General features: G+C 41.9%; 1 protein-coding gene across 1 annotated transcript; it reads left to right on the top strand.

Moving 5' to 3' along the window:
- The first annotated feature begins 43,985 nt into the window (after positions 1 to 43,985).
- Positions 43,986 to 106,126, top strand: LOC132891368 (protein FAM171B-like). Its single transcript, XM_060928878.1, has 8 exons — positions 43,986 to 44,166; positions 89,226 to 89,459; positions 92,036 to 92,128; positions 92,226 to 92,381; positions 92,474 to 92,644; positions 95,609 to 95,725; positions 95,840 to 95,963; positions 104,926 to 106,126. The coding sequence occupies exons 1-8, from the start codon at positions 43,986 to 43,988 to the stop codon at positions 106,124 to 106,126; spliced, it is 2,277 nt and encodes a 758-aa protein (XP_060784861.1).
- The last annotated feature ends 38,053 nt before the right edge of the window (positions 106,127 to 144,179 follow it).

Genomic DNA, 144,179 nt, shown 5'->3' with positions numbered 1-144,179 from the left:
GATCGAACTTCTTACATTTAGCCATTCAAGTCATTTTTATTTATTTCATTTTAAGGGTATTTCACTTAAATTCATGACAAAGTCTTAGCAGTAAAAACTGAATTTAAGATAAATATACTAATATTAGGATTGTTAAATTCTACAACTAAGCATTGCTAGCTTAAAAGATTCTCCTTTTGTGACCTGTAATTAGTAAAATACTCTAGATATGAGACCAGAGACTATCTTGAATCAAGTTGATGACACATGTAGCATTGCAACAAGTTTATTTTTTTCCCATTTCAACAATCAAACATTAAAACATCTCTTAAGATTCCACTTCCCCAGGACCTCAGGCACCAAAAAAAAAATAATAATAAAAAAAGTCTACGCATTTTGACTTACAGTGCTTACACAACGCCAAAGCAACAGTGCATTTTGGGGCACTGACTATTCATGTGTACAAGGGGTTTACAAGATCAGGCACAAAAAAAAACCACTGAACTTAACTCACAGCATTCCAAAAAGACGTCACTAAAACGCCCTCCACTCACTCATAGCCTTTTTGAAAGCACTTGTCTGGTCTAGAGTCTGTACAGCATCTAGAAGGAGCTCACTCTGAATGACTGAGAAAACAGTCGCAGTAAACTTAGGATATGTAAGGTGGAGTTGAATTGTAATGAAAGATTCAAAGATTTCAGTAAAGTTCATTTATTCCCAAAACAAGCATACTTTGTTTTTTTTTTCTTGAAACAAGATGAACTGCATTTGACAAATGTCCAAAATGTACTTACTTGTTTAAAAAAAAAAAAAAAAAAAACTTGTTTTATTTTTAAAGGTGCTCCAAATAAGACTTTTTCAAGACATTTTGTCTATACAAGATTTTCAAGATGGACTGTCTAAAAACTAGCCTTTCTAGCTAAATGAGGTTTTGCTTGTTGGGCAGTTATGTCTTATAATAAGGGTGGATAGATGTTTTCACTTGAAAATAGACAAATAAACTTCCTATGATTTTTATTTTTTGCAGTGCATAGTGCTGTCCTCACAAATCCTACATCAACTGCTCTCCGGCAAAATTGGCAAGAATCCAGGAGAGAGGCGCAGTCAAGATTGTGTGCCCTGCAGAATGAGTGGTAGATATCAAAGGCAAATGAAATACAATCTCATGCCAACAGAAATGATATGCACAACTTTTATGATGCAGTGAAAATGATCTATGGCCCAAGAAACTGCTCCATCTCCCCCCTGAAGTCTGGTGATGGTACCACCCTCATAAAGGACCAGAACCTGATCTCAAAAAGGTGGGCACAGCACTTTCAAGCTCTGCTGAACCAGCCCTCCCCAGCAGATCCCTCAGTCCTGGATGAACTACCTGTTCGCCCTACTATCCAAGACCTTGACCATCTACCAACCTTGAAGAGGTTCATCGTGCAGTAAGGTCACTAAACAACAACAAGACCCCTGGCCCTGACAACATCCCTGCAGAGATCTTCAGACAGGGAGGCTACCTCTGCACCCGTGCACTTTTCCTCTTTATCTCACACGTATGGAAGACCGAAACCGTTCCCCAGCATTGGAAGGATGCTAACATCATCCCTGTATACAAAGGCAAAGGAGACAAGTCCCATGGCATATCACTCCTTGCTGCTGCTGGAAAAGTCCTGGCCAAAGTTATGCTACAGAGGCTGGTGAAAAACATCTCAGAGGAGCTGCTGCTGGAGTCTCAGTGTTGGTTCAGGAGAAACAGGAGTACTGTGGACATGGTATTCACAGCATGGCAACTCCAGGAGAAGTGTAGGGAGCAACATCAAGACCTCTTCATAGCCTTCACTGACCTGTCAGAGGCCTTCGACACAGTCAATAGAAAGATCCTATGGAAAATCCTTCTAAAGTTTGGCTGCCCACGAAGGTTTGTTAACATCCTCCAGCAGTTTCATGAAGACATGATGGCACGTGTGACCATCGGAGGCCAGGAATCTGAGCCATTCAGGGTGTGCATTGGTGTATGTCAGGGATGCACCCTTGCTCCAGCTCTTTTTAACATTTTCCTCCTGTGTGTGACACTACTGCTCCACAAGGACATCAAGAGAGACAGCGGAATTACCTTGGACTTCAGACTTGACAGGAATCTGTTTAACATCCGAAGTCTCCAAGTGGCCACAAAAACAACATCTGAGCACATCACCGAGCTACAGTATGCCAATGACTGTGCAGTCATGGCCCATACACCAGAAGCACTGCAAGTCACCCTTGCAGCTGCTGCAAAGGCATATGGCAGGATGGGGCTTTCCATAAATGTGGCCAAGACTGAAGTAATATGCCAGTGGGCCTCTATTCATCCACTCCACTCCACTCCACTCACCAACCTTCACTGTCTCCAACAAACCACTTACAATAGTGGAATCCTTCAAATACCTGGGCAGTTTCCTCTCTGATGACTCCAGCATCGACAGAGAGATACAAAACCGGATTAAACATGTCATCTTCCTTTGGCAGACTCAGAAAAAGGGTCTTCCAAAATAAATACCGTACCTCAAACTCCAAAGTCCTGACCTTAATCCAATCTCAATGTTGTGGAAGGACCTGAAGCGAGCAGTTCATGTGAGGAAACCCACGAACATCCCAGAGTTGAAGCTGTTCTGTACGGAGGATTGGGCTAAAATTCCTCCAAGCCGGTGTGCAGGACTGATCAACAGTTACCGGAAACGTTTAGCTGCAGTTATTGTTGCACAAGGGGGTCACACCAGATACTGAAAGCAAAGGTTCACATACTTTTGCTACTCACAGATATGTAATATTGGATCATTTTCCTCAATAAATAAATGAGCAAGTATAATATTTATTTTTGTCTCATTTGTTTAACTGGGTTCTCTTTATCTACTTTTAGGACTTGTGTGAAAATCTGATGTTTTAGGTCATATTTATGCTGAAATATAGAAAATTCTAAACGGTTCACAAACTTTCAAGCACCACTGTGCATGGCTTATAGTCGACTCAGCGCTATGCATCTTGTCGGCTACCAGCACATGTACAGTATGACTATATTTTGTGGAATAACTGTTAAATATATTTCAAACACTAAGTGGGTTTTAGCATAATTTATTAAATGAAGTGTTTTCCTTCAGTCAGGATCTTCATTATGGCATTTACTTTAAGCACTTTCTTGCAAATGCTGGTGTCTTATAAATAATATAGAAACACTGTAAAATACTGACAGCCCTCCAACACTGTCTGAGCCTTGCTTCCTCATGCTCTAGGCTGATCTAATTCTGTATTCAGTTCTCCTGGACATTGTGTTCCTGAACTAGTACCCTGAATTAGAAATTGTAAGAAAACCAACAAAGAAGTGAAGTTGTTTCATTTCCAGTCATATAAGAAATATAAACATTTTAAACATTTTAAAAATTTAAAAGAGTTAAAAAAAATGAAAAGGGGGGAAAAAACCTTTAAAGAACCTGAATCCTTCACTCAGCGCATGCATGCCTGAGAGTGTTCATAATAATTTCCTTTATCTTCCCCTTATCCATATTCATTTTCATTAGCTTAGAGAAAATTTAATTTATTCTGGTGCAAATGCCTGAAGTAGTTTGCAGATCTCTAGGCAAATGCTCCTGCACTGGCTCTCGATACCCAGCGCTGACATTAAAATGTACACTTTGAGTTCAAAGCACTGACGTCTGGACAAGTTAGCATTAGGAAAAGAAATGTGGAGCTTTGCACTCCATGGTATTGGTCATAAATTGTGAGGGCTTCACTGGCGACACCTCATGCCATTTATAACATGCTGTGGCACCAGCAATTAAAATATTTCTTCTGCTTTGTCATGTGTAAGAGTTGAGCAGATTTGGCAAAGTGCTGTGCTCCAGCAGGAACCACTCAGTAGCCTGCAGTGCCTAATGGATGGGGTCAAGAACACACAAAAGACAAATGGCGCGCCATTTGTCGACCTCAGGGCCTTGGTCCCGAAGAGCACATGAAAATGGAACAGCTCACACATCTGTCAAGACAAACCGGGCCAGAAGTCCTATCACACAGGCAGGGCTGATTCTTAAGGTGTGATTAAGGGGAGGGTGCATTGGGACACTACAGTTTATCAAGTGTAAAAGGCGTGGCTTGGTGCTTACTCTAGTTTTCAACAGTCTGCCTGTGGTACCATGTTAAGACTCAACCAGGATTTTGATTCTATCATCAGAACTATAAAATTGAAGAATAAAGGATTTTTTTCTCTTAAATATGACAATTATTTTATCAAGAAAATGAGCAATACTTGTATCTGAAAAGCTGATTTGAGGCAATTTGTATGGTAAAAAGCACTATACAAATAAAATGCACTGCTAAATAAATAAAATGCACCTTTTTTAAAATTCTATTTTATGTTGTACAGTGTCTTTTTCTTTTCGCATGTCTGATAACTTGCTGCTGTAAAATAATTTCCCAGCTTGTGGGTGGGTGGGTCGGTCAGTCGGAAGATTGTGGGTGGGTGGGTTGGTCAGTCTGTCGGGAGCTTGTGGGTGGGTGGGTCAGTCGGTGGGTTGGACGGTTGTTAGCTTGTGGGTGGGTGGGTCGGTCAGTCGGGAGCTTGCTTTGGTTGGTCGGGAGCTTGTGGGTAGGTAGGTGGGTCGGTCAGATGGTTGGTAGCTTGTGGTTGGGTGGGTGGATGGGTTGGTAGATCGGTAGCTTGTGGGTGGGTGGGTTGGTCAGTCAGTAGCTTGTGGGTGGGTTGGTCGGTCAGTTAGTAGATTGGTAGCTTGTGGGTAGGTGGGTGGGTCGGTTGGTGGGTGGGTACCGTAGGTGGGTCAGTCGGTCGGTCAGTAGCTTGTGGGTGGGTTGGTCGGTCGGTCAGTCAGTAGGTTGGTAGCTTGTGGGTGGGGGGGTTGGTCGGGGAGGCAGGCAGAGCTGGGGCAGCACAGTGGTGTAGTGGTTAGCAGTATTGTCTCACAGCAAGAAAGTTCTGGGTTTGAGCACAGCAACCAATGTTAGCCTTTCTGTGTGGAGTTTGCATGTTCTCCCCATGTTTGTGTGGGTTTCCTCTGGGTGCTCCAGTTTCCCCCACAATCCAAACACATGCAGGTTAGGTTAACATGGGGTGGCCATGGGCTGAAGTGCCCTTGAGCAAGGCGCCTAACCCCGAACTGCTCCCCAGGCGCTGTAGCACAGCTGCCCACTGCTCTGGGTATGTCTGTGTGCTCATTGCTCACTTGTGTGTTCACTGCTTCAGATGGGTTAAATGCAGAGGATGAATTTCACTGAGCTTGAGTGTGCATGTGACAAATAAAGGCTTTTTCTTCTTGTCTATCTATCCATGTGTTATTTTTCAGTACATTTTTATTCAGTTTTTATAGCATTCTGCCCTCTCATTAACTGCTTATGGAACAAGTATATTCAAGTATATATTCTGTGCCAGTTTCATTCAGCATTTGACATCATAGCATGTCTAAGTATACAACATAAATGAAGAGGTGTAAATTTAAGTATCAAATATTTTTATACCAACTATTATCAATACTCAATTATTGAGTCCTGTGGAGGCGGAGGCATGGTTGAGTAACAGTTTGTGAATGGAGAGCAAGGCTATAGGAGGTGAGTGGCAAAGCGATCACACCTGAGATTAACATTGGTGTGTGTCTTCTGTTTCAGTGACTGAGGGGTTAAAGGCAGAAAGAAAGAGCTTGGAGAAGCGAATTGAGATCCAGCACAGAGCTGTATGTGTGTGCCCATTTGTGTATGTGTGTTCATGGGGTGGCACGGTGGTGTAGTGGTTAGCACTGTCACCTCACAGCAAGAAGGTCCTGGGTTCAAGCCCAGCGACTGGCGAGGGCCTTTCTGTGTGGAGTTTGCATGTTCTCCCCGTGTCTGCGTGGGTTTCCTCTGGTTGCTCCGGTTTCCCCCACAGTCCAAAGACATGCAGGTTAGGTTAACTGGTGACTCTAAATTGACCGTAGGTGTGAATGTGAGTGTGAATGGTTGTTTGTCTCTATGTGTCAGCCCTGTGATGACCTGGAGACTTGTCCAGGGTGTACCCCGCCTCTCGCCCATAGTCAGCTGGGATAGGCTCCAGCTTGCCTGCAACCCTGTAGAACAGGATAAGTGGCTACAGATAATGGATGGATGTGTGTTCATGTGTCTCAGTGAGACTGTGAAGTAATAAATAGCTGAAAAGCAAAATCTGAAAGAAAAGCAAACAAAGAAAGTCAGAGTATCCCACCTGTCTCCATCCTTCAGTTTCCCAACTTCCATGAAGTGCTTCAAGTCCATGATCAATTATTTATTAGGGCTTTACATGTGAAATTTCATATCCAATCATTCAAAATGATTCAATTCAATCAAGCATTTTAAACTGGATTTGGAAAAAGAACCCACTTTAGTCACATTCACATTTACTTGATTTGACTATGAAGCAACGAGATGGTGTGGCATCTCATCCAGACTGTATTCCCTCCTCGTGCCCAATGTTCCTGGGATAGTCTCCAGGTCCATAATAAAAGGTCTACTGAAGATTAATTAATTAGTTAATTAATTTACTTGTCACATCTGCACCTGCTTGGAGTTCACAGTAGCCTCCAAACATGGCTGCCGCTGTCTATGACAACCATCCTGCACCGCACTTCTCTCAATCTCCAGAATTCTAATCATTCAGACCTGTTCATAATCACAGCTTAATTACCACTGTGTACTTAAGGAGTCTCAGTTCTCAAAGACATTGTGAAGGAACGCTCAGTGTTCCCATGCCTGACTTGCCAAGCCTTAAAAGTAGACAGCCTTTTGATTTCATAAAATCAGGGAAATTTAGTTCCCTCTGAAATTTGGTCATTGTGATATGTTTATTTCTGTAATATCTAAAAAAAAAAAAACCCAGGCCATTCTTGGCTGGGAAGTTATTTAATTTGAGGGTATTCCCTTGCAAATTATGCACATGAGATCACTCACTTCACGCAGTCAAGCAGACAGAGGAAGTCCGTGTGTGCATGTGCACACTTACCTTAGTCACCATCTTCTTCATCTTTAGGGTTTTACAGCAGCTGGCATCCAGTGTTGCATTACTGCCATCTGCAAGTTTACCTTTGACCGTGCACCGACAGTTACATCATTCTGTCACTAAACGAACAGCTGATCACACCAAGGTGCTCACTGACCGTTGACATTTATTTGTTTGGTCCTGTGTTTCCTTTCCTTCGCAACATAATGTCTTTTCTTCTCGCTTTCCATTACTGTAGTCGGTCTTTCACGTTTCATTCACACACACATCCTCCATTTTTCTCTCCTGTTTCAAATTTGTATCCCACAATGCCGTGTGCAAACGGGGAAAGCCCACCACGTGATGCATGACATAGTATCTTGTATTGCGTCATGGTGAAGCAAGAAAAAAACACCGAAGAATTTAGGGCCACATGGCCCTGAATTCATTAATTGTTCTATTTAATTATTATTATTATTATTAAATAATAATAATAATAATAATAATAATAATAAAATCAGAAATTTGTGATTCAAATTCAGTAGTTTTTGGTCCACTAAACAAAAATAACTGGGTGTCTGGGAAAATTCTTTTTATGACCTAAACTTGAAAAAAAATTAAAGGCAGTCTACCTTTAATTTGCTTGTGCTGATTATTTGATTATTGACCCAGTTTGTATTTTGATTACTGCCTACAGTCTCTGACATTCTGTTTGTGCCTCACCTGACCATTGCCTGTTTACTGATACTGCCTTTGCATAACAATTTGGAATTTTCTGCCAGTTTGACTTCATTAAACTCTCTACTGCTTTTACATCCATGTGTCGCCTGCTTACCCAACATTATTGTGAAGCACATTAGCATTGTCTTTAAATGTACTGTGCAAAAAAGGACTCCTAACTCATAAAATCAATTAACAATAGTCAGAACATTTTGGTTTTCATCTTTACAACCATTTTATGGGCTCCTGAGTGGTATAGCCATTAAGTATTCACTCTATGGTTGGGAGAGCTGAAGTCTGAATCTTGATTATGCCACAGAAAGTCCACTAAAGTTGAGACACAATCTTATGTGGCCATGTCTCCTGGACATCACAAAACTTTTTTTGTTTGTTTGTTTTAGTTTTAAATTTAGTTATTGGTTCTAAAGCTCTGGGTGTGCACATCTCTGAAGACCTGTCCTGGAGCAACAACATCGCATCACTGGCCAAAAAAGCCCAACAGCGTCTGCACTTCCTCTGCAAACTGAGGAGAGCAAGAGCCCCGGCCCCCATTATGCACACTTTCTACAGAGGCACTATCGAGAACATTCTGACCAGCTGCATCACCGTGTGGTACGGCGCCTGCACCGTGTCCTGCTGCAAGTCTCTGCAGCGCATCGTGAGAGCAGCTGAGAGGATCATTGGTGTCTCTCTCCCTTCTCTAATGGATATTTATACTGTAACTCCCGCCTCACCCGCAAAGCCATCAGGATTGCAGGTGACCCCACCCACCCATCTCGCAGCCTCTTCAGCCTGCTGCCGTCGGGGAGGAGACTGCGGAGTCTCCAGGCCAAAACCAGCAGGCTCAAGGACAGTTTCTTTCACCAGGCGGTCAGGAGGCTCAACTCCCTCCCTGTTCTGCCCCTCCTCCCCCCTCTGCCCCCTGCCACAGATTCTGCCCGCACACCCCCCTGCCCCCCCTTCAGCATCTGACATGTCATCCTCACAGTTTCCCCCCCCCCAACACACACACACATCTCATCATTCATTAACGCACTGAACTCAGGGACCGCACATCTCACTTTACCTCGCTCATTTGCACTATTCCGCACTACCTCACCTTAACAGCTGCTGGTTTGTTTATACTGCTTATTTCATGTTTACCTGCTATACCTCAAGTGCCCTTGACTGTTTGTTTATATATATGTGTGTGTGTGTGTGTGTGTGTGTGTGTGTGTATATGAGTGTTTAGTCTACGTCTAGTTCATATCTAGAGTGTTTATACTGTTTATTGTCTGAGTGTTTAGTCTTTGTCTAGTTCTTCTAGTTCTTATCTAGTGTTTATCTAGTGTTTATACTGTTTATTTATACTGTTTATATTGTTTGTCTGAGTGTTTAGTCTATGTCTAGTTCCTATCTAGAGTGTTTATACTGTTTGTTTGTTTTTTTCAATTATTCTATTTTTATTTATTGCATTGCCTGTTTGCACCGTGGGTCAGAGAGGACTGAAATTTCATCTGTGCTGTATGTCGAGCATGTATAGCATATTTGACAATAAACTTGACTTGAAATAGAGAAATGTATGGCAAAATTAATTTCCCTTGGACTTACCCCAAACCAATACGCAAGTAACCTTGGTATGATCTTTGATACATACCTGAACTTTAAAAGGTAGACTGCCTTTCAAGATTTCTCAAATTTAGGCCATAAAAGAATTTCCCCAACATGCAATTATTTTTATTAGTGGACCAAAAGCTACTGAATTTGAATTACAGACTTCCGATTTTCTTTTCTAAAAGAACAATTAATTAATTTGGAGCCGCATGGCCCTAAATTCTCTGCCATTTTTTCCTTGCCTCACCGTGACCTAATTCAAGATACTATCTCATGCATGACATGGTGGGCTTTCCCCATTCACACAACGCATTTTGGGATACAAATTTGAAATAGGAGAGAACAATCACGGACATGAGTGTGCGAATGAAACGTGGAAGACTGACTACAGTCATGGAAAGTGAGAAGAAAAGATGCTGCATTGCGAAGGAAAGGAAACGCAGGACCAAACTAATAAATATTGGCGGTCAGCAAGCACCTGGGTGTGATCAGCTGTTCATTTAGCGAGAGAATGATGGAACCCTCAGTGCATGGTCAAAGGTAAACCTATAGATGGCAGTAATGCAACACTGGATGCCAGCTGCCGTAAAACCCGAAAGATGAAGATGACAATGCTTCCGGTAAGCGTGCGCATGCACACACGGACTTCCTCTGTCTGCTTGACTGCACAAAACGAGCGATTTCATGCACATTATTTGCTCGGGAATCTCTTCAAATTAGATAACTTCCCAGCCACAGAATGGCCTGTTTTTTTGTTTGTTTGTTTTCTTAAAGATATTACAAAAATAAACATATATCACAATGACCGGGCGGCACGGTGGTGTAGTGGTTAGTGCTGTCGCCTCACAGCAAGAAGGTCTGGGTTTGAGCCCCGTGGCTGGCGAGGGCCTTTCTGTGCGGAGTTTGCATGTTCTCCCCATGTCCGCGTGGGTTTCCTCCGGGTGCTCCGGTTTCCCCCACAGTCCAAAGACATGCAGGTTAGGTTAACTGGTGACTCTAAATTGACCGTAGGTGTGAATGTGAGCGTGAATGGTTGTCTGTCTGTGTGTCAGCCCTGTGATGACCTGGCGACTTGTCCAGGGTGTACCCCGCCTTTCGCCCATAGTCAGCTGGGATAGGCTCCAGCTTGCCTGCGACCCTGTAGAAGGATAAAGCGGCTAGAGATAATGAGATGAGATGAGATCACAATGACCAAATTTCAGCGGGAACTAAATTTCACTGATTTTATGAAATCGAAAGACCATCTCGCTTTAAGCCTCATGTGGGTTTTGTCTCCAAATCTGCCTTTTATCACTTACAAAATATTATAAATTTGTCTCTCTCTCTCTCTCTCTGGGTGACCCAAAGAAACCAATGTGCACTTTTGTATTGATCAGACTTGACTAAAATGATGTTCTGCTATCTGGGCTACAAAAAAAAAATTATAAATCTGCTATAACTGATGTAGAACTCTGCAGCCTGAGTGCTTACCAGGACCAGGAGTAGAAAACAGATGACATCTGTTTTAAAGTCCATACATTGGCTGCCTGTCAGTTTCCATATTGATTTTAAAATTCTTTAACTTGTTTTAAAGCATTTCATGGTCTTGCATCAGCATACTGTATATGTCTCACATGCTTACAGTGTATGGACAAGTATGGCCTCTCAGGTCCTCTGGTCTCTTAGGTGTTCCAAAGTGCAGGTCTGAGACCTTTTGTGAAGCAGCTCTAGCTTTTATGCACCGAGCCATGAGAAGAACCTGCCTGAGGACCTGAGAGCAGGTGGAAGTGTTGAAATCTTTAAAAAACAAACTTAAAACCTACCTCTTTCGCCTGGTTTCTCATGACGTATGGTTTACAGACATTACTTACACTGTAGAAAGTGAGTTGTTGTTTTAATGTTTAACTCTTTTAAGTTAGTCACTGAGCTGCTTTAAAATTTTGAGTTCTTTGAAAATCATATACACTTGCCACCCACTTTAATAGGTACTTGTTCTTGAGTCTGATTCCTGTTCTTGGCTACAAGAGTGGAACTCAGTGTGGTCTTCTGCTGTTGCATGCACTGAAATACTTACTGCAATGCTCCATTGTGAAGATAGTAAGTCGTGAAGATAGTTGGGGGGAGGGAGAGTAAAATTTCATCTCATCTCATTATCTCTAGCCGCTTTATCCTGTTCTACAGGGTTGCAGGCAAGCTGGAGCCTATCCCAGCTGACTACGGGCAAAAGGCGGGGTACACCCTGGACAAGTCGCCAGGTCATCACAGGGCTGACACAGACACAACCATTCACACTCACATTCACACCTACGGTCAATTTAGAGCCACCAATTATCCTAACCTGCATGTCTTTGGACTGTGGGGGAAACCGGTGCACCTGGAGGAAACCCACGCGGACACGGGGAGAACATGCAAACTCCGCACAGAAAGGCCCTTGCTGGCCACCGGGCTCGAACCCGGATCTTCTTGCTGTGAGGCGACAGCGCTAACCACAACACCACCGTGCCGCCCCAGAGTAAAATTTGTAAAAAAAAAAAAAAAGAAAGGGAGTAAAATAGAATGTAATAAATAAAATAAAAATAAATAAATAAAATGTCTGAGATGGAACAGATGCTGGTGGGCCTTCTTACCCAAGATGTTGATGTGGCAGGACCATGACAGGTCTTGTGTGATGTGAACACCCAGGTACTGAAAACTATCCACTCTCTCCAGTGGGGTCCTGTTGATGTTGAGGAGCTTGTAGTTCCTCCCCTGCTTTGTGCAGAATATTTTTAATATTTTTAATTTTAATCTATCTTTTTATTTCACTCTATTATGGTGTACACTTGCTCTGTCTTATTATTGGCTTATACTATCAGTGATCTGTGAAGCACTTTAATTTACACTAATCTATACAAAATGTTCTGTAAATAATAATCTAACACCTTTCTGTTTTAGCCAGCATTAACTTTTTCAGCAGTTTGTACTCCAGTAGCTCTTCTGTGGGACTGGACCATATGGGCTAGCCTTCATGCCCCATGCAAATCAGTGAGCCTTTGAAACCCATGACCCTGTCACCGGTTCACCAGTTGGCCTTCCTTGGACCACTTTTGGTAGGTACTAACCACTGCATACTGGGAACACCCCACAAGATGTGCCAGTTTGGAGATGCTCAGACCCAGTCATCTATCACAATTTGGATCTTGTTGAAGTCACTCAGATCCTTACACTTGCCCATTTCTCCTGCTTCCAACACATCAACTTCAAGAACTGACTGTTCTTTTGCTGCCTAATACATCTCAACCCTTGACAGGTGCCACTGTAATGAGATAATCAACGTTATTCACTTCACCTGTCAGTGATCATAATGCTATGGCTAATCGGTGTATGCATATATGAAGAGTTTGGTTCCAAAACGTGATAAATCCATGATAATAACTTGAGAAAAAAATATATGAAAACCACTATTTTTTTGTTTGAAACTTGAATATACAGTGGTGCTTGAAAGTTTATGAACCCTTTAGAATTTTCTATATTTCTGCATAAATATGACCTAAAACATCATCAGATTTTCACACAAGTCCTAAAGGTACATAAAGAGAACCCAGTTAAACAAATGAGACAAAAATATTATACTTGGTCATTTATTTATTGAGGAAAATTATCCAATATTACATATCTGTGAGTGGCAAAAGTATGTGAACCTCTAGGATTAGCAGTTAATTAGAAGGTGAAATTAGAGTCAGGTGTTTTCAATCAATGGGATGACAATCATGTGTGAGTGGGCACCCTGTTTTATTTAAAGAACAGGGATCTATCAAAGTCTGATCTTCACAACACATGTTTGTGGAAAGTGTATCATGGCACGAACAAAGGAGATTTCTGGGGACCTCAGAAAAAGCGTTGTTGATGCTCATCAGGCTGGAAAAGGTTACAAAACCATCTCTAAAGAGTTTGGACTCCACCAATCCACAGTCAGACAGATTGTGTACAAGTAGAGGAAATTTAAGACCATTGTTACCCTCCCCAGGAGTGGTCGACCAACAAAGATCACTCCAAGAGCAAGGCGTGTAATAGTCAGTGAGGTCACAAAGGACCCCAGGGTAACTTCTAAGCAACTGAAGGCCTCTCTCATATTGGCTAAAGTTAATGGTCATGAGTCCACCATCAGAAGAACACTGAATAACAATGGTGTGCATGGCAGGGTTGCAAGGAGAAAGCCACTGCTCTCCAAAAAGAGCATTGCTGCTCATCTGCAGTTTTTAAAGATCACATGGACAAGCCAGAAGGCTATTGGAAAAATGTTTTGTGGATGGATGAGACCAAAATAGAACTTTTTGGTTTAAATGAGAAGTGTTATGTTTGGAGAAAGGAAAACACTGCATTCCAGCATAAGACCCTTATCCCATCTGTGAAACATGGTGGTGGTAGTATCACGGTTTGGGCCAGTTTTGCTGCATCTGGGCCAGGACGGCTTGCCATCATTGATGGAACAATGAATTTTGAATCATCCCAGTAAATTCTAAAGGAAAATGTCAGGACATCTGTCCATGAACTGAATCTCAAGAGACATTGGGTCATGCAGCAAGACAACAACCCTCAGCACACAAGTCATTCTACCAAAGAATGGTTAAAGAAGAATAAAGTTAATGTTTTGGAATGGCCAAGTCAAAGTCCTGACCTTAATCCAATTGAAATGTTGTGGAAGGACCTGAAGCGAGCAGTTCATGTGAGGAAACCCACCAAGATCCCAGAGTTGAAGCTGTTCTGTACAGAGGAATGGGCTAAAATTCCTCCAAGCCGGTGTGCAGGACTGATCAACAGTTACCGGAAACATTTAGTTGCAGTTATTGCTGCACAAGGGGGTCACACCAGATACTGAAAGCAAAGGTTCACATACTTTTGCCACTCACAGATATGTAATATTGGATCATTTTCCTCAATACATAAATGACCAAGTATAATATTTTTGTCTCATTTGTTTAACTGGGTTCTCTTTATCTACTTTTAGGACTTGTGTGAAAATCTGATGATGTTTTAGATCATATTTTTGCAGAAATATCGAAAATTCTAAAGGGTTCACAAACTTTCAAGCACCACTGTATAAGTGCTATATCTAGATTCCAGGAGGAATCAGTTGGCTCAAATTGGAAAATAACATTGGACCACATTATCTACTGGAATAGTAATATAAAGCATGAAGATCAGAAAGAGTCCCTCCCCACACACACAAAGTTATTCATTTATTTAATTCCAATTCTTGCCAAAAGAAGGGGATTCTCTATGATGTTGACAGTCAGTGGGAGCTGCTATTACTGTTTCTGCATTTGATTGCTGCACTGTGATTGGTTGATTGGAGATAACACATTCTGTGGAAAATCAGTAATGGCACTTGTCACATTTTGGAAAGAAAAGGGATATACAATGCAGAGAAATGTGGCAGATATTACTTTTTTTCATAAAATTGATATTGGAACTTTGAATAGCAATCAAATTCCAAGCTTTTTTGGCAAGAACTTGATTTTACTCCACAGATGTGAAGAATGGTTATTTGAATTATTCTTCCCCTCAGCTCAAAGCAGTCTGGCCAATCTACTCAGACCTCCTCTCATCACCAAGGCATTCCTGCAAGCAAACATACTTTTTCTTGTATTTCAAACAATTCTGTGTGAAACCTAAAGATTGTTTGCTTAAAAAAACTTATGAAAAGATCAGCAGTTTCTGGAATACTCAAACCAACCCATCTGGCACTACCATGTCACTGAGATCACATTTTTCTCGATTTGATTTAAACATGGCGGCACGGTGGTGTAGTGGTTAGCGCTGTCGCCTCACAGCAAGAAGGTCCTGGGTTCGAGCCCCGGGGCCGGCGAGGGCCTTTCTGTGTGGAGTTTGCATGTTCTCCCCGTGTCCGCATGGGTTTCCTCCGGGTGCTCCGGTTTCCCCCACAGTCCAAAGACATGCAGGTTAGGTTAACTGGTGACTCTAAATTGACCGTAGGTGTGAGTGTGAATGGTTGTCTGTGTCTATGTGTCAGCCCTGTGATGACCTGGTGACTTGTCCAGGGTGTACCCCGCCTTTCGCCCGTAGTCAGCTGGGATAGGCTCCAGCTTCCCTGCGACCCTGTAGAAGGATAAAGCGGCTAGAGATAATGAGATGAGATGATTTAAACATTAAATTACATTCTTGACCTGCATCTGCCTGATTTTATGCATTGCGCTCTTACCACATGATAATGAGCATGAATGAGCAGATGGAGAGATGTTTATATTAAAGTAACCAAAGAGTGTATATTGTTTCTTACATTTGCTACTAATATAGTCTATGGGTCATTTATGAGACATCTAATTTGAAGTGCATGTGCCTTTAATAAAGCTCAGAGGCCCATTCCAATTTGAGAACAAAAAAGCCATTAAATACAGAGTTGGGTATGTGATGGAACAGATTTGGGTGGCACGGTGGTGTAGTGGTTAGCACTGTTACCTCACAGCAAGAAGGTTCTGGGTTCGAGCCCAGTGGCCTTTCTGTGTAGAGTTTGCATGTTCTCCCCGTGTCTGTGTGGGTTTCCTCCGGGTGCTCCGGTTTCCCCCACAGTCCAAAGACATGCAGGTTAGGTTAATTGGCAGCTCTAAATTGACCGTAGGTATGAATGTGAGTGTGAATGGTTGTGTGTCTCTATGTGTCAGCCCTGCAACAACATGGTGACTTGTCCAGGGTGTACCCTGCCTCTCACCCATAGTCAACTAGGATAGGCTCCAGCTTGCCTGCGACCCTGCACAGGATAAGCGGTTATGGATAACGGATGTATGGAATACATTTCATTTCATCCTGTTATTTACATACAATTAAATAAGAAAAAAAATCTCCATTTGTTCAAAAACTTTGCAATTAATAATAAACAACAGTAATTAATTAATAAAGAATGAGCAGATGATTGGGGCTCCCAAAATGTGAAGCAACAAAAACAAATGTATTTCATTTGTATTAACATGCTGCAATTCAATGAATAAATAAGCTTTCCTGAGCTATATTTCGAGGAATTATTTGCACGCTGACTCCAATAAGTGTTTACTCTACAGATTTCACAGGTGACCTCCTTCTGTTATTGCTCCAATCTGTAAATTTGATGAAAAATAACCCTATCTGGGTCACAGAAGAGTTGGAACAAGTCTACCAACCCCACAATAAAATAATAATAATAATAAATAAATAAAAAATAGTCCCAGCAGTGGTAGCAATTTGCAGAGAGAAATGAGCTATTACAGCATCTCATTTACTGCAAGTGGGTATCCATGAGACATGCTCCATCATTCATCCCCAGGCACCGTATGGACTCAGACTGACCATTCACAGTAAACATCAGGGATGGAGATGCTGGGAAACGTTACTGCTCCTATGGGGCTGCGAAAGGGCCAGCTGAAGAGTGTACTTTATGACGCATTCACATCATGTCCTTGCTGCTTTTATCAAACTGCTGAATAGGGATAATTCAAGGACAAGTGCTGAGTGCTGGCGCCAGTAATGACAATGTGACTTATCCTGACTATACCTTTAATCTTTTCATAATAATGTCAGTTAGACACTGGAGGTAATGCTTGAAGAGGATGTTGGTTAATGCTGGATTTTTATGCAATCATGTATACAGTGCCCTTGTACTGTCTTAACCCAGTGAGCACAATATTTCACCCTACTCTATACACATATTATGAATAAAATTGGGTTGAATTAATCTTGTGTCATCCTGGAGTGGATTTACCACCAAGTCATTCCACTACAGTATATAAGAAAGAACGATTGCCTATTTCCTTTAGCAGCCATTCCTGCCTTCATCCAAGCCAGTTATAATAACAGGTCATGTCAGGAAAAGCTTTCACATATTTTTACAGTGGTGCTTGAAAGTTTGTGAACCCTTTAGAATTTTCGATATTTCGGCATAAATATGACCTAAAACATCATCAGATTTTCACACAAGTCCTAAAAGTCGATAAAGAGAACCCAGTTAAACAAATGAGACAAAAATATTATACTTGGTCATTTATTTATTAAGGAAAATGATCCAATATTACATATCTGTGAGTGGCAAAAGTATGTGAACCTTTGCTTTCAGTATCTGGTGTGACTCCCTTGTGCAGCAATAACTGCAACTAAACGTTTCCGGTAACTGTTGATCAGTCCTGCACACCGGCTTGGAGGAATTTTAGCCCATTCCTCCGTACAGAACAGCTTCAACTCTGGGATGTTGGTGGGTTTCCTCACATGAACTGCTCGCTTCAGGTCCTTCCACAACATTTTGATTGGATTAAGGTCAGAACTTTGACTTGGCCATTCCAAAACATTAACTTTATTCTTCTTTAACCATTCTTTGGTAGAATGACTTGTGTGCTTAGGGTCGTTGTCTTGCTGCATGACCCACCTTCTCTTGAGATTCAGTTCATGGACAGATGTTGTGACATTTTCCTTTAGAATTCGCTGGTATAATTCAGAATTCATTGTTCCATCAATGATGGCAAGCCGTCCTGGCCCAGATGCAGCAAAACAGGCCCAAACCATGATACTACCACCACCATGTTTCACAGATGGGATAGGGTTCTTTTGCTGGAATGCAGTGTCTTCCTTTCTCCAAACATAAACACTTCTCATTTAAACCAAAAAGTTCTATTTTGGTCTCATCCGTCCACAAAACATTTTTCCAATAGCCTTCTGGCTTGTCCATGTGATCTTTAGCAAACTGCAGATGAGCAGCAATGTTCTTTTGAGGAGCAGTGGCTTTCTCTTTGCAACCCTGCCATGCAAACCATTGTTGTTCAGTGTTCTCCTGATGGTGGACTCATGAACATTAACATTAGCCAATGTGAGAGAGGCCTTCAGTTGCTTAGAAGTTACCCTGGGGTCCTTTGTGACTTCGCCGACTATTACACGCCTTGCTCTTGGAGTGATCTTTGTTGGTCGACCACTCCTGGGGAGGATAACAATGGTCTTGAATTTCCTCCATTTGTACACAATCTGTCTGACTGTGGATTGGTGGAGTCCAAACTCTTTAGAGATGGTTTTGTAACCTTTTCCAGCCTGATGAGCATCAACAACGCTTTTTCTGAGGTCCTCAGAAATCTCCTTTGTTCGTGTCATGATACACTTCCACAAACATGTGTTGTGAAGATCAGACTTTGATAGATCCCTATTCTTTAAATAAAACAGGGTGCCCACTCACACCTGATTGTCATCCCATTGATTTAAAACACCTGACTCGAATTTCACCTTCAAATGAACTGCTAATCCTAGAGGTTCACATACTTTTGCCGCTCACAGATATGTAATATTGGATCATTTTCCTCAATAAATAAATGACCAAGTATAATATTTTTGTCTCATTTGTTTAACTGGGTTCTCTTTATCTACTTTTAGGACTTGTGTGAAAATGTGATGATGTTTTAGGTCATATTTATGCAGAAATATAGAAAATTCTAAAGGGTTCACAAACTTTCAAGCACCACTGTAGATTATATTGTGTTGTTCTCTGCTTCACACAGTTCTCAATGTGTTATATAACTTTTATCCCCCACCCAAACAAAGTTTGGCGGGGGATATAGAAACAGGTCCCATCAGTCTATCTGTCCGTTCATCCGGTCACGTTTTCATTTCCAGGCCATATCTTTAAAACTATTGACAAGCTCTTCATGTAACTTTGTATGCATATCAAGCAACATATGAACTGGTGCCTTCCACTATTTTGGATTTTTGAAACAAAGTATTTTTCAAAATTTTTACATAAAAAAATAGATTTTGACTTAGTTTCTAATAGCAATGTTTGTTTCTGGAGCATATATCCAAAACTATTCATGGTATCGATTTGAAACTTGGTATACATGTTAACAAGGTGATGTAGATGTGCCTTTTCATACTAAGACATTTGAGAAATTTAAATTTTTCATGTTTCCATGGAAACAATTTCAGACTTAGTCTCTCAGGTTAGTCTTAGGGGTAGGTTTTCTTTCTGGAGCAGAACTTGAAAATTATGAGTGGTATGGTCTTGAAAGTTAGTATACATGTTGATTAAGTAATATATGTGTGCCTTTTGATGCTAAGAAATGTGAGAAATTTACATTTTTAGCTCAACTGGACCAAAGGTCCAGTGGGTTTATTCCATGGGCTGCTGAGGTCAGTGTAAAGAGGTAGGGTTGGTTTTGTGCAGCAGAACTTGAAAAATGTGACAATTTTAAAACTTTTAAAAGATTGGAATGGCATGTAGTGCATTAGACTTTACTGTGAACTTTCAATGCGACCAGATCCCGCGGGGGATCATACAACCGCCGGGATCCCAGTGGATCACTATACCGAAAAGCAGATGCAGGAGGGGGCACAGGGAAAGGAAACAGAAGTGGGGCTGCCAAGCAAGCATGTTAACTAGGCTAAGGCGCGCTCCATTCAAACCCACTCTGCCCAGCATCTACCTCACAAACGCCAGATCTCTCAGCAATAAGATGGATGAATTGGAGCTGATCATCGCGGCACAGAGGGAAGTACGGGACTGCTCGGTAATGTTCATCACTGAGACCTGACTTCAAACTGGGATTCCCGATGAGGCTATTCAGTTAGCAGGCCGCACAGAACACAGGGGCAATAGGACAAGTAACTCCAGTAAGAGCAAGGGAGGGGGACTGTGCATATACACCAACAACCAGTGGTGTACAAATGCAACTGTCACTGATACACATTGTTCAGTAGATGTCGAGTACATCACAGTGAGATGTCGGCCATTTTATCTGCCACTGGAGTTTACAGTGGTTATCATGAATGGCTGTATACATACATGATAACCACTGTAAACTCCAGTGGCAGATAAAACACTGTGTTGGCACTGGACATACTGCTAACTACCATTAGCATGTCACAGACTGCTAATCCAGATGGGATTTTTATAACAGCTGGGGACTTTAACCAAGCAAACCTGAGGTCTGCTGTCCTCCTTAAATTGTACCAGCATGTGAACTGTCTTACGAGAGGTTCAGACACACTGGATCATGTCTACACCAACATTAGGGATGCATATAAAGTCTCCTCTCTCCCCCACTTAGGCCTGTCTGACCACCTGTCCCTGTTTCTCATGCCGGTATACAGACCTCTCATTAGTATATCACAACCTAGTGTGAGAATCATAAAGACATGGCCTGACAGGGCTTCATCTCAACTTTAGGACTGCTTTGGGTGCACATGTTGGGACTTATTTGCACAACAAGATATTGATGACTACACATCCACTGTCCTGTCTTGCATTAAGTACTGTGTCAACTGTGTTACAGTGGACAAAGGTATCAGGACCTTCCCGAACAACAAACCATGGATGACAAAGGACGCCAAGTGTCTATTGCTGGAGCGCAACTCTGCCTTTAGATCTGGGAACAATGATTTCTACAGCACTGCCAGGACCAACCTCAAGATAGCCATCAGGAGGGCCAAGGCAGACTACAGGCAGAGGACAGAGGGATACTTTAGTGATGGAAACCCACAGCAGACATGGCAAGGCATTCAGAACTTCACCAAGTACAAAGGCAGAGATGATGCAACAACAAGCAGCAGTGATTCTCTTGTCGAGGAGCTGAATCATTTCTTTGCTCGATTTGAGGTGGATGATGCAGAGACTAGGAAGAAGCTGATACCAATGTCGGTCAGCCTGACAATGAATGTCAGCACTGATGTCAGGAGAGTGCTCCATGGCGTGAACACCAGGAAAGTTGCTGGTCCCGATGGTATACCAGGGAGAGCACTCAGAGACTGTGCAGATCAACTGGCAGAGGTATTCTGTAAAATCTTCAAGCTCTCCCTGTCTGTATGCACTGTCCCAAAATGTCTGAAGTCTGCCACTATTGTGCCCATACCTAAGAAGACATATATTAGTAGCCTAAATGAATTCAGACCAGTTGCTCTTAACCCCACTGTTATGAAGTGTTTTGAGAAGCTGGTCTTGAGTTATATCAAAGCAGTACTCCCACCCACCCTGGACAAGCACCAGTTCACACATAGAGCAAACAGATCAACAGAAGATGCCATTAATACAGCACTATATACTGCTCTGTCCCATCTGGAACACCCTAAAACATATGTAAGGATGCTGTTTCTGGACTTTAGTTCAGCATTTAACATGATCATACCCAGCAGAATAGAGAACAAACTGTTGGATCTGGGTGTGAATCAGCACATGTGCAGCTGGATTAGAGACTTTTTAACCAACCATTCTCAGGTTGTCAGGATGGGGACTTATCACTCCTCCTCCCTGACAATCAGCACTGGGGCCCCGCAAGGGTGCGTGCCGAGTCCTCTCCTATTTTCTCTTTCTACACATGACTGCCTACCAACCTATTGCACAAATACCATCATTAAATTTGCAGATGACACTACTGTAGTTGGCCTGATACACAATGGTGAGGAATCGACATACAGGGACAAGGTCCGCAGACTAACAGACTTGTGCTCCATGAACAACCTGGCACTCAACATCTCTAAAACCAAGGAGGTGATAATTGATTTCAGGAGACAACATGAAGGCCCTGCTCCCCTATACGTACATTAGGGGCGATGCAGTTGAGAGAGTGTCCTCATTTAAATTTCTGAGCACATACATCACAAAAGACCTCACATGGACTACAAATATCACTGCCCTGGTGAAGAAAGCACAGCAGTGACTGAATTTCCTTCGGACATTGAAAAGACTGGACATATCACATCAGCTGTTCCTTTCATTATATCGCTGTTCTGTTGAAAGAGTTCTCACCTATGGCATGCTGGTGTGGTTTGTGAGCTGCACAGCAGCTGACAAGAAGGCCGTGCAGAGAGTAATCACAGCAGCACTGGAAATCATTGGAACTCCATTACAAACACTACAGGATATTTACAGGACATGGTGCCATCGCCATGCAACCAACATCATAAGAGATTATCACACCCTGGTCACCATCTTTTCATTCTGTTGCCTTCTGGGAGGCACCTCAGGTCCTTAAAAACTTGCACCTCCAGACTTAAGAACAGTTTTTATCCAAGTGCTAGTAGAGAACTAAACTCTATGAACTGATCTTTTGGAGTGTGCAATATGTCTTTGGATGTGCAATATATTCAGTCCTGTGAAATATGCACTTTCTTTACTGTTCTTGTGATTGTCCCCTATTTGTGGCTTTTGCCTCACCTTTTATTGTCTTATAGTGTTTTATTATTATCTTTTTATGTGTTTTTATGTCTTTGATTTTTATGACTTATGTTTTTATGTCTTTATATTATCCACTAGAGAAATAGAATTTCGTTGTACATTGTGCAATGACAATAAAGGATATCCATCCATTATCTGTAACCGCTTATCCTGTGCAGTGTCACAGGCAAGCTGGAGCCTATCCCAGCTGACTATGGGTGAAAGGCGGGGTACACCCTGGATAAGTCGCCAGATCATCACAAGGCTGACACACAGACACAAACAACCATTCACACCTACGGTCAATTTAGAGCCACCAATTAGCCTAACCTGCATGTCTTTGGACTGTGAGGGAAACCAGAGCACCCGGAGGAAACCCACGCAGACACTGAGAACATGGAAACTCCACACAGAAAGGCCCTCGTCGGCCGCTGGGCTCAAACCCAGGACCTTCTTGCTGTGAGGCGACCATGCTAACCACAACACCACTGTGCCGCCAATAAAGGGTATAATATAAATTTTAATAATAATAATAATAATAATAATAATCGTGAGCATCCGATGTCACATCCACCTTATTAGATATGTGAGACATGAAGTGGTGGTCAGCTGAGCTCACTGTTCACAAAGTGTTACTATCGCTGGGGTGCCTTGCTAGTCATTAAAATGCCCTATGTTTGGGTTGTTTTGCGCTGTTCAAATCGAACAAACCGTAAAACTGATAAAAGTTTCTTCCAGGTTCCCTGTGAAGTCATAAAAAAGGGTGAAAAAGCAAATGATTTTACCAAAAAAATGACGAGAAAGGTGGCTCAAGAACACTCAAGTTTGCAGTGATCACTTTGTGAAAGGTTTGTAAATTCCTCTGATTTATTTCGTTTGGATTTGCAAATCACTTTTCTCGCCATTTTCCGTTATTTTGTGATGTTTTGAAGTTTAGGAGATGCTTAAGTCCTCATGTGTTTTTGTTTACTGTTTGATCAGAGTTGCCATATTGTAAACAAACGCATATGTTTTAACTTGATGATGATGACGTAGATTGGGCTTCTACGCTGAACTTGATAGATAAGATAATTGAGATGATCCATGTAAACACAATGAGCTCATGAGTTAACAGAACAAAACTGCTTCCCCAGCCACACAGTTACAGTGAGCCGTGATAACTTCTCCATCCTGTTTCACCAATAACCAGGTCTTTAAAGGGGTTTCTGTGGATCTTTGTGAATGATTTACCTGGAGAGAAGCGCAGGGAGGATTGAGAATCGAGTGGCTGTGATTTGTTTGCACCCAATACTAAAACTTGTAGCATCCTAGCAACCATCATGAAGACCTTGTACAAAAAGCCCAAAAAATCCTACTTACCTGGGCATGAACAATGCAGAATTTATCTTGTAGTGTCTTGATCCCTAGATCTTTAACCCAGCCACATATAAAAAGTTGCATGCCTCCATGCTCTTCCAGGTTTCCATCTGTTTGTCTGTGTAGAATGATGTCTGCAGTACCAGGTAGTTTGAGATATCGGGGAACTTGATGGACAAATAATTTTCCAGCTCATAGGAAAAAAAAAAAATCCTTCTTTGTTAACATGTAAGGATCTATCCCATTGCAAAGAGCAACTTCCTGAAGGTAACTAGGCCATGCATTGGCCTCTAAACTGCGAAAATAGTCGGAGACGGTTTCACTAGTTCTTTGCATAATGGCAGCCAAATCAGTTTGTCTGACCACCACTTCATCCACCGGAAGTAAACTTGCAAGCAAAAGTCACATACTGTATGACCAAATACAACCTACTCTAAATAGCCCCGAGGTGTGAATGAAGTGCCCTGTGATGGACAGGCTTAATATCCAGGGTGTTCTCCCACCTGATGCCCAGTGTTGCTCTGGATTCACCATGGCTCTGATCAAGATAAAGTGGTTACAGAAGATAAATGAATCTTTGTAAATTGTGTTGTTACCTCATACACTGTTTAATGTGTAATATACTTGTTTTAACTGCCTTGGACTTTACCTTCCAATATTCCTGCTGTTACCTGCAAATCACTTCCAGTAAAAAAGATTTTTGAAATTTTTTATTTAAAAGCAAATTTGAATTTAAAAGCTGAGTCAGATCTACGCTGATAGCCATCGAAGCACGTAGCACAGAGTTGGCTGTAAGTCAAATACGACGAAATTGAGTGGAATAACTGCTTTATTCTATCCACATTCACTGGACTTTGAGAAAGAGCATTTTTATTTTTAGCAAATTTGATAAAAACTTTATACAAAATGTCCAACAAAATAATTTTGGGTTAGAATGTAAACAAACCAGTGAAATGACAGTAGCAATTTGTGGAAAATGCTATAATAATTCTTGAAAAATAAAAAAAACGTCCTTACCGAGGGGTGGTACGGCAGTGTAGTGGTTAGCACTGTCCGCCTCACAGCAAGAAGGTCCTGGGTTCGAGCCTAGCGGCCGATGGGGGCCTTTCTGTGTGGAGTTTGCATGTTCTCCCTGTGTCTGCGTGGGTTTCCTCCGGGTGCTCCAGTTTCCCCCACAGTCCAAAGACATGCAGGTTAGGTTAATTGGTGGCTCTAAATTGACTGTAGGTGTGAGTGGTTGTTTGTCTCTGTGTGTCAGCCCTGCAGTGACCTGGCGACTTGTCCAGGGTGTACCCCGCCTCTCACCCATAGTCAGCTGGGATAGGCTCCAGCTTGCCCACGACCCTGTACAGGATAAGAGGCTACAGATAATGAATGGATGGATGAGTGGATGTTCTTACCATCAAATACTTTTAGTCCATATTTTGTTTTTTGGTTTTTTTTTTTTTTATTTTGGGGGGGGTTTGTTTTCTAGTAGAGTTTTTATTTCATCCTTAGTTGGTTCAGCAACACGGTCTGCCATTTTTTTTCTTCTTCATGGTTTTTGGAGGTTTGGTGCCACTGACTGGGTTGGAATTTGGAACAGAAGATATTGGGCGGGCGGGGGGGGGGGGGGGGGGGGGGACTGTATTCTTTTAGCTACTTATGTTCTTTTTAAATACTTCATAACAAAGTGATATATCTGACTTCATGTGCTCCACCATTGTTTTTCTCTACTCATGGTATATGAGCTCATAGCCTAGTCGTAGAGTAGCCAATCAGAGCGTGCGATTGTTCATATCCAGTGAATGTGGATAGAAAAAATATATATATATAAATAAATCAGTTGGTTGTTAAATTATTCAGAGCTGTTTAGCATTATACAAATACTCAGTTTCTTCCACCAGGGAAAGCCATGTTCTAGTAAGTCTTTAAGTCTGAGTGTTCCAGACTCAGACAAAGTCTCAGTGTTTAAGTCTAGGCTGAAAACAACTGTTTAGTCAAGCTTTTTGTTAATAGTTTTATTAGGTAAAGGAGTAGATCTGGAGGGTCCTCAGGCATAGAGTTTTCTGGTAAACTGGGCTGTATGGATGCTGTCATTCCCTCACTCACTCACTCACTCACTCACTCGGGTGTGTTGACTGTGTACTGGCTGGCTGCTTTATGTCCCAGGGCTACCTCATGTCTGTGTTACCTTCTGGCTCTCCCCTTTTAGTTATGCTGTTATAGTCAGTCTTGCTGGAGTCCCTGCTTGCACTCAATGCAAAATGTATTCTGTTCTTACTCTTTAGGTGACATTGGGCATACCTAACAACCTGTGTTTTCTCTCCCCCCCCCATCTCTTCCCTCTGTCTGTCACTCTCTGTTGAGTTACATGTCGATCCTGAGATTCCAGTAAGATGCTGACCTCTTCTGCTCTCCAGGCCTGCCTGATCCATCCTGATGCCCTACTTCTGGCTGGAGTCTCATCACATTGCTCCTGTGGAGGACGGCCCCATATGGACAGTCGAAAGTCGCACTTGGAAGACGCTCTGGACACTTCCAGTAATACATTTATGTCTGAGGACTACAGTCAACTTGCTAACTTTAGGACTGCAGTTGTCATGAACAGTTTTGCACTCAAGTTTCCATCAGTGAACAGTTTATAACTTTAACAAAACAGACTTCATGTTAAAACTTATGAGTTTCCTGGTTACACAGTTACACTTTGTGACTCTATAGAACACAGTTATAGAAGTGAGTTATTTATAATTATGCTATCTGTTATCACTCAGATGAGGATGGGTTCCCTTTTGAATCTGGTTCCTCTCAAGGTTTCTTCCTCATGTCGTCTGAGGGAGTTTTTCGTCACCACAGGCTTGCTTATCGGGGATAAATTAGGGATAAAATTAGCTCATGTTTAAAGTCTTTAATTTTCTGTAAAGCTGCTTTGTGACTCTTTGTTGTTAAAAGCACTATACAAATAAACTTGACTTTAAGTGAAAGTAGCAAAACTGATGGCGATTAGAGAACCAGAAACAAAAGTAAATGAAAATGTAAAAGTACCGATAGGCTAATGAGTTGATTTATTGTGGTTTATTGCTCTTGCAGAAAGAATTCAGTGGAATCTTGGACGGGTTATTGTTCAGGGACACTGTTTTGTTGCTGAGGGGAGACATTGTTGTGTAAGACAGCACCTTGCAGAAAACATAATTTTTCCCGTAATACCTTTGGTGAAATGAGCGAGCAGCTGGGGAAGCTCCTGGATATTGAACCACAAGGGGATGAGTGTCAGTGCTGACAAGTTGTCAACAAATTTACTACCATCTTCTGTCACTGCCTCCGGGAAGTCCAGAGTCAGTCCTGTAATGGAGTGGGCCTTTCTAATCAGCTTACTCAAGCAATTGATATCCCCTGCAGTGGTGCTGCTCACTCAGAAAAAAAAAACAGGCTGCTTAATTCATTGACAGATTCCTTAGTGTTCTTAGAAGGAAGATCCTGCCTTGGAATTTGCTATTTACAGTATTTATATCTAGTCTACAGTATAAGCAGTTAATATTTAGTTTTAGTAAATGCACTATCCTGGTCGGGGTCATAGAGAAGCCTGGGTACATACAAATTCAAACTTGGAGCAACTTATCATTACTGATCCAACTATCTGCATGTTTATGAGAGGTAGGAGAAAACCGCAGAATCCTTAAGAACCCACATGGGCATGAGGAGAAAATGAACTCAGGAATGAACCAGGAACCTTGGAGTTGTGAGGTGCCAAGATAAGAGCCACTGGACCTCAAAATGAATTAAACTAAGAGACTATACTGAAATGGATTCAGACCGCTATAACATTGTTCTGCCATACGTTATTTTGTTAAATTACTTTCTCAAATGCTATCATTTTCCCAGAAATAATTATGTGTCGCACCATTCATCTCACACTATTGAATTTTTTCCTCATACTGATTTCTATGCCTGGTTAGTGCAATACAGACCTGTTCAATTTCTCACTCTGTCATCTAAAATCTACAGCAGGCTACTTGCTTGGTGAGTGTTTCTATAAGAACTTGAATAAATGAGGCATGAAATTACACTGATATATAGCTATAATACAGGATTATACATTTATACAGCCATCACATCAGTTTTTGTATTATGCGGTATACAGCATTACAGAGACTCTGCTAAGCCTCCTTTTCATAGGCTCGAATCTTAAGAAGAGCCATTCTTCTGAGTCTGATTGTGTCAACATATGTTTTTTTGCAGGTGCAGCAAACACAGAAAAATACTTCAGAAACATTGCAGGCCCCCTGTCTCCCTGAACTAGTGTGCTGCTGTTGGTTTTTTTCTGCTGGTTCATCTCTTTATAAAGAAACCAAGAAACAGCTGAATGGTTGATATATGTGCTGCTGATTTAGCCACTGTGCAAGCCGCTTGAAATAAATCACACAACAACTGAGTTCAGCTTAATTCAGAAACAGGTTTGGAGGCAGCTGGAAAGTGAAAATGCTACAATGCTTCTCTCTAGTGGCTGTGTGTAGTGTTGCATATTTGTCAGTCATATATTTTCCATCCATATGTTATCTGTAACCTCTTACCGTATCCTGTGCAGGGTCGCGGGCAAGCTGGAGCCTATCCCAGCTGACTATGGGCAAGAGGCAGGGTACACCCTAGACAAGTCGCCAGGTCATCGCAGGACTGACACAGAGACAAACAACCATTCACACTCACATTCACACCTACGGTCAATAGCCCCCAAGCATAACTACATCATCACTTGTTTACCGCAATGCATTATGGGCAAAAGCCGGGGTCAGTAGTTGAGTGATATGATGGATGTCAGATTAATTTTACATGAGAGCGATGTGAGAGGAGCAATTTTGCTGTGCTCTGTGATGAAAGACAATGAAATTGGTGATTTGAAGAGGTGGATAACATGTAAGTAAATGTATGTACATTATCAGTAAGAAAGTGCAATTTTTTTCTTTTACACACCCCCGGAATACAAGCCCCGGGATCACCAAGCAATCTTTGACTTAAGTCTAAATTTGTTTCTTTTAATCTTCAGTTATTCCTTACCATTTTCTAAGAAGCTTTGTTCTAATGAAATCTTAGCCTTATACTTAATCGTGATCCAGCACAGTGAAAGTTACAGATGCAGTAAGGGAAACCATTATGAAAAATCAACTGTTGACTTCAGTCTTAGATTGCTTCATGATCCCAGGCCCAGACAAGCAGCATCAAAACATTTAAAAATGAGTGATTAGTTAAATAAAACTTGATATCAGGAAACATTACAAAAAAAAAAAAAAAAATCTTTGGAAACTCGCTGATCTGCTGTGTCATTTTCAGTATAAATACATTTACTTCAATAAATGCCACTAGTGAGGTACACTGAACATTATACATACCTGAAAGAGAACCCTTCGTGTTTGGGAGTTTTATTGGTCCGACAGGCTCCTTCAGCTGCCGAGTGCTTCGGCACGTTGAGAGGCAAAGGCCTAAGAATGAGTCTGTGTTTTACAGGCTTTGGAATATTGCTAGTTTTAGACGATGAACAGTGTTGATTGCTATAATCTATAACCGAAGGCCATTCCGCTGACCATGGAAATATTGCTGGGTCACAGTTTAAGTCTGTCTTTTTCCCACCAGAGAAATGTAAGCTACAAACACTTGTCCATTTCAATTCAGTTCAAAGGTTTTCATTGCGGATTAAACTTATCCATTTCTTTCTTCTCTTCTTCTCGACTGGCAGCTGATAAAAGTTCAAATTAGGTGTTCTCTTTGTTGTGGAGACACAGTTAGGCGCACAGGAATTCACTTTAGGCATGGCTAAAACTGGTTAGACAGAACAATGTAGTGTTTTACAAAGGTGAAAGTAAATAATACGGCGGAGCTGACCCTGGGTATCGCCCATAACACATTGCGGTAAACAAACGATGATGTAGTTATGGGTAAGGGTTATTAGCTTAACCTGCATGTGTTTGGACTGCGGGGGAAACCCATGCAGACATGGGGAGAACATACAAACTCCGCAAAGAAAGGCCCCTGTTGGCCACTAGACTCAAACCCAGAACCTTCTTGCTGTGAGGCGACAGTGCTAACCACTACACCACCATGCCAGCCAGTCATATATTTTGTCTTTGTTAATTGAAATTTCTTCATTTCTGCAAGAATTGGTGAGTACCATAATCTATGTGAATAAGGTAATCCATTACTTTTTTTTAAAATATTACTTTACTTTTGACTTTTCTATCAAGCCAGTATTTTAAAACCAAAAATTAGAGCATTATAAAATTCCAAAGATGTTGTCATCATCACTGCCAAATCTGAACCAGGCTTGAGGCAAATCATGTTTGGTTTGCTTGGCCAGAATTGCAGCAGTAGGGTGGCCAGTTCCTTTCTACAGACACTGGCAATTTAGGCTACATCCACACGACAACGGCAACGAGATTTTTTTTTTTTAAATATCGCGTCCACATGGGCAACGGATCAGTAAAATTTCAGGTACATATGACAACGCAACGCTTGCTGAAAACGATGCAATACACATGCCACACCACTATGTGCGCTGTAAGACGGTCCCATCGGAGACACCAGAACAATAGAAGAAGTAGACGCATGCGCATAAACCCCTTCTTCTGTAGCATTAGCCACATAAAGTTTTGATTATTAATCAGTAGCGTAAAACGAAAGACATGGAAAGAGGAATGAATGGGGGTAGATGGAAGCCGGTATGCCAACATTCTGATATCCTCCAGAATTCTTTAATGGTCCAGAATAAATTGAATGCTACACGTTGATGGATTACTTTGTTCTTCTACGCCCTTTTTGAGGAATGTATTGCCGGACTTAAACCAACATCTGAAGAGGTGAGATCGCTCCTTTTTTTTTCCTATGTTTGCTGGCGGGATTGTTTTTGTTTTTGGAAAGCGCACGGGCGGTGCGCGGTTTGGTACTGCTTCCGCAGTGTTTGGACTAAAGACTCTGCCCTAAGGGCTATTCTCTCACTCTCTCTCTCTCTCTCTCTCACTTTGCACCATTACACAATAAATATTCACAGTGAAAATATTTTGTAAGCGTGTTTCATGAACCAAGTTATAGGATTTGTTGACAACTCACATCAAGTTCGTTACACTTCTACCTGGCATGAAGCACTGACAGTCATGTGGTTGTGACATCATCGTAAACAAATCCGTTCTACTCATCCAGACGACTTCGCAACAGCGCCGTTGCCAGATTTTTCCACTCTGGAACCCGTTCTCAAAAGATTTCGTTTTGGGGCACACAAAACGCCGGTGCCGTGTGGACGCCAGGCCGAAACGATAAACAATTTTATCAGATTCACCTGAATCCGTTGCCGTGTGGACAGGGCCTTAGAGTAGCCAGGTAACCTACCGTAACTACATGTCTTTGGACTGTGGGGGGAAACCAGAGCACCTGGAGGAAACCCACGCAGACACAGGGAGAACATGGAAACTCCACACAGAAAGGCCCCTGTCGGCAACTAGGCTCAAACCCAGAACCTTCCTGGTGTGAGGCGACAGTGCTAACCAGTACACCACCGTGCCATCCAAGGTGTTCTACAATCACATAATATTCTACTCAGGAGACACGCCCAACCATTCAGTGCTGCTTTTGCACTGGTAATCAGGTATGTATTTAGAAAATCCCAAATCTGCTTAATTAATGTAGGACAATAGTTTATTCTCATATTGTGCCTATTGTATTTAATCTTTTTTCATGTTCTAATTTCAGGGCAGCACGGAGGTGTAGAGGTTAGCACTGTCACCTCACAGCAAGAAGATTCTGGGTGCTCTGGTTTCCCCCACAGTCCAAAGACATGCAGGTTGGGTTAATTGGTGGTTCTAAATTGACCATAGTGTGAATGTGAATGGTTGTTTGTCTCTATGTGTCAGCCCTGTTATGATCTGGCGACTTGTCCAGGGTGTACCCCACCTCTCGCCCATAGTCAGCTGGAATAGGCTCCAGCTTGCCCATGATCCTGCACAGGATAAGCAGTTACAGATAACAGATGGATGTTTGAATTTCAATGCTTTAATTCTCTTTACTTTATTATTTTTACTTTACTCTTACTTTTAATGAATAATGCCTGTCAGAACTTTTTGTGTCGAGTCTTTGCTTTCTGAAGAGAGCAAAGAGGTTCAAAGTCACAAGCTACAAAGTAATTGTAGCAGTTCAGATGGGTGGGTGGAGCACAGAAGGACGGCAGGCCAGAACTGAGTTCACAAAACCTGTTTATTATAGCTTTTCAGCCTTACTATACACATACACACACACACACACACACACTCCAGTCGTCTGGTTGGGGAGAGATCTCCTCTCTGCTCTCACTCTCTTCCTTAAATAGGGCGCGGTCACTGGGGAAGACACACAAACACATTAATCAACCTCAGGTTCAGTGATTCTGCCACTTACCTTCCCTGACTCCGCCCTCCGGTCACAGACCGACGCTTGGCCACGCCCCCGCTACCACATACCCCCACCGCCTGACTCAGGCTGGGCGGCCGTCCGGCCTGCAGCTGACTCCCCCCCCCCTGACGGGAGAGGAAGTCTGCCACGGCCATCTGTGCCCCCGGCCTGTGGATCAAATCAAATCAAATCAAATCAAGTTTATTTGTACAGCGCTTTTAACAATAAACATTGTCGCAAAGCAGCTTTACAGAATTTGAACGACTTAAAACATGAGCTAATTTTATCCCTAATCTATCCCCAATGAGCAAGCCTGTGGCGACGGTGGCAAGGAAAAACTCCCTCAGACGACATGAGGAAGAAACCTCGAGAGGAACCAGACTCAAAAGGGAACCCATCCTCATTTGGGCAACAACAGACAGCCTGACTATAATATTAACAGTTTTAACAGGTATAACCCTCAACTGTCCTCATGGGGCCGTCCTTCACAGGAGTGGGGCGATAAAACTCCGACCAGACACAGGGCACCAGGATGGATCAAGCAGGTCCGAGGGGCAGAAGAGGCCAGCATCTCAATCCCAGGATCAACATGTAACTCAGAGGGACAGATGGGGGGGGAGAGAAAGAAAACACGTTGTTAGGTATGCCCTAAAAATGACAAGTATTAAATCTGTGTGGTAGGCTCGCAGAGACGAGAGTCTTTACATCAGGCATGACGCACAATGGCATGTTAATATGGTAAAAAATATATCATGACCTGCTCTGGCTGGATGCTTGATTGGGTGATGGGAGCACACTCCTCAGCAATGATGAGATGCAGATGGGACCCTTAGGCCTGGCCAAGACAATTCAGTTACATTTCACCGGGTCTGGGACATGCGACAGAACGTCTGACGGCCGATTCCCTGCAGGCTACGATAGCCAGTCGAGGTCCCCACCGTCTCCACCAAAAGATTTCCTGTTGACTCCATGTAACTCAGAGGGACAGATTTGGGGTGGGGGGTGGGGGGGGGGGGGAAGAGAAAGAAAACACAGGTGGTTAGGTATGCCCAATGTCACCTGAATAAGTAGGAACAGTATACATATTGCACCGAGTACAAGCAGGGACTCCGGCAACTAACTATGACAGCATAACTAAAAGGAGAGAGCCAGAAGGTAACACAGGCATGAGGGAGCCCCGGGACATAAAGCAGCCAGCCACTACACCGTCAACAAACTCGAGTGAGCAAGCGAGTGGGGACTGACAGCATCCATACATCCCAGTTTACCAAAACACTCTATGTCTGAGGACCCTCCAGATCTACTCCTTTACCTCATAAACACCATTAACAAAAGGCTTGACTAAACAGATATGTTTTCAGCCGAGACTTAAATGCTGAGACTGTGTCTGATTCCCGAACATTACTTGGAAGGCTGTTCCATAACAGTGGGGCTTTGTAAGAAAAGGCTCTGCCCCCTGATGTAGCCTTCACTATACGAGGTACCAGCAGATAGCCTGCACCTTTTGATCTAAGTAGGCGTGGCGGGTCATAGAGGAGCAGAAGTTCACTCAGGTACTGTGGTGCGAGACCATTTAGTGCTTTAAAGGTCAATAGTAGTATTTTATAATCAATACGAAATTTGATTGGGAGCCAATGCAGTGTGGATAAGACAGGCGTGATGTGGTCATATTTTCTAGTTCTAGTAAGGACTCTTGCTGCGGCATTTTGAACTAACTGGAGCTTGTTTATGCACTTATTGGAACATCCAGACAGTAAGGCATTACAATAATCCAACCTGGAGGTAACGAAAGCATGGACTAGTTTTTCTGCATCATGCAATGACATTAAATTTCTTATCTTTGCAATATTTCTGAGATGAAAGAAAGCTATCCGGGTGATGTTATCAATGTGAGTTTCGAATGAAAGACTGGGGTCAATAATCACTCCGAGGTCTTTTACTGCTGCACGTGAAGAAACAGAAAGGCCATCCAGAGTTACTGTGTAATCAGAAAACTTACTTCTAGCTTTATGTGGTCCTAGCACAAGTACTTCAGTCTTGTCAGAGTTAAGCAGAAGGAAATTTATAAGCATCCAGTGTCTAATGTCCTTAACACATTCCTCAATTTTATTAAGCTGGTGTCTCTCATCAGGTTTTGCAGAGACATACAACTGTGTGTCATCAGCATAACAGTGGAAACTAATACAATGTTTACGAATAATATCGCCCAAAGGTAACATATATAGAGAAAAAAGCAGTGGACCCAAGACAGAACCTTGTGGAACACCAAACTTTACCTCGGTACGTCTAGAAATATCACCATTTATATCGACATACTGATAACGATCAGTTAGATAAGACCTGAGCCAGGAGAGGGCCATTCCCTTAACTCCCACAACATTTTCTAGTCTATCCAGAAGAATGGAATGATCAATGGTATCAAATGCTGCACTAAGGTCAAGCAACACAAGTAGCGAGACACAGCCCTGATCAGACGCCAACAGTAGGTCGTTTACTACTTTAACCAGTGCTGTCTCTGTGCTATGATGAGGTCTAAATCCTGACTGATACATTTCATGGATGTTATTCCTATGTAAATATGAGCATAACTGCTGTGCCACAGCTTTTTCAAGGATCTTGGAGATAAAGGGGAGGTTTGATATTGGCCGATAATTGGACAGCTGACAGGGATCAAGGTCAGGTTTTTTAATCAGGGGTTTGATAACTGCTAGTTTAAAGGATTTGGGTACATAGCCAATCATAAGAGAAGAATTTATTATTTTTAGAAGCGGTTCAATTACTCCAGGCATTATCTGTTTGAATAGATGTGTCGGTAAGGGATCTAGTACGCAAGTTGAGGCTTTTGATGTAGAGATTAATGAGAGTAATTCAGTTTCTTTTAGGGGAGTAAAACATTCTAACTGATGATCTGATACAGTTATATTGTTAAGTACAAGGTCGCTTTCATTGTCTAACCTTAAATTAGTAGTTTGAATTTTTTGTCGGATATTCTCAATTTTGTCATTAAAAAAATTCATGAAGTCGTTGCTACTACATACTGCAGGTGTGCATGTGTTGATAGTGGACTTATTCCTGGTTAATTTTGCTACAGTATTAAATAGGAATCTAGGATTATTTTTGTTATCTTCTATTAGGGAGGAGAGATATGTTGATCTCGCAGCACTAAGAGCTTTTTTTTATACTTCAGGAAGCTCTCCTTCCACGCCAATTTGAACACTACCAATTTTGTTTGACGCCATTTACGTTCCAATTTTCGAGTGGTCTGTTTTAATGTGCGAGTGTCATCATTATACCAGGGTGCTAATTTTTTGTCTCTGACCATTTTCCTTTTTAGAGGAGCTACATTATCTAAAGTATGGCGGAATGTTGACTCTAAGCATTCAGTTGCCTGATCGAGTTCTGCAGGGGCTGACAGTGACCCAATCAAAGTTGACAGCTCTGGGAGATCATTTATAAAGCTCTGTGCAGTAGTTGACGTGAAAGTACGTTTAATACAGTAGCGTGGTGAGGTGCATATATTATTACTCAGACATATTTTGAATGAGATGAGACAATGATCTGAGATAACTTCAGACTGTGGAAGTATGACTATATTGTCTACGTTTAATCTGAATGTTAGTATTAGATCAAGGGTGTGACCACCATTATGGGTCGGTCCTATGACATTCTGCTTAATCCCGACTGAATCTAAGATGGACACAAACGCTGTTTTTAAAGGGTCTTCTGGGTTATCAAAGTGAATATTAAAATCTCCGACAACTAAAGCTTTGTCTAAGGAAATAACCAAATCTGAGATAAAATCTGCAAATTCAGAAAGAAACTCAGAATATGGCCCCGGGGGCCTGTAAATAATAAGCAATGGAATTAACTGGGTAGACTTATTTTTTGAGGCTACATACATTATATGAGTATGAAGAACTTCAAATGTATTAAATTTATAACCAGGTTTGTGTGTTACACCTAGATAATCGTTATAAATAACCGCGACGCCTCCTCCTCTGCCAGTTAGACGAGGCTGGTGTATATAACTGTATCCAGGAGGACTCGCTTCATTTAATGCTATATATTCATTTGGCTTAATCCATGTTTCTGTTAAACACAGTACATTAAACTCCTGATCAGTAATGAGTTCATTAACCATTAGCGCTTTAGATGTAAGAGATCTAATATTTAATAGCCCCACCTTTAGATCAAAGGTGCTGGCAGCAGCTGTACAGTCAGTCTGATCTAATTTTATATTGATTAGGTTACTGGAACAAACTCTCTGAAAATTTCTACCTTTTTGTTGAGCTCGGGGAACAGACACAGTCTCGATGTAGTGGGCCCTGAGTGACGACTCTGTGCAGCTAGCAGACAGTCGGTTTAGCCTGTTCGTCTGCTCCCTGGCCTTGGCTCTGGATTGTCAGAAATTAACTAGGCCTGTTCTGAGACTATGACCTATGCTGCAGGAAATGAGAGCAGCACCTTCCCGAGTGGGATGGATACCGTCCCGCCCTAACAGGCCAGCAGTGCCCTCAAAATTAGCCCAATTATCTATAAAGCCCACACTGTTTTCAGAGCACCACCTGGACAGCCAGCAGTTCAGCGACCATAACCTGCTGTAAGCTACATCGCCACGCCGCATTGGGATGGGGCCAGAGCATACTACAGCATCGGACATCGCCTTCGCTAATTTAAACACCTCTACAAAGTTACTCTTAGTAACCTCAGACTGACGAAGGCGTATATCATTAGCTCCTGCATGGATAACTATCTTTGAGAACCTATGCTTGCCTAGGACCCTAAGATTACCTGCTATGTCCGGCGCCCTGGCTCCCGGTATACACCTGACTAAAGCTGCTGGTGCCCCTAAAGGCTGAGCTAATTTCACGTGCCGTATGATAGAGTCCCCTATAACCAGAGCTCTTTCAGGTTTCTCAGTGGGTGCATCACTAAGGAGAGCGAACCTGTTCGACACGTGACGCGGAGAGGAGTGGTGCTCCCGTGGGCGAGCCTCAGCGGTAGCTTTGGCTCTACGCTTATGCCGCCGAGCCGTCACCCATTCGCCCCGCTGTAAGGGCTCTAATGCCGGAGTTGGGGGATTGCTAACTCCACCTAGGGCGTCCAGACTTTCCCTAACAGAAACTACACTGTTCTGACGCTCACTAACCTGCTCTAAAGCCTGGACACGCGCTTCTAGCACTGAAATCTTCTCCGTCAGAGAGCTAACTAATCTGCACTTATCACAAATAAAGCTAATAGAGCTATCGCTAGTGACGGAGGAAGAATGACTAAACATCCTGCACTCAGCACACTGAACAGGCTGAAGGTGTGCCATGATGAAAAGATTCACGTACCTTAAATGAAGATCTGTTGATATTAAAGCAGATCAGATGGCCTCCGCTTGTGGAGGAGAAAAAAAGAAAGCTTCCGGTCTCGGGGTTCTTCCGAAAAAAGAAAGAAAAAAAACCGGGAAAAAAAAAACCGGAAAAAGGAAAGCGAAAGTGAAAAGTACAAAAATGAAAGCGACAGTATAATAAAAGGATCACCTTGAAGTTGAAGGGTTGGAGTGCCAGATACCAACGGGTGATCCGCGCATTGGCATCCTTCATGCGGTGGAGCCACTGGAGGGGCGCGTGGTCCAAACAGAGGGTGAAAGGGCGTCCCAGCAGGTAGTAACGGAGGGCGAGGACCACCCACTTGATCGCTAGGCACTCCTTTTCAATGGTGCTGTAGCGCCCCTCACGCACCGACAGCTTCCTACTGATATACAACACTGGGCAGTCCTCCCCCTCCACCTCCTGGGACAAAACAGCCCCCAGCCCTCCGTCCGACGCATCCGTCTGTAACATAAAGGGGAGAGAAAAGTCAGGGGAGTGTAAAAGTGGCCCCCACACAGTGCAGCCTTTACCTCAGAAAAAGCCCGCTGGCATTGCTCCGTCCACTGGACCGGATCTGGTGCCCCCTTTTTAGTCAGATCAGTCAGTGGGCTGGTGACGTCTGAATAGTTAGGTATAAACCTACGATAATAGCCAGCCAGCCCCAGGAACTGTCTCACCCCCTTTTTGGTCTTGGGCCTCGGGCAGGCCGCAATTGCCGCTGTCTTGTTAATTTGGGGACGCACCTGCCCGTTGCCCAAGTGGAAGCCCAGAAACCATACTTCCACCCACCCAATCGCACACTTCTTCGGGTTGGCTGTGAGACCCGCTCGCCTCAGAGACCTAAGGACGGCCCTCAGATGTTGGAGGTGCCTCGGCCAGTCATTACTATAGATAATGATATCATCGAGGTAGGCGGCCGCATAGGTGGCGTGGGGGCGGAGGAACCTATCCATCAGCTGCTGAAATGTCGCGGGTGCCCCAAACAGCCCAAAAGGAAGTGTGACAAACTGGTGTAAGCCGAATGGTGTGGAAAAGGCCGTTTTTTTTTCTCGGTATAATGGAGTCAAGGGGATCTGCCAATACCCCTTTCTTAAATCCAGTGTCGAGTAAAAGCGAGCTGTGCCTAGTCGATCGAGCAACTCATCAATATGAGGCATTGGGTATGCGTCGAATTTAGACACCGCATTGACTTTCCTATAGTCTACACAGAACCGGACCGACCCGTCGGCCTTGGGTACCAAGACCACCGGGCTGCTCCAGTCACTGTGGGACTCCTCGACGATGCCCATTTCAAGCATGGCCTCGAGTTCTTCCCGAACCACTTTTTTCTTGTGTTCAGGTAGCCTCTAAGGGCGGCTACGCACTATCACCCCCAGGGGCGTCTCAATGTGGTGCTCTATGAGGTTGGTGCGGCCGGGCAGGGGCGAAAATATGTCCGAAAACTCGGTCTGCAACTGAGCAACCTCCGCAAGTTGGGTCGGGGAGAGGTGGTCTCCACAGGGGACCGGAGAGGTATGTGATGCCAATGTTCCCTTTTGAACCTCTGGCCCCAGCTCCGCCTTCTCCGGAACCACTGACACCAACGCCACGGGGACCTCCTTGTTCCAGAGTTTGAGCAGATTGAGGTGGTAAACCTGTAACACCCCACCCCTGTCTGTTCGTCTCACCTCATAGTCAACGTCCCCGACTCGCCGTGTCACCTCAAAGGGTCCTTGCCACTTGATGACTAATTTGGAGCTCGATTTGGGCAACAGTACGAGTACTTAATCTCCCGGTGCGAACTCCCTGAGGCACGTACCCTTGTCGTACAGGCGGGTTTGTCGTTCTTGGGCCTGCCGCAAATTCTCCTGGGTTAGGTGGGTGAGTGTGTGGAGTTTTGCGCGCAGGTCAATAACGTATTGGATTTCATTTTTACTTGGTGAAGGTCCCTCCTCCCAATTTTCCCACAGCACATCTAGAATGCTGCGCGGCTTACACCTGTATAACAATTCAAATGGGGAGAACCCCGTGGAGGCTTGGGGGACCTCTCGCACTGAAAACAACAAGGGTTCAAGCCACTTATCCCAATTATGTGCGTCCTCACTTATGAATTTTTTAATTATATTCTTGAGGATGCGATTGAACCATTCAACTAAACCGTCCGTTTGTGGGTGATACACGCTGGTGTGGATCGGCTTAATACCCAACAACCTATACAGTTCCTTTAGTGTACGTGACATAAACGCGGTGCCTTGGTCAGTCAGAATCTCTTTCGGGATTCCAACTCGGGAGATAATGTGGAAGAGCGCCTCCACAATACTGCGTGCTGAGATATTGCGAAGAGGCACCGCTTCCGGGTATCGCGTTGCATAGTCCACCAGAACTAATATAAAGCGGTACCCTCATGTTGACCGATCTAATGGCCCAACGAGATCCATCCCAATTCTTTCGAACAGGGTCTCAATTAATGGGAGAGGGCGCAAAGGCGCTTTTGGAATGGCCGCTGGATTTACTAACTGGCATTTGCAGCACACCGTACACCACCTACGGACATTGCTGCAAATCCCTGGTCAATAGAACCGGGCCATTATTCGGGCTAGTGTTTTATCCTGCCCTAAGTATCCAGCCATGGGATTAAAGTGAGCTGCCTGGAATACCAATTCCTGGCGGCTCTTCGGAATCAAAAGCTGCGTGGTCTGCTCTTTAGTTTGACTGTCCTGCATCACTCGGTATAATCTATCCTTCATAATTGCGAAGTAGGGGAAGGACAGGGTGGCGTTTGGCTGGAGCATTTGACCATCGATTACTCTCACTTGGTCAAATGCATGCCGCAGAGTCTCGTCTCGTGACTGCTTTAATGGAAAATCCGTGAGGGATTCCCCGATAGAGAGAGGAGGAGCCGGCAGCTCCTCACTCTGATGCAGAGCTGACGTAGACAGCTCTGTGACAGCTGCTCCCGTCAACACAACACCGGGACCTCCCCTTATTAAACTACGGCAGGACCCACTCTTCACTTGGTGACTCATTAATTCCCCAAATCACGGCCAATCCGTCCCCAAAATTATCGAGTGGGTAAGGCGAGGATTAACCACCGCCTTCACTATAAATTTTTCGCCTCGAAAAAAAATGTGGACCGACACTAAAGGGTAGTTGTGAACATCCCCGTGCACACACAACACCTTCACCAATTGTGCTCCCCCCAATGCCTCATCTTGCACCAGGTTTTGGTGGATTGAGGTCTGATTACAACCAGAATCCACCAGCGCCTGATGTGTATCCCCTTGGATACTCACCGGTATGTGATACGCTCTGGCCCGATCGAGGGCAGCTCCAGACGTGTCAGGGATCCAAACCACCGTGCCCACCTCCAATACTGAGCACTGCTGTTGGAGGTGGCCCGGCTCCCCGCAGCGCCAGCAAACCGGCCTGGGCTTCCTCTCTGCACTGGTGCTCTGGGGCTCACTCACCTGAGGGGGGGGGGGAGACAGACACAGAAGGGAAAAACGGGAGGGCACCGCGGGTGCGGCGGGCTGGCTGGGGTGGGGCCGGCCCCCGCCTCCACGGTGGGGGAACGGGGTGAGGATGAGACACAGGAGGAGAGGGGGAGAGAGAGAGGAGAGTGGAGAAGAGGTTGTCTGCTGTCCTGCTGTTGGGACAGCCGCCAAATGGTCCTCCGCCAGCTCAATTGCCTGATCCAGAGACACCGGGTGGTGGCACTGGACCCACTCTGCAGCTCCGGCTGGCAGACGCGCAATGAACTGCTCCAGCGCCACCTGGTCGATGATCCCCTCGGCGTCGCGGTTGTCGGCCCTCAACCACCGCCCGCAGGCGTCCCGGAGTTGCTGGCCAAACGCGAATGTCCGGCCGACTTCCTCCAAGCGCAAAGCACAGAAGCGCTGCTGTTGTTGCTCAGGGGTGCGCCCCACACGCTGGAGGACGGCCCGGTGAATGTCCGCATAGGCCAGCCGGCGGTCGGCGGGAGCTGTAGCGTGGCCAGCTGCGCCTCGCCCGTTAGCAGGGGGAGGAGGCGCGCCACGCACTGTTCCACCGGCCACCCCGAGGTCTCGGTTACCTGCTCAAAAAGCGTGAGGAAGGCCTCAGGGTCGTCCTGCGGGCCCATCTTCGTCAGGGTGAAGGGGGACGGCCCCATGGCGGGGGACCCCGCCGACGCGAGGAGGTGCCAGAACGCCTGTCGCTCTTCCTGCTGAGCCAGCACCAGGGCCTCGAACCGCTGTTCCTGTTCCTTACGGAGGGCGACTAGTGCCTGGTGCTGGCTTTGCTGGGCCGTGGTGAGGGCGTGGACCAGCTCGGTGAAAGGGGAGGACTCGGCATTCGGCTTCGGCGCTCCAATCCCAGGTTTCGGCACCACTGTAGCAGTTCGGATGGGTGGGTGGAGCACAGAAGGATGGCAGGCCAGAACTGAGTTCACAAAACCCGTTTATTATAGCTTTTCAGCCTTACTATACACGCACACACACACACACACTCCAGTCGTCTGGTTGGGGAGAGAGCCCTCTCTGCTCTCGCTCTCTTCCTTAAATAGGGCGCGGCCACTGGGGAAGACACACAAACACATTAATCAACCTCAGGTGCAGTGATTCTGCCACTTACCTTCCCCGACTCCGCCCTCCAGTCACAGACCGACGCTTGGCCACGCCCCCGCTGCCACAGTAATATATTATTATATATTTAATTATCTTATAATAAAGCAAAACATTACAATCTGAAGCTTTTGATCTGAACTATGTGCAGTTAATTTAATATCTCAAGCTTAGTATTTTAAGGTTCGATCCCTCATTCATCCATAACACAGATATTAGTCTGTATATACACAGTACCAGTCAAAAGTTTGTATACCCCTACTCATTCATATGTTTTTCTGTATTTTGACTATTTTCTACATTGCAGAACAATACTGAAGATGTCAAAACTATGAAATAGTATATGGAACATATATGGAATTATGTGGTAAACAAAAAGTGCTAAAAACAAACAAACAAAAAAAATCATATTTTAGATTCTTCAAAGTAGCCAGCATTTACCTTGATGATGCTTTACACACTATTGGCATTATCTACCAGCTTCATGAAGTAGTCACCTAGAATGCTTTTCAATTAACAGGTGTGCCTAGTCAAAAGTTAATTAGTGCATTTTCTTGCTTTCTTAATGCATTTGAGATCATCAAACAGTATAAATGGATGCCTACGCTGTGATGTGGAGAGCTTTCTGTTAGCATGGTTTGGTTTAACAAAGTTATTCTGACTGATCGCTTGTATTCTATGATGAAACATTTCCAGAGTGATCTTTTCTCGAATTACTCCGTGCCCAACCCCAGGGCATGAGGGTTTACTGAATGGTTTAATAAAGGGAAAATTTATGTAAATCATATTCAATAATCTTCATAGGCACTAGATCTTGACCCAACAGAACATCTTTTTGAAAGAATGGGGTTCCTTGCTTTAGTACAATTCAAGAGTCTTGTTGGATCCATCAAGGTCGATTAAAGCTGTTCTGGCAGCTTACTAACACACTTTATATTGAATTTTAATTTAAATTGGTCACCCATCTGTATGTATGCTGCAGAACCCTGCAGTCTTAGAGTCAAGTTTATATGCAACAGGCCTGTATACATTCTAAATGCAGTAATCTATGTGTATTCCAATTCAGTGTCCATCCATCCATTATCTGTAGCCGCTTATCCTGCGCATGGGCAAGCTGGGGCCTATCCCAGCTGACTATGAGCAAGAGGTGGGGTACACCCTGGACAAGCTGCCAGGTCATCACAGAGCTGACACATAGAGACAAACAACCATTCACACTCACATTCACACCTACGGTCAATTTAGCCCCCCAATTCAATGTTCTTGGCTAATTTTTTATTATGTTTTAAACTACATTCTGTATACAGTTTTTTGTATTGGACTCTATTATTCTGTATTTCAAACCTGTAAATTTTATGTTATTTCTTTCAGAGGTAAATTCAGCACAAGTAGTATGCATTCCTCATTGGAAAAATAATAAATTTACCAGACACTGCCATTTGGCCAATAAATTAAGAAAATAGGGTTGGTTGGTCATTTGGTTGGATAGATGGATGGGAGGGATTCATTTTTATTTATTTATTTTTATTTATTATCTTTTTACTGTTATCCATACTGTTATCATTATTGTTCTTATTATTGCTGTTTTTCAAAAGCCATTGTTTAATACAATACAAAATATTATTTAAAAAAAAAACCGTTATTTGAATGATAGTGAAATGGTAATTGCAGTCCTACTGAGCATTAAATTGACCATGTCGTAGTTGCAAGCTTGAACCAGTAGATGGAATCCTAAAATGCCATCATTCCCACAATCCCCCCTCCCTTAGAGAATAGATTTCATCAGCATGCATTTACACACCAAACCATGTTTACTCAGCTTCCACACACACACTCCAATACATCCAAATGGAGGAATCAGGAAGGGACTGCCGTCTGCTGTTATAACACCGCTCTCACAACTATGTCTCCCTTTTCCCTTTTCTGCCATGGACAAGCTACTCGCACTCTTGTTTTTGCTGACATTCTTCATATTCAGTAAGGATGTCAGAGTCAAGGCTGGCTTTAAAGGCTCGGGCCATGCCAGCCTCACCCTTAGTGATGGCACTCAGGACCAACTGGCATACCACCATCAGGACCATCGTGATGGATGGCTGTCTGGCCAAAAAGGTATTTTTTGCATGTCTCTTCCTGCATGTTATGATTTCACCTACTTTATTGGAACTCATTCCACAATAGCTGCTGGATAAATATGCACAAAGAGGAAGCACGCTCATCGGCTACCAGTACATGATTATTTTTTCTGTTTCTCATATTGGACAATGGGAGTCACTCAGCAGGGTGCCAATAATTTAGGAGAAAATAAATGTCCTTCCTAACTAAAGTGAATACTTTTAAAAGTGCAGAAACTACAAATATTCCTGTGACTGATGTATTGATCAATAAGCATCATACTGTAACAGACTGACATAACAAAATTACAACTGCAGACCTGATCTCTGAATACATACAGATTTTATATTCTGTCTTAAAAATCTAAACAACTATATTGTGGTAGAAATCTAAACTAGGGAATAAAAGTGAATGGGCGTGAGCTAGTACTTTAAAGCACCATCAGAACATTTTGAAGTTACAGTATTTTGAAGAGCACAAATGATTCAGTGAGTTTCAGTGGAAACATCTCATCTCATTATCTCTAGCCGCTTTATCCTTCTACAGGGTCGCAGGCAAGCTGGAGCCTATCCCAGCTGACTACGGGCGAAAGGCGGGGTACACCCTGGACAAGTCGCCAGGTCATCACAGGGCTGACACATAGACACAGACAACCATTCACACTCACACCTACGGTAAATTTAGAGTCACCAGTTAACCTAACCTGCATGTCTTTGGACTGTGGGGGAAACCGGAGCACCCGGAGGAAACCCACGTGGACAACATGCAAACTCCACACAGAAAGGCCCTCGCCGGCCCCGGGGCTCGAACCCAGGACCTTCTTGCTGTGAGGCGACAGCGCTAACCACTACACCACCGTGCCGCCTCCCAGTACCAGATACAGATCTAATACTGACTGTGGTAAATTAAGATTCAAGATCGCTTTGTTGTCATTGTCTACAATACACAACGAAATTCAGTGCACTGCCTTACAAAATGGTCCTCAGATATATATACTAGTGCATCTCAAAAAATTAGAATATTGTGAAAAAGTTCAATATTTTCCATCAGTTATTTAAGAAAGTGAAAATGTTATATATTATAGACTCATTACACGTAAACTAAAATGTTTCAAGCATTTTTCTATTTTAATCAGTATGGCATACAGTACAAAAACATTAAAAAAAACCCCATCTCAAAATATTAGAATATTTCATTTCGAGTTTGAGTAAAACAGTATGAACACAGTGTATCTCTCGGTCTAGTTCAGTACACACAACCACAATCATGGGGAAGACTGCTGACTTGACTGTTATCCAGAAGATGATCACTGATGCCCTCCACAAGGAGGGTAAGCCACAAAAGGTCATTGCTGAAAAGGGTGGCTGGAAAAGGTGCACAGGCAACAGGGATGGCCGCAGTCTTGAGAGGATTGTCAAGAAAAGTTGATTCAAGAACTTGGGAGAGCTTCACAAGGAGTGGACTGAGGCTGATGTCAGTGTATCAAGACCCATCACGAACAGACGTCTTCAAGAAAGGGGATACAACTTTCGCATTCCTAATATCAAGCTACTCCTGAGCCAGAGACAATGTCAGAAGTGTCTTATCTGGGCTAAGGAGAGAAAGAAATGGGCTGTTGCTCAGTGGTCCAAAGTCCTCTTTTCAGATGAAAGTACATTTTGCATTTCATTTGGAAATCACGGTTCTAGAGTCTGGAGGAAGAGTGGAGAGGCACAGAATCCAAGGTGTTTGAAGCCCAGTGTGAAGTTTCCACAGTCTGTGATGATTTGGGGTGCCATGTCATCTGCTGGTGTTGGTCCACTGTATTTTATCAAGTCCAAAGTCAACACAGCCATCTACCAGGAGATTTTAGAACACTTCATGCTTCTATCTGCTGACGAGCTTTTTGGAGATGCTGATTTCCTTTTCCAGCAGGACTTAGCACCTACCCACAGTGCCAAAACTACTACCAAATGGTTTGCTGACCATGATATTACTGTGTTTGATTGGCCAGCCAACTTGCCTGACCTGAACCCCATAGAGAATCTATGGGGTATTCTCAAGAGGAAGATGAGAAACACCTGACCCAAAAATACAGATACACTGAAGGCCACTATCAAAGCAACCTGGGCTTCAATAACACCTCAGCAGTGCCACAGACTGATCACCTCCATGCCACACCGCATTGATACAGTAATTCATGGTAAAGGAGCCCCAACGAGTGTATAAATGAATATACTTTTCAGAAGTTGCACATTTCTGTATTGTAAATCCTTTTTTTGATTGATCTTAGGGAATATTCTAATAATTTGAGATACTGGATTTCTGATTTTCATGAGCTATAAGCTATGATCATCAAAATTAAAACAAAAAAGGCTTTAAATATTTCACTTTACATGTAATGAATATAGAATATATGAAAGTTTACCTTTTTGAATTAAATTATGAAAAAATAGGAACTTTTTCATGGTATTCTAATTTTTTGAGATGCACTAGTACATCAAAGATTACAGATTTACGTAAAAGATTCAATGAAAGATGTACAGGCATAAGGGTTTACAAATTTACAGACAAAGATATAGGCAAAATTTACAAACATGAAAGATTTTCAAATGTACAGACATTCACATAGCATACCCTTGATAAAAGTGAAACTGAGCACTTGTGAAGGATATTGCACTTGATAATAGATAGATACACAAGAGCGTCAATGACAGCGTAGCTCACTGCGGCCCCGTCTAGTCCAGAAGGACCGATCTAAAGTTGTGCAATAAATGTTGCAAGCTATATACACTATATACAATATATATAGTGTAACATTTTAAACAATATCTCAATGAAGACAAACAATTTCCAAAATGTTGACAAGACAAAGTTTAATATAACATCTGTTTAACTTATAATGTGAAAGTAAGGTTAATAATATAAACTTAGATTACACATTTTTTTTCAGTTTTCCTCAAATTAGGGTGGTGCAAAAATTAGTACACCCCACAACAAAAGCTACTACATCTAGTACTTTGTATGGCCTCCATGATTTTTAATGACAGCACCAAGTCTTCTAGGCATGGAATGAACAAGTTGGCGACATTTTGCAACATCAATCTTTTTCCATTCTTCAACAATGACCTCTTTTAATGACTGGATGCTGGATGGAGAGTGATGCTCAACTTGTCTCTTCAGAATTCCCCGAAGAAAATCATTTCTTTACACCACAAAGGTGAAGGCTACAAGAAGATCAGCAAAGCTTTACTTATCAGTCAGAATACTGTAGCAAAAGTGGTACAAAAATTTAAGAAAGATAGAACTGCAACCATCTCACAGAGACGTCCAGGTTGTCCATGGAAGTTAACACCTCGACAGGAGCATCTTCTGATGAGAAGGGTTGAAGAAAATTGGCATGCAAGTTTACTGCAGTTATCTAAAGAAGTAGAAAGCCAAACTGGGGTGACTATTTCCCGTGCCACAATACGGCGTACACTGCAGAGGAATGGCATGCATGGATGCCATCCATGAAAGTTAACATCGGCAATCCCCTAACTTCTGGGACACCCTGTATACAAACATCCATCCATTATCTGTGGCCACTCATCCTGTACAGAGTCGCAGGCAAGCTGAAGCCTATCCCAGCTGACTATGGGTGAGAGGCAGGGTACACCCTGGACAAGTCGCCAGGTCATTGCAGGGCTGAGACATAGAGACAAACAACCATTCACACTCACATTCACACCTACGGTCAATTTAGAGACACCAATTAGCCTAACCTGCATGTCTTTGGACTGTGGGGGAACCAGAGCACCTGGAAGAAACCCACGCAGACACGGGGAGAACATGCAAACTCCACACTGAAAGGCCCTCGTCAGCCACTGGGCTTGAACCCAGAACCTTTTTACTGTGAGGGGACAGTGTTAACCACTACACCACCGTGCCACCACTATACAAACACAAAAAGAAAAACAAAGGAAATAAAGAAAAATAAAAAGCTCCAGTGAGAAGTAGCAGCCAAAATGCACACAGCGTACCCTCACTCAAAAGCAGAAATGAAGCTGTAGAAAATATAGAAGCTAGGTTAGACGCTATATGCACCCCAGGCAGACCTACCTTCCTGCCAAAAAGAATAAAAATCAGTGAAGAATTGAGAAAGAAAAAGCGATTTTCGTGAAATGTAGATGACGCTGGATGGACGATGGATGACGGACAACACATGATGGCATAAGCTGTCAGCCAGATGAGCTAATAATCATAATATAAATATTGCACAAAATGTGGGTAAATTGACAGGTTATTGATTGGTGTGTGTGTGTGTGTGAGAGAGAGAGAGACTTCAGAGCAGAGTTCATTGTGATGATTTATCTGGGATAGAAACTGTTTTTGAATCTTGTGGTGCGTGCCACAAGACTAACCGAGTATCTACAAAATTAGTCAGCTGAGATATGCTAAACACCACAGGATTGATGGTGGTGGGTTTTAAGGTAAATTGTGTCTGAGATCTTTCCTGTTTCAGTTCACATTACATGGAATAAAATACACCAGTGGACCAGATTATATCATCCGAATATTATTCTATTATCCTGTATTTTCTCAGCTTGTATTATCTGACACTGATCCAGCCTTTCATGCCAATATGAGCCGGATACCAATACGACAATCTTTTCTTGCTTCAAAATACAAAGTTGGATGGGATAACTTGCAAGCAATTTTAAATACCTTGTTTTAAATACTAAGAGTTTTAACAATTTTCAGCTATTTATATTTTATATAATGTACTCACTTACCTGGAATTCCTGATGCTTTGTCTCATCTCATCATCTCTAGCCGCTTTATCCTTCTACAGGGTCGCAGGCAAGCTGGAGCCTATCCCAGCTGACTACGGGCGAAAGGCGGGGTACACCCTGGACAAGTCACCAGGTCATCACAGGGCTGACACATAGACACAGACAACCATTCACACTCACATTCACACCTACAGTCAATTTAGAGTCACCAGTTAACCTAACCTGCATGCCTTTGGACTGTGGGGGAAACCGGAGCACCCGGAGGAAACCCACGTGGACACGGGGAGAACATGCAAACTCTGCACAGAAAGGCCCTCGCCGGCCACGGGGCTCGAACCCGGACCTTCTTGCTGTGAGGCGACAGCGCTAACCACTACACCACCGTGCCGCTGAAGTGGGCAATAATAGGGGAATCGACGAACTGTCCAAATGTCATTTGTTATATCATTGGGTTTCTTTTTTGCTCCAATAATTCCCATGTTCTGGTGGTAATGAACACTTAATGAATCAGATTTATTATTACTAGGCCTAGTCATGTGTAGATACATGTGCAGTAAACACTGGTAAACAGTGGGTCTCAACAATAGTGTCCCTACTGTCCATGCAGGTTAGGAACTGCATATACCACTACATGTACTAATAAATATCATAATTATAATTTTATAATAGATAGAAATGTGCAAATATTAGTGTCCATCATTCCATGTCTTGACTATAATACCATCCATCCATCCATTATCTGTAGCCGCTTATCCTGTTCTACAGGGTTGCAGGCAAGCTGGAGCCTATCCCAGCTGACTATGGGCAAGAGGCAGGGCAAGTCTCCAGGTCTCTAATACTAATGTAAATATATTCTAATCAATCTCGATCATTAGCTGGTGGTTATTAACTGATAACAATAAAAAAAGATACATATTTACACAGGCTGTAATCATCTTGTCAACAGCTCTCCTCTTCTTGACAGGGGGTGTAAGTTTGTTCTGGGCTGATGGTCTCAGATCGTTTAGCACTGGGATTAGACACTGCACTGGCACATGTAGATGTCTGGATAGTTGCCACACTTCCTGGTTACAAAAGTTTTTTTTTCTCTTCTGGCCTGTCATCTGTTCCATCAAGAACACTAGCCCTTCATAGCAGTTCTTGTCAAAAAGCTGCTCACAAATTCCCACTTGACTTCTCCGGTGGCGACACAAAATCTGCCCACTTAGTTTGCACAAACTTCACACACTGTTGCTTTAGATTAGTGTCATTTCTCGGACATTTGTGAACCGAATATCCTGTTGAATATGAATTTGAACATCCAAACACAATGCAGCACTTTCACATCATTATTTTTGTAAGATTCCATCAACAATATCCAATTTCAGTGAGTAAACAAGCACGGAGTCAGCTGAACTGAAATGACCCAGATAACCGGACCAGGGTTCCATGTATGACATCATGTGAGATTAGCCCTGGAGCAAGGCTGCCTTTTTTTGGGATCTGGACTCTGATTTATCAATATTTTATTATCAAGCATAAAACTAACAAATAATTCATATTTTCCTCCTGCTTTATTAATTCATTTTGGTTGTTACTAATGATATATATTAATTTTAAAGCATTACAATAAGGCATTACATACAATTAAAAATAATTATTGAAGCCGCATCTCTGAGAGTACCTGGACATTATCTTTATTGTAACTAAAATAAATTTTTGGATCAGTGTTTGCACTTCTATATATTTTCACTTGATCCAGCTAACATGTTTACCAGCTTCTCAAGTTGATCTTCTTGCAACTGTCCCATAATCGTTCCTGGCGATTTCATTAAACATTACTTCTGCACACCTTAGCTGTTTAGTTTACCGCAGCTAATTGGTTGGACAATACTCATTTATAAAACTGCCTCATGTGTTATAAAGCTAATTATTTTGTATATTTGTGGAACCAAGCACACCACCAATGGTCAAAAGAAAAATACACAGAATGATAAGAAGACATGAGAAGTGATACTGGAGCTGAGTTTTCTTTCTATCCAAGAGTGTAGATTCATGCAGCCTTTCAGGGACAATCATATCAGGTGATTATACAGAGTGAAGCATCTTGATTTTGTGTGCGTTGGGGCATTCAGTTAATGTTACCAACATATCAGTAACGTCATCAGCAGTGAGAAAGAACATGAAATACAGATGCACACTGTCAGACATAGGGGTACAGTCAGAGTCCATTTCTGTCCCCCAAGGTACAATCTACACTAATGCATCCCCTCAGGCACATTATTGGTCCTTAGGGACAAAAAAGTACATACCGGTATATTTTGCCAACATCTAAAGGGTACAAATAAGTACTTTAGTGGGTACTGCCCCAGTGACAAAGTGTTGTACCACTAAAAGGTACAATAATGTACTTTATTTTCTGAAAGTACAGGTATAATGAACACGAGAAAGGTAGATTAATTATTCCATCATCCTCAAATGCCCTCAAAATACCAAGGCACATATAGTCCAGTCAAAGTACAAATAACAAAGACAGACTTTTTTTTAACGTATTCAGAGGAAACGCCATAAATTAGTTACTCTAGTTGAGCACTGCAGTCTTGAAACAATTGTGTATGTCTGTAATGGCTTGCCCACATACTTGTTATGCTACTTATTCCATCTTATGATATTTAACAGTTATTCCATGAAATCGAGTCATACATGAGCTGATAGACGACGAGGAGTGTAGCACCGAGTTCTCTATAATCCATGTATGATGAGATTGAGTGGAATAACTTTTATTCTATCCACATTCACTGGATTTTGAGAAGCAGAGCATTTTTTTATTTTTTGCAAATTTGATAAAAACTTTATACAAAGCGTCCAACAAAATCATTTCCGCTTAGAATGTAAACAAACCGGTGAAATGACAGGAGCAATCTGTGAAAAATGCTGTAATAATAATTCTTGAAAAATACAAAAAGATACGTTCTTACCAGGCGGCACGGTGGTGTAGTGGTTAGCGCTGTCGCCTCACAGCAAAAAGGTCCGGGTTCAAGCCCCGTGGCCGGCGAGGGCCTTTCTGTGCGGAGTTTGCATGTTGTCCGCGTGGGTTTCCTCCGGGTGCTCCGGTTTCCCCCAAAGACATGCAGGTTAGGTTAACTGGTGACTCTAAATTGACCGTAGGTGTGAATGTGAGTGTGAATGGTTGTCTGTGTCTATGTGTCAGCCCTGTGATGACCTGGCGACTTGTCCAGGGTGTACCCCACCTTTCGCCCATAGTCAGCTGGGATAGGCTCCAGCTTGCCTGCGACCCTGTAGAACAGGATAAAGCGGCTAGAGAGATGAGACGTTCTTACCATGAAATACTTTCATTCCATATTTTGTTGTTTTTTTTGTATATTTTGGGGTTTTGTTTTCGAGTAGAGTTTTTATTTCGTCCTCGGTTGGTTCACAACACGCACTGCCATTTTGTTGTTCTTCAGGGTTTTTTTTTTTTTTTTACTTAAAGGTACATTACTGCCATCGACTGGGCTGGAATGTGGAACAGAGCATATCCGGGGGGGAAACGACACTATATTCTTGTAGCCATTTCTGTTTCTTTTAAATACTTTATAACAAAGCTTCCATTTTGTTTCTCTCTACTCACGGTATATGAGCTGATATCCTAGTAACAGAGTAGCCAATCAGAGTGTCCAATTGCACTTATCCAGTGAACATGGAAGAATAAAATACATTGTTCAACACTACAACACAACTACATACTGCACAACTAACGGTCATGTAATCACTTTGGATTTTGTCCCAGTGAATCAGTAAGGCTGAACTGTTTCCTCTATGAAGGAACACTCAATGCATAGCTTGAATCTGCCAAACAGCTCCCTCCTGCACGCCTCTCCATCTGCTGTTTATTTTTACAATGACATACAGTGAAGCTTACGAAATAATTCATCTATCCCTTACAACAGTGACTCTTCACCCAAGTTCTCTCATGTTGTTGCTCCGTTTTGACTCCTGACTGATGCTTAAATACAACCCAATTCTCTCTGGCCAGAGAATAAAAACAAAAATGATCAAATGTGCTGTTTAAGAGCATTAAACACTCAGCCATGGAGCACTCCCTGTATTCAAATGTGTGGAGGTGTTCAGGGAATAACTGTATGCTCGTTATTAAACCTGACCATTAATAATTGTCCAGAAGGTACAAGGTGGAGTATCAATTGCCAAATTTGAGCAATAGTTCATCCTGAGATACTAATATGGCTACCTAATGAATGCTAACGAGGATCTCTTTGAAATGCTCGTATTCATGTATTATTTGCACATTTAGTATTGTTGGATGGACCATCCAATTAAGGCACTTTATATATTATAGATATGTCAAGGAGCAACCCAGTCACCCCTCACACTTGACTAATTCAAGTTTTCATTTGCAACAACCATAAACATGAGGTCAAATATATGATCATTCAATAACGAAGGGTTGAAGATAGTGTGCCTATTCTCAATCCCATTTATTTGAATATAGTTTTAATATTGGTTAGAAATATTGGTAAAAACGAAGTCTATTTAGTCATGACTGGGGACAGGACTATTAAAAAAACAACCTGTTAAAAATTCAAAAAATAAAATCTTTAAAGCCTTGAAAAGTACAAAACTGTCCGTTCTAGATGTACAAAACTCTTCATGTTCTAGCAATTCAAGTGATTTGTGCTTGACAAATCCTATCCCCTGGTTATTAGTGTCCTTTCATCTTCTCTGACATCTAAAGCCCCACCCTCAGTGTATATATATATATATATATATATATATATATATATATATATATATATATATATATATATGTATGTGTGTGTGTGTGTGTTCAAGACTCTAATGTAAATGTGATCCACTCTGGCTGATGATTTATTCATGTCATGTGTGAGTGTTTTCCTGTGTGCATCAGCAGGAAAATCAGCTGAGGTGTTTGCAAGGAGATCTATGTAAGAACATGAACAATTTTATAAAGAATGAAGAATCCTTCCTGGAAGCTTTTTTTGAGAGCAAGTCCTGATGCAATTTTAAAGTGCATATATAACTATCCACATTCACTTGATATGAACAATTGCATGCTCTGATTGGTTACTCTACTACTAGGATATCAGCTCATACCATGAGTAGAGAAAAACAAAATGGCGGCGCATGTTGCTGAATCAACCAAGGATAAAATAAAAACTCTACTTGAAAACACCCCCCCCCCAAAAAAAAACAAAAAAGCAACAAAATATGGAATAAAAGTATTTGATGGTAAGAGCGTATCTTTTTATTTTTCAAGAATTATTATAGCATTTTTCACAAATTGCTACTGTAATTTCATCAGTTTGTTGACATTCCAAGCGGAAATGATTTTGTTGGACATTTTATATAGTTTTTATTTATCGAATTTGCAAAAAATAAAAATGTTCTGTTTCTCAAAATCCAGTGAATGTGGATAGAATAAAAGTTATTCCACTCAATCTCATCGTACATGGCTTATAGACAACTCAGTGCTACGTGCTTCATTGGCTATCAGCTCATGTATGACTTGATTTCGTGAAATAACTTGTGTATACATACATAGTCAAAATTATGTTAACAAATGGTAGAAACCATTTTTTCACAAAACATACATCATATGTGCAAGATGATTTACAGGATGGTGTCAACCTGTTCGCCATCATGTTCAACACACAAAAACCAGCAAACAACAGTACCATTTAAAGCCCGGACACACATTTCGCAGGAAATAGGTGATACCACAGTCCTTATTCTGTCCTTGAGGTCATTGATATCATGAACTTTCCTGCTATACACATGCTCCTTCACCATACTCCATAACCAGAAATCACAGGGCATCAAATCATGGGAGTGTGGAGGTCACGGCAATGGTCCACCACAACCTATCCATCGACCTGGAAATGTGTGATTGAGATAAACACGAACAGTACGGCCAAAATGCAATGGTGCGCTATCCTGTTGGAAATACCCTGCCAATCAGATCTGTAGTGGAAGTTCATCAGTGGCGTACTGCTGCACCATCTGTAAGTAGACGTCTGACATCACTGTTAGGGTGTCAGAAAAGTAGGGCCCAATTACGCCAGCAGCGCTCACGGTGCACCACACATTCAGGAGAAAAATAATCCATTAATGTTAACAATTTTGGATGGATAGATGGATGAATAGGTCTGGTGATCCAGAATATTGTTCGATTCTAATATAAACTTGTTTTGTCATTTGTATATACTGTTACTTAGCCATATTGCTGTAAAAGTAGAAGCATAAATAGGTGTTGGAATTAAAATATAAAAACTGAATCATGCATTCATTTGGGAAGCACAGGTTTTAGCAGATCAAACCATCCTGTTTATTCCTGGATCAAATGCTTTTTTTTACTTGAATTACACTGAATCTCTTTCCACTGAAGATGACTTCAGAGTGGATTATGCTGGATTTAGCAATTTCCGTAGGTGAGCTCCAGTGATATGAAAGCACTTTAAACATATTGATTTTCTGATCTACAGTATGATGGAGTGTATAAAGCAGGAACGAGCAGCTCCACTCCTTAAGTGCCAAAGCACTACACAGTAAAGCCAAATAATGATAATGATTTCTGCAAAAATAATAATAATAATGAGAAATCTTTGAACTAAAATACAATAATCTTTGACCCATATACGTCACAAAGTGCATGATGTTGTATCATTTTCTTTCTTTTCTTACTAAGTGCAAATAGATGCTGCCGAGAAAGAGCTGCATTGTTCAATAACACTAGTCCAATTCTGGCTGAACCGAGGCATCATTTAAAGTGTTAGCCTGAGGACACAACATTACTCAAATCATCAGGACAATGAATCATCTGTAGCTCAGGAAAGTAGGCCAGTTGTTTAAAAAAAAAAAAGATTTTGACAGATGCACGCTCGTATTATAGCGCTTCAGGCGTTTTAGACTTTCTTCATGCTTTTCACCAGAATTCCTCTGGAGTGAACCCTGACTGTAGTTCCCCCGCTCAGCAAAATGTTTTTCAATCTCATTTTGTTCCTATATGAGGTAGCTTTTTACGTTCTAAATCCCAAGGTCACTGTATATATGTACCAGACAAACAGAGGTCAACAAAAGCTAACCTACGGTACATCCCATTACACACAACAGAAACAAAACAAAAAAGCTTTCAGAGCTATCTAAAAACTGAAGAAGAAAAAAAAAAAAACACAGGAGATGGCTCTGTGATAATCTAATCAGACAATACACTCACCTACCACTTAGGACTCAGGCCATTTAAATGCAATTAAACGTAAAAGCATTTCTTAAACACCACTACGCTACACCAAGGTCAGGATGGCTTGATGATATCTGAAACACCTTTTAGGAAACATAAGGAACCAAGGCTAGCTTTAAAAACAGTCAGGATGCACCATCAGGCTTTTAGTTTAGTGCTGTTAAGAAAAGAGGCACAAACAGGAAAAGATACCACACTGGAATCTTGCAGTACAAACTGGCAATCCATCTTTACACAAAGGTTATGCACCATGCATGACAAACCATTTTTAGTGTACCTCCATATTGTAGCAATCTGTCATCATTCTACTGCAAGACAATTTTTTTAATGCCTTCTGTCAGCCTGATTACCTCTTCAGTATGATTAATGAGATGAAATGTCACCACAGAGCATGCAAAGGTTAAAAATCTATTAATTATGAAAATATTTCCCCTCTATTAAAATGCAAGCCAAAGTTAAAAAAAAATGCCTGTTAGCTGGATAAAGTAGACTTGCTCAACACAAACATCACATCAACAATGACCATCTAAGATCTATCGTATGCATTCTCTAATCCAGTGTTTTGATTATATCAATGCAAAGCTTATATGGGTTATTAATAGATTAAAATATTATTAAAGATTCCATTCTGACTTTGGCACTGGGTTATCACAGACATCCAGGATCTGATAAACTAAACTGATTCGTTTTCAGATGTTAGTGTTGTAGTCAAGACCAACTAAGCTGAGACCAAGTCAGGACCGAGACCAGAGTGTATCGAGACCAAGACGTTGAGGGACTTGACTTGCTCTCAATCCAAGACCGAGGCAGGGCGAGATTGAGTCAAGACCAGGACTAGACCAGTGTGTGTGAAGGGAGTTGGGGATAAGCTATTATCAATAATATAGTGTAATTATGAAGCTCAGGAATAAGATTGCATAATCACAACACAGAAACAATACATTTCCCTTCGGTGTTTCATGTACCGGTAGATACAACCTGTATTCATAGGTCTTTAGAAAGTAAGCTAAAGTACACTGTCAGAACATTTAGTGCCAATGTTTCATCTTAGAGGTTTATATAAGGAATAATGCGGAGTGTTAACTCATTTGTTATGCACTTAAGAAATAAAATACAGGGTGTTTCAAAAAATCTGATATTATTTGAGATGTAAATATCCCAGAAACTACAAAGTCTAGGCAAATGAAACTGAACAGGCTTAATGTTAAGCAATATAAGATTTATTCCTCAATTTGAATGAGAAATTCAAAAAGGTATGTGAATTCCATGAACAATTTCACAAACTTTCAATATGCGCGCCGCCTGAGACACGTCAAGTCAGTAGTCCAGCTCCTGCTAAACATACTGCAGCTTGTCTTTGGTAACAGTCTTTTCTGGTAACAGTGCATTTTTAGAGAATTCTCTCTCGTACATGCACGTTGCACAGTCTTGTTCGACTGTGCTTGAACGTTCTCTAACACACAAAACGCCTTTTCTTTTCCAGTGAATGGCATTTCTATACCTAAAAAGATATTTTTAAAAAATTGAACATAAAATTTTGACCTGTTTCCACACATGCTGTTAAAATTTGAGGTCAATCGAATGAGAATTAGCAAAGTTATTAGATTGTGAAATGATATCAAATTTTTTTGAAACACCCTGTATATTCTATTCTAATTGTTATATAATTTCCAAACAGAGTCCAGATCACTAAAAAGAGCACTCTTTCACGACTCCTGTGGCTCTTTCGATTTGCGTGGTCTCTCTTAATTCAACTGTTAACGGTAATGAAAATTTCGAATTAGCAATGAGTCGCGTTATTGGTTGTATTTGAAGCAGGACGTTTTACATCCAATCACAGTAATGATGTTCAGAAATAAATCAGATAATGCACAGGCAATTTAGTGACATCTGCACAGTTGTGGTCTTGAAATAAACTCCAGAGTCCTCTATGTCCGAGACCGAGTAAAAATCCGGTCGGTTTTGAAAGGAGCTCGAGACGTTCAAAAAGGGGTCTTGAGAATGATCTCAAGTACAACCCCGATTCCAAAAAAGTTGGGACAAAGTACAAATTGTAAATAAAAACAGAATGCAATAATTTACAAATCTCAAAAACTGATATTGTATTCACAATAGAACATAGACAACATATCAAATGTCGAAAGTGAGACATTTTGAAATTTCATGCCAAATATTGGCTCATTTGAAATTTCATGACAGCAACACATCTCAAAAAAGTTGGGACAGGGGCAATAAGAGGCTGGAAAAGTTAAAGGTACAAAAAAGGAACAGCTGGAGGACCAAATTGCAACTCATTAGGTCAATTGGCAATAGGTCATTAACATGACTGGGTATAAAAAGAGCATCTTGGAGTGGCAGCGGCTCTCAGAAGTAAAGACGGGAAGAGGATCACCAATCCCCCTCATTCTGCGCCGCCAAATAGTGGAGCAATATCAGAAAGGAGTTCGACAGTGTAAAATTGCAAAGAGTTTGAACATATCATCATCTACAGTGCATAATATCATCAAAAGATTCAGAGAATCTGGAAGAATCTCTGTGCGTAAGGGTCAAGGCCAGAAAACCATACTGGGTGCCCGTGATCTTCGGGCCCTTAGACGGCACTGCATCACACACAGGCATGCTTCTGTATTGGAAATCACACAATGGGCTCACGAATATTTCCAGAGAACTTTATCTGTGAGCACAATTCACCGTGCCATCCGCCGTTGCCAGCTAAAACTCTATAGTTCAAAGAAGAAGCCGTATCTAAACACGATCCAGAAGCGCAGACGTCTTCTCTGGGCCAAGGCTCATTTAAAATGGACTGTGGCAAAGTGGAAAACTGTTCTGTGGTCAGATGAATCAAAATTTGAAGTTCTTTATGGAAATCAGGGACGCCGTGTCATTCGGACTAAAGAGGAGAAGGACGACCCAAGTTGTTATCAGCGCTCAGTTCAGAAGCCTGCATCTCTGATGGTATGGGGTTGCATTAGTGCATGTGGCATGGGCAGCTTACACATCTGGAAAGACACCATCAATGCTGAAAGGTATATCCAGGTTCTAGAGCAACATATGCTCCCATCCAGACGACGTCTCTTTCAGGGAAGACCTTGCATTTTCCAACGTGACAATGCCAAACCACATACTGCATCAATTACAGCATCATGGCTGCGTAGAAGAAGGGTCCGGGTACTGAACTGGCCAGCCTGCAGTCCAGATCTTTCACCCACAGAAAACATTTGGCGCATCATAAAACGGAAGATACGACAAAAAAGACCTAAGACAGTTGAGCAACTAGAATCCTACATTAGACAAGAATGGGTTAACATTCCTATCCCTAAACTTGAGCAACTTGTCTCCTCAGTCCCCAGACGTTTACAGACTGTTGTAAAGAGAAAAGGGGATGTCTCACAGTGGTAAACATGGCCTTGTCCCAACTTTTTTGAGATGTGTTGTTGTCATGAAATTTAAAATCACCTAATTTTTCTCTTTAAATGATACATTTTCTCAGTTTAAACATTTGATATGTCATCTATGTTCTATTCTGAATAAAATATGGAATTTTGAAACTTCCACATCATTGCATTCCGTTTTTATTTACAATTTGTACTTTGTCCCAACTTTTTTGGAATCGGGGTTGTACTACAATACTATCAGATATATGTCCATTTCACTTGAGCATAGCTATCCTGACATTCACCGTGTTTTTACAAAGAACAACAACAACAACTTTATTCATCACATGTACACTTGTGAAATTCCTGTTTGCATTTAACTCATCTGAAGCAGTGAACACATATGTGAGCAATGAACACACACATACAGAGCAGTGGGCAGCTATGCTAACTGTGACCAGGGAGTAGTTGGGGGTTCAGTGCCTCACTCAACGGCACCTCAGCCTAAGGCTGCCCCATGTTAACCTAACCTGCATGTCTTTGAGCTGTGGGGGAAATCAGAGCACCCGGAGGAAACCCACACAGACACAGGGAGAACATGCAAACTCCACACAGAAAAGCCCCCGTCTGCTGCTGGGCTCGAACCCAGAACCTTCTTGCTGTGAGAAGACAGTGCTAACCACTACACCACCGTGCCACCCATGTTTATTTGGTTTCTTACACAATATTGACAAGATAGCCTAGTTGTTTAAAATGTAAATAAAGACATTATTTAAGTGAAATATTGCTGTGGTATCTTAAAGGTGAAGAGTCAAGTTTGTTATGTTATTGGCAGAAGCACTATTTTGGGTTAATCTTTTCTGGATGTTTATCAGAATACGAACGGTTTTCTTTCAGCCTGTCTCACACATTTTTATTCTATATTTAGAAGCTTGATATATGTCTGATAATACCCAAAGCTAAGACAGAGCATTCAAGCTTTTTAAGCAATTACTAGAGCTTCTGTATGGAGCTAAATATCAGTCAGACTCTCTCAAGTAGGAAATAGAATGTACATCATTTTACACATAATCTGATATTCTCTTCATTAAATTACTTCTGAATAGAAGTGATTATAGTGAATAAAGCACTTGTTGAGAGAAAAGAACATGCAGTGCATTGCAAGCATTCACACACATACACACACTTGAGCCCAGGGACATGGGAATGTGATTTACATTGGTAGTGCTGGAATTTTAAGCAACATATAGCCTGAGTATGAGCTATTACATCACTCCCAAATGATAGTCAAATAATTTTTCTTGATCGTGGCATGGATGTTACCAGATGTGCTGATTTGAGTATTTCATAAACTCCTGCTTCATAAGATGCTTTTCTGCTCACAGTTGGAAAAAACGATTATACATTGTGCACAATTATTAGGCAGGTTGTATTCCTGAAGATTAATTGTATTGTTGAACAAATACACTGCTCTCAGTCAATCCAAACTTAACAAGAAGACCATCATCTATATCCCCCACCCTGTATACCAACTATATACCAAGTTTCAAGATATTATTTGTCACAATTTTCAAGTTCTACTGCAGGAAACCAACCCTAGAGTACCTCTTTACACTGACCTCAGCAGCCCATGGCAAAAGCCCACCGGACCTTTGGTCCAGGTGAGCTAAAAATAAAAATCTCACATTTCTTAGCATCAAAAGGTACATATACATTACTTAATCAAGACATATACCAACTTAAGACCATACCACTCAGTTTTCAAGTTCTGCTCCAGAAACAAAACCTACTGTATCTCTAAGATTAACCTGAGAGACTAAGTCTGAAATTGTTTCCATAGAAACATGAAAAATTTAAATTTCTCAAGTTTCTTAGTATGAAAAGGCACATCTACATCACCTTGTTAGCATGTACACCAAGTTTCAAATCCGTATCATGAATATTTTTGGATATATGCTCCAGAAACGAACATTGCGCTTAGAAACTAAGTCAAAAACTATTTATGTAAAAATTTGAAAAATACTTTTTTCAAAAATCCAAAATAGCAAAAGGCACCAGTTCACATGTTGATCGATACATATACAAAGTATCATGAAGATATCTTCAGTAGTTTTAAAGATACGGCCTGGAAACGAACTAGATGGACAGCCGGACAAATGGATGGACAGCCAGCTGGCCGGACAGCCGGACAGATGGACGGACAGCCAGACGGACCGACAGCCGTTTCTATATCCCCTGCCAAACTTTGTTTGGGCAGGGGGATAATAAACCTAAAACCCGAACATTTAACAAAGGAAAAGAGAGTTTAGGCTTTTTCAGGGGAATATATATGTGTGCACAATTAGGCAACATTTAGTGTGCAGAATTATTATGCAACTAAATGAAAAGCTAAAATTTTCCCATCTCACTTGTTATTTTAATTTTTAGAGTAAGTGTAACAAATAAATAACTCAGAATTAACAAATAAACACTTTAGGCATTTCAGAAATATTCAGTGACCAACATAGCCATGCTTTTCAATAACTGCCATGAGCCTCCCATCCATGGAGTTTGTTAATTTTTTGATTTATTGATGATCAACTTTTTGTGCAGCAGCAACCACGACCTGCCAAATGCTGTTCAGAGTGGTGTACCATCTTCTCTCACTGTAAATCTCATATTTAAGAAGGGCCCACAAGTTCTCAATAGGGTTTAAGTCAGGTGAGGAAAGGGGCCATATCATTACTTTGTCATCTTTAAGGCCTTTACTGGCTCGCCAAGCAGTGGAGCACTTGGATATATGTGATGGTGCATTGTCCTGCATAAAAAGCATGGCCTTCTTGAATAATGCAGACTTCTTCCTGTACCACTGCTTGAAGAATGTCAGTCCAAAGGCATGCAGGTTAGGGTCAGTCCAAAGGCATGCAGGTTAGGCTAATTGGTGGCTCTAAATTGACCGTAGGTGTGAGTGTGAATGGTTGCTTGTGTCAGTGTGTTAGCCCTGCAATAACTTGGCAACTTGTCCAGGGTGTACCCCACCTCTTGCCCATAGTCAGCTGGGATAGGCTCCAGCTTGCCTGCGACCCTGTAGAACAGGATAAGTGGCTACAGATAATGGATGGATGGATGGATGGATGGATGGATGGATATAGCTTGAGGTTGGAAAATATGCATAGAAATAATGGTAGGGTCAGAGTACCCACTTGCCTAATAATTGTGCACACAGTGCATGAGTTAGTAGATTACCTTCCTGGCAGCTTGAGTCAATCTGGTAATTCTTCTCTGATTTATTTTATCAACAAGGCATTTCCACCCACAGAACCATTGCTCACACAATGCTTTTTTTGTTTTTCGCACCATTCTGTGTCAACTCTTGAGACTGTTGTGTGTGTGAAAATCCCAAGAGATCAAATACTCAAACCAGGTCATCTGGTACCAACAAGCACCATGGTTAACATCACAGAGATCACACTTTCCCCATTCTGATGTTTGATGTGAACAGTAAAATGCTCTTGAGTTGTATCCACATGATTTTGTGCATGCATTGTGTTGCTACCACATGATGCCAGGTGTTCCTATTAACGTGAATATGAGGATGGATGGATGGAGATACACTTTTAAAAGTAGGCTTGACAGCGCGCCACTGTTCTGATGAACCTACCATACATTTGTATGGGAGAATAGCATGTTTTCCTTTGGCCTTTAAAGATGTTTAAAAGTGTTTAATCTGCATAAAACTAGTGCCGATTCAAGAATAAATAGCGTATTTACGGAATATATTGTTAATTTTGTGTGGCGTTGTGATGAGCTTTTACTTTAAGCTTTTTTTAACGTTGTGTAATGCAATACACCAAATTCACATCTTGGGTTTTTTAGTGATATTCATCACCGGTCCATGTGTTTTGTTGTTGTTGCTTCCAGCTCACTCACTGTTGGTTCAATCAGTTTGAAACTCGTGATTCCCACCTAGTGGTCGAATCTCTCATGTTGACTTGATTTTTCCAATAAAATTGGCTGAACAATTTGCTGTCTAGCACCTGCGAAAGATCTGATCACTGAGGAAAATTTTGTATCCTTCCTAAAAATCAATGATTTTCCTTTTTTTCATGGAGAAAAAATGAGGTGGTGTATACATATCAGTAATACTGTTTTGAAGAAAATTAATAAAACTTTGACCCTCTTCTACACAGCGCAATCAAGCACCACTGTCATTAGTCATGCTTGATGTCCACAATTTAAAGTGAACATACCTGCTACATTCTGGCTTTTATGTTTAAACACAAAGGATGGATCAATTTCATTGATGGATTACTTTTAAGCCTTCAAGGTGCAGAATTGTGATCAACAAGAAGAAGAAGCCTTTATCTGTAATTCTTACCCTGACACTCAAAATTCTAAATCCCTTTATTTTTGGCTTTTTGATCTATTAATTGCTGATTGAGGTTTTTCTGATGAATGGAAAATTAAACCAATGGAAAATGGTTGCTGGTTTGTGACCGGGGCAGCAGAATGAAATGGAAATGTTATAAAACACTGGATTTTCAAATGTTCATAACTTTGGTTTTTTTTAGACATATTTACAAAATTAAACAGGTTTTCGATTCAGATCTTCACAGTCTTTAATTTGATACATTACACAACACTGTGACAATTACTTTTAAAAATGGCCTGTAATTGCTATTAAAAGTCTAAAAAATAAAATCTGAACATCCTATGAAGCACAACTAAATTCATTATTAAATAAAAAATGAAAAAAAAATAGGGCACAAACATGACTCCGCGTACAGGAGGCCATTTATCAAGGAAGCAACAAGGAGGTCAGATATAACTCTGAAGGTGCTGGAGGCATCCACAGCTCAGTGCTTTGAGAGTGCTGTTTATACCACATCCTTAGTTGGTACGCAGGTAAACAGTGATTAATAAATGTCATGAGATTCAATGGTTTCGTGTATTTGCAACATTAACTTCAAAGGGGCATTTCATGATTAAAAACATTGCTATTCTGCCAAAATGTCAACAAAATCTCACTCACACTTTGACACCAAAAACACAAATGGAGCAACAAAATACAGTAGGGGAGAGTGGGGAAACTTGGGGTAGGGAGATTGGGGACAGTTTGTATTCCCATAAATTAATTTCAACCAATCAGGTTTTAGATTACATCAGATGTTAGATGTTGCTCCTTAGAGTAACCTACTTCCTTTGGAGCCATGAAGCTGGACACTGCAGTATATGCAGCAGTATATGCAGTGTCCAGCATATACATATATTCAGCAGTATATGCAGTGGACCAGCAGTATATGCAGTGTCCAGTATATACTCTTGTCCATATACTGGACAAGAGTATATGCAGTTAAAGAATTTTATCAACCAAAACTTGTATTTTCAACTTCACAGTCCACCTCCATTGCATGGTGTAATGTATGCTGGTGAATTCGGGATTTATTAGGAATTAAAGTATGGAGCCTAGAGTTACCATATATAGTATTCATTAAACATAAATTCTGGAGAACAACATTTAAGTTTTTTTTTATTTTTTTTTCTAAAATGGCCAGATGGGGAGAGTTGGGACACTTCATCATGTTACACATTTTTTCTGGTGGTTTACAAATATAAAACTGCTTAAAACTTTTTTATTAAAAATGTGGGTGTGGAAATCAGAGCGAGTGGGTGGAGCACAGAAGTACGGCAGGCCAGAACTGAGTTCCAAAAACTCTTTTTATTTGCACTTTTCAGTCGCAAACACACTCTCCCAGCCACACGCATACACACGCACATAAGCCATCTGGTTGGGGAGAGAGCTCTCTTCCTCTGCTCTCTCTCTCTCTCCTTATATAGGGCGCGGTCACTGGGGAAGACACGCCCTCACTGCCACATACCCCCACTGCCTGACTCAGGCCGGGCAGCCGTCCGGCCCACAGCTGACTCCCCCCCCCCCCTTGACGGGAGAGGAAGTCTGCCACGACCATCTGCGCCCCCGGCCTGTGGACCAGCTTGAAGTTAAAGGGTTGGAGTGCCAGATACCAACGGGTGATCCGTGCATTGGCATCCTTCATGCAGTGGAGCCACTGGAGGGGTGCGTGGTCCGAACAGAGGGTGAAAGGGCGTCCCAGCAGGTAATAGCGGAGGGTGAGGACCGCCCACTTGATGGCCAGGCACTCCTTCTCTATGATGCTGTAGCGCCCCTCACGCACTGACAGCTTCCAGCTTATGTACAGCACTGGGCGATCCTCCACCTCCACCTCCTGGGACAAAACAGCCCCCAGCCCTCTGTCCGACGCGTCCGTCTGCAATATAAAGGGGAGAGGAAAGTCAGGGGAGTGTAACAGTGGCCCCCCACACAGTGCAGCCTTTACCTCAGAAAAAGCCCGCTGGCATTGCTCCATCCACTGGACCGGATCTGGTGCCCCCTTTTTAGTGAGATCAGTCAGCGGGCTGGTGACGTCCAAATAATTAGGTATAAACCTACGATAGTAGCCAGCCAGCCCCAGGAACTGCCTCACCCCCTTTTTGGTCTTGGGCCTCAGGCAGGCCACAATCGCTGCTGTCTTGTTAATTTGGGGATGCACCTGCCCGTTGCCCAAGTGGAAGCCCAGATACCGTACTTCCACCCACCCAATCGCACACTTCTTCGGGTTGGCTGTGAGACCCGCTCGCCTCAGTGACCTAAGGACGGCCCTCAGATGTTGCAGGTGTCGCAGCCAGTCATTACTATAGATAATAATATCATCTAGGTATGCGGCCGCATAGGTGGCATGGGGGCGGAGGACCCTATCCATCAGCCGCTGGAACATAGCGGGCGCCCCAAACAGCCCAAAAGGAAGTGTGACAAACTGGTGTAAGCCAAACGGTGTGGAAAAGGCCATTTTTTCTCGGGATAATGGATTCAAGGGGATCTGCCAATATCCCTTTGTCAAATCCAGTGTCGAATAAAAACGAGCCGTGCCTAGTCGATCAAGCAACTCGTCAATACGAGGCATTGGGTACGCATCGAATTTAGAGACCGCATTGACTTTTCTATAGTCCACACAGAACCAGAACGACCCGTCAGCCTTGGGAACCAAGACCACCGGGCTGCTCCAGTCACTGTGGGACTCCTCGACGATGCCCATGTCGAGCATGGCCTCGAGTTCTTCCCGAACCACCTTTTTTTTTGTGTTTGGGCAGCCTGTAAGGGCGGCTGTGCACTACCACCCCCGGGGGCATCTCAATGTGGTGTTCTAAGAGGTGGGTGCGGCCAGGCAGGGGTGAGAACATGTCTGAAAATTTGGCTTGCAACTGGCCAACCTCTGTGAGTTGGGTCGAGGAGAAGTGGTCTCCACAGGGGACTGGAGTGGTAGTCAATGAACCTCCGGCCCCAGTTCCGCCTTCTCTGGAACCAGCGACACCAATGCCACGGGGACCTCCTCGTTCCAGAGTTTTAACAGATTGAGGTGGTAAATCTGTAATGCCCCTGTCCATTCGCCTCACCTCATAGTCGACGTCCTCTACTCGCCGTGTGACCTCAAAGGGTCCTTGCCACTTGGTGATCAATTTGGAGCTCAACGAGAGCAAAAGCACGAGCACTTTATCTCCCAGTGCGAACTCCCTAAGGCACGTGCCCCTGTCGTACAGGCAGATTTGCCATTCTTGGGCCTGCCACAAATTCTCCTGGGTTAGGTGCGTGAGGGTGTGGAGTTTTGCATGCAGGTTGAGAACGTATTGAATTGTATTTTTGCTGGTTGAAGGTCCCTCCTCCCAATTTTCCCGTAGCACATCTAGGATGCCACGCGGCTTACACCCATATAATAATTAGAACAGGGAGAACCTCATGGAGGCTTGTGGGACCTCTCGCACTGAGAAAAGCAGGGGTTCGAGCCATTTATCCCAATTACGTGCATCCTCGCTTACAATTTTTTTAATTATGTTTTTGAGGGTGTGATTAAACCATTTGATTGTGGGTGATAAACGCTGGTGCAGATCAGCTTGATTCCCAATAACCCATACAATTCGCTCAGTGTGCATGACATAAACGAGGTGCCTTGATCAGTCATAATCTCTTTGGGGATTCCAACTCGGGAGATGACGTGGAAGAGCACTTCCGCAATACTGTGTGCTGAAATATTGTGCAGAGGCACTGCTTCCGGGTATCACGTTGCATAGTCCACCAGGACTAAAATAAAGCGGTACCCTCGTGTTGAACAATCTAATGGCCTGACGAGATCCATCCCAATTCTTTCGAACGGGGTCTCGATTAGTGGTAGAGGGCGCAAAGGCGCTTTTGGAATGGCCGCTGGATTTACTAACTGGCATTCGCGGCATGCCATACACCACCTACGGACATCGCCGCGAATCCCTGGCCAATAGAACCGGGCCATTATTCGGGCTAGTGTCTTATCCTGCCCCAAGTGTCCAGCCATGGGATTAAAGTGAGCCGCCTGGAATACTAATTCCCGGCGGCTTTTTGGAATCAAAAGCTGAGTGGTCTGCTCTTTAGTCTGAGTGTCCTGCGTCACTCGGTATAATCTATCTTTCATAATAGAGAAATAGGGGAAGGACGGGGTGGTGTTTGGCTGGAGCGTTTGACCATCGATTACTCTCACTTGGTCAAAAGCATGCCGCAGAGTCTCATCTCGCGACTGCTCTAATGGGAAATCCTCTAGGGATTCCCTGAGAGAGGGAGGAGGAGCCTGCTACTCCTCACTCTGATGCAGAGATGATGTAGATGGCTCTGTAACAGCTGCTCCCGCCAATGCAACACCAGGACCTCCCCCTGCTGAACTACGGCAGGACCCACTCTTTACTAAATGGCTCATTAACTCCCCAAATCTCGGCCAATCAGTCCCCAAAATTATCGAGTGGGTAAGGCGAGGATTAACCGCCGCCTTTACACTAAATTTCTCCCCTCAAAATAGAATGTGGACCGACACTAAAGGGTAGTTGTGAACATCCCCGTGCACACACAACACCTTCACCAATTGTGCTCCCCCCAATGCCTCGTCTTGCACCAGGCTTTGGTTGATTGAGGTCTGATTACAGCCGGAGTCCACCAAAGCCTGATACTGTACATATCCCCTTGGATACTCACCGGTATGCGATACGCTCTGGCCTGATCAAGGGTGGCTCCTGGGGAGTTGGGGATCCGGACCACCATGCCCACCTCCTTTGCCGAGCATTGATGCTGGAGGTGCCCCGGCTTCCCGCAGCGCCAGCAAACCGGCCCGGGCTTTCTCTCTGCACCAGTACTCTGGGGCTCACTCACCTGAGGGGGGGGGAGAGACAGACACGGAAGCAGGAAACGGGAGGGCACCGCGGGTGTGGCAGACCGGCTGTGAGGGAGCCGCGGTGGGGGAATGGGGCGAGGACAAGACACAGAAGGGGAGGGGGAGAGAGAGGAGAGAAGCAAAGAGGGGATCTGTGATCCTGCCGTGGGAACAGCCGCCAAATGATCCTCCGCCAACTCGATGGCCTGATCCAGCGATGCCGGGCAATGGCACTGGACCCACTCCGCCGTTCCTTTGGGAAGTTGCGCGATGAACTGCTCCAGTGCCACCAAGTCGATGAATCCCTCGGCATCACGGTTGTCAGCCCTCAGCCACCGCCTGCAGGCGTCCCGGAGTTGCTGGCCAAACACGAATGGGCGGCCGACCTCCTCTAGGTGCAGAGCGTGGAAGCACTGACAATGTTGTTCAGGGGTGCGCCCCACACGCTGGAGGACGGCCCGGTGCAGGTCCACGTAGACCAGCCAGCTGTCAGCAGGGAGCTGTAGCGTGGCCAGCTGCGCCTCGCCTGTTAGCAGGGGGAGGAGGCGCGCCGCGCGCTGTTCCACCGGCCACCCCGAGGCCTCTGCTGCTTGTTTGAATAGCGCGAGGAAGGCCTCGGGGTCGTCGTGCAGGCCCATCTTCGTTAGAGTGAGGTGGAGTGGGCCCGCAGTGGTGAAGATGGTGGACCCCACCAACGCGAGGAGGTGCCGGAACACCTGACGATCTTTCTGTTGCGCCAGCACCAGGGCCTCGAACCATTGTTCTTGCTCCTTTCGGAGGGCGAGCAGCGCCTGGTGCTGGCTCTGTTGGGCCGTGGTGAGGGCGTTGATCAGGTCTGCAAAGGGGGAGGACTCCATGGGGCTGTTCTCCTCTGTGCTCTGTCCCGGGTTTCAGCACCACTGTGGAAATCAGAGCAGGTGGGTGGAGCACAGAAGTACGGCAGGCCAGAACTGAGTTCCAAAAACTCTTTTTATTTGCACTTTTCAGTCGCAAACACACTCTCCCAGCCACATGCATACACACGCACATAAGTCATCTGGTTGGGGAGAGAGCTCTCTTCCTCTGCTCTTTCTCTCCTTATATAGGGCGCGGTCACTGGGGAAGACACAAACACAGGTTAACTAACATCAGGTGTAGTGATTCTGCCACTTACCTTCCCTGATTCCACCCTCCTGTCACAGACTGACGCTTGACCACGCCCCCACTGCCACAGTGGGCATGTGGGGCGGCACGGTGGTGTAGTGGTTAGCACTGTCGCCTCACAGCAAGAAGGTCCAGGTTCGAGCCCCGTGGCCGGTGAGGGCCTTTCTGTGTGGAGTTTGCATGTTCTCCCCGTGTCCGCGTGGGTTTCCTCTGGGTGCTCCAGTTTCCCCCACAGTCCAAAGACATGCAGGTTAGGTTAACTGGTGACTCTAAATTGACCGTAGGTGTGAGTGTGAATGGTTGTCTGTGTCTATGTGTCAGCCCTGTGATGACCTGGCGACTTGTCCAGGGTGTACCCCGCCTTTCGCCCGTAGTCAGCTGGGATAGGCTCCAGCTTGCCTGCGACCCTGTAGAACAGGATAAAGCAGCTAGAGATAATGAGATGAGATGTGCGCATGTGTCAGTAGAGGCGCTGAAGTCAGCAGCATCAATCAAACTACAAACATGGCTGCTCAGAACTACAACAACCAAGATTCACAGCACCCCCTGTCACCAGAGTATTGAACTCAGCTGTTGCTCATTGCTAATTAACCACCATGCTACTTAAAACTCTGACACAGCTTCACTGTGAAGTATTGTTCTGAGTTTCCAGTCGATACTGAGCCTTTGTTTTCTCTGCCTGGTCTTGCTGTTATTGGCTCTTGCTATCTTTTCATTGTCTATCCTTTCTGTTTTGCCTATGTCACCCTGTTTGCTGATCGACTGACCCTCGCCTACCTTCTGATTACGATTATTGCTTCATGATTTGGTTCTGTATTGTTAGCCCGTCACTTCTTCCTGCAATTACATCAGTAAGTGCCTGCATCCTGACAGCGTCCCCCTGCATGAGGATTAAACTTATTTCATTCCTTCTTGAGAATGGAACTGTTTTGTCGAGTCAGGTTTTGGATAAACTGACATTTTTCTGACGCTCTACCAGCATTGTGTTCATACAATTCAAGTTTTGATAATAAATAAAAATTAAACATGTAGGATAAAACTACGCGTTTTATTTTTGTCCCATGTTTCCTAAGATAATGTCCCATGTCTCCCTGCAAAAATAATGACAGAAAAAGTGAAGTCTGAAGGCCAGTACATGTGACAAGCTGAGAAAGTAATCTTGTGGTAAGAGGGTACAGTTAATACTATCTAGTGCAATATGAATGTGATTCTACTTGCAAAGAATTTCACACAATCTGCAAAAGCTGAGAATGTGTCCTAAATCTTCCTGCTCTCCCCTATATGCAGTCCAATTCAACAAGAAATTATGAAATATCTGAGTCACTCTGTGGTCTGTCTATATCTAATGAACAGGGCTATAAGGATTCTGTGATAAGAGACTAAAATGCACAATATCTGCAGTTCAATGCAGGAAGACACGAACAGATTACACCAGTGAGACTTTTATAAGCAAATATAATATCTCCATGTGTTATCCAAAATTCTCTGGCTGAAATCACTGTGGATAAAAGCGGTCATCTCTTCATTCAAACTGCTTCAATATAACTGTGTCAACTGTGAAATCTTTTTTGGTTTTTTTTTTGTTTTTTTAAAAAAGGTCATAATTAGGTTTAACAAGCCTGTAACTCTGTCACTCCATCCAAATGAAAATTGATTTTGTAACCCATTAATAGTCTCTCAGGATTAATTAAATGGCTTTCTGTTCATTTTACTGACATTCAGTGAGTTCCTCGGCTGCTTTTTTTATGCTGGCTGTGTGAAAATAAGATGAGTTTGCATTTTGTAACGTGTGTGGAACCTCTGTTATCACCTCCACTGGGAAATGTGCTTCACTCAATACACCTATATTACTCTCCATGAATTAATCATATATGGTTTCTGCCTCTCTGACATCTTACGAGACACTAGAGCAGGGGTTCTCAACCTTTTCTGCTTTAAGGCCCACCTATTCATATTTGTAACGAGTCGGGGCCCATTAAAAAAGATCCCCAATTATTTTGGCTCATCTATTCTATTAGACATGTTCCCAGCGCATGTTGGACTCTGGCAGGGCTGCCCTTTGTCACCGGTTCTGTTCATAATTTTTATGGACAGAATTTCTAGGCGCAGCCAGGGGCCAGAAGGAATCCTGTTTGGGAACCACAGGATTTCATCTCTGCTTTTTGCGGATGATGATGTCCTGTTGGCTTCTTCAAACCAGGACCTTCAGCATGCACTGGGGCGGTTTGCAGCCGAGTGTGAAGCGGCTGGGATGAGAATCAGCACCTCCAAGTCCGAGGCCATGGTTCTCGACCGGAAAAGGGTGGCTTGCCCTCTCCAGGTTGGTGGAGAAGTCCTGCCTCAAGTGGAGGAGTTTAAGTATCTCGGGATCTTGTTCACGAGTGAGGGAAGGATAGAGCATGAGGTCGACAGGCGGATCGGTGCAGCCTCCGCAGTGATGCAGTCGCTTTACCGGTCCGTTGTGGTGAAGAAGGAGCTGAGCCAAAAGGCGAAGCTCTCGATTTACCGGTTGATCTACGTTCCAACTCTCACCTATGGTCATGAGCTTTGGGTAATGACCGAAAGAACAAGATCGCGGATACAAGCGGCTGAAATGAGTTTCCTTTGCAGGGTGGCTGGGTGCTCCCTTAGAGATAGGGTGAGAAGCACAGTCACTCGGGAGGAGCTCGGAGTAGAGCCGCTGCTCCTCCAAATCAAGAGGAATCAGCTGAGGTGGCTCAGGCATCTCTTTCGGATGCCTCCTGGACGCCTCCCTGGGGAGGTGTTCCAGGCATGTCCCCCTGGGAGGAGGCCGGGGAAGACCCAGGACACGCTGGAGGGACTATGTCTCTTGGCTGGCCTGGGAACGCCTCAGTGTTCTTCCCGAGGAGCTGGCCGAGGTGTCTGGGGAAAGGGAAGTTTGGGCTTCCATGCTCAGACTGCTGCCTCCGCGACCCGGCCCCGGATAAGCGGAAGAAGATGAGACGAGATCTATTCTATTAGAATCTAATAGCCCATTGTAACATGTATTAATGGGATAACTCCTTGTTACAGATCGGGGTCCAGGAATTAAATAAATGCAATAAAACTGTTTTTAATCATAGGTATTGTATTTAAAATTGTATGGATGTGCCAGAAGCCAAAATGAACCCATGCATGCAGGTCATTCCCAGTCAAAAGGGATTAATGATCCAAAAGTGGAGTCTGGTCCATTAACACAAGAACTTATTGCCATGTTTATGTACAGAAAACAAGCATGTTATTAAAACCAAGAAGTACACTCAAAAGAAGTGGATATAGAAACCACTCAGTGGGATTAGATCCTTACATGCTAACAAAGAAGGATTTTTCCTACGAAAGAAAAAATTACCACCTAAATTTGACATTAGTAGAATAAATTTTGATCCTATTGTAGCCGTAACTAAAGACAAAGATAATAGTTATGCTGACTATTACGTAACTTAATGTGAATATAACTAACAGATAATCAACAGATTTAAGGTTTTTTTAAAGATTGTGCATATTTATAGTCTTTTATATTTGTAATTATTTGTATCTGTACATGCACGACCCCACCAGCTCTGCTGATCACCTTCCATCCATCCATCCATCCATCCATCATCTGTAGCCACCTATCCTGTTCTACAGGGTCGCAGGCAAGCTGGAGCCTATCCCAGCTGACTATGGGCGAGAGGCGGGGTACACCCTGGACAAGTCGCCAGGTCATCACAGGGCTGACACATACAGTAGAGACAAACAACCATTCACACTCACGGTCAATTTAGAGCCACCAATTAGCCTAACCTGCATGCCTTTGGACTGTGAGGGAAACCCATGCAGACACTGGGAGAGCATGCAAACTCCACACAGAAAGGCCCTCGCCGGCCACTGGGCTCAAAATCAGGACCTTCTTGCTGTGAGGTGACAGTGCTAACCACTACACCACCATGCTGCCCTGCTGATCAACTTATGTTTAAATAAAGTCATTCATTCATTCATTCATTCATTATGAGTTGGAAAATTATCCATCTGTTGAGTTCCCCGACATCTCAAACTACCTGGTGCTGCAGATATCATTCTACATGGATACACAGATGAAAACAAGGAAGAGCATGGAGGAGTACAACTTTTTATATGGCTGGGTTAAAGATCTGGGGATCAGGACACTACAATATAAATCTTGTATCGTTTTTGCCCAGGTGAATGCTCGTTTCTGGGCTTTTTGTACGCATCTTTAAGATGGTTGCTAGGACGCTACAAGTCTTGGTATCAGGTGTAAACAAACCACAGCCACTCGATTCTCAATCTTCCCTGCTCTTCTCTTCCAGCAGGCATCACAGAGCCATATAATTTACCCACAAATGTATTTATTTATTCAGCCTGCTGCACTTTCTCTCTCACTCTCTTGCTCTCTGTGTGCACGCATGTGCGGGTTAAATGTGACAAAATAAAGGCTTGTTCTTCTTAATTTACCCACAAATGTATTTATTCCACTTGGAAACTGTTTGGCAAACCAGCTACCGGATTTGCGACTCTATGACATCCTGATCTATTTAGTATTTGGCTTCAAACTTGAAAAAAATTTGTGGCCCACTAGATGGCGCTTCATGGCCCACTGGTTGAGAAACACTGCACTAGAGGAACCATGATGAACTGTTTACGATTTGGGGTCATTATAAAAGGGAAATAGTTTGCAATATCCACATAAATCAGTACTTAAACCCATACTGAGGCTATTTTGAAGCACTTGCTAGAAATAATTCTTGGTTTTTACTTGTATTAATTTCATACATCAGTCAGATGGTTGGGATCTCAGGAAGAGTGCTTTTTTTATAGGAAGTGACTATGCTTACAAAGAATTTACGATGAGCATTCAGACCAGATAAGTCTGAAATTTTTATTTGATCAATTTTATCATCAATCACAAAATCCTTTTATTATGTCCTAGTTTAGGTGGCACGGTGGTGTAGTGGTTAGCGGTGTCGCCTCACAACAAGGAGGTCTGGGTTCGAGCCCCGTGGCCGGCGAGGGCCTTTCTGTGTGGAGTTTGCATGTTCTCCCCGTGTCTGCGTGGGTTTCCTCCGGGTGCTCCAGTTTCCCCCACAGTCCAAAGACATGCAGGTTAGGTTAACTGATGACTCTAAATTGACCGTAGGTGTAAGTGTGAGTGTGAATGGTTGTCTGTGTCTATGTGTCAGCCCTGTGATGACCTGGTGACTTGTCCAGGGTGTGCCCTGCCTTTCGCCCGTAGTCAGCTGGGATAGGCTCCAGCTTGCCTGCGACCCTGTAGAACAGGATAAAGCGGCTAGAGATAATGAGATGAGATGAGATGTCTTAGTTTACCTTCTAGTTCATGCCGTATTTTATTTTGTATACCTCCTGTACGTCATATTTTTTCCTCTTTTGTTTATACCCCCTTTTTTGCCACTTGATGTACTTGGACAACAATGGAAATAAGTGTTTATGCCTTCTTGTGCTATTAATGTATTTTAATGTGCACTATACTTGTATTTTGTACATTATTCACTAAATAAACTCGATAAAAATATTTTTATGCCCAATGCCGTAAACATAATTCTTACGACCCTGACACCAGGGTGAGCATCTATTTTTACACCCATTGCTGTAAGCATGAGTCTTACGACAAGGTGTAAGAATAAGTGATACTGATTTGCGCATGCTCTAGCAGAACTTATGTTCATGTCATAAGAATAGGGAAAATATTATTCTTACGACTCGTCATAAGAATAGCCACAGCCTTTTTGTAAATAATTCATTGACTATTGAGTGCAGCACTGAAAGAGTAATTCACAATTAGTCATTACTTTGTGGGAAATCATGTAGTGTCCAAATGGTCTAAATTGATTACTCTGCCTTTGAAATTTATGAAAGTTGGCATCCAAATTTATGAAAGTTAGTCTCCAACTAGTCTTTATGTACTCTGTGATTGAGAGTCAAGTCATTTTTTCTCCCCTGCTTGTCACTCTATGATTTGTCCCTCAGTTTTCACTACAGTATGTGCTGTGTGTTTTGTTCATATTAGAGATCACAATGCTTTGAAAGCATATTTATTGAATGTATGTACACAGCTATTAGAGTGAACTCTTATAAATAAGATAATGATACTAAAATTGCTGCAGGCCTCTGTTCTACACTGTTGGGACTGATTAGATGCACTGTCTGCATCATCTTATTAGTCACAGCAGGTGGATGGTAGTGATATCTAACCTTCAAGCTTAGTTTAAGCACTCTGCTATATCCCTGTGTTGGATTTAATTAGCCATCAAATGTCACAAGCTTTGCAAACATGGTTAACCTGCAGTCTCTGGAGAACCAGGCCTTTTTGTGAGCATTAAGACAGAGAACGGCGGCACGGTGATGTAGTGGTTAGCACTGTCGCCTCACAGCAAGAAGGTCCGGGTTCGAGTCCCATGGCCGGCGAGGGCCTTTCTGTGCAGAGTTTGCATGTTCTCCCCGTGTCCGCGTGCTCCGGTTTCCCCCACAGTCCAAAGACATGCAGGTTAGGTTAACTGGTGACTCTAAATTGAGCGTAGGTGTGAATGTGAGTGTGAATGGTTGTCTGTGTCTATGTGTCAGCCCTGTGATGACCTGGCGACTTGTCCAGGGTGTACCCCGCCTTTCGCCCGTAGTCAGCTGGGATAGGCTCCAGCTTGCCTGCGACCCTGTAGAAGGATAAAGCGGCTAGAGATAATGAGATGAGATGAGAAGACAGAGAACAGAATGCAAAGAGAAAAATTCCTTAAAAGGTGTATATTAGGGCATGTAAGACTCTGTCAAAAAGGGACATTCATGACTGTGATGCACTTTTTCCTCTTTACTCATTAACCTGCCACACATAATGCCTGGGTGCGGAACAACACCTACATTTTTGACCAAATAATTTTGATCAGACAGACCTAATCTATGTGGGTGGATCCTCTGGACACCTGGTTTAAAGATGCAGTTGCAACCAGAAGTTTACATATAGTTTAGAAAAAGACTTTTTTTCTCCATGTCTGACAGTAAAATTGAGGAAACTTTTCTTGTTTTAGGCCAGTTAGGATCGCCCTTTTTTTTTTTTTTGTAAAATGTCAGAATAATCAGAGAGAGAATTTTTCAGAGAATTTTTAATTATTTTCGTCAAAATAAACAGCTTGGAGCATTCCACATGATATTTTGGCATGAGAAGCTTCTGAAAGGCTAATTGACATCATTTGAGTTAATTGCAGGCACACCTGTGGATGTATTTTAAATCACAGCTTCAAACACAAGGGCTTCTTGGTTAAAGAAAATGCAATAAACAAAACAGTCATAATCTCAGATCGTTACTCAGCAACTATTACAACTATCTGGGTAATACTGGTAATAATACCTGTGCAATACTTACACATGCAATACCACCTTTAACCATTTAATTTATGCAAATTTGTTAATTTTTTATCTCTTAATTTGTAGTTTATTTCTTATATATCCTTTTTTGTATACGGTACTTAGTGCTTTTGTACGACTCCTTCACTGTCTTATCTTTTTCTCTTTATATATTTTGCTGTGGGCAGCACGGTGGTGTAGTGGTTAGCGCTGTCGCCTCACAGCAAGAAGGTCCGGGTTCGAGCCCCGTGGCCGGCGAGGGCCTTTCTGTGTGGAGTTTGCATGTTCTCCCCGTGTCCACGTGGGTTTCCTCCGGGTGCTCCGGTTTCCCCCACAGTCCAAAGACATGCAGATTAGGTTAACTGGCGACTCTAAATTGACCGTAGGTGTGAATGTGAGTGTGAATGTGAATGGTTGTCTGTGTCTATGTGTCAGCCCTGTGATGACCTGGCGACTTGTCCAGGGTGTACCCTGCCTTTCGCCCGTAGTCAGCTGGGATAGGCTCCAGCTTGCCTGCGACCCTGTAGAACAGGATAAAGCAGCTAGAGATAATGAGATGAGATATTTTGCTACTGTAACATTGTAAATTTCCCTTTGTGGGATAATAAAAGGCTAGCTTAGCTTAGCACTGGAAATTATTCAATCAGAGGTAAATCATTTAGAACAGATATAATCAATGAAACCTTTATAGCATTACATAAAATGAATTCCAAGGGCATTTCAATTAGTTTTCTTTGGGTACCTGCTCATGCTGGTGTGGAGGGAAATGAACAAGTTGACAAGCTGGCTAAGCAAAACACTAAATAATAAAGAAATAGAATTGCAAATCCCAATTAGCAAGGCAGAGGCTAAGCTTTCTATCAAGGCCTATGCAAAGTCAGTCTGGCAGGAGTATTGCAATGGCAATGAAAAAGGGAGACATCTATATAACATTGAAAAACAGGTAAATACTGGAAGGATGGGGGCAGGAGTTGGAGAGAAGAAATTTCAGCATCCTGACAGCCTGGTGGATGAAGCTGTTCAGCAGTCTTGCGGAGCGGGCCTGGAAGCTCCAGTACATTTTTCCTGAGGGCAGGAGGTTGAAGAGTGAGTGTGAAGGGTAGGAGGTGTCACCAGCGATGCTGATGGCTCTGCAGGTGACACAGGAGTGATAGATGTCCATAAGGGAGGGCTGAGGGGCACCAATGATCTTGCTGGCTGTGTTCGTTATGCGTTGCAGAGTCTTCTGGCAGGAGTCATTGCAGCCTCCATACCACGCAGTGATGCAGCCAGTGAGGACACCTTCAATGGTGCCCCTGTAGAATGAGCACATGATGGGAGGTGGGACTCGTCCACTCCTCAGTTTGCGGAGGAAATAGAGGCGAGTTTGAGCCTTCTTGACCAGCAATGCGGTGTTGGGCCAGAAGAGGTCCTCAGCGATATGCACCCCTAGGAATTTGGTGCTGCTCACCCTCTCCACTGCAGCATCGTCGATGGTCAGAGGGGGATGCTGTGAGTGACCTCTTCTGAAGTCGACCACAATCTCTTTGGTCTTCCCCATGTTCATGAAGAGATTGTTGTCTTTGCTGCACTGGACCAGTTGGCTCATCTCATTCCTGTAGTTGGCTGCATTGTTGTTAGTGATGAGGCCCACCACAGTTGTGCTGTCTGCAAACTTGATGATGTGGTTGGTGTTGTAGATTGGTACACAGTCATGGGTCAGCAGGATGAAGAGGAGCGGGCTGAGTGCACACCCTTGTGGGGCCCCTGTGCTCAGCATGATGGTCCTAAACATAATAGGCAAACACCCAACCGGAAATTGTGAACATTCTGGCCATCCAGAATCAGTACAGTACTACTTCACTGCAAGAAATATGAATGTGAGAGAAATGAGCTTTTTAAATCTCTCAGAACAGTTAATCATCATAATTTCACATTACCTGGTTTATTAGGGAGAGCATCAAATCAGATATATCATTATATTATTAAGTTTCTGAAGGACAGAGAAATAGCTAAAAGAATATAAGTTGTTTTTTTGTTTGTTTGTGTGTGTTTTGTTTTCCCCCCTTCCCTTATATCTCCTGTTCCACATTCCAGCCCAGTCGGTGGCAGTAATGCACTTTTAAGTTGATTTGCCAACCACCATAAATCTTTAAAGAAGAAGAAGGGCCTCTTTGCATGACATCATGGGAAAATTAAAAGAAATCAACCAAGACATCAGGAAAAGAATGGTGGATCTTCACATGTCTGGTTCATCCTTGGGTACAATTTCCAGATGCTTGAAGGTCCCACGTTGATCTGTTCAAACAATAATATGCAAGTATAAACACCATGGGAGCACACAGCCATCATACCACTCAGGAAAGAGACGGCTTCTGTGTCCCAGAGATGAGCATGCTTTGGTGCGAAATGTGCAAATGAACCCCAGAACAACAGTGAAAGACCTTGTAAAGATGCTGGTAAGAGAGTATCATTATCCACAGTAAAACGAGTTCTGTACTGACATGAGCTGAAAGGCCACTTGGTGAGGAGAAAACCACTGCTCCAAAACCACCATAAAAAAAAACCCAGATTACAGTTTCAGCTGCACATAGGGACAAAGATCTTCATTTTTGGAGACATGTCCTGTGGTCTGATGAAACAAAAATTAAACTGTTTGGTCATAATGATCATCATTATGTTTGGAGAGGAAAGGGGGATGCTTGCAAGCCTCAGGACACCATCCCAACCATGAAGTCTGGGGGTGGCAGCATCCTGGTGTGGGGCTGCAAGAGGGCCTGGTACACTTCACAAAATAGACGACGTCATGAAGAAAGAAAATTATGTGGATATATTGAAGCAACATCTCAAGACATCAGCCAGAAAGTTAAAGCTTGAGCATGGATGGGTCTTTCAAATGGACAATGACCCCAAGCATACCTCTAAATTAGTTACAAAGTGGCTTAAGGACAACAAAGTGAAGGTATTGGAGTGGCCATCACAAAGCCCTGACCTTGATACTATAGAAAATTTGTGAGTGGCACTGAAAAGGCATGTGTGAGCAAGAAGGCCCACAAATTTGACTCAACTCCACCAGTTCTCTCAGGAGGAATGGGCCAAAATTCCAGCATGATATTGTGAGAAACTTGTGGAAGGTGACCCAAAACGCTTGATTAAGAGTTAAACAGTTCAAAGGCAATTCTACCAAATACTAACCAAGTGTATGTAAACTTCTGACTTTGATGAAAGTAATTAAAAATTCTCTGAAAAATTCTCTCTCTGATTATTCTGACATTTTACAAAAAAAAAAAAACCTTTAAAATTGGGGATCCTAACTGACCCAAAAATAGGAAAAGGTTCCTCAATTTTACTGTCAGACAGAGAGGAAAAAAAAAAGTTTGTCTCTTTTTCTAAACTGTATGTAAACATCTGGTTGAAATTGTATTTTATGGAAACATTATTAACATGGCAAGATCAGCTGATGGCAGATTGCACTTTAAATGATTAAATAACAAATTCTTGTAATTTTTGCATTCACCCAAAATATAAAATATATAAGGCCCTGGTCATGCTACTGGTCCCAATTATGTTGCACAAGGGGTAAAACTGAAACATCCTTGTATGTACCCAGTACTATACTTTTTGATTTCCTAATACTCTAAAGTTAACAAATTACAGGTATCTGAATGAAGAAACAAGAAGGCTCTTCTGCTTCAAATAAGAAGGTGGTGTACAGTAAACTCACTGTTTCTAGAATTCACTTTACCTCAGCTTGTCAATGATCCAATCAAAGTAAACACACTTTCTTTGTGGCAAAACTTGAAAATTTCAGCAGAATTGGAACACCGGTTACAGAGCCAATTGAAATTCTATATGTGGCATAAATGTTTATGGAGAATAGTCAAATGAACTTTGGCCAAATGGCACATCTTAAAGTGCACATCCTGGACCAATTTAGTGTTTTTTTATATGAAAGTATGTCCCTTTACACACTCATCCAGAAGGGTAATTTTGCACAAGGCCATCTGTCTACAGCAGAAAAAAATAAAATAACAAAACGCATCTGAAAAAATCCCAAGGGAGTCTGGAGCCAGATTCGTGACATCACGTGTGGATCCGCCAGCAGGCTGAGAGAGCTTGCATGGATTCAGTGCACAGTCTGTGTAGACCAAGTTTAGCAGCTAGCAATTTTGCATTGAAATATGGAATTGTTGCCTGAGCTTCTAAACCCATGTATCAATGCTCATCTATCTATTGTTACATAAATCATATTTTTTCTAATTACTATTACGTATCTATATATTTCTTCATTTAGAAGAGTACTGGCTACTGTAGGAGAAAGATTTCATAAGCTACACGCATGGAATCGGCTAAGCAGGGTTGTATATACATTTAATGTCAAGTTTATTTGTATAGCGTTTTTAACAAAAACATTGTCGCAAAGCAGCTTTACAGAATTTGAACGACTTAAAACATGAGCTAATTTTATCCCTAATCTATCCCCAATGAGCAAGCCTGTGGCGACAGTGGCAAGGAAAAACTCCCTCAGACGACATGAGGAAGAAACCTCGAGAGGAACCAGACTCAAAAGGGAACCCATCCTCATTTGGGCAACAACAGACAGCATGACTATAACATTAACAGTTTTAACATGAAGTCAGTTTCGTTGATGTTATAAACTCTTCACTGATGGAAACTTGAGTGCAAAACTGTTCATGACAACTGCAGTCCTAAAGTTAGCAAGTCAACTGTAGTCCTCAGCCATAAAAGCATTACTGTAAGAATCCAGAGCGTCCTCCAGGTGTAACTTTCAACTGTCCTCATGGGGCCGTCATCCACAGGAGCGATGCGATGAGACTCCAACCAGACACAGGACACCAGGATGGATCAAGTAGGTCCGAGGAGCAGAAGAGATCAGCACCTCGATCCCAGGACCAACATGTAACTCAGAGGGACAGATTTGGGGGGAGGGGGGAGAGAGAGGGAGAGAAAACACAGGTTGTTAGGTATGCCCAATGTCACCTGAATAAGTAGGAGCAGTATACATATTGCACTGAGTACAAGCAGGGACTCTGGCAACTAACTATGACAGCATAACTAAAAGGGGAGAGCTAGAAGGTAACACAGGCATGAGGGAGCCCCGGGACATAAAACAGCCACCCACTACACCGTCAACAAACTCGAGTGAGCAAGCGAGTGGGGACTGACAGCATCCATACATCCCAGTTTACCATAATACTCTATGCCTGAGGACCCTCCAGATCTACACCTTTACCTCATAAACACCATTAACAAAAGGCTTGACTAAACAGATATGTTTTCAGCCTAGACTTAAACACTGAGACTGTGTCTGATTCCCAAACACTACTTGGAAGGCTGTTCTATAACTGTGGGGCTTTGTAAGAAAAGGCTCCGCCCCCTGATGTAGCCTTCACTATACGAGGTACCAGCAGATAGCCTGCACCTTTTGATCTAAGTAGGCATGGCGGGTCATAGAGGAGCAGAAGTTCACTCAGGTACTGTGGTGCGAGACCATTCAGTGCTTTAAAGGTCAATAGTAGTACTTTATAATCAATACGAAATTTGATTGGGAGCCAATGCAGTGTGGATAAGACAGGGGTGATGTGGTCATATTTTCTAGTTCTAGTAAGGACTCTTGCTGCTGCATTTTGAATTAACTGGAGCTTGTTTATGCACTTATTGGAACATCCAGACAGTAAGACATTACAATAATCCAACCTGGAGGTAATGAAAGCATGAACTAGTTTTTTCCATGTCACGTAGTGACATTAAATTTCTTATCTTAGCAATATTTCTGAGATGAAAGAAAGCTATCCGGATAATGCTATCAATGTGAGTTTCGAATGAAAGACTGGGGTCAATAATCACTCCGAGGTCTTTTACTGCTGCACGTGAAGAAACAGAAAGGCCATCCAGAGTTACTGTGTAATCAGAAAACTTATTTCTAGCTGCATGTGGTCCTAGTACAAGTACTTCAGTCTTGTCAGAGTTAAGCAGAAGGAAGTTAATAAGCATCCAGTGTCTAATGTCCTTCACACATTCCTCAATTCTATTAAGCTGGTGTCTCTCATCAGGTTTTGCAGAAACATACAACTGTGTGTCATCAGCATAACAGTGGAAACTAATACGTTTACGAACATCACCACCCAGAGGTAACATATATAAAGAAAAAAGCAGTGGATCCAAGACAGAATCTTGTGGAACACCAAACTTTACCTCAGTATGTCTAGAAATATCACCATTTATATCAATATACTGACAGCGATCAGTTAAATAAGAGCTGAGCCAGGAGACGGCCGTTCCCTTAAGTCCCACAACATTTTCTAGTCTATCCAGAAGAATGGAATGATTAATGGTATCAAATGCTGCACTAAGGTCAAGCAACACAAGCAGTGAGATGTGTTTGACAGGTCCCAAGATCTCAAGCCCTGACACACACATCCCTTGATACATGTGAAGTAGGGCTGTAACAATATGCGTATCGAAATCGCGATACGCAGAGCCACGATCCGTGTCGAGATACAAGAAGGCAGAATCACGGTACACCCTTTCAAACTTCTCCTCAGCCCAAAAACAGAGGTGCTTCCAAACTTCAATTTATGAATACTTTACTTTTTATTTAAATTACATTTTAAACTTACTTAAATTACTTTTATTTTTTATATCTATTAGTAAGTCATTTTTTTGCCAACCTGCGACAATCTTCTGCGAGTCACGCAACGTCCACACTCGCCACTGGCAGAGCATTCATTTCTTTTAAGCGGTCGCCATTCTGGTTGCGACGCGGGGAGCGAATCTGTAAACAAGCAGCTCATTGGCTGGCTAGGTGTGCCACAAGCCAATCACAATCACTTGACCGGAAAGGCATGCAGTGTTGCCAGATTGGGTGGTTTTAGGTGCTTTTTGGCTGGTTTTGAACATATTTTGGGGTGGAAAACGTTACAGTATCTGGCAACACTGAGCATCTGCTTGGGCGGAAGCCTTCTGCGGCAGTTACATTTTGACACGCGAGCAATGTTTCACTATAAAAATTCCGTAATTTCCATCTGTTTTCTGCAATCACAGAAAATCATTGGCCCTATGAGAGTGAGACAGTGAGAGAGCCACCCCTAACCCCCCCCAAAAAAAATCTTAACGGATTTACACGATTTGGAAAAATTACTTTTTCAGAACCGAAAAAAAACAGAGCTTCCGGCTCAACAGTATTTTGAGAAATAAAACAATCTTTGGATATACATTTGTTCATTTTTGCATACATATTACTCATTCTCTGCAGTGGTCTGAATTATTTGTTATTAAATAGTTAATGTAAGTAGGTAAATGTTAATAAGTCAAATTTACTACTTTAAAAAAACATTTAAAAAAAAATCGTGGGTGTATCGAATCGTGGGTCAAAAATCGCGATACGAATCGAATCGTGAGTTGGGTGTATCGTTACAGCCCTAATGTGAAGTAAGTGTATTATCACCCAGCGCTTTCGTGATGTTTACTTTTGTGTGTGTCAATAAATAACATTATCCATGTACCACACAAATGCAGGAACACCTAATTTAGAGTATAGTCTCTCTTATTTCTTACCCTGGCAATCAACTTGTGAATTGCCAATTTTCTTGGTCTTTTTCTTGGCTCTGCTTGGTCCTCAGCTTTTTCCGGGTGCCTCGCACAAAGCGCTCCCATTTCTCTCTCATTGTCTGGTCTTTTGGAAAATGATGAGTACTAATCCCATCATGATTGGTGTTGCTATACCCTCCTACGATACATCTGTTAACCATTTTAATAATTACATGATAATGTTGAAGAAATTTGCAGAAAACCACCAGGTTGTATTCTCATAAACAAACCAACGCTGACATAGGATTCAGAAGGAGGCATCCCGCACATGACGTCACGAATTCAATGTTTGCCGGGAAATCCAAATGCCAATTTTTTTCAGAGGCAGACGAATTCGCATCAAATGGCTTGATTTCAACTGAATTTTTCTGGTCTTGCACAAGGTAAAAAAATTGCACAAAATGCAAAATGTGACAGATATTTGACCAAAGTTTAATATAAAATAAGAGAATTACATTGATCTTGCTCCTACATATACCCAAGATGTGCACTTTAAAGTTCAGTGTTTCAGAAGTCTTTGTGAAAACCAAAATTTGTGTCAGTCTCAAAACTTTTGGCCACGACTGTATGTTAGACTCTGCCTTCTCAGAGAGCATTTTGAATGACTCCAGTTCTTACCTGTTGGGACACAGCAGCCTATTAGAAATAACTTCAAGTTGTTTACGGAAAATGTCACATACGGAACCATGGGTTTGCATTGCATCTGGTGAGATGGACCTTCAACATGCAGCTTGAATCGTACTACACATTGAAACTATCAATTGTTAGTTGTCCAACCAATAAGAAATTTAAATAGAGGCTATGCCAAACAGGAAAAAAACTATGAACAGTTCCTATCTGGTCCTATATCTACATGCAACACAGCATATGGCCAAATGGGAAGCTTTGGGTGACTGTGGTCACCTGGAAATAGATCAGAAAAAAATAATTATGCTACCCAAGCTAGTCCTATATGAACACTATTAGAACATGATGTGCTTTTGGTGATAAATATCAAACATGATCTAATAGGAGCTTAGACATGACATTTTTTTGGAGTAGGACCAATAGTGCAACCAAGCAGGCCATAAGCACATAGCATGTATCAATATCCGTAACTACAGAGATAATGCTAAATTAGTTTATTTGGTATATGTCCTAATCCCCGTTTGGCTACATTACAGCTTTGTGGTAGCAAAAGAATGATAATTTCAAATGTGCAAATGAAACTGTACATGTAATACCAAAGACATCCTGTGCAATGTAAGTACAGGGAGGAAAAATAAGAAAACATTCACTATAGAATGGTTTAAGCACTTTAGAAATACTGTATCATGGTTTCATCACGGCAATAAAGAAAAAGGATGAGAGAAGGAAGGATGTTGACTGAGGAATTACTGAGGGTGAAAAGGGTAAAATGAAATAAAGGCATAGTATCTGATTTCATTGTGTGAGTAAAGATGATGTATTTTTTCCCCCTTCGGACAGCTGTTGAAGTAGAGTTTTTATTAAAAATGCATGATGGATTTATTTTTGGATGTTTTGTGAAATTGCTGGTGTAGGCAATGTTGGAGCATTACAGTTGATCTCACATCAAATCAGCTTTTAGCCTAATGGCACGGCCCATTTGTGTTTAGGGCATTGTGTCCTTTGAATCCATTTAGAAAGCTAATGAGTTCATTTGTAGCATAATTTTTATGCACATTCAACTCAAAATCTCCAAGTATACAGTACAGTGGATTATAACAGAATTAAGAAACATCAGCAGGGCAGTATTAAATTTGCATGGTTTACATACTGGAGGGAAATTACTTTGTTCTTCATGTTTGGGTGGAAGAGCCAGACTAAATCTTAAATGGATTAGGACACAATATAGACTACAGGAATATGTATACAGTACCAGTCAAAAGTTTGGACACTCCTTCTAATTCAATTGTTTGTGTTTCTTTGTTTGATTAATTGAAAGACACTTCATGTCTTAACGTAATGATGGATGTTATTTCTCTTTACTTAGTTGAGCGGTTCTTGATATAATATGGATTACTACAGTTGTGGAATATAGCTATTTACTCTATTATTATTATTTACTATTTACTGTTTGATCTCAAACACATTAAGAAGGCAAGAAATTGCACTAATTAACTTTTGACGAGGCAGACCTATTAACAGAAGCATTCCAGGTGACTACCTCATGAAGCTGGTTAAGATAATGTGCAAAGCATCATCAAGGTAAATGGTGGCTACTTTGGAGAATCTAAAATATCAAGCATTTTAAAAACTTTTTTATTTCCCAGATAATTCCATATATGTTCCATAAGTTATTTCATAGTTTTGATGTTTTCAGTATTGTTCTACAATATAGAAAATAGTCAAAACAGAGAAAAACCTATGAATGAGTAGGGGTGTACAAATTTTTGACTGGCACTGAATGTTTTTGGATTAATATTACGGCTGCATTAATGTGTATGTCACATTTTACTGCTGTAGATGTTTAAGGTTGAGATCATTTTAATTACTTTATATACTATTGGGTAGTTTAATCTATAGTAGTGCATCATATTTTACAAGAGCATCATATGTTTATCGTGTCACTGTCCTGTAGGAACCACGTATCTCTAAAAAGCCAGCCTTTCTTGAGCTCAGAAGAATAGCGCTGTTTTGGTCTTTGTGGCAATCCAGCTAATCCAAGAAAAAAAAATGCAATCCTAAAAAGTAACTCATAACCTAAACTTTCAGATAAGTGTAGCTGAGTAAAAAGTATCAGCAAGGTAAATGCTGGCTACTTTGAGGAATCTAAAATGTGAAACATTTTGTTTTTAACACTTTTTGTCTCATCTCATCTCATTATCTCTAGCCGCTTTATCCTTCTACAGGGTCGCAGGGAAGCTGGAGCCTATCCCAGCTGACTACGGGCGAAAGGCGGGGTACACCCTAGACAAGTCGCCAGGTCATCACAGGGCTGACACATAGACACAGACAACCATTCACACTCACATTCACACCTACGGTCAATTTAGAGTCACCAGTTAACCTAACCTGCATGTTTTTGGACTGTGGGGGAAACCGGAGCACCCGGAGGAAACCCACGCGGACACGGGGAGAACATGCAAACTCCGCACAGAAAGGCCCTCGCTGGCCACGGGGCTCGAACCCGGACCTTCTTGCTGTGAGGCGACAGCGCTAACCACTACACCACCGTGCTGCCCCTACACTTTTTGTTTACCACTTAATTCCATAATTGTTCCATATGTTATTTCATAGTTTGATGTCTTCAGCAGTGTTTTAGTCGAGTCACTAAACCTTGAGTCCGAATCCAATCTTGAGTCCCCAGTGTTCAAGTCCAAGTCATTAAAGAACATTTCAAGTCAAGTCCACTCTTGATCCGAGCCAAGTCCAAGTCGAATTCGAGAACAAGACCCCAACTGCACCATTTGACAGTGGCTGTTGCTGCCTTTATGTGAAACCATCTCTGCTACTGTGTTGGACTAACGTTACTGCTCGACTGCCCCTTTTTAGTTAATAGGCTACAGATAAAAAGCTTATTCATCGCTCAGCAAGCCTTGCCCACTATCAACAGGGTAAGTAATATGAGAGAGGGTTAACACTAGCTAGTTCATCACTCAGCAAGCAAGCTCCACTATCAACAGATCAATGACCATAGCGTATCACTTACTTCTTGGGGTGGAATCTTGCCAAATGACAACTGAAGTTCAAGGTTGTCCCCATCGTCTCCTTGATAGTTCTACATATGGAACACATAGCAGTGCATATTTTTCCCCACTGCACGAGAAGTCTGTATAAGCGAAGCGGACAATCCTAGGAGCGTTCTCTCCAGGCATTTTAGCGCCATTAACGTTAGTTTGTTCCTGAACATGACGTATGAACAGGTGAATGCGCATTCTCTTAAACAAAATTAGTATAAAAATTAATGTTGATATAAATATCTTATGCCAAATTATTATGGTATGTTATAAAAAAATAAAGAAAAAATCTGAGTCCTCGTCTCCAATTTACGAGTCAGAATACAGTCAATGCATGAGTCCGAGTCCAAGTCAAGTCATGAGTCCTTAAACTTAGGATATGAGTCGGACTTGAGTCCTACAAGCCTGGTCTTCAGTATTGTTTTACAATGTTGAAAATAGACAAAATATAGAAAAAAACCTATGAAATGAGTAGGTGTCCAAATTTTTGACTGGTTCTGTCCATCAGCTTTTTAAGACTCCCCATTTTTGTTTAAGCCGAACATGCAATATATAACATAAGTTTCTACATCCCAATAATTCTTGGCTCAAATGTGTTGGAAACTGGAATTGAACAGAATCGTATTTACTGCATGTTGGTAAGTGTATACAAGTTAAAAAAGGCATCTCTAACCATGATTCTGTTGCTCCAGAGTCGACATTCACTCTCAGGGTTCAGGTGAAGAATGGAGTGAGCCAACAGCCGCTGAGCCATGCATCCCTGGAAGTGTTTGCAAACTACACACTCATCAACTCCACCACAACCGGCAGGGACGGTGTCACTGTGCTCAGGGTGCCATACACACACAGCCAGCCTCTCATGCTGGTGGTCAGGAAAGATGGTTATATCCAAACGCCATTGCTTTGGAAAACCACAAAAATACCAAGTAAGTAAAAACAAAGTAATAAAAAGTAACCACTGGTGAATTTTGTGAGCAGGGTGCACATAGTAGTATGACTTTTGTCAGAATAATCATTAAAAAAATAGCCTCAATGAGGCTATAGCTCATACTGGCCACTGTTGTGCGTGAGTTTAAAATCCAATCAATCCTGTGGGAGGAGTAGCAAGTTTTGTGAAATTGCATATGACCCCTGTGTAGCCGCATCCATGGCAGGTGGCGCCACCTGGTGAACAACTCTTGTTGGAATATGCTTTTAGAGTCTTTTGGGTGAGTTTCAGTGAAAACATCCTAGCAGTTTACAAACAGTAGTGTTTGGTGTGATGGGTCACCTAAAACGCCCATAAAATGTTAAATATGACAGATGGCACCACCGTCTTGACAACTTTTATACATACCAACTTGGGGAACATTCCTTATAAGTTTGATCCAAATCTGATCCAAATCTGATCATGGCAGGTGGCGCCACCTGGTGAACAACTCTTGTTGGAATATGCTTTTAGAGTCTTCTGGGTGAGTTTCAGTGAAAACATCCCAGCAGTTTACGAAGAGTAGTGTTTAATGTGACTAGTCACCTAAAATTTTCAGATGACCATAAAATTGTAAATATGACAGGTGGTGCCACCATCTTGACAACTTTTAGGCACACCCACCTGGGGAACATTTTATGCGAGTTTGATCAAAATCTGATCAGTCCTGTAGGAGGAGTAGTGATTTTTGTAAATTGTGGCCGGACGATGATGACAGATAGACAACGGACAGATGACACATGATCGCATAAGCTCATCTGGCTTGGCCTATGGCCGGATGAGCTAAAAATATATACTCACTGTATACTGTATTATTTATGTAGTTGGCTCATATTATCAATGGGGTCTTGGGTGTCTCTATTTCCATTTAAATTAAATGCTAATAATTCAAATGAATATCTGATAAGTTGAATTTTATCAAGTAAACTGTATTGTCGTACCAAAAAAGATAACCCAGGTCAATGTGACAACATCTTTTCAGTCATCGAACAGAACATGATGGTTTGGATGTTAAAGGAATGACTGCCAATATGAAATCACAGCAAAAGCAGTGCCCTAAAGTCCATGTGCAGCATTGGCCCACTTCCTCCCCACTGTCTGATCCATCCTCATGCCCTACTTCTGGCTGGAGTCTCAGCACATTGCTCCTGTGGAGGACGGCTCCATATGGACAGTCAAAAGTCGCACTTGGAAGATGGCTCTGGACACTTACAGTAATACATTATGTCTGAGAAGTATAGTTGACTTGCTAACTTTAGGACTGCAGTTGTCATGAACAGTTTTGCACTCAAGTTTCCAACTGAAACAAAACAGACTTCATGTTAAAACGATAATTATTTTCCTGGTTTCACAGTTATACTTTGTGACTCCATAGGACACTGTTATAGAAGTGAGTTATTTATAATCGCACTATCTGTTATCACCCAGATGAGGATGGGCTCCCTTTTGAGTCTGGTTCCTCTCGAGGTTTCTTCCTCATGTCGTCTGAGGGAGTTTTTCCTTGCTGCTGTTGCCCTATACAAATAAACTTGACTTGATGCTATTTTAAGTTCGTTTCTTAAGACAAGGATTTTTTTTTAAGGTGTTACCTTGTTGACAGTTTTGGCGGGAATCTTCCACCTTCTTCAAAACAGTCACCAGATGTCGAGTGGTGACGTGCCTTATCAGCTGATGTTATGCTACGGAGGCGTGAACGTCCCGCCCAATTTGACAGGTAGTTCACGCCTCCTGCTGTCAGGTTGCTCCCCCAGGACAGCGCTCCAGGTGTGTGACAGCGCGTACGCTCCCTCATCCCGGTTCATCGTCCTCTGCGCCCACTTGCATATCTCCACTGCCTCTAAAATCCAACGCTGGTATCTATTTTCTTCAGCGCGAATGACTCTGGCCTCTTCCCAATTCATTATATGATTATGTCGTTTGCAGTGGTCTGAAATGGCTGATTTTAAGTTTTCTTGGTTTGCTTTTTCTTTTTCGGATCTTGTGAGTCTTTTTGTTGTTTCTTTTTCACATTCTATTTGGTGTTCTTTCCTACGAGTATGGAAGCATCTGCCCGTTTCACCAATATAGACTTTATTACATGAACGGCAAGGGATTTCAGAGATGACGTTGCATTTATTGTCCAGTTTTATTTTGTCTTTGGGGTGAACTAGCAGCTGTCGGAGGTTCTTGTATGGTTTGACCGGGGTGTTGATATGGTATTTCCTCATGGATCGTTGGATCAGCTGATAAGGCACGTCACCACTCGACATCTGGTGACTGTTTTGAAGAAGGCGGAAGATTCCCGCTGAAACTGTCAACAAGGTAACACCTTAAAAAAAAATCCTTGTCTTAAGAAACGAACTTAAAATAGCTTTAATAGTTAGACATAATGAACTTCCACTACAAACTTGACTTGACTTAATGAGCATATCCAGCAAAACTAATGTGATATTTCCACATAGATCTGCTTCATTCTAATGGTAGAGTGTGTTGGAAGCTTTGGCATGCAGTGTCATTAAGTTAATGATAGTGAGATGTTTTGTGTCTATTTTTCAGTTTTTTCATCTGTGACACTGCCACTTTTCTACCAACACCAAGGAAACATATGGCTGTTTGAAGATTTGGTCGTCATAACAGGCAAAATGTCTGGTCTGTAGCTATGGTTTCTGTACGATGATACAGTACGCACAGTCATGTTGCTTACAAGCTAAACATGTTGATCTCTCTACATTGTGTTTATAACCAGATACTGTGCCTCCTGCAAATGTGCAGTTCCCAAAGAGACTGCTCTCTCTACCAGACAACAACATCTCTTCATTAACAGCCTACCTGACTGTCCCCCGACTCTCTGCAGACAAACATTTCTTCCCCAACACCACAGGCATCATCATGAGCAAGTCAGGTAGAATATAACTGGCCTAAACATGGATGTGTAAGTTATAATAGAACAGTTTTTCGAGCCTGTGTAACTGTGTGTATGTTTTATATTCACAGGATATAGGAGTGTTGAGTTAAACCCAATTGCAGCAGTTAGTGTCCAGCTCTTGTATAATGGAAGAGATGTGCAGATATCAGGCCCTGTCCAGATCACACTGCCTCTCATTGAAAGCAGCCAATCACAGCTCTCCTATACTGTCCCAGCCTGGTCATTGGACAGAAAGACTGGTAGGTTGTTTTTTTTTTCTTCCTTGGATAATAAATTATGTTCTGCCTTTAGAAATACTAACAGAAAGCTCCAGAGTGGTTCAGAAAGGTGTTTGCCTGGGAGGGGAAGGAAGGAAGAGAAAGGAAAGAAAGCTGAGATAAGCTAAATTTTATTGATTCACATGTTACAGCAGCTCCAAGTAGAAAAATAAATAAGAGAGTGAATAATTAAAATTAGGTGTGAATGGTTGTTTGTCTCTTTGTGAATGGTTATTGCCCTGCGATAACCTGGTGAGTTGTCCAGGGTGTACCCTGCCTCTCGCCCATAGTCAGCTGGGATAGGCTCCAGCTTGCCTACGACCCTGTAGAACAGGATAAGCGGCTACAGATAATGGATGGATGGATAATTAAAGTTAAAACCACAATATATGGATATATACTACAGGCATCTTGCATCCATCCATCTCATAAGATTGTTTCACACAAAACACTTTCTGGAATGGTTCAAGAAGCCGATTTTAGCATGGCAGTCATGGCCACAATGTTCACACATAAACTGAGAGGGCTCAGATTGCCCTTCTGTACCTTATCTCTATCCTGTATCTCTAAACATGTGGCCTGGTGCAGTATTGCAGCCTACGTGTCGAAAAAGAACTATACGCCCCATGCACACAGTGAAGCAGGTAGGTTGTGACCGGACAACACTTAACTGCTCGGGGGCTACCCGGGTAAAGACAGGTGGTTGCTATCCAATGAGATGTAGTCTCTCCTACAGTCAGAAGTGGCCCCTGACATGCTTTAATTACACCAATCATAAGGAGCTTATCAACGGTAACTTCCAACTTCCCGTGTTGTTGCCATGGTGAATCGATCATGGAAGAGTGTCCTCTCTGGAGTGTGAAAAAAAGCCTAGGCTATATTTTGGAAGTCCTGGGCTGCCTAGACACTAGGTCTCCCATCTCTTGTCGTGCCAATAGAGTCCAATGGACAGGCAGAGCCAATACAATTTTCTTGATTTTCTGTAGGGGTTTACACCCTTAGCCTTTGTCTTGACTGGACTTTCCACAAGGCAATAGGTTTTTATATATATATAAAAAACACTAGAATATTGAATATTATTCTATTCACATTCACTGGATATGAGCAATCACGCTCTGATTGGCTACTCTACAACTAGGATATCAGTTCATATACCATGAGTAGAGAAAATGGCGGAGCGCATCAAGTCAGATATATCACTTTATCAAGTATCTAAAAGAAACAGAAATAGCTAAAAGGATATAGTTTGTTTGTTTTTTTCCCCACCAATATGTCCTGTTCCACACTTCAGCCTAGTTGGGTGCCGCCAAACCACCAAACACTCTGAAGAAGAAGAAAATGGTGGAGCGTGTTGCTGAACCAACCGAGGACAAAATAAAAACTCTACTCGAAAAAAAACACCAAATAATACAAAAAAGTAATAAAAGTATTTGATGGTCAGAACATATTTTTATTTTTCAAGCATTATTATTATTATTCTCATCTCATTATCTCTAGCCGCTTTATCCTTCTACAGGGTCGCAGGCAAGCTGGAGCCTATCCCAGCTGACTATGGGCGAAAGGCAGGGTACACCCTGGACAAGTCGCCAGGTCATCACAGGGCTGACACATAGACACAGACAACCATTCACACTCACATTCACACCTACGCTCAATTTAGAGTCACCAGTTAACCTAACCTGCATGTCTTTGGACTGTGGGGGAAACCGGAGCACCCGGAGGAAACCCACGCAGACACGGGGAGAACATGCAAACTCCACACAGAAAGGCCCTTGCCGGCCCCGGGGCTCGAACCCAGGACCTTCTTGCTGTGAGGCGACAGCGCTAACCACTACACCACCATGCCGCCCCATTATTATTATTATGGCATTTTTTCACAAATTGCTACTGTCATTTCACCAGTTTGTTAACATTCTAAGCGGAAAATATTTTGTCTGATGTTTTGTAAAAAGTTTTTAATTCATCAAATTTGCAAAAAATAAAAATTTTCCATTTCTCAAAATCCAGTGAATGTGGATAGAATAAAACAGTTATTCCACTCAGTTTCGTCGTATATGGTATAGCCAACTCTGCGCTACATGCCTCATCGGCTATCAGCTCATGTATGACTCGATTTCATGGAATAACTGTTAAATATCTACTAAAATACACAAACTGAAATCATTTCACTATGTTTTATATTGAGTGGAATAACATTCTATCCATATTCACTCAATTTTGAGAGAGCATTTTTTTTTATTTTTTGCAATTTCGATAAATAAAAACTTTACATCAAACGTCTGACAAAATCATTTCCGCTTAAAATGTAAACAAACTGGTGAAATGACAGTAGCAATTAATGAAAAATGCTATAATAATTCTTGAAAAAGAAAAAAGATACGTTCTTACCATCAAATACTTTATTCCATAGGTTTTTGGGGGGTTTTGTCTTTTTTCGAATAGTTTTTATTTCATCCTTGGTTGGTTCAGCAACACGCTCTGCCATTTTGTTTTTCTGTATTCACGGTATATGAGCTGACATCCTAGTAGTAGAGTAGCCAATCAGAGCATATGATTGCTTTTATATATATGTGTGTGTGTGTGTGGTGTATATGTATTAATTGTGCATTTCTTATTTAGTAAAGGCAGAAAAGATTCTTATGCTACTGTATACATTTTGTAAGTAAAATTTTGGGTTATTTTAGAAACCTGTGAATGAAATTACAGTAATATTTTACTTAAAAGTTGGTCAAAAGTACACCTACATAAATATTTCATGACAACTAACATAACCCCAATCAACATTTTAAAGACTTATTCCAACTGTCTTTATGACCCCTGACCTCTGTTGGAATAAGCCTTTACGTGAGTTTGTCTTGAAAAGCTTATGTAGTCCTTGTGTACCCCTGCGAATACTGTAGTGTTACTAAAATGATTAATTAGGATGGTGTGTTTTTGTCCACGCAGGTGCATGGGTGAACCGTGGTCTGGGAACAGTTCAAATGGAGGACAGACATTTGGTTTGGGTCTACATCGCTCCCCATCTGGACTACTGGATTGCTGCCCCTTTTCCCTCATCCACTGGTAGATTTTTTTTTCTTTTCTGGCACATGTAGACCAGCTAAAATTCATAGTGTATGGCTTTAGATGTTTATGACTATTTCTTCCAAACATAACCAGATTTTCTTGAAAATCTAGGTTACATGGGACATGAAAGCACTCTGGACTTCATTTCATACAATGCATACCTTCTTGTTCCCGTAGTAGGAGGAGGTTTAGTGATTGCTGTTGGGTTGCTTGCTGTGGTGTCATGCTATTGTAGGTAAGGCCATTTTTATATAATTTCCCTGAGTAATTCCATTTGCCATCACCAGTTTCCTCACTGTAATATCATCCCAATTGGTTTAAATGCCAAATATGCCAAACTGTCAACTTTGACCTACTAATAAAACATTTGTGTGTATAGCCAGTGACAGATTTAGGTGTGGGTGATATGGGCAGCTGCCCAAGGTGGTATCTTGTCAGGGATGACATGGGGCACGTGCACAAAAAACAATCAGAATGGGGACATCAATTAATCTGTCGTGGATCAATTAATCTGTTGGAGCGCCATCCTGATTTTAGTTTGTGAGCTAGGCAGGTTACTTTCTGGTCTCCCACTCAGAAGTATGAGACAGAGAGGAAAGTGGTGGTGGTGGTTTGACCTCAGGTCCCCCCAAATGAATCCTGAAGCAGGGGGAGCGGGGTAATCTATCAAATAGTGCACCTCTAATTTTGTACAGTACTTTCGTAATTAGAGGATTGCATTAGAGGAGAAATGTGTAAGAAATAATTATATTTTGTTATTGTATACTTTGTCATCGCTTTAGCCTCAGTCACAACCGGCCGTACGTGCTCCTACGGCCGGTCTATGTGCAAAAAACGCAAGAAACACACGGAGGGCGCGTGTGACGTGCTGATTTTCGAGCCATAGACTGGCCGCAGACCAGCCGCAGAGGTTCTTTATCATGTCAAACAAACTCTACGGGCGCTTATGTTTTTTTCAGGTTGCAAGACAAACTTACAGTCAGCATGTGTCTTTCTCCATGAACAAAAAAAAACGCAGCAATTTGGGAAATGCCAAAAATCGCACGGCCAAAAAATCGTACGTCCGGTTGTGACCTAGGCTTTCATGAGTATAATATTATGAAACTAATGAAAGAGTACTTACTTACTTAGGCCCTTAGCTCCTCCTGGAGCATAGGCCATTGACGACCTCCCTCCTCCATCTCACATGTCTTGGGCTAGCCTTGCAAGCATGTTCCAGGTGTGGCTCAAGCTCATCACAGCGTCAACATCACACCTCCAGGTGTTTTTTGGGGGGTTCTCTTTTCCACTTGCCCTGGGGATTCCATTTTAAAGCTTGCCTTGTAACACTGTCTGGATGTTTCCTCAAGGTGTGGCCAATCCATCTCCATTTACGCTGACTGATTTGTATTTGAATGGGTTCCTGACCTAATCGCTCCCAAAGATTGTCGTTTGTTACTCTGTCTGTCCCATCTTATCTTCAGAATTCTTCTCAAACAGTTGTTAATAAAGGTTTGTAGCTTGTTGCTAGATGTCATTGTAGCTCTCTGTGTCTCTGATCTGTACAAGAGGACTCTTTTCACATTGGAGTTGAAGATCCTGAGCTTTGTTTTGTGGGCGATGACATGGGAACTCCACACTTGTGCCTTGCTGATCCTGACTCTGATATCTTCATCAGTTCCTCCATTCACACTAACTGTGCTACCCAAATACACAAATGATGACACTTCTTCTAGGTCTCTATCATGAAGAGATACATGTCTCTAATGAAAGAGTAGTATAACACTTATGTTTATTGGCTTACTTTGCTTGCTGTGCTATTACATGTAGTGTGACAATATTCCAGTTTCTATCCAACTAGCTTACATAACATTGGATATAATTTCATGGAGTTTCATCATGATAATGTGTGTAGCCTGCAGCAAAACAATTACAACCTAAACAGCACATTTGGTTAACTTTCATTGACGTGACAACATAAGGGACATTCCACCGAATGGGTGCCATTTGCTTGTTGTACCACTCCCAAATTAAACTTAATTTGTTATATCTTTTCAACACTGATTATAATAACACACATATTTAACTATTCAAAATGTGTATTGGTCAACCTCAGGCTATGTTACAAGGTTTGGAAGTCAAAGATGGCTGCATTGTTTTTCAGTCCTGTTACCAAAACTCTGAAAGTAACAGGACTGAGTTTTAAGCCTAGGATTAGCTAATACATGGAATTAAGCCACATGGCATCATCGCTAATAGCATGACCACACTTAGCACATTCTAGTGATTTACCAAAAATCTGTATTTTTAAAATAAACAAATATCATCTAAGAAATAATTTAAGTAACAGGACAGTATGTTGACATTGACCTTATCAGTCAAAGTTAAAAAAATCATCAAATATACAGAAAAGTAAATGAGAGAACTAACTTTTGGTCTTCCCATGGCCTTCAGAAGACACAACTGATGTAACTTCCTGTTGAGCATGTGATTTATGGAATGTTCCAAATTTGTCAGATGGTGTAATATGTTTGGGTAACAGGACTGAGTGAAAACCCAGGGACACGACTAAAATGTGTATTTTAACTAAGATATTGTGGATTTCTTATGAAAAAAAAATATTTAAACCATGGATAGAATATGGAGTCACACAACAGTGCAAAAGAAATACTGTTTCTGGAGGATTTTAATCATAATATTTCATAGTTAAGTATAAAGTTAGAGTGTGGGGACAGGTAACACATGCTATTTTTCAGTGTTTTAGGTAGTTTTTATTAATCCTTACAATTATATATCTTAAATTTGAAATCAGATCAATGTGCAGGACATTCTGCGTAATAAGGAAATGTATTTTAAAATACATTTTTATGTGCATTCATACATATAATTTTCTAGGGACGGAAATGGCACCAATTCGGTAGAATGGCTCATAAACGTTTTCTGTGATTGTATTGACCTGGTCCTGAGTTCAGTAAGGGGAATTTACACTGCTGTAGGCTGACTTGATGTTGATATTTTGTACGTTTTGTGATATATACAGAGTCTTTTGGGATGTCTCATGCCTAGAATTAGCCAAGGAGGTCATATGGTTCTTTCGGTTCCCATTATGATAGTTTGATAAATTGTGCATAATGTCTTGTATGTTTAATTGTGCAAGAAATGTATTTAGGGTGTCAGTCATATACTGTGTTTCAATGCAAAAAGTCAGGGTCACTTCTGAAATATTTTGGAGCACACTGAGGCTGTGTCCGAAATCACGCACTCATTCACTACTCCCTACTCACTATCTAGGGAATTCTATATAGAGGACTATATCGTGAGCTCATTGGTAAAATGAAAAAAAAACACTTTCCGGCACTACTCCACTGCGTCGTTATTTACGTCATTACAATCGCACAATTAAAATGTGCCAGATCAGTTGGCTGGTGGGTTTTCAAAATAATAAATACATGCAGGTGTTTTTGTGATAAATACATATTGTACTGAGCATATTTCCCATATTAATAAATACAAGGTACTTTGTGTCTGCTGCATTTTTCAGCCCTGATTTAAAAGAACTGAATACTTTCTTTCTTCTTTGCTGCTGTCTTTTATTAAATCAAATTTGAGGCTTCTGATTAATTCCTCGCTCTGCACTGTAACTTTTATTCATCTCATCTCATTATCTGTAGCCGCTTTATCCTGTTCTACAGGGTCGCAGGCAAGCTGGAGCCTATCCCAGCTGACTACGGGCGAAAGGCGGGGTACACCCTGGACAAGTCGCCAGGTCATCACAGGGCTGACACATAGACACAGACAACCATTCACACTCACATTCACGGTCAATTTAGAGTCACCAGTTAACCTAACCTGCATGTCTTTGGACTGTGGGGGAAACCGGAGCACCCGGAGGAAACCCACACGGACACGGGGAGAACATGCAAACTCCGCACAGAAAGGCCCTTGCTGGCCACGGGGCTCGAACCCAGACCTTCTTGCTGTGAGGCGACAGCGCTAACCACTACACCACCGTGCCGCCCCGTAACTTTTATTCTTGTATTTTATTCATCTTATTCTATTTTAGCTTATTTTCTATTCTCTTACTATTTTTAATTGTACTTGAATGTCCGTTTATAATGTGTTTCTTCCTCTGTCCATTCACCCCAACACACTTTTTTTTTTCCTTTCAATGCGACCGTGTCAGGAGGCAGGCACTTACTGATGTAATTGCAGAAGGAAGTGGCAAGCAAACATTACAAAGCCAAATCGTGAAGCAGAAATCATAGTCAGAAGGCAGGCGAGAGTCGGTCGATCAACAAACAGGGTGATGTAGGCAAAACAGGAAGTGTAGATGAAACAAGGATAATGAGAGTCAATAACAATAGAGACAGGCAGAGAAAACAAGGCTCAGTACGGACTGTAAACTCAGAACAATACTTCACACTGAGGCAATGTCTCAGTAGCATTGTGGCAATGAGCAACAGTTGAAATCAATATTCTGGTGACAGGGGGTGCTGCGAATCCTGGCTGTTGTAGTTCTGGGCAACCATGTTTGTAGTTTGAGTCACGCTGTTGACTTCAGCGCCTCTACTGACAGACTGCAATGCATGATGGTATATATTGCTTGGTTAGTGACCATCGGTTGTACACTACTTTTCACAGTGCATTATGGGATACTATGAGTCCACTATATAGGGTGTAATAATTCTCATTATACATTCAGACAGCACTACAAACTGGCAAACTCACTATATAGTCCACTATATAGTGAGTAGTGAATGATTTCGGACACAGGGTGAGTCTTATTTTTGGATATAGTTTTATAGTTATATAGTTTTCAACATTGTGATTATTTATTTGTGGCTTTACTTTTTTTTTTTTTACCGGGGGGATTGGAGTGGATAGACTTTTTTGAGGGGGTGGGGTCTGTATATGGGGTTCACCCAGGGCACCATATAATCTAGAACTGCCACTGTATATAGTGAACATTGTTTTGTTGTAATGGCTTGATGCCACAGTGCTGTTGAAGTCTGATTGGTCAGAAGGTATTATTATTATTATTATTATTATTATTATTATTATTATAAAACAGCAGCAATGTTGCTGGCTGCAATGTTTATATTTCAACCCCAAATCAGAAAAAATTTAGGATGGTATGCAAAATGCAAATCAAAAAAGAAAGCAGTGATTTCTAAATTTACTTTGACTTGTATTTCATTGCAGATGGTATGAACCCCAAGATATTTCATGTTTTGTCTGATCAACTTCATTTCATTTGTAAATATACATCCATTCCTGCATTTCAGGCCTGCAAACACATTCAAAAAAAAAAAAGTTGGGATGGGGCCAATTTAGGGCTAGTAATGAGGTAAAACAATTAAATAATGATGTGATTTGAAACAGGTGATTGTAATCATGATTTGGCACAAATCAGTATCCAGGAAAGGCCTTGATTTTGAGGAGCAAAGATGGGCTGAGGATCTCCAGTTTGTCAACAAATGCATGAAAAAATTATTGAAATGCTTAAAAAACAATGTTCTTCAAAGTAAGATACAAAGGGATTTGGATATTTCACCATCTATGGTACTTAAGATGATTAAATAATTCAAGGAATGTGGAGGAATTTCGGTGCATAAAGGGCAAGGGAACAAGCCTAAGCTGAACACTTTTGATCTTCAATCCCTCAGACAGCACTGAATCAAGAACCGTCATTCATCTATAGCTGATATAACCACATGGGCTCGGGATTACTTTGGCAAACCTTTGTCAGGCACTACAATATAGAGTTACATCTGCAAATGCCAGTGAAAGCTTTACTGTGCAAAAAGAAAGCCTTATATTAACTGTGTCCAGAAGCGCCATCGACTTCTCTGGGCTCGGAGGCATCTGGGATGGACCATCACACAGTGGAAATGTATGTTGTGGTCAGACGAATCAGTATTCCAGGTCTTTTTTGCAAGAAAAAGATGCCATGTGCTCCAGACCAAAGATGAAAAGGACCATCCAGACTGTTACCAGCAACAAATCCAAAAGCCAGGGTGTGTCATGGTATGGAGTTGTGTCAGTGCCCATGCCAAAGGTAACTTACATTTCTGTGATGGCAGCATTAATGCAGAAAGGTACACTGAGATTTTGGAGCAACATGTGCTGCCTTCAAAATGGCATCTTTTCCAGAGAAATTTCAACAAGACAGTGCAAAAGCACATTCTGCACACATTACAAAGGAATGGCTGTGGAAGAAGAGGGTGCCTGTCCCCTCTGTCCCCAATAGAGAATATGTGGTGAATTTTGAAAGGAAAAATCTGACAGTGACGTCATACCTTAAGAATTGTTTGCAGGAAGAAAGGGAAAAATAACACCCAAAACTCTTCATCACTTCGTGTCTTCAGGTCCTGAAGATCTTTTGTGTTATGAGAAGGAATGGCAACATTATAAAGTGATAAATGCTTTATTGTCTCAACTTTTTTTGAAATGTGTTGCAAGAATCAAAATTGAAATGTGTTCATTTTAAAATAAATTACTATAAAATTCATGAGCTAAAACATCAAATGTGCTATTGTATTCTTTTGAGTGTAATACAGGTCAGCGATTATTTACAAATCATTGTTTTCAGTTTTAACTTCAGTTTCAATTACTGTCCCAATGTTTTCTGATTTTAGGTTGTGATTTGCTCCTTGGTGGTGTAGTGGTTAGCACTGTCGCTTCACAGTAAGAAGGTTCTGGGTTCGAGCACAGTGGTCAACAGAGGCCTTTCTATGTGGAGTTTGCATGTTCTCCCTGTGTCTGCATGGGTTTCCTCCAGGTGCTCTGGTTTCCCCTACAGTCCAAAGACATGCAGGTTAGGCTAATTGGTGGCTCTAAATTGACTGTAGGTGTAAATGTGAGTGTGAATAGTTGTTTGTCTCTATGGGTCAGCCCTGTGATGATCTGACGACTTGTCCAGGGTGTACCCCACCTCTTGCCCATAGTCAGCTGGGATAGGCTCCAGCTTGCCCATGACCCTGCACAGGATAAGCGGTTATGGATGATGGATGGATGGATTTGCTCCTGCTCATATGTACAAATGGACTTGTACTGTACAGTGGATGCTCTACATAAATGGATTTATAGATCATTGACATGAAGAACCTTGTTGTGAGGACACTTTTATTTAGCATTTTTGAAAGCAGTCTCTAGTGTTATTAGTCTTTAGTGCTATTTTTCTATAACATCATCACACCCCACCATGTTTTATTCCTTGCATAACACACTTTAAGCAAGAGTCTTTGGAAGCCTGGATACATAAAACTGGTTTTATTTTGACACAGAAAATAGTCATTGATCTTGGACAAAACTCTCACCAACATCTCAAACTGAACATGTTAGCTGATTCAGCACAGTGTTTTATATCAACCTTCTCTGGCCATCAGTCATTTCTGACTATGACTGGAGAAGTGTCCGTTTGGCACATCTTGCTGTGCTTTGTCACTCATATTCGCTTGCCAGTTCTTGTCAATTGTCTCTGCGGCAGATTTCACGATGTCACGCCAATGCTGTCGGTCCACTGCTGCCTCTTCCCAGTTGTTGACTAACTGCTCATCTGTACGCTTGATGTTTGCTTTTAGCGTGTCTTTGTATCGCAGCTTTGGCTTTCCAATTGGGCATGTTCCATCTCTGAGCTCACTGTAGAAGACGTTTTGTAGAAGTCATTCAATCTGCATGTGGAGGATGTGACTGGCCCAGCATAGTTGTGATTGTGTGAGGATTGCTTTTGCACTTCTCATGCCAGCACAGTTTAACACTTCTGTGTTAGGAATGCGCTGCCACCATTTGATGCCCATGATTCTTCAGAGATGTTGCAGTTGCACAGTAGTGAGCTTATTCAGATGCCAGTGATATAAGGTGTACAGCACCAGACACTCCTCACAATAATGAACAATACTGTCCAGATCACTTTTACATCCATAGAAACCCGTCTGAATGTATACTGTGTGCACTGACTATCAGCATCAGTACTTTACAGCAAACTGCTACCGGTAGCTACACATGGTTAAAATGGCTCTTGTGCAATATACCGACTTACTTGTGCAATACTATCTGGGTAATACTGGTAATAATACCTGTGCAATACTTACACGTGCAATACCACCTTTGTAATACACTTATGTTATCTATATATCTGCAAACCTGTTAATTTATGCAAATTTATTTTTTATCTCTAAATTTGTAGTTTATTTCTTATATATATATATATATATATATATATATATATATATATATATATATATATATATATATATATATATATATATATATCCTTTTTTGTATACTTAGTACTTTTGCACTGCTCCTTCACTGCTTTATTGTTTTCTTTTTATATATTTTGCTGCTGTAACAGTGTAAATTTCCCCTTGTGGGATAATAAAAGGCTATTTTATCTTATCTCAGCTGAGTACAGGAGGCACGGTAGTACGAAGACACAATATAATTTATATTTTGTCTCCAGTTTAATGCCTTTCTGTGCCCATACCCACTTCTGCAGGGCTCCATATGCTGCACTGGCATTCTGTATTTTCCATGAGATTTCTTGGTCAACTGAGTTATCTGCAGAGATACAGTAACGCTTCCAAGATATGTAAACTCTTTCACCGATTTGACGATCTCACCATTTATATGCACTTCAGGATATTCATGTGAAACACCAGGAGGTGGTTGGTACAGCACTTTTGTCTTTCCAGTATTGATACTTAGACCAAAGGCTGTCGATGCCACTGCAAAGCGGTCCAGCATTGCCTGAAGATCTTCACGGGGTTGTGCCACAAGAGCGGCATTGTCAGCATATAGCAGATCATGCACAATTAGCTCATGGCATTTACTCTTCACATGCAGTCAAGAGAGGTTGAACAGTTTTTTTTTTTTTTTTCCATCTGTACGTGTCCAGAGATACACACCAGGAGGGGTATATCAACCAGATCAGAAATAAATCATTTGTTCTGATCCACTATGAACAAGTCAAAACAGAATGTAATTCACATTGTCTTTGCAGTGTTAAGTTGAAGGAGATACTTGTCTTTGCAGTGTTACATTTGCTGCATCAATTTGAAAGTTGTTATTGATATTTTTTTCACAACATATGGCACCTAAGACAAACCAAAGAATGTGCAAAGATATTTAAAGGTTGTACACAAGGTTTTCATGTATACACACCCTTCAGTCTTACTGTATTGATTCCAGCTTTGTTTCTATTTTTCCCCCTTTAGAGACTCCCTGTGTCAGCGAAAAAGAAAGCGAGTCCACAGCCGAAAAACAGCAATTCAGAAGAAAGAGCAAACCAATGGTATAAACAACGAGCAGTTGGACATTTCTTTTAAAGCTCCAACATCTCACAAACACAGGCATCGTTTAACCGTATTCCAAAGCACATCAGTCTGTCAGAGGGATCAGCCCGAGATGAAAAGGAAATCCAAAAGGAGAATGGGGAATACTGGCCAGGCAGAAATTCGAATCCATGAAAAGAGAGCTAATATTGCTCAGGAATCTTCAAAAACCTTACAGACACCACAAAATGTCAACAGTAGTGAGTTTGTGATACCTGTCTCTCTGCATGAAAATGTGCGTCTTCCAGAAAGCTTAGTTCTATATAACCAGTCTGTAGCTTTGATTCAGGTTCCACATCACGTCACATCATCAAACCAAGCATCAGGAAGTAGGTCTGCCACACTACCTAGGAAGACAATCCAATGCACTGACATGGATGAACCCGTTAACAAGCAAACTTTACCAAAACCGGCGCAACTTTCAGAGGTTCAACAGCAATCTCTATCTATGGAAACACCATATGGTGAGCCCAGAGCAAAAGGCTGGAGTTGCTTGTTGGAGTCTGTATCCGTCCCAGAGACACTGAACAAAGCTACAGGGATGGACACTTCCTGTGGGACTCATCAAGGAAGCTCTGAGCAGACACTACTGGACCTGTCCAAAAGTAAGCCCTTTCCTCATCCAAAAGCCTGGTTTGTTTCTCTGGAAGGAAAACCTGCTGCACAGGTCTGCCACTCCATCGTAGACCTTCGGAAATGTCACCTCCTACTCACTGACAGTCATGACACGAGCATGGATTCAGGCGTCGACCTCAATGAGCAGCAGCGAAAGCAGAACCAGAGCTCTCCGAAAAGAAGCACAGCTCACACACGGGCAATGTACTCAGAGCATGCAGATCTGAGCAGCTGTGAGAGTGGTACAATCATAGCCTGCACCCCAGAAGAGCTCTCGCTCAAAAACACACACCAGGGCAGCAGTGGAACCGTGTCCAACTTGCCAGAGGAGAAATGTGATGATGATACGTCATATGAGGGCAGCGAATGTGCACCAAGCCCTAGAGTACAAAGGCTCAGGAAGGCAAGGGAAAAGCCAATAAGCACCTGGCACTTGAGGGAAGAAAGACCGCTTATGAAGCTAAACTAAAGGCACATTGTTGAAACTGTTTTTATCATCATCATTATCATCAGACTACGAGGACTATAAAACCTAAAATAAAATGTGCATCTACTGAAAACACTACAAGCCATCATTTTCAAACTTTAAGTGGTTATTTTCTGTTAAATTTCTTTTTTTTTGTACTTTTAAAAAATATTACCATTGCAAAGTTATCTAATCTTGTAGTTCTGTAACTGGTTTCTTATTTATTAAACTTATGTAAATGGTTATTTATTTATTTGCTTGTATATTTCTTTTGCACAAACCTACACCATTTAATTTATAAAAGAAATAATAATAGTGTCATAGTGTAAAAGACCTACTTTTTACCCAAAGATTGTATTCCTGATACAGGTTCCTATTTCTTCTGGTATTACCTAACCCGAAGCAGTCTGAAAGCTGAAGGTATTTAATTCTATATTGTATGACAAGTGCGCTGTTTTATAGTTACTTTTTAAATTCATTTCGAATGATCCATCATAAAATAGGCCAAGAACTTTTGACAGTTGAGAAATTTTGTAGGCATTTGGAGTGAAAATCAATTTTAAGGATCAGCTGCTGCTTCAGAAAAATGTTTCCTCGTGCCGTGACTGCATAAAAAGGCCGACTGCATGCTTAACACATGGTGACATTTTGTGTTATACTGCTTTGCTGTCACATGCCATGTGTTTTCCATATGCAAATAAACAATTATGACTCTTTCTACATGCAGAATCTGTGTAATTGGTCCATTCTGGGTCTTTTTTTTTCTTCACTTTAATTAAACTTGCAAATACACTGAAAAAAATTAAACATTGGCTCAAATTAAAAAAAAATGAGGTAATCGATCACACCTAATATTGTAGTGTTATACAATATAAATAATTCATTTGATTTGACCTGAAATATTTAACTTCATGTAAACCAATTTCTGATGGTTGAACCAAAGCAATTATTTCAGATTTTCCTAAATTAAATACTTTTTTTGGGGGGGGCTTTTTTCACCTTTATTTGATAGGACGGTGTAGAGACAGGAAATGAGCTGGAGAGAGACGGGGTGGGATCAGGAAATGACCTCAGGTCGGAATCAAACCCAGGTCCCCGGATTTATGGCATGGTGCCTTAGTCGACTGAGCCACAGCGCCCCCAAATACATTGGTTTTATTACTTAATGTACACTGAAAAAAGTGAAACAAAGCTGTTGTTCATTTAATGTATTTGTTTTCATTCCAGTGAATTAAAAAAATAGTTTGCTCCCATATTCAAAAGTTGTTTAAATGAATTTAAAATATTCAGGTTTAACAAAGATTGTTAAACCTGAATATTTTAAATTCATTTAAACAACTTTTGAATATGGGAGCAAACTATTTTTTTTTATTCACTGGAATGAAAACAAATACATTAAATGAACAACAGCTTTGTTTCACTTTTTTCAGTGTAGAAACCAAGCCAAGAAGCCTTTACTTGTCACACACTCACACAAGCACAGACTTAAGTGCACAGTGAAATTTAACCTCTGCATGTAACCCATCTGAAGCAGTGAACACACACATGTGCGCATACAAATGAGCAATGAGCACACACACACACAAAGCAGTAGGCAGCTATGCTACAGCACCCAGGGAGCTGTTGGGGGTTAGGTGCCCTTGCTCAAGGGCACTTCAGCCCAACCTTCAGCCATGGCCGCCCCATGTGAACCTAACTGCATGTCTTTGGACTGTGGAGGAAACCCACACAGACATGGGGAGAACATGCAAACTCCGTACAGAAAGGCCCCCGTCGGCCACTGGGCTCGAACCCAGAACCTTCTTGCTGTGAGGCGACAATGCCACACTATACTGTACCACTGTGTCGCCCCTATGTTAATATGTTAATTGCTGAATTGATTAGCTTTCATGTTTACTGTTCAGTCTGTGAATATTGGGATTATTATTAGTAGTAGTCAATAGTACCTCTAGTGCCAGGATCTGGTCTTCCCAGACAGTCTCCCATTCCAGTACTAACCAGGCCCTTAAAGTGCACTGGGTGGCACCAGTCTCCATTTCTATAGCCCTCAGCCTCTCGCCTATTACATAGCTAGGGTTACAACGGAGGGGTAACCACTCCCTACCCACATCTGTATTGTGGCATGCCTCGCCAGATGGCAGTAGGTATTTGCATACCCAGTCTTTGGTATGACCCAACTGCAAGTAGAACTGACAATCTCCTGGTCGACAGGTGGACACACTAACCACTAGGCCAGCTTGGGATAATAGTAGTGATAATTAAAATATTAAATTACATTATTAAACAAATTCTAAATACATAATTAATTTTGGAAGCCCCATGTCATTGTCATCTCACCTGACCAGTACTCTCGTGTTTTGCCGAGATGGATGACTTGTAGCACTACTCTCATGTCAATCTCCTCATAATCTCTTCTCAAATCAGGTAGGCTCTCCACCTTGTCTGTCAGAATACTTTTTTGTCCCTTCAACTTTTACAAAACCTCCAGTCAAAATGATTGTCTGATCTTCATTAAGCCTATGTGGTCCTGAGATTGTAATGTAATTGAAAACAAATGCAGAAAGCATAGTTTTGTTACCACTATGTCAAAAATCTCCTACAGTTGGGCACTTTTGTACTTCCTGAAATTAGATGTGCTGGTATCTCCCCAGCTACTCCATGTCTTGTTGCATAATGGAGTTTGGATGGTCATACACATCAAAAACCATGGTAACACAGTTGACCCTTTCCACACTGGATTTTTTTTTCTTTCTGTGCTTCAAATTTTAGCCATTCATTTAAAGCTAAGACTCTAGTAGTCTTAACTTTACTCTGTGTAACTCTGAGACATTGAAGCTGATGTGTATAAGACTCTTAGTACTTTGGGTACTCCAAAAAATTTGTGTAGGTAGGGCTCAGAAATGGTGGCGTAGTGGTTAGCACTGTCACCTCACAGCAAGAAGCTCCTGGGTTTGAGCCCAGCGGCTGACGGGGACCTTTCTGTGTGGAGTTTGCATGTTCTCCCCATGAGTTTCATCTAGGTGCTCTGGTTTCCCCCACAGTCCAAAGACATGCAGGTTAGTCTAATTGGTGGCTTTAAATTGACTGTGAATGGTTGTTTGTGCCTATGTGTCAGTCCTGCAATGACCTGGTGACTTGTCCAGGGTGTACCCTGCCTCTCACCCATAGTCAGCTGGGATAGGTTTCAGCTTGCCTGCGACCCTGTACAGGATAAGCAGCTACAGATAATGGATGGATGGATGGGGCTCAAAAACTGGCTTTCACCCAGGGGCCCCCATCCTCTTTAAACCAGCAAGCTAATTGCATGAACATGGTTGTAAAATGACTTGTGGAGACCAGAACTTTCTCAATTTTGTACCTATGAGCTGTGTCTATTTGCATATCTGCTTCATGGCTCCACATGGAAATGAATTGCCAACAAAAGTGAAAAATCTGATTGTGAGACTTCACAAAGATGGAAAAGGATACAGAAGATCATTGATGAACTAAAAATCACTTGAAACACAGCTGCAGCAGTAATCAGGAGGTATAGAACGAGCCACAGTACCACTAATCAAAGCCATAGTGGCTGTCCTCCTAATAACATCACAGATAATTTGCTATTTGCATGATCTACGTAGCTCTGAAAAACAGATGAGCAAGTGCATCAGACTTGACACAGGGTATATCAGTAGAAACTGGAGTTTCTGTGACAGCTCAGCCCAGTCCGAAGGACATTGTAGAACACTGAATGTAAGTGGCATCAACCTCTCTGGATGGCATCCAAAGGAAAAAAAAAACTTTCTTGCTCTTTGGAACAAAACTATAAGATTAAACTTTGCTAAAGAATCCAAAAAGAAAACTGATACATATTTGGAGCACATTCTTTGGTCAGATGAGATCAAGATAAATTTGTTCAGCTCAAATGTGGTCCAGCTTGTTTGGCGTGGACCTGGCCAGAACTAGCACAGTGAATGAATAGTCCCAGCAGTGAAGCACGGAGATGGAAGTGTGATGATCTGGAGAGGGATGCATGAGTGCAAAAGATGTTGGGGACATGACATTTATAGATGGCAAGGATGTTGTTTATCTCTCTTGCAGGCAAAGCTAGTGATGAGTTACGGTAAGTGAGTTTATCTTGAAAAGCTTATGTAGTCACTGCATACCCCTGTGGACACGGTAGTGTTACTAAAATGGTTATTTAGTACTGTGTGTTTTTGTCCATGCTGGTGCATGGGTGAACCATGGTCTGGGAACAGTTCAAATGGAAAACAGACATTTGGTTTGGGTCTACATCCCTCCCCATCTGGACTACTGGATTGCTGCCCCTTTTCCCTCACCCACTGATAATTTTTTTTTTTTTTTTCCTGGCACATGTAAACCAACTAAGGCTTTAGATGTTATGACTTTATTTCTTCCAAACATAACCAGATTTTCTTGAAAATCTAGGTTATATGGGACATGAAAGCACTCTGGACTTCATTTCATGCAATGCATACCTTCTTGTTCCCATAGTAGGAGGAGGTTTAGTGATTGCTATCGGGTTGCTTGTTGTGGTGTCATGCTATTGTAGGTATTTCCATTTGTCATCACCAGTTTCCTCACTGTAATATCATCCTAATTGGTTTATATGCCAAAATGTCAACCTTGGCCAACTAATAAAACCTTCGTGTGTACAGCCAGTGGCGGATTTAGGTATAGGCGACATGGGCAGCCGCCCAGGGTGGCATCTTTTTCATGAAACTGTCTTTCTATATCAGTTTCCTGATTTGTTTATGCTCTGTTCTTCTGGTGTATATTAAGTAAGCAAAGGCAGCACCACTACAGAAAGATAAATTAATTGGCGGTTCTGGATGCTCAGAGGTTAGAAGCCAAATAAAATCAATGTTAGGGTTTAGTTTTGCACCTGTATGTTCTCACATAAAGAACCGAGTTATACACACTTTGACATTTTTAGGATGTTTGTGAGTGTGTGTCTCTCTACAGGGTGATGTTGCATGTGGATGTGGGGGAGCGTTACAATTGTAGTCAGAAGTTTACATACATAGACATGAATATCATGGCAATACTGGGATTTTCTTTTTTTCTGTTTTCTTTGAACTGTTCTTTTTCTGTGGCAGAATGATTGTACAACATGCAAATTTTATTAAAAAATAATTTGGTGCACAAGTATTAATTTATTTTCAGTTTTCTAAAATGAACATGGTCAAAAGTATACATAAACAACTTAGATTATTAAAGGTATCAACCTGTGTGACTCAGTTTTGCCTTTTGAATAGAGAATAAATGAAGAGGGAACTGAATATTAGCCGTTTATTGAAATCATTACTACAAGGATGATTATAGTTACTATATGACTACAGCTGCAACTGGAATGTGCTGATTCTGTTAGCGTTTGTAATTATTGTACCATCCACTATTAGATAAAATTAAAATAAAATCTTAAAACGTTTGAAAGTCTAAAGCAAGATGTTTTGTTATTTTACAAATAACATTTCGGATATTGTTTTAACAATAATGAGTATCAATCTATAAATGATAGAGTGCAAATAGCCATGTTATTAGATTTCCGTGGGGTTGTTGAGACATGGAGGGCTGGGAGTACCATCTAGCCCACAGTTCAGGTCAGAGTCCTTTGAGAGTAAATGCTTTGGCTTTTGCAGCACTCTGTTCCCAAAAAGCTGATGTCTGGAAAAATTAATTCCACAAAGGTTTTCTTGCTTTTGTATTTTTTTTCTTAAACTATTCTTCCATGTAGGGACTCTTCGGAGGGAAAATGGTACATTCAAACATCTATGTACAACCCTGATTCCAAAAAAGTTGGGACAAAGTACAAATTGTAAATAAAAATGGAATGCAATAATTTATAAATCTCAAAAACTGATATTGTATTCACAATAGAACATAGACAACATATCAAATGTCGAAAGTGAGACATTTTGAAATTTCATGCCAAATATTGGCTCATTTGAAATTTCATGACAGCAACACATCTCAAAAAAATTGGGACAGGGACAATAAGAGGCTGAAAAAGTTAAAGGTACAAAAAAGGAACAGCTGGAGGACCAAATTGCAACTCATTAGGTCAATTGGCAATAGGTCATTAACATGACTGGGTATAAAAAGAGCATCTTGGAGTGGCAGCGGCTCTCAGAAGTAAAGATGGGAAGAGAATCACCAATCCCCCTAATTCTGCGCCAACAAATAGTGGAGCAATATCAGAAAGGAGTTCGACAGTGTAAAATTGCAAAGAGTTTGAACATATCATCATCTACAGTGCATAATATCATCAAAAGATTCAGAGAGTCTGGAAAAATCTCTGTGCGTAAGGGTCAAGGCCGGACAACCATACTGGGTGCCCATGATCTTCGGGCCCTTAGACAGCACTGCATCACATACAGGCATGCTTCTGTATTGGAAATCACAAAATGGGCTCAGGAATATTTCCAGAGAACATTATCTGTGAACACAATTCACCGTGCCATCCGCCGTTGCCAGCTAAAACTCTATAGTTCAAAGAAGAAGCCGTATCTCAACATGATCCAGAAGAGCAGACGTCTTCTCTGGGCCAAGGCTCATTTAAAATGGACTGTGGCAAAGTGGAAAACTGTTCCATGGTCAGACGACTCAAAATTTGAAGTTCTTTATGGAAATCAGGGACGCCGTGTCATTCGGACTAAAGAGGAGAAGGACGAACCAAGTTGTTATCAGCACTCAGTTCAGAAGCCTGCATCTCTGATGGTATGGGGTTGCATTAGTGCGTGTGGCATGGGCAGCTTACACATCTGGAAAGACACCATCAATGCTGAAAGGTATATCCAGCTTCTAAATCAACATATGCTCCCAACCAGACGACGTCTCTTTCAGGGAAGACCTTGCATTTTCCAACATGACAATGCCAAACCACATACTGCATCAATTACAGCATCATGGCTGCGTAGAAGAAGGGTCCGGGTACTGAACTGGCCAGCCTGCAGTCCAGAGCTTTCACCCATAGAAAACATTTGGCGCATCATAAAACGGAAGATATGACAAAAAAGACCTAAGACAGTTGAGCAACTAGAATCCTACATTAGACAAGAATGGGTTAACATTCCTATCCCTAAACTTGAGCAACTTGTCTCCTCAGTCCCCAGATGTTTACAGACTGTTGTAAAGAGAAAAGGGGATGTCTCACAGTGGTAAACATGGCCTTGTCCCAACTTTTTTGAGATGTGTTGTTGTCATGAAATTTAAAATCACCTAATTTTTCTCTTTAAATGATACATGTTCTCAGTTTAAACATTTGATATGTCATCTATGTTCTATTCTGAATAAAATATGGAATTTTAAAACTTCCACATCATTGCATTCCATTTTTATTTACAATTTGTACTTTGTCCCAAGTTTTTTGGAATCTGGGTTGTAGATAACGCTAACCGTAGGCCACAAATCTACATGACTTCAGTCATTTCGACGAATTTTGTATGGCTCATAACTGCTAATAAACTCTAATTTCCACAAATATCTATCCTTCACTTCTTTCTGACTAAGTTTATCCAAGTAATCTGGTAACAGAGCTTTTTTAGCTGTAGTTTTCTTTGGACAACAGCAACAGACGTTGGCACCGGTGCGGGAACCGGGGGTGCGGGGGGTGCGGCAGCACCCCCTGGTGGTGGACCCTCAAAACTGACATGAACATAAAACAAAACTTACGTGAAAATATATTTGTTTATTTATTTGTTTTCATTTGGCTCTGCTGATTTTATATGTCATGTTTTAGATGTAGGATGATGAGGGCTACATTTTAGTTATTTAAAAAAGGATTTAATTAAAACTTATAACTTAATATGTAGCCTAGTGGACCATCAGAATTTTTTTTGTCGTGATGTTGACGTTCAGCTTTTCAGCGCGCGAAATTACAACAGGAAGCGAGTACGAGTCGACCGTCTGTAGAGAAGAGTAAGAGTTAGTTAGTTAGTTGATACTTAATAGTTACTATGTCTCAGAAGAGAATTACATCCTTTTTTCAATCCCCCCCTCCCAAACACCTGAGGATTGATACTAGCCCTCACGATCAGGCCGTTGCTAGTCCTTCGGATGTTGCTGTTTAAGTGGCATCTCCTGAAGAAAACATTGAGAGCCTACACACAGTTCGGATTCTGATGGGAATTAGCAATACAATGTTAGCACATTTCCAGCTTGGTATCTGCGTTGGGTGTGTTAAACCGTGTGGATTTAAGTGGAATAATTGCGAGAAGTCATATGATCAAGACAGCGTTTTAAGGTAAGGCCATTTGGTTATTAATTTTGCCCGCTTTGTCGTGTTCACTTGAGCCTATTTGGTATGCCTTGAACAAGTGCAGGTGTTGCTAGCATCGTGCTTTGAAGTTGACTCAGATGTAACTACAGTCTTAAAAAATGTTCGTTTAAAACGGTGTGTCCATGCTCATCATGTTTTACTTTTACTTTTCTTAATGGAGAGTGTGAAATACCGCTGCATCACTTTTATGAGTGATTTTTGCAATAGAACACTAAGTTAGTGTCACTAACCCATAGTAGTAGGATGAGTGGGTTCATGGATTTCGGTCTGTTGATTGAGAGAACCATGGTGTTTGTGTTGTTCCAGCGAGAGTGTTGTTCTGTTTCATGTGTGTGTGTGTGTGTGTGTATGCATGCAACTAACTACTGTATTTGAAATGCACACTCGCTTGACTGGATCTGGGTATGTAAGGCTGTAATCGGGTGGAATCCGCATCTCCTTCAGTTTATCTAGAGCAGATGTAAAACCTGCGACTGTTAAACCACAGCTGTGCGCTTCTGCTTCTAAAATAACCTGTCCTTCGTAATCGTGTTAACTGAGAATTGTCATTGACAGACAGGCTTCAGATTCTTCCATCATCACTCAAAAAAAAAAAAAAACGTCGTTTTTACGGATTAGGCCTATAAGTAGTAGACAGTTTAACGAAATATTGCAATTACAAGCTTAAAAGGATTTCGGACGCCTGATTGGTTAAAATGCAGGAAATTGCATCTAAGAAATACAAAATTTTCTGGGGGAGGACCCCCAGACCCCCCGTCAAAAAAATGTCCCAGGTCACTTCACAGCACCCCCTGCCGACAATGTCTTCCCGCGCCGCTGGACGTTGGGCATTTTTGCTTGGCTTCAGTATGTGAATGGTATGGAAACAAAGTTCATTTGTCCCCCACAACTAGGGTAGCAACAGTTGCTAATGTAAATGTGATGTCAGTGCAAGGGGGTCTACAGTGGTGCTTGAAAGTTTCTGAACCCTTTAGAATTTTTTATATTTCTGCATAAATATGACCTAAAACATCATCAGATGTTCACACAAGTCTTAAAAGTAGATAAAGAGAACCCAGTTAAACAAATGAGACAAAAAATATTAGACTTGGTCATTTATTTATTGAGGAAAATGATCCAATATTACATATCTGTGAGTGGCAAAAGTATGTGAACCTCTTGGATTAGCAGTTCATTTGAAGGTGAAATTAGAGTCAGGTGTTTTCAATCAATGGGATGACAATCAGGTGTGAGTGGGCACCCTGTTTTATTTAAAGATCAGGGATCTATCAAAGTCTGATCTTCACAACATGTTTGTGGAAGTGCATCATGGCACGAACAAAGGAGGGTTCTGAGGACCTCAGAAAAAGTGTTGTTGATGCTCATCAGGCTGGAAAAGGTTACAAAACCATCTCTAAAGAGTTTGGACTCCATCAATCCACAGTCAGACAGATTGTGTACAAATGGAGGAAATTCAAGACCATTGTTCCCCTCCCCAGGAGTGCTCGACCAACAAAGATCACTCCAAGAGCAAGGCATGTAATAGTCGGCGAGGTTACAAAGGACTCCAGGGTAAGTTCTAAGCAACTGAAGGCCTCTCTCACATTGGCTAATGTTAATGTTCATGAGTCCACCATCAGGAGAACACTGAACAACAATGGTGTGCATGGCAGGGTTGCAAGGAGAAAGCCACTGCTCTCCAAAAAGAACATTGCTGCTCATCTGCAGTTTGCTAAAGCTCACATGGACAAGCCAGAAGGCTATTGGAAAAATATTTTGTGGATGGATGAGACCAAAATAGAACTTTTTGGTTTAAATGAGAAGCGTTATGTTTGGAGAAAGGAAAACACTGCATTCCAGCATAAGAACCTTATCCCATCTGTGAAACATGGTGGTGGCAGTATCATGGTTTGGGCCTGTTTTGCTGCATCTGGGCCAGGACAGCTTGCCATCATTGATGGAACAATGAAGTCTGAATTATACCAGCGAATTCTAAAGGAAAATGTCAGGACATCTGTCCATGAACTGATTCTCAAGAGAATATGGGTCATGCAGCAAGACAACGACCCTAAGCACTATTAAAGAAGAATAAAGTTAATGTTTTGGAATGGCCAAGTCAAAGTCCTGACCTTAATTCAATTGAAATGTTGTGGAAGGACCTGAAGCGAGCAGTTCATGTGAGGAAACCCACCAACATCCCAGAGTTGAAGCTGTTCTGTACGGAGGAACGGGATAAAATTCCTCTAAGCTGGTGTGCAGGACTGATCAACAGTTACCGGACACGTTTAGTTGCAGTTATTGCTGCACAAGGGGGTCACACCAGATACTGAAAGCAAAGGTTCACATACTTTTCCCACTCACAGATATGTAATATTGGATCATTTTCCTCAATAAATAAATGACCAAGTCTAATATTTTTGTCTCATTTGTTTAACTGGGTTCTCTTTATCTACTTTTAGGACTTGTGTGAAAATCTAATGATGTTTTAGGTCATATTTATGCAGAAATATAGAAAATTCTAAAGGGTTCACAAACTTTCAAGCACCACTGTATAAGCTGTGTTTTCCCTCTTTGTTCAATAAGACTGTTGTAGCCTTTAAGCATTGCACATGAGGCGTCTATTGTGTGGGCACAAATGAGTTTAGTGTATTCAGTCCATTGATTGTAGGCAATCATGACCATGAAACAGATTCTCCAAACTGATGGAGAAAAAGATGATAATTCTCTGTGTCTATGTGCTCGAAGAGGTTTTTACGGGTAAACTCAGTCACTGCTTTCAAATTAAATTACCACACTGATCGACACAAAGTCTTGTATGGTCAAATCTCTCTACTAGCAATATAGTTTTTCCTGCTTAATCCATAGGGTCAAAAGTAACAGACTTCCACCAAACATAGGCTCTCCACCTGCAGGCCTACAGGGGTGACCTCAGAGGTAAATTAACATTTAAAAATCTGAATAATTTCACCCTCTCCCATCTCTTGATTGCACAGAAGCAGGTGCAGCCCAAAAAGCTGATAGAAAATAAATCAAAATCAATGCAGGACAAACCAATTTCTAATGTTCAATCATAAAATAGGCCAAGACCTTTTGACACTTGAGACATTTTGTAGGTATTTGGTGTGGAAACCTAGTTTAAGGATAAGCTGCTCTTTCATAAAGAGGTTTCTTCATGCAATGACTGCACAGAAAGGCCTACTGCATGCTGAACACATATGGTTATTAACATATGATGCCATGCATTTTCCATATGCAAATAAACAATGACTACTGTTTCTCTATGCAGAATCTATGTAAATGGTCCTTTCTGCTTTTTAATTTTAATTAGACTTGCAACTACATGAAATGCTGAATCAATTAGTCCTGATTGGAACATTAGCTATAATGTTCACTATTTGATCTGTGAATAATCTCTGTTTGTGATTCTATGGAAGAGATCAGGGGTTTAAAACACTTGTGGAGCCAGGTGCCTGTTTAAAATGAATTTCCTTTAGCACAGATTTACTTTATAAACATCTCATCTCATTATCTCTAGCCGCTTTATCCTGTTCTACAGGGTCGCAGGCAAGCTGGAGCCTATCCCAGCTGACTACGGGCAAAAGGCAGGGTACACCCTGGACAAGTCGCCAGGTCATCACAGGGCTGACACATAGACAACCATTCACACTCACGGTCAATTTAGAGTCACCAGTTAACCTAACCTGCATGTCTTTGGACTGTGGGGGAAACCGGAGCACACCCACGCGGACACGGGGAGAACATGCAAACTCCGCACAGAAAGGCCCTCGCTGGCCACGGGGCTCGAACCCGGACCTTCTTGCTGTGAGGCGACAGTGCTAACCACTACACCACCGTGCCGCCCCTTTATAAACATCATCCAACTATTCAGGTATTAGGTCATTATTCAAAAGTGTGCAACTGTGTAAATTTTCTACTGATGTAACACAATGGATATGATTTATAAGTCTACTTGTTTGGAGTAAACCCATTCAGATGAAGTGACCAGATGAAATTAGCTAATAACTATAAGATCAGTAATACAAGGTACTTTGATAATGGTGATTTCCAATAAACTTCAATAAACATCACTGGTATCAATGATAAACTAGAAGGGCACTCGGTAGAGCACATACCTCCACCAGGCCACATATTCTCAACATCAAAATCAAATCACTTGAAACGAGGATAATAGTAAAGCTGTACACCAAATTTCATCAAAATCTGTTTACTAATTTTTGAGTTACGCTGGAAAAAGGACCAAAAAAAATTCCTGGATCCACATGCATATACGGATATGCATCAAAATCTAATCAATTGTTCCTTGGCCCATGGCCCACCTTTCCTCGACATTTCACCAAAATCTGTTCACTACTTTCTGAGTTATGTTGGGAACAGACAAACAAACAGAGGCGAAAACATAACCTCCTCCAACAATGTTGACCTATATGATAGAACATAGTCAGAAATGATAAAAACATAGCCTAGCTCATGTTTCATTAAAAATTAACTATTTTAATAATAAACTCTTATTCAGTCCATCCATCCATTATCCGTAACCACTTATCCTGTGCAGGGTCGCTACCAAGCTGGAGCCTATCCCAGCTGACTATGGGTGAAAGGCGGGGTACACCCTGGACAAGTCACCAGATCACCACAGGGCTGACACATAGAGACAACCAACCATTCACACCTACGGTCAATTTAGAGCCACCAATTAACCTAAGCTGCATGTCTTTGGACTGTGGGGGAAACTGGAGCACCTGGAGGAAACCCACGCAGACACGGGGAGAACATGCAAACTCCACACAGAAAGGCCCTCGCTGGCCGCTCAGCTCGAACCCAGAACCTTCTTACTGTGAGGCAAAAGTGCTCACCACTACACCACCCACTCTTATTCAAACTTCAATCAATTCAAAGGCATACTTGCCAACCCTCCCGATTTCGGCGGAAGGCTCCTGATTTTAGCCTCCATCTCCTGCCTCCCGATCGTTTTTGTTAAAAACTGGATAATCTCCTGGTTTTGGGGAATCCCTACCGCCGAGTTAAAAATACTCCCGATTATGTCCAATCAGAATCGTATGAGAAACACTGCTGATCTCAACTGATTTTTAACCAATCAACGAACAGAACAACAGTCACTTCCGTAATGTAGGATTCACCCAGACTGTCCGACATTTTTTACAAGCAGTCATTCATCATGGCCACTAAACCAAATACCAGCTGTTAAGAGTAAACTATGCAAAAAGGGATATTAAAGTGGCTTGGAAAGCCCTCAACAAAATGAATCATATATGGAAATCCAGTGTCTCCCATGACATAAGTCTTTTCACTGCCACCATCGAATCAGTTCTTTTATATGGGAGTGAGAGCTGGGCAATAACAACATCTGCTGGAAAATCACTAAATGGATTATATACCAGAATGCTCCAGGTTGCTACAAACACAAGCTGGCAAGATCGAATAACAAACGAGGAGCTATACAGGGATTTCCCCAGAGTATCCAAAAAAATTACATATAGAAGGCTAGGACTAGCTGGTCATTGCTGTAGGCATCAAGAACTTCCAGCAAGCGAGCTGGTACTTTGGAAACCACTACACGGCCACAGGGGGAGACGTCGCCCTCCAAAGACCCTTGCCAATACATTAAAAAGAGACTTGAGATTGGAGAACACCACTGAGCTGGCTACATGTGTGAGGGACAGAGATGAATGGAAGAAGAGGCGTGTGGCTCAGCTGAGGCTGAATTGATGATGATGACAGCTATTAAAGATGTTGTGCTTCTGATCTATAATCAGAAGTCCCCACCTACTCCAGTAACTCCAGCTGTGGTTTTCTGCATACAGCTTCGATGCCAACTATGGCACAGTCAGTTCCTCCTTACTTGGCATGCTGGCTCCTGCTCTGCAGCACTTATTCTTTCTTTTTTTTTTAGTAACATTCACACAAAATGATGATTGTCCTCCTATTAGGAATACAATTGTTCTGATTGAGATTCCTTTTAGCCCTGTGATGACCTGGTGACTTGTCCAGGGCGTACCCCACCTCTCGCCCGTAGTCAGCTGGGATAGGCTCCAGCTTGCCTGCGACCCTGTAGAACAGGATAAAGCGGCTAGAGATAATGAGATGAGATGAGATTCCTTTTGTTTGCAGGAACCCGAGTGTGATGACTACTTCTGCCAAATCCCAGTTGGAGTCCTCATTACTGAACCAGAAGACACTGATTAACTATCAAACTCCCTGCAACTGAACTCTGCTATGATTTTCATCATCTTGGGACCATTGTGACGAACAAACTTCAACATTTTCCACAAGCTATGTGTATCCTCTTTGGTTTCATGAACACATTTAACCTTAACTACCTACACATGGGGTATGAAGAAAACATTTGAGTTTTAGCAGATGAGTGTTGCATAATTTGGGCCAGAAATCCCTGTCAGCAAAGTTACATCAAAGTTATAATTCATATTTTATCATCAATGTTACAGTTGATCTTAGACATTTTCTTACACTGAAAATGAATGTGGGCGGTACAGTGGTGTAGTGGTTAGCGCTGTCGCCTCACAGCAAGAAGGTCCGGGTTTGAGCCCCGGGGCCGGCGAGGGCCTTTCTGTGTGGAGTTTGCATGTTCTCCCCGTGTCCGCGTGGGTTTCCTCCGGGTGCTCCGGTTTCCCCCACAGTTCAAAAACATGCAGGTTAGGTTAACTGGTGACTCTAAATTGACCGTGAGTGTGAATGGTTGTCTGTGTCTATGTGTCAGCCCTGTGATGACCTGGCGACTTGTCCAGGGTGTACCCCGCCTTTCGCCCGTAGTCAGCTGGGATAGGCTCCAGCTTGCCTGAGACCCTGTAGAAGGATAAAGCGGCTAGAGATAATGAGATGAAAATGAATGTTTGTTTTATCTTTAGTACAATTTATGGACTTTTTCTAACATTTGAAAATTGTCCATGTTGAATAGTGTAAAATGTTCTTTGAACATGGTTTCGATTTGAGATTTATTGTTATTTATTTTGACAGTTCAGACATTTTAGGAGAAAAGGGGTTTTTGTTTTTTGCTTTTCTGCACTAGATCTGTGCAGACAGTTTTAAGACATTAAGAAGTATATGTATTGAACACCCTTCCATCCATCATCTGTAGCCACTTATCCTGTTCTACAGGGTCACAGACAAGCTGGAGCCTATCTCAGGTGACTATGGGCGAGAGGCAGGGTACACCCTGGACAAGTCACCAGGTCATTGCAGGGCTGACACAGAGACAAACAACCATTCACACCTACGGTCAATTTAGAGTCACCAGTTAACCTAACCTGCATGTCTTTGGACTGTGGGGGAAACCAGAGCACCTGGAGGAAACCCACACAGACATGGGGAGAACATGCAAACTCCACACAGAAAGGCTACATCCACACGACAACGGCAACGAGATGTTATTTAAAAATATATCGCGTCCAAATGGGCAACGATCAGTAAAATATCAGGTCCATATGGCAAAGCAATGCTTGCTGAAAACGATGCAATACACATGCCACACCTCTAGGGGCGCTGTAAGATGGTCCCTTCGGAGACACCAGAACAATAGAAGAAGTAAGGACGCATGCGCATAAACTATTATGCGCGAGACTTCATATTAGCCACAAAGTCAGGAAAATCTGTTTGTAAAATTACATTATAATGACCAAATACAATGAAAAGTATTTTTCCAGTCTCACCTGTGAAAGGTAATCCCATGTGATCTCATTTGGACGGCAAACCTGTTGGTACAGTTAAACACAGCTAATCTTTATTCTCCACTTTGACCTATCCAATATGGCGGCGAGGATGATGTATGATTCTACGCGGAAGGCGGCGTCTTTAATGGTCCGGAATAAATTGAATGCTACACGTTGATGGATTAATTTGCTCTTCTACGCCCTTTTTGAGGAATGTATTGTCGGACTTAAACCAACATCTGAAGAGGTGAGATCGCTCCTTTTTTTCCCTATTTTTGCTGGCGGGATTGACTCTGCCCTAAGGGCAGAGTCTCTCTCTCTCTCTCTCTCACTTTGCACCATCACACAATAAATATTCACAGTGAAAATATTTTGTAAGCGCGTTTCATGAACCAAGTTATAGGATTTGTTGACAACTCGCATCGAGTTCGTTACACTTCTACCCGGCGTGAAGCACTCACAGTCATGTGGTTGTGACGTCATCGTAAACAAATCCATTCTACTCATCCAGACGACTTCACAACGGCAACGTTGCCAGATCTTTCCACTCTGGAACCCGTTCTCAAAAAGATTGCGTTTTGGGCACCCAAAACGCCAGTGCCGTGTGGACGCCAGGCCTAAATGATAAGCAATTGTATCAGAGTCACCTGAATCTGTTGCCGTGTGGACAGGGCCAAAGACTCTCGCCGGCCGCTGGGTTCGAACCATGACCTTCTTGCTGTGAGGCGACAGTGCTGACCACTACACCACCCCTGTATTGAGCGCTTGCTTGCAATTTAAATTTGGTGTAATGTAAACACATTTGATGAGAGTGAATGTGATTTTCTTGACAAGTTTTTTTTTTCAGAAATTTCAAAGACTTAAATTAAAAAAAAATCCATAAATGTCAAAAATTGTTTACTAATTATCTTTACAAGATTACACAATGTAATTGGGTACAGTCAACATAAAATACTCACAAATTACATATATTTGTTGTTTTACTCCTACTTTCTAACAAGTATTGACAACTTCTTCTTCTGCATCTACATGCAGTCAATGTGGATAGGTGAACCGATAAGGTTAAGGGCCTTGCCAACGGGTCTAGCAGTGGCAGCTTGATGATGCTGGGGCTCAAACCCCTCCAAGCAGTAACCTGGAGCCTTCCCATGCTGAGCCGCCACCACTGCCCCTCTAGCATAACTGATGTTAGTTCGGTTTCCTTTATATATATCCAAGTTTTCTCTATTTAAATTTCTATGTAACCTACATTATAACTCTGCGTGTGTGTGTGTGTGTGTGTGTGTCACACAGGCTGTACTACAGGGTCTTTTATAAAGTCATTACATCACAGTGCCACCTAGTGGCTATTAATGCTGTTAAAGCCACAGCTGTGATGGTTCACCTGGAACATTCTGCATTCATTCATTCATTCATTCATTCATTCATCCAATACAAAGGTAAATATGACAAAGTTTTTAAGTAAAATGGTTTATATGATCAAGAAAGTAAAGACAAAAATGTCAAACATTTAGAAAATTTTTAAATGTCTGAAATTCAAGTGAAAAGTGTATGAAGGCTGTGAATTACACATATCTAAAATGACTTTAAAAATACTAAATCAGGGCCAGGCAGCACGGTGGTGTAGTGGTTAGCACTGTTGCCTCACAGCAAGAAGGTCCGGGTTCGAGCCCCGTGGCTGGCGAGGGCCTTTCTGTGCGGAGTTTGCATGTTCTCCCCGTGTCCGCGTGGGTTTCCTCCGGGTGCTCCTGTTTCCCCCACAGTCCAAAGACATGCAGGTTAGGTTAACTGGTGACTCTAAATTGACCGTAGGTGTGAATGTGAGTGTGAATGGTTGTCTGTGTCTATGTGTCAGCCCTGTGATGACCTGGCGACTTGTCCAGGGTGTACCCCGCCTTTCGCCCGTAGTCAGCTGGGATAGGCTCCAGCTTGCCTGCGACCCTGTAGAAGGATAAAGCGGATAGAGATAATGAGATGAGATGAGATGAGATGAGATGAAATCAGGGCCTTCTGTGGCTGTGAGGATACACTCATGACTGTCACTCAGCCCCACTTGACCTTCATCGTCAAGTTTCCTGATGACACCACAGTCATAGGCCTCATCACCAGAAATGATTAAACTGCCTTCAGTGAGGCAGGAAATATTTAAGAAATAACATACAGACAGGTCTTGAATTAGTTTGTAATATGATTTACTCAGCGCAGATGAAACACTTTGATATGGACAGATTCACACAGTGTGACATTTCTTCCAAATAAATTACAAGTATAAATCCAGAGGAGTTTTCATGTTCTCCCCGTGTCTGTGTGGGATTCCTCCAGGTGCTCTGGTTTTCCCCACAGTCCAAAGACATGCGGCTGGGTTAACCGGCTACTCTAAATTGTCCATAGGTGTGAATATGTGTGAATAGTTGAGAGGAGAAAACCTCCATAATAATCCAGTAGAAGACAGCAGGAAACCACTACTGTAATTCCTCCCTGGAAACTTTAATGACTGAAGCCATCAGAGCGGACCTGCCGTCAGGCAAAACACTAAAGAAGAAGATAAATCTATCCCAAATGCATAGAATGCAAATGTTCATCCTGAATTTTATTTTAAAAAAATTGGTTATGAATTTGGAAATGACTGAAGACTTTATGAATGCTTTTATTGTTGTTATTGCTCAAAGAAATGACTTATAGATTGTCAATTTGTACAGCATCTTACAGTGGTGCTTGAAAGTTTGTGAACCCTTTAGAATTTTCGATATTTCTGCATAAATATGACCTAAAACATCATCAGATTTTTACACAAGTCCTAAAAGTAGACAAAGAGAACCCAGTTAAACAAATGAGACAAAAATATTATACTTGGTCATTTATTTATTGAGGAAAATGATCCAATATTACATATCTGTGAGTGGCAAAAGTATGTGAACCTTTGCTTTCAGTATCTGGTGTGACCCCCTTGTGCAGCAATAACTGCAACTAAACGTTTGCGGTAACTGTTGATCAGTCCTGCACACCGGCTTGGAGGAATTTTAGCCCATTCCTCCGTACAGAACAGCTTCAACTCTGGGATGTTGGTGGGTTTCCTCACATGAACTGCTCGCTTCAGGTCCTTCCACAACATTTCGATTGGATTAAGGTCAGGACTTTGACTTGGCCATTCCAAAACATTAACTTTATTCTTCTTTAACCATTCTTTGGTAGAATGACTTGTGTGCTTAGGGTCGTTGTCTGGCTGCATGACCCACCTTCTCTTGAGATTCAATTCATGGACAGATGTCCTGATATTTTCCTTTAGAATTCACTGGAATAATTCAGAATTCATTGTTCCATCAATGATGGCAAGCCGTCCTGGCCCAGATGCAGCAAAACAGGCCCAAACCATGATACTACCACCACCATGTTTCACAGATGGGATGAGGTTCTTATGCTGGAATGCAGTGTTTTCCATTCTCCAAACATAATGCTTCTCATTTAAACCAAAAAGTTCTATTTTGGTCTCATCCGTCCACAAAACATTTTTCCAGTAGCCTTCTGGCTTGTCCACATGATCTTTAGCAAACTGCAGATGAGCAGTAATGTTCTTTTTGGAGAGCAGTGGCTTGGGCGGCACGGTGGTGTAGTGGTTAACATGGTCGCCTCACAGTAAGAAGGTTCCAGGTTCGAACCCAGTGGCCGGCGAGGGCCTTTCTGTGTGGAGTTTGCATGTTCTCCCCGTGTCTGCGTGGGTTTCCTCTGGGTGCTCCGGTTTCCCCCACAATTCAAAGACATGCAGTTAGGTTGACATGGGGTGGCCTTGGGCTGAGGTGCCCTGGAGCATGGTACTGAACCCCTGACTGCTCCCTGGGCACTCTGGTGTGGCTGCCCACTGCTCTGAGTGTGTGTGTGTGTGTGTGTGTGTGTGTATATATGTGTGTGTGTGTTCACTGCTTCAGATGGGTTAAATGCAGAGGATGAATTTCACTGTGCTTGAAGTGTGCATGTGACAAATAAAGGTTTCTTCTTTCTCCTTGCAACCCTGCCATGCACACCATTGTTGTTCACAGTGTTCTCCTGATGGTGAACTCATGAACATTAACATGAGCCAATGTGAGAGAGGCCTTCAGTTGCTTAGAAGTTACCCTGGGGTCCTTTGTGACCTCGCCGACTATTACACGCTTTGCTCGTGGAGTGATCTTTGTTGGTCTTCCACTCCTGGGGAGGGTAACAATGGTCTTGAATTTCCTCCATTTGTACACAATCTGTCTGACTGTGGATTGGTGGAGTCCAAACTCTTTAGAGATGGTTTTGTAACCTTTTCCAGCCTGATGAGCATCAACAATGCTTTTTCTGAGATCCTCAGAAATCTCCTTTGTTTGTGCCATGATACACTTCCACAAACATGTTTTGTGAAGATCAGACTTTGATAGATCCCTGTTCTTTAAATAAAACAGGGTGCCCACTCACACCTGATTGTCATCCCATTGATTGAAAACACCTGACTCTAATTTCACCTTCAAATTAACTGCTAATCCTTGAGGTTCACATACTTTTTCCACTCACAGATATGTAATATTGGATCATTTTCCTCAATAAATAAATGACCAAGTATAATATTTTTGTCTCATTTGTTTAACTGGGTTCTCTTTATCTACTTTTAGGACTTGTGTGAAAATCTGATGATGTTTTAGGTCATATTTATGCATAAATATCGAAAATTCTAAAGGGTTCACAAACTTTCAAGCACCACTGTAACTCATTAAATGCCTGCTCCCATCCCAAATAGTGACATACTTCCTCCTAAAAAAAAGAAGTCTTTCACTGTCTGCTCCCACAGATTCACCATGCAACATAGATAACAAAAATTACCCACATTTATCTAAATAATTCATCGATGTCCTCACAAGTGAGCATATTGAAATGTGCCACGATTGTTACACACATACATTATATAATGTGTGTGTGTGTGTGTGTATATATATATAAACATGGGCAGCATGGTGGTGTAGTGGTTAGCGCTGTCGCCTCACAGCAAGAAGGTCCGGGTTCGAGCCCCGTGACCGGCAAGGGCCTTTCTGTGTGGAGTTTGCATGTTCTCCGCGTGGGTTTCCTCCGGGTGCTCCGGTTTCCCCCACTGTCCAAAGACATGCAGGTTAGGTTAACTGGTGACTCTAAATTGACCGTGAGTGTGAATGGTTGTCTGTGTCTACTGTAGGCAACAGTATGCAGGGTGATCAGAAAAGTGTGCCTCAATCTGAAACGGCTTTTACCCATTTAAAAAAAAAAAGTTTTATACATGGTCTTCTAGCCTGAGAGGGGAGTAAATTGCAGTAGGCTGTAGGTCCCGAGTCAGAATCGAACTAGGTACCTCACTATCATGAGGCATGCAGTGTAACCCCTGGGCTACTGAAGCGCATCTACTGTATAGTCCCTGCCGTTTTCCCTTCACATAAATCACCTGTCAGGTCTGTTGAATTAATTTTAAATTATATTGACATTGTGCTGTAACCAATTAGTAATTTCATTTCTATTAGGATTTCGCAGTGTGATTGGCAGCTGCAGCAGTGTTACGCTTCTTTCAGAAAACATATTCAAACTCGCTGTATGAGCGCATTAAAATCTTATGGCTTTTTAAATCACAGTGAAACTCCTCCGGGTTGAATTAACTAACTGAAATCAGCTGTTCTCAGCATTTGATAAACCTGCTTTGTGAAACAGACAATCACTGCTCCTCCCCGTGGAAAAATGAGGGATAGCAGCTGGTTTTCACACAAGCTGCTTAGGGGCGTCACCAGTCAGGACTGCATTGACTACGTCATTGCAGGGGATAAATTATCTGCACTGACCAATCGGCAGACAGTCACAAACCAGTCAGGGGCCAGCCAAGGGCCTGCAGAGGGCCAGTCACGGAAACACGGGAAAAAAACAATGGCTCCATCAGGTAGGAGCCACTGAATTTTTCCCGTTCCAGCCGCACGGCATGCGACTGCCGTGCCATTTTCATGCAGTTTCCAGCTGAAAGCCAGCGGGCTGCCAGCCAGGGCTCATACCCCCTCCCTCTCCTATTTTAATTCTAAACACGCCCATTCATTCGATTCCATGGTGTCGCCATTAGAAGGCGCTTCTCTCATAAAATAAACATAGCCTACAGTCATTCCGTTTAGAGGCAAAAATGCATATTATGCAAGTTAAACAAATACATCAGGTTTGAAACTGCCAAATGCCAGGACAGGCGGCACATACAGTAACAACAAAATTTAAAAAAAGTTGCTGACTGTATAGCCTATTATAGTTTACTACAAGTAATGATTCTTCCCAAAACGATTAGGATAGATTAGATATTGGATATTAAATCATTTTATTGACTGTTTTTACACGTTGCTTTGGCAGAGATTTAACGAAGTAACACTACTTCACTACTGTACTAAAATGCTGTATCTGTACTTTACTGGTGTAGGCTATTATTTTTTTCTCCTACAGTACTTCCACTTTTACTTCACTACATATTTTCGATGAGTTTGATACTTTTACTCTGAGACATTTTTTATTTGCTGCATCATTAATCGTTACAATTTGTGACAACCCGAAAATTGCAGGGTAACCCCAGCCCTACGCAAGCGATGCTACCAGCGAAAGAACCGGCTACACGGGGCTCCGTTTCAGAAAGCAGGTTTTGTGGAAACTCTGAGTATGTTGACTCAGAGATGAAGGAAACTCTGGGTTTTCGGTTTCACAAAGCTGGTTCAGACTGAAGCCTGCAGACTGGTGTGTCCTTTTCTTAAAGAGCCAGTTAATATTGAAGCACATACTATATCTCCGTGGGGAGAGTGTGATCAGACCCGGCTGGATAGTTTATCGTTATGTTTGAGTGTTTCCGTTTTTCTGTACAATTGATCTTTCATCTGAACAATATCCTCAGCCCTCATATCATTTTGTAATAGGCCTACGTTCTTTGTGTTGCTTTTTGGCATTCATAGTTTAACATCAGTGACGCTAAGCATGTTTCCAAGGCAACTATCTGTCAGGCTGCCACACTGTAAGAAGTGATTTTGGAGAGTGGTCATGGGTGCAGATCCCGGGGGGGACGGGGGAGACATGCCCCCCCCCCCCAATTTCTGAAAAACATGAATTGTACCCCCAATAAAAATCCCCTAAATTATTAAAAATTGTACAAACATGGGGGTGTCGTGGCTCGGGTGGATGGTAATGATGTTGTGACAACGTTGTTTGCTAGTTGTGGCAACGTTGTTTGTTAGTTGTGGCAATGTTGTTACAACATTGTAATGATGTGCCTACGTTGTTGTACAATGTTGTAACTACGCTGCATTGATGTTGTGACAACGTTGTTTGTTAGTTGTACCATGACGTCTAAATCTGGTTGGATGGAGGTTGATTTTCAACAAGCCCCAACGTTGTGGCAACGTTATAACAACATAATACCAACATTAAGACAATGTTAAATTTTATTTCCTCAAATCACACCGAACGCTGGGAGAATGTGAATATTAAACACATATGTTCAGCATGTTCTGAATCTTTGCATCTGTAACATGTGACTATGGCTTCTGTCTTGTTCAAGCAGTGTGATTCATCTTTAGCTTGAAATTAAAGAACATTGACAGAGCATCTATATACTTATGGGTCAATAAAACATAAATCAATATTTTTTCTACTGAAATATTTTTATTCTGTTCTTTACATATCAATCATGGCTTTCGGCCTCCACTTCCCCACCTCGCCTGCGGCCTCCACCTCCTCGCCTGTCTGGTGCATATTTGAGGTGGGAACTGATGCACGAACACACCTCTGTTTTAGTGGCACCACTGTGTGTAGCCAGGACACTGTGAAAGATAATAAAGTTGAGAAGAACATATCAAGATTTCATATTCAACTGAAACAAAATCAGTAAATTATATAACAGTATCAAGTAGAGAAAATTACAATTATTAATTGTAAAAAAAGGTCAATAAATAATTAATTTGGAAGGTTTTTTGCCAACTGTTAATGATCATAAGATAATTCAGCCTATTATGATTTAGTCATGAAAAATATTTTAGTAAACTTTGAATAATGATAATATTGATAATGGAAAATTAAAATGTTGCCCAAAATATTCCCATTACATGACGCATTAAAACAGTTTAATGCATCATTTCACATGAAATAATCTCTTTTAAAACAAAACATATGTTCCCATTTGACAATAAATTAAAAGACAAAGTGGGTAACAAATTTATGAAATAACATGTGTTGAAATCCATTCATTAGCTTTCTAGTTATCTAGAAACAGAAAATTGTGAAGAAAAAAAAAAGCATTTCAACTCATATGACCATGATCTTAAAAAGAGTGACTTAAAAATCAATAGGAAGCTTCACTGCTACAAATAGTAAGTATCTGGATGAAATGAAACATACACCATCTATACATTTTAGACTTTCCTATAGAGAGCTTGCAGTCACGTGACCGGAAAGTACACAGCCGCCATCTTGTCGGTCAACAGCACAGCTGAATACTGCTGCACTCGTGTACAGAATGGATCAATTTCAACCGACTGACTACACGGCTCATTTTTCTAATGAACAGATAACTAGATATATGTCTAAAATAAACGATCTACAGATTAGTGACCCTTATGGCTTACCGGACGGAGTTTTCACGACCGTGTCAGTGGATATGGAACTGCCAGAGGTGGAATACCCGGACTTGTATAATTACCTCATCAACTTTCCCTCGCTGTTCAGTGGTGAAGCACTGCATGCTTATAAATCTCTGGACAGTTATCTTTACAGAAATTCAGGATTTGTCAGCGACTCAGATGTGGCATCTTGTAAACAAGAAAATGATCCTCACTGGATGGGTAAGTCACTTAAGTATTGAGTATAGCACTGACCAGCCGATTATAGAATAGAACAAGGTAATTCCAGCTGTAATTCCAAATCATCCGTCTTGTTTACCTGGTGTTGGAGAGATAGAGGCTTAGCAGTGGAGATTTGAGTGGCTGTTTTCTGAGCTTAGTCAACAGGCCGGCTCTGCAGCCTTGCTTTTGCTTCCGCTCCCGGCGCCGCCTCCTTAGCTTTGCTTCCAATAACAATCCACGGAGACCCCGCTGGTCTCGCTATCTCATCCAGAATGTTTTTTTTTTTCTCGTCCGGAATGTTGTGCATGCGATGGAAATCGCTACCAACCGTCATTTTGCGCTGGAAACCCATGTCCAGTAAGTCCATACGGTTGTAGTGGATATTGAAGTCCGGTACAGACGAACAACACGCAAAAATACACACAAAAAACATAAAAAACGTGCACAGGTAGGGAGAGCTTGTAGCCGCAGCCGTTGTAGTAGAATTGTATATAGTAGGGTTTTCCAGAAGAAAAGGTAGAAGTAGAAGGCGGAAATATGGCGTTTGACCGACAAGATGGCGTCTGTCACAATCTGGATTGGCTGTGACGTCACATGCAAGTGCTCCATATCAGCAAAATTTTCATTATTAATTTTAGCTCGGGGGTGGCACGGTGGTGTAGTGGTTAGCACTGTCGCCTCACAGCAAGAAGGTCTGGGTTCTAGCCCCGTGGCCGGCGAGGGCCTTTCTGTGCGGAGTTTGCATGTGCTCCCCGTGTCCGCGTGGGTTTCCTCCGGGTGCTCCTGTTTCCCCCACAGTCCAAAGACATGCAGGTTAGGTTAACTGGTGACTCTAAATTGACCGTAGGTGTGAATGTGAGTGTGAATGGTTGTCTGTGTCTATGTGTCAGCCCTGTGATGACCTGGCGACTTGTCCAGGGTGTACCCCGCCGTTCGCCCGTAGTCAGCTGGGATAGGCTCCAGCTTGCCTGCGACCCTGTAGAACAGGATAAAGCGGCTAGAGATAATGAGATGAGATGAGAATTGTAGCTCGCGTTTGGCTCAGCATTTAACACATAATTAAGAGTACACCAGCCTATGCTTTCGACACATACGGGTGTCAAAAAAGCCTATTCATCACTAATTTGTTTTGACTAGTCATTATCATGTCCCCTGCATGCAATATAAAACACATGTAACAAAACTAGCTGTCATAATTAAAGACATACAGTTCAATATCACAATGCTACAAAACGTATATTACATACCTCCCACAACTTTGTAAAGATTCAGGTCAATAAAAGCCATTTTCCCTTGTTGCCTTTCAGATTAAAGAGAGACATGACCTCGTTGGACAACACCCTAAAAATAAATACATTAATTAAATAAGCATTTCTTAAAAATTAATTTTGAAACATGTGAGGGGTATGGTGGTGTTTCTTAATATTTTCAGTGACTTGGCCCATACCATTCAAGTCATGAATCACATATAACATGTTTCATATCATAATTCTATAATAACACTAAGTACCAGTAATTTTTATTTCAAGGTTAAAATCATGATTCACAATGCCATTTTGCATTTCACAAACTCTGAAAATTACTGATCACCGAGAGCAAGAATAACACATACAAAGATTTATCCAAGGTCATAAAGTACCATCCTTTTCATGATCGCTTTTCTTTCTTAGAATTTTTCAACTAGAGTGAAAAATAAATTATTCACCCTCTTACCTGTTCAATATTGCTTGCACATTGATGCTGATTTTCGCTCCACCAACACGCGATAACAGGCGAAACTGAAGTTAATGAAAAATAATTTATCATATAATGAATCTGAATATACCTGTTCCTCAATTACATGTATTAATATCCATGGGATCAATTTCTAAAACATTATTCAATCGTTTTGATTTATAAACATAAAAATATATTTTTAATATACTCACCAAATTGTCTTTCATGGTGCGATCACGTAACTGCTCTTCCAGTATTTCCAGATCAGCCAGAGTGTCACATGTATCAAATGTCATGGGGGGCTCTATGTTCTAATGGGAAGAGTCAGACTGCTGGCAGGCTATATTGTTCACACCATTGCGGATTTGTACCAGCAGCTGAATGACTTTTTTCTGGAACTCTGTGTATTGTATGCAAATGGAAATTGTATTGCATATATGAAAATATACTGAACAATTACTATGTAACAAATATAAACATATTTTAAACTTGAATAAAATGAATCACACAGTCACTTACTTGCTACACTCATGGGATATATATCTGGAGTTTCCTGCGTTCTTGAGGTGCTGGGAGTGGGCGTGTCCGGTGACGTATGTGCCGGGGTGCACCTGTCATCCCTGGATGCCCCTGGTGCGGGAGTGTGCCTCTCGTCCTTGGATGCCCTAGCTGCTGGGGTGCAATTTTCAATGACCCTGGACACCCTCGGTGACAGGGAGCGACTTCTTGAGTTCCTGGGTGCCCCTGATGCTGGCAATTCTGCAGAACTTGTCATGTGGTCAGGAGGAAATTTGCCAATTATATCATCATCATCATCATCATCATCATCACTCTCTATATGACACAAACAGATAGAAAATACATCTCAGTAAGCTATGATAATGTTCACAATTATATCATCACCATCACTGTCTATAATACAACACAAACAGATAGAAAATACATCTCAGTAAGCTATGATAATGTTCACAAGTACAATTGTAACTGAGATGAAATAACATAAACATTGTATTCTAATATCTATGAAATTACCATTCAAATACATTAACATTAAAATGAATAGCATACCACAAGGTGAAGGTTGAATTCGGCGCCTCTTCTTCTTGATCACAGGTAGCGTTGTTTCATCTGCAAGTTAGAGTAGACAAATCAAAATATGCCATTATCATGATTATATAATTCTGAAATGAAAACTTTCTGAAAACAACCTGCCAAAGAGAAATATGGATTCAATTTTTCTGAGAAAAATGCATTAGAATACATCAAAGTAAAGCTGGACAGTGATTACATGTAAGAATAAGAATTCATACCACTTGATTCCAAACTATGGTGATCCATTCTGTCACAAACTGCACCACCTTCAACAAGAAAATATGTTTATTTTTCAATTACTAAATAAATTGAAAAAAATGGAATCACTTACAATGTAGGACAGCCATGTTAACTAAATATTAGAATTTAAGTCTGTAATCTAATATCTGCAAAAAAATTGTGGTAATCCAAATGTATATGTCCCTTAGTTGTCTAGAGATTATCGATCATTGATTGATTGATAATGCCTGACAAAAATGTGTGTCCAAGGATTCAGTTTTATACAAAGAAGAACATATATATTTAGCAAGTTTGATTTCTATAAGGGGCGGCACGGTGGTGTAGTGGTTAGAGCTGTCGCCTCACTGCAAGAAGGTCTGGGTTTGAGCCCCGTGGCCGGCGAGGGCCTTTCTGTGTGGAGTTTGCATGTTCTCCCCGTGTCCACGGGGGTTTCCTCCGGGTGCTCCGGTTTCCCCCACAGTCCAAAGACATGCAGGTTAGGTTAACTGGTGACTCTAAATTGACCGTAGGTGTGAGTGTGAATGGTTGTTTGTGTCTATGTGTCAGTGCTGTGATGACCTGGCGACTTGTCCAGGGTGTACCCCGCCTTTCGCCCGTAGTCAGCTGGGATAGGCTCCTGCGACCCTGTAGAACAGGATAAAGCGGCTAGAGATAATGAGATGAGATGATTTCTATACATACTAATAGAAAAATGTACCAATCATCTTTCCATATATCATTTCAAAACATTGCAATGATATTTTCTATAACTTACTTTCATATTCGAAGTCATCATCCTTTGTGGAATATCTTTTTCGCTTATTGCTGTCAGTGTCAGTTGTCAAGCTGTAATCCTGACATTCTTGCATGTTATCTGTAATTTTTAATTGATGGTTCATGGTTTAATATTCAAAAACGATTTGTATAAATTACTGTACAATATATACATTTTTGTTAAATAACTTACTGATTAAGCTGCATACACATATATACACAGTGGTGCTTGAAAGTTTGTGAACCCTTTAGAATTTTCTATATTTCTGCATAAATACGACCTAAAACATCATCAGATTTTCACGCAAGTCCTAAAAGTAGATAAAGAGAACCCAGTTAAACAAATGAGACAAAAATATTAGACTTGGTCATTTATTTATTGAGGAAAATGATCCAATATTACATATCTGTGAGTGGGAAAAGTATGTGAACCTTTGCTTTCAGTATCTGGTGTGACCCCCTTGTGCAGCAATAACTGCAACTAAACGTTTGCGGTAACTATTGATCAGTCCTGCACACTGGCTTGCAGGAATTTTAGCCCATTTCTCCGTACAGAACAGCTTCAACTCTGGGATGTTGGTGGGTTTCCTCACATGAACTGCTCGCTTCAGGTCCTTCCACAACATTTTGATTGGATTAAGGTCAGGACTTTGACTTGGCCATTCCAAAACATTAACTTTATTCTTCTTTAACCATTCTTTGGTAGAACGACTTGTGTGCTTAGGGTCATTGTCTTGCTGCATGACCCACCTTCTCTTGAGATTCAGTTCATGGACAGATGTCCTGACATTTTCCTTTAGAATTTGCTGGTATAATTCAGAATTCATTGTTCCATCTATGATGGCAAGCCTTCCTGGCCCAGATGCAGCAAAACAGGCCCAAACCATGATACTACCACCACCATGTTTCACAGATGGGATAAGGTTCTTATGCTGGAACGCAGTGTTTTCCTTTCTCCAAACATAACGTTTCTCGTTTAAACCAAAAAGGTCTATTTTGGTCTCATCCGTCCACAAAACATTTTTCCAATAGCCTTCTGGCTCATACACATGATCTGTTGCAAACTGCAGACAAGCAGCAATGTTCTTTTTGGAGAACAATGGCTTTCTCCTTGCAACCCTGCCATGCACACCATTGTTGTTCAGTGTTCTCCTGATGGTGGACTCATGAACATTAGCCAATGTGAGAGAGGCCTTCAGTTGCTTAGAAGTTACCCTGGGGTCCTTTGTGACCTTGCCAACTATTACACTCCTTGCTCTTGGAGTGATCTTTGTTGGTCGACCACTCCTGGGGAGGGTAACGGTGGTCTTGAATTTCCTTAATTTGTACACAATCTGTCTGACTGTGGATTGGTGGAGTCCAAACTCTTTAGAGATGTCATGGTCCTACCTGTGGGCTTCTCTCTTCAGGTAACATCTCCACTCAGCATCACCGGCCACGCCCGCACTCACTTCCTCTTATTTACTTTCAGTGACTGTCATTGGCTGTTGCCGATCACCTGCTTTCCCCCTGTGTGTATTTATACTGCAGTTCTCCCAAGCTTCTGTGTCAGATCGTCTGCAACTCTCAGCGTGATAACCTGCTCTGTGTTCCTACTACTCTGACTCCTGAAGATATTCTGTTCCGTCTGACTCTGTCTGCTCTCCAGCCCCGGTAACCTGATCTGCCTTCTGTCCTGTCGACTCTGCCTCTTGCCTGCCTCTCCTGTACCTTCGCCTGATCTCCAGCTCGCCCAGCCCTGCTGCTCGCCTGCCTCTCCATCTGCCTGGTGTGAGCAGCCCTGCCTGGAGCCCTACTCTTCTGCCCTGGTAACCTGACCCTGCATTTCTGTCCCCTTTCTTGCTACCTGATTTGTGACTCTGTGATCCAGCCTGCTCTCTGTCTCCTGCCTGCTGAGGGACTGCTTGCTGGGAGACTGCCTGAAACCCAAGAACTGTCAGCCTACAGCCACACCTCTCTGACTACACCTGATCCTGTCTGATCTCAGAAGCTAAGCAGGGTCAGGCCTGGTCAGTACTTGGATGGGAGACCTCAGACGTCACCACCATGCTCCCCCCAGCCATTCCTGCCACTGAACTTCACACATTCTCCCTTTTCCCCTGTTATTAATAAACTGTGGTTCGAGTGCATTTGATCTCCTCTCCTGTCTGGTCTTTGACAAGAGATGGTTTTGTAACCTTTTCCAGCCTGATGAGCATCAAGAACGCTTGCTCTGAGGTCCTCAGAAATCTCCTTTGTTCGTGCCATGATACACTTCCACAAACGTGTTGTGAAGATCAGATTTTGATAGATCCCTCTTCTTTAAATAAAACAGGGTGCCCACTCACACCTGATTGTCATCCCATTGATTGAAAACACCTGACTCTAATTTCATCTTCAAATTAACTGCTAATCCTAGAGGTTCACATACTTTTGCCACTCACAGATATGTAATATTGGCTCATTTTCCTCAATAAATAAATGACCAAGTCTAATATTTTTGTCTCATTTGTTTAACTGGGTTCTCTTTATCTACTTTTAGGACTTGTGTGAAAATCTGATGATGTTTTAGGTCATATTTATGCAGAAATATAGAAAATTCTAAAGGGTTCACAAACTTTCAGGCACCACTGTGTATATATATACAAACACATACATATACACACCCACCCACCCATTATGACTTCAAACAGTGATAAAGGCAATCAAATGGATCATCATCAATAACAGAGTAATATATGATCATCTTTAAAGGTATTTGCTAAATATATTCAATTACCCGAGGTAAACTTGACTTTTATCAAAGGAAACCTGAACCACGATTTCTCCGGCTCTTTTCGTTCCTTGATCAAGCGACTGCTGTTGGCTGATCTTGGCCAAAGAACTTCACTCCCCTGCACCCAAGTGGATGGCATTACTTCTTCCATCTCCTCCCCTTCCTCGCGCCACACTGCCCTGACCCAAGCCTTCTAATTGGTTCAATTTCTTTAGAAGAAAAAACACTTTAAATAATCACAATAAAAACTTTCTGTGGTATTAAAATTCAGAAAAAGTATAGATCTGTTTTCAATCTTTCCAGTTCCAAATCAATTTGATATTTCGGTGTTCTTAAACCAATTTTAGACTCATTTATGCTTTGCAAATCATGACTTTCTTAAACATTCAAATAAAGTGAAGTGCCATTAACATCCCAAATAAAATATAGGAAAAATTACACTTTCTTTGTAAAGATGAATAAGCTTACCTATACAGTAACTCAACTATTAATTCAATATAATATCAAATAGACAGAATATAGATCTTTATCAAATAAATTACCAGTATTCAAGATTGTTAACAAAACTTGGTTATTAACTAATGATAATCAAAGCAAGTCAAAACGAGTTCAATCATGCTCACTTGATGGATATACTGTATTTTACCAATTAACGCACAGTGAGTATCTTCAGTGCAAATTTTATTTTTAGTAGTAAGATTACTAATGGGGGTGGAACGGTGGTGTAGTGGTTAGCGCTGTCGCCTCACAGCAAGAAGGTCCGGGTTCGAGCCCCGTGGCCGGCGAGGGCCTTTCTGTGCGGAGTTTGCATGTTCTGTCCGTGTGGGTTTCCTCCGGGTGCTCCGGTTTCCCCCACAGTCCAAAGACATGCAGGTTAGGTTAACTGGTGACTCTAAATTGACCATAGGTGTGAATGTGAGTGTGAATGGTTGTCTGTGTCTATGTGTCAGCTTTGTGATGACCTGGCGACTTGTCCAGGGTGTACCCCGCCTCTCGCCCGTAGTCAGCTGGGATAGGCTCCAGCTTGCCTGCGACCCTGTAGAACAGGATAAAGCGGCTAGAGATCAAATCAAATCAAGTTTATTTGTACAGCGCTTTTAACAAACATTGTCGCAAAGCAGCTTTACAGAATTTGAACAACTTAAAACATGAGCTAATTTTATCCCTAATCTATCCCCCATGAGCAAGCCTGTGGCGACGGTGGCAAGGAAAAACTCCCTCAGACGACATGAGGAAGAAACCTCGAGAGGAACCAGACTCAAAAGGGAACCCATCCTCATTTGGGCAACAACAGACAGCCTGACTATAATATTAACAGTTTTAACAGGTATAACCCTCAACTGTCCTCATGGGGCCGTCCTTCACAGGAGTGGGGCGATAAAACTCCGACCAGACACAGGGCACCAGGATGGATCAAGCAGGTCCGAGGGGCAGAAGAGGCCAGCATCTCAATCCCAGGATCAACATGTAACTCAGAGGGACACATTGGGGGGGGGGGGGGGGGGGGGGGAGAGAAAGAAAACACGTTGTTAGGTATGCCCTAAAAATGACAAGTATTAAATCTGTGTGGTAGGCTCGCAGAGACGAGAGTCTTTACATCAGGCATAACACACAATGGCATGTTAATATGGTAAAAAATATATCATGACCTGCTCTGGCTGGATGCTTGATTGGGTGATGGGAGCACACTCCTCAGCAATGATGAGATGCAGAGGGGACCCTTAGGCCCGGCCAAGACAATTCAGTTACATTTCACCGGGTCTGGGACATGCGACAGAATGTCTGACGGCCGATTCCCTGCAGGCTACGATAGCCAGTCGAGGTCCCCACCGTCTCCACCAAAAGATTTCCTGTTGACTCCATGTAACTCAGAGGGACAGATTTGGGGTGGGGGGGAGAGAAAGAAAACACAGGTGGTTAGGTATGCCCAATGTCACCTGAATAAGTAGGAACAGTATACATATTGCACCGAGTACAAGCAGGGACTCCGGCAACTAACTATGACAGCATAACTAAAAGGAGAGAGCCAGAAGGTAACACAGGCATGAGGGAGCCCCGGGACATAAAGCAGCCAGCCACTATACCGTCAACAAACTCGAGTGAGCAAGCGAGTGGGGACTGACAGCATCCATACATCCCAGTTTACCAAAACACTCTATGTCTGAGGACCCTCCAGATCTACTCCTTTACCTCATAAACACCATTAACAAAAGGATTGACTAAACAGATATGTTTTCAGCCTAGACTTAAATGCTGAGACTGTGTCTGATTCCCGAACATTACTTGGAAGGCTGTTCCATAACAGTGGGGCTTTGTAAGAAAAGGCTCTGCCCCCTGATGTAGCCTTCACTATACGAGGTACCAGCAGATAGCCTGCACCTTTTGATCTAAGTAGGCGTGGCGGGTCATAGAGGAGCAGAAGTTCACTCAGGTACTGTGGTGCGAGACCATTTAGTGCTTTAAAGGTCAATAGTAGTATTTTATAATCAATACGAAATTTGATTGGGAGCCAATGCAGTGTGGATAAGACAGGCGTGATGTGGTCATATTTTCTAGTTCTAGTAAGGACTCTTGCTGCGGCATTTTGAACTAACTGGAGCTTGTTTATGCACTTATTGGAACATCCAGACAGTAAGGCATTACAATAATCCAACCTGGAGGTAACGAAAGCATGGACTAGTTTTTCTGCATCATGCAATGACATTAAATTTCTTATCTTTGCAATATTTCTGAGATGAAAGAAAGCTATCCGGGTGATGTTATCAATGTGAGTTTCGAATGAAAGACTGGGGTCAATAATCACTCCGAGGTCTTTTACTGCTGCACGTGAAGAAACAGAAAGGCCATCCAGAGTTACTGTGTAATCAGAAAACTTACTTCTAGCTGTATGTGGTCCTAGCACAAGTACTTCAGTCTTGTCAGAGTTAAGCAGAAGGAAATTTATAAGCATCCAGTGTCTAATGTCCTTAACACATTCCTCAATTTTATTAAGCTGGTGTCTCTCATCAGGTTTTGCAGAGACATACAACTGTGTGTCATCAGCATAACAGTGGAAACTAATACAATGTTTACGAATAATATCGCCCAGAGGTAACATATATAGAGAAAAAAGCAGTGGACCCAAGACAGAACCTTGTGGAACACCAAACTTTACCTCGGTACGTCTAGAAATATCACCATTTATATCAACATACTGATAACGATCAGTTAGATAAGACCTGAGCCAGGAGAGGGCCGTTCCCTTAACTCCCACAACATTTTCTAGTCTATCCAGAAGAATGGAATGATCAATGGTATCAAATGCTGCACTAAGGTCAAGCAACACAAGTAGCGAGACACAGCCCTGATCAGACGCCAACAGTAGGTCGTTTACTACTTTAACCAGTGCTGTCTCTGTGCTATGATGAGGTCTAAATCCTGACTGATACATTTCATGGATGTTATTCCTATGTAAATATGAGCATAACTGCTGTGCCACAGCTTTTTCAAGGATCTTGGAGATAAAGGGGAGGTTTGATATTGGCCGATAATTGGACAGCTGACAGGGATCAAGGTCAGGTTTTTTAATCAGGGGTTTGATAACTGCTAGTTTAAAGGATTTGGGTACATAGCCAATCATAAGAGAAGAATTTATTATTTTTAGAAGCGGTTCAATTACTCCAGGCATTATCTGTTTGAATAGATGTGTCGGTAAGGGATCTAGTACGCAAGTTGAGGCTTTTGATGTAGAGATTAATGAAAGTAATTCAGTTTCTTTTAGGGGAGTAAAACATTCTAACTGATGATCTGATACAGTTGTATTGTTAACTACAAGGTCACTTTCATTGTCTAACCTTAAATTAGTAGTTTGAATTTTTTGTCGGATATTCTCAATTTTGTCATTAAAAAAATTCATGAAGTCGTTGCTACTACATACTGCAGGTGTGCATGTGTTGATAGTGGACTTATTCCTGGTTAATTTTGCTACAGTATTAAATAGGAATCTAGGATTATTTTTGTTATCTTCTATTAGGGAGGAGAAATATGTTGATCTCGCAGCACTAAGAGCTTTTCTATACTTCAGGAAGCTCTCCTTCCAAGCTAATTTGAACACTACCAATTTTGTTTGACGCCATTTACGTTCCAATTTTCGAGTGGTCTGTTTTAATGTGCGAGTGTCAACGTTATACCAGGGTGCTAATTTTTTGTCTCTGACCATTTTCCTTTTTAGAGGAGCTACATTATCTAAAGTATGGCGGAATGTTGACTCTAAGCATTCAGTTGCCTGATCAAGTTCTGCAGGGGCTGACAGTGACCCAATCAAAGTTGATAACTCTAGGAGATCATTTACAAAGCTCTGTGCAGTAGTTGACGTGAAAGTACGTTTAATACAGTAGCGTGGTGAGGTGCATATATTATTACTCAGACATATTTTGAATGAGATGAGACAATGATCTGAGATAACTTCAGACTGTGGAAGTATGACTATATTGTCTACGTTTAATCTGAATGTTAGTATTAGATCAAGGGTGTGACCACCATTATGAGTCGGTCCTATGACATTCTGCTTAATCCCGACTGAATCTAAGATGGACACAAACGCTGTTTTTAAAGAGTCTTCTGGGTTATCGAAGTGAATATTAAAATCTCCAACAACTAAAGCTTTGTCTAAGGAAATAACCAAATCTGAGATAAAATCTGCAAATTCAGAAAGAAACTCAGAATATGGCCCCGGGGGCCTGTAAATAATAAGCAATGGAATTAACTGGGTAGACTTATTTTTCGAGGCTACATACATTATATGAGTATGAAGAACTTCAAATGTATTAAATTTATAACCAGGTTTGTGTGTTACACCTAGATAATCGTTATAAATAACCGCGACGCCTCCTCCTCTGCCAGTTAGACGAGGCTGGTGTATATAACTGTATCCAGGAGGACTCGCTTCATTTAATGCTATATATTCATTCGGCTTAATCCATGTTTCTGTTAAACACAGTACATTAAACTCCTGATCAGTAATGAGTTCATTAACCATTAGCGCTTTAGATGTAAGAGATCTAATATTTAATAGCCCCACCTTTAGATCAAAGGTGCTGGCAGCAGCTGTACAGTCAGTCTGATCTAATTTTATATTGATTAGGTTACTGGAACAAACTCTCTGAAAATTTCTACCTTTTTGTTGAGCTCAGGGAACAGACACAGTCTCGATGTAGTGGGCCCTGAGTGACGACTCTGTGCAGCTAGCAGACAGTCGGTTTAGCCTGTTCGTCTGCTCCCTGGCCTTGGCTCTGGATTGTCAGAAATTAACTAGGCCTGTTCTGAGACTATGACCTATGCTGCAGGAAATGAGAGCAGCACCTTCCCGAGTGGGATGGATACCGTCCCGCCCTAACAGGCCAGCAGTGCCCTCAAAATTAGCCCAATTATCTATAAAGCCCACACTGTTTTCAGAGCACCACCTGGACAGCCAGCAGTTCAGCGACCATAACCTGCTGTAAGCTACATCGCCACGCCGCATTGGGATGGGGCCAGAGCACACTACAGCATCGGACATCGCCTTCGCTAATTTAAACACCTCTACAAAGTTACTCTTAGTAACCTCAGACTGACGAAGGCGTATATCATTAGCTCCTGCATGGATAACTATCTTTGAGAACCTGTGCTTGCCTAGGACCCTAAGATTACCTGCTATGTCCGGCGCCCTGGCTCCCGGTATACACCTGACTAAAGCTGCTGGTGCCCCTAAAGGCTGAGCTAATTTCACGTGCCGTATGATAGAGTCCCCTATAACCAGAGCTCTTTCAGGTTTCTCAGTGGGTGCATCACTAAGGAGAGCAAACCTGTTCGACACGTGACGCGGAGAGGAGTGGTGCTCCCGTGGGCGAGCCTCAGCGGTAGCTTTGGCTCTACGCTTATGCCGCCGAGCCGTCACCCATTCGCCCCGCTGTAAGGGCTCTAATGCCGGAGTTGGGGTATTGCTAACTCCACCTAGGGCGTCCAGACTTTCCCTAACAGAAACTACACTGTTCTCACGCTCACTAACCTGCTCTAAAGCCTGGACACGCGCTTCTAGCACTGAAATCTTCTCCGTCAGAGAGCTAACTAATCTGCACTTATCACAAGTAAAGCTAATAGAGCTATCGCTAGTGACGGAGGAAGAATGACTAAACATCCTGCACTCAGCACACTGAACAGGCTGAAGGTGTGCCATGATGAAAAGATTCACGTACCTTAAATGAAGATCTGTTGATATTAAAGCAGATCAGATGGCCTCCGCTTGTGGACTTTACACAGGAGGAGAGAAAAAGAAAGCTTCCGGTCTCGGCGTTCTTCCGAAAAAAGAAAGAGAAAAAAAACGGGGAAAAAAACCGGAAAAAGGAAAGCGAAAGTGAAAAGTACAAAAATGAAAGCGACAGTATAATAAAAATGAAGAGGATACTGGAAATTTATTTTTATTATTATTATAGAGATAATGAGATGAGAAGATTACTAATGTATTGATCTCTCACCAGGTGGCACTTCATAATGTATATTATATATATATATATATATAGAGAGAGAGAGAGAGAGAGAGAGAGAGAGAGAGTCTGTCTATATATACTATATATATATATAAGTCAGACCCTCCAGGATTTCGCGATGCTGCGATTTGCAACTTCAACGCAAATTCAACCAATCCCCGTGAATTCAGGGCGGTGTTGCAATTATATCCAATCACCGCAACTTT

Source organism: Neoarius graeffei, chromosome 9, assembly GCF_027579695.1.
Source record: "Neoarius graeffei isolate fNeoGra1 chromosome 9, fNeoGra1.pri, whole genome shotgun sequence".
NCBI classification, from domain to species: domain Eukaryota; kingdom Metazoa; phylum Chordata; class Actinopteri; order Siluriformes; family Ariidae; genus Neoarius; species Neoarius graeffei.
This window is presented reverse-complemented; position numbering and strand designations above follow the sequence as displayed.

What these genes read in the sequence shown, in the direction of transcription:
- LOC132891368 (XM_060928878.1), top strand. Translation starts at nt 43,986, where the DNA reads ATGGACAAGCTACTCGCACTCTTGTTTTTGCTGACATTCTTCATATTC. An exon ending in GTCATTGGACAGAAAGACTG is followed by an intron (nt 92,645 to 95,608) that starts GTAGGTTGTTTT and finishes TTGTCCACGCAG; the next exon opens with GTGCATGGGTGAACCGTGGT. An exon ending in CCCTTTTCCCTCATCCACTG is followed by an intron (nt 95,726 to 95,839) that starts GTAGATTTTTTT and finishes TTGAAAATCTAG; the next exon opens with GTTACATGGGACATGAAAGC.